The sequence below is a fragment of the Lycorma delicatula genome, chromosome 4 (assembly GCF_047948215.1).
Source record: "Lycorma delicatula isolate Av1 chromosome 4, ASM4794821v1, whole genome shotgun sequence".
Lineage (NCBI taxonomy): Eukaryota > Metazoa > Arthropoda > Insecta > Hemiptera > Fulgoridae > Lycorma > Lycorma delicatula.
Window position 1 is genome coordinate 73,167,706 of NC_134458.1, and position 144,179 is coordinate 73,311,884.

The 144,179-nt window shown below is 27.6% G+C and overlaps 1 protein-coding gene across 1 annotated transcript; it reads left to right on the forward strand.

Moving 5' to 3' along the window:
• The first annotated feature begins 21,909 nt into the window (after nt 1-21,909).
• Nucleotides 21,910-80,280, forward strand: LOC142322874 (uncharacterized). The gene is made up of 2 exons (XM_075361964.1): nt 21,910-22,933; nt 79,856-80,280. Exons 1-2 carry the CDS (start codon nt 21,949-21,951, stop codon nt 80,206-80,208), a joined length of 1,338 nt encoding a protein of 445 aa, XP_075218079.1. The 5' UTR covers nt 21,910-21,948; the 3' UTR covers nt 80,209-80,280.
• Nucleotides 80,281-144,179: the final 63,899 nt, after the last annotated feature.

A 144,179-nucleotide genomic window follows, 5' to 3' on the forward strand; every position in this document is an offset into this window, starting at 1 on the left:
TAGTTTGAGAATAAATGAGCAAACCATAAAACGTATCGTTATCTATTTTAACCAGAATTGTAGTTGTCTAATTAATAACAGTGAAATTATTATTTTTTTTTCAACTCATATATTTAATATTTTAAACGTAAAACCTTAGCGAATAACCTTAAGTATTTCATATGTCAGATGGATATGTATATTGTCTGTTTTTAAAATTTTAATTAAAATTGATGAATTTATAATTACTTTGAAAATTTTTCTTAGTTTATTTACATTTTGAGAAATGAGGTCATTTTGGGAATTAAAAATACCCAATAAGTATTCAATAATTTAATCATTTACCTAAAAATATAATTTTTTTCCTTATTTGTATATCGGTTAGAATTAGTAAACATATAAAATTGTAAATCATTTTTATACTTACTTTTTAATTTGGTGACATTACTTTAGTTACATTATTTTAGTTACTATTGATATTGAATTTACGGTTCAATTTATAATCAGTAAGCAGGTGCACTCTAGAATACAAAATAACCATTATTTTTGTTATTTTACATTTTTAGTTAGAAATCATGAATGCAAAATTAATTATTAAGTATGCTATGTGATTTCTACTTTCTCGACTATGGCTCTGTTGCTGCTGACTCAGCAAAGCTGTAAATGGAAAGTGTAGCGATCGGGAAAAAAATTTTGTATCGGGAATCTTAAAATATCAATTTTTTTTTTTAATTTTGATTCTCAAGATTTTTTGCATGTTTTATTAACATAGACAACATGAGAAATTTTTTAACAAAAGGGGGTCTCGTGGAACCCGACTTAATAATTAAAAGTTTGTTTCTAATTCCCGATACTTTGTTTTTCAAGTCATGTCTGTTATTAAAAATGGTATATGAAGTGTAGTTGTCGAGCATGGGGGTCAAATAGGACCCAAAAGTTTTTATTAAAATTAGTTATTAGAAATTATAGATACATAAAAATTTTGAGGGTAAAAAAATGATACGGTGAAGGAAGTGGGGGTCAACCAGGACTCAAAAACTTTTTAAAAAGTTTTCTTTTTTTTTCTCGATTATACTTTTAATATTGCATAAGTTTTAAGTTAAAAATATAATATTATCAAGTGGGTCAAATCAGACTAAAGTTTCATTAATGAACATTTTAATATTTTTTGTAATTGTACTCTAAATATCTCATAATTAAGTCATTAATATTTAAAAAAAAGTATGGCGTATTAAAAATCTGTCAAGGACAAAGCCAGGAAAATTATGCAACTCTAAAATAATAAATGGTAAATGGTAGGTAATCATAAATGAAACCCAAAAAAGGAAATTCAATTAAAAAATAAAATAATAAACGGCCTTTTTTATCTTCCAGACATGCGAGATTATTTTACGAATTGAATTAACCAATTATATAGATCGATAACGAGATGTAATTTAGGATTTTTCCCAAGTTTGTATCATCCTTTCAAATTCAAATTCTTTATTTCCAATAAAATTCACATGTAGAATTATTATACATTATTCTATAACAACTAGTATTCATAAATAGAAGTATGCTAGAAATTGACAATTTAAATACAAATAAAACAACTTTTAGTCGTGCACATTAGTGAAAAAAAAGTTGCTAGGTACATAATGAATTAATAAAACTGTGTTGAAGCACTTTCAGAATAATTCAAACAGCAGGCAGATGGCAGGTGAAAAAAATACAAAAAGAAATCAATAATAAAGTATTACTTCATTATATATTGCAAAATTCAGTTCCTGACCACCACACAATGTACTTCCTGCAGTCCTAAATTCAACTCAAGCCTGTCACAAGAAATCTTCATTATCAAATAGAAAAACCCAAACTTTAAGCTTCTTCAAGAATTCCTTCAAATTACTTAAACTTGCAATGCACAGTGGCAGTTTATTGAAAACGCTCGATGCGGCATATGTAAAAGTCCTTTATAAGCCTTAAAATTTGCTTGTAACACAATTACCAAATTCCTTGATCGCAATCTTGCCGAATAAACAAGGGAATTTGCAACTTTCTGCCTCCCTTAAAGAAGAAGATATGCATAACGCGGAAGATGAGAAGATGTCTAAACGGAAGTATTCCCAGTCTTTGAACAGGGGAAAAGTATGTTCAGATCTCCTTACTCTACAGATCTGCCTAATTTTTTTTTTGAGCTGTAACAATTGGTTTAATTTTGTTAAACAATAGGTACCACCCCACACTTATATCCCATATTGTAATTTACTATTAATCAAAGCGTATTATACCAATAACAAAAATTGGGCAAATAAACTTTAAAACATATATTTTACGCAAAACCTTGTACACATGCATCCCAACCGAACTGATATGCTCTTTCCAAGTACAGTTCTCATCGACATAATCGCCCAGATATTTAATAATAGAGATCTTTTCTATACTTACACACTGAATACAAATTTCATAAACCCTTCTCTGAAGACAAATTTTAGATTAAATAGTATTTTAATTATTTAATTAGAATTGGTAGATACCTAATAATTTTTATGAAAGTTACTCTTAATTTTATACTTTTGGAGCTATTCGAGATTTTTATCTAGTTTTCCGCTGTTCGAAAAATTTAAGTCGTAGCTTTAAAAATGATTAGTTGACTTCTAGAAAAAGTTCGATCACTCTCTGAACAGTTATAAGGTTTTTATATCGGAAAAACTGAAGTTCACATCGTTTCCAGGAAATTTTCAATTTACAAGCTACATTTTTATCTATTTTCTATTTATTTGTATCTGTAATCTACCTACCTATGACTGGTCGCCGATCAAGATTTGGTATCGGTTTTGCAAATTAAGTTTACGGATTGGGAAAATTTATGCGATGACAATTTCAAAAAAAAATTTTTTTTTACCAAACGGATTTGAATGCCAGATATTTTTAATTTTTCCACTGAAATTTATGAATCTGTAATTAATGATTCAATTTTTATTTTTATTTTCAAGGCAATGAACGATTATTCTATGAACTGTACTTGTGTGTTAGGTCAATCCACAACTAGCGGATCAAAATACATAAATATCTTTTTACTCGAATGAATTTATAGTAAGTAATGTTAATTTTCGATTAGAATTAAGATATTCAATTAATTTTTGGATTATTTTTTGTTTTAAACGAGATTGAATTATAACTGAATGAACGGTACTAAATAATTAAATCTGTTTTAAAAATGTAAATCGCGTAAAAAAAAATCAACTACTATCAAATAAAGATTTAATAATTAAAAATATATACTTTAAAATATTTGTGTGAGATGTAGGGCTTTAGATTAAGGAAACACGGCCAACAGGAAAACCGAAAGGAAAATAATAGAGGCCTTTGAAATGTAATATTACTGAAAGATGTTGAAAATTCGGTGGGTTGTTAAAATACGAAATAAAATATTGTAAGATGAATAAACAGATAAATCTTTTATTTTTATCGGTAGATTATAATACTTAACATAATTCACATTAGAAACGGGCAAGTATACAATTCTACGGATAAAAAAGTAAATACTCCACTATTTGTCAAGATGGATCAAGTAAAACTGTGGTAAAACGTTTATCAGAACGGCCTTACAAATTATAAAATTTAAAAAAAAAAAATAGAAATGATTAAATTCCACATTAATTATTTAAAAAATAAGTACACGAAATAATATTACAGTAAAATACGTCACGAATATTAATTATATAACAATAATTAAAACACATTAACGCAAAAAGCGTTAATGAGAATTACTTAAGAACATATTTACGTACCCGTTGAATAAAGATGCAGAAAATTCATGATCTTTTTTAAACATTGTTTAATTAAAATTTAAAAATTCATCAAAGAGTAATATTGTTTTATACACCACAAAAAAATTATTTTATTTTAAGCACATCGTAGAGAACATCTTTTAATTGGTTCACTAATTTATTAAAAACGACAACGAAAGCTAAAATTTCTTGTAAGTTGAATTACATAAAACCACTTCTGTTTTGATAGAGGTGATATTTTAATTTTTTTATTGTACATTCGTAAATAGAACAGGAGAGAAGTTTGTATCAGAATTTTATAAAGAAAGAAACTACGTTACTCAGGTATATATTAAGACATCCAGATTTAGTTAATTTGGTAATAAAGCGTGTAAAAACTGTAGAAGACAAACCGAAATTTATAAAACAGATAACTGATGACTAAGAAAGTAGGATGCAGTTAGTATTTTGAAGTAAGGAGATAACAGTAAGTAAGAAACCAGGACAGAAAAATAGAGGATAGCATTTAACTGCTAAATGGCTGATTACACCAAAAAAATTTGTATTTCTAAATGAAAAATACTTTCCTTTATGGAAAAAAATCATTTCTGAATAAAATGTGTTAAAACAATAATTACTTCCTTATACGAGTAAAAGAAGTATTGTAATCGCGAAAAATTTCGGTTTTCAGATTTCAACGGAAATAGCCATTTTGACCATCCCTGAATCCATTTTGACTAGTTTCGGCGTGACGTCTGTACGTACGTACATATGTACCTCACATAACTCAAAAACAGTTAGCCGTAGGATGTTAAAATTTTGGATTTAGGACGTTGTAACATCTAGTTGTGCACCTCTTCTTTTGATTGCAATCGACTTGACAAAAAATGTTTCAAAAACCTCAAAATTGGATTTTGGACTTTTTCTTACCTGAAGTAATAAGCCCTCATTGAGAGCTTTTCAACGACATATCTTAAGTGGTAATTATTTTCATTGGTTCCAGAGTTATAGCCAAATAAAATTTTAATTAATGAAATGTTTGAATCTTATAAGGGGAAGGTTTGAATTCGACTTCATTTCCTTCTTTTTTTTTAATTTAAACATATTGATTTATTAATAATTATTAATCTGTGATTGTAAAAAGGTTTTAAAATAATTAATAATTCAATAGCAATAAAAAAAAAATATGAAAAAAATTCATAAGTTATTAGTGAAATAAAGTTTAATGTACTTTTAAATATGTGTATGTACAAGGCGTACAAGGAAGTCATGTGGTGTCCACATCAGATTTTTTAATATTTTATTTTACTTTACACCAATTTATTTTTTTTTTGCGCAATTTTCTACACAAATATTGGCATGCAGATTATTTACCGATATAAAATAACAAACGGAAAGCTCAAGGAATGTTCACAAAACTTAACAAAAGGTTATATTTTGGATACTTAAAAGGTAAAATCATCGATAAATACTTTTATAATTTGAAAACTATTTTACTATTTCAAGTTTGTTTTATTTATCTTAAGTTTATTGCCATCTATATCTTTTTTGGGTGCTAGAATAAGAAATTATCAATAGTAAAACTACAAAACGTTTTTATTACTTTAATTGTAATTTAATCTGTATTTATTTTTCGAAAAGTAAGATCGCATGCGTGTTAACAAACTAAATATTATATCTGAATGTGTTATAATATGATCAAACAAGGTAACAAAACGTAAAAGGAAAAAAAATAAAAAGAAGATTAGAATATTACAATCTAAAAATAATAATTATAAAAGATAATGTAATTAAAGTTCAAGGGAGATGGAATATTAGTTTTGTACTCTTATCTATATCTATTACACACGTCAGACTAATTAGCATTATCCTGCTGCTTCTGTGTACCGATTGGTTACTATTATTATACGTTATTATAAGAAATAAATAAAGCAATCAAGAGATATTAATTAACCAGTTTTTAAATTAATTTTTAATTACATTTTATGACTCCGCCTTTAGCATTATTACGTCAGAGGGTATATTAAATAAGATCGTTCTTATAGAATATTTTAAATAATATTCTCTCATACGTGCAGCATACACTTGTAGCAAGAAGCCTTGTACATATAGTGAAGTCAAAAACTCGCGATCCTTAGTCTAGGTTAAGAGGAAAGTCTTGTATGATCTGATCGTTTATTTTATACGTCATTGCTTTCCGTATCTATAACAGTACTATTCGTACAATAATAAAGCGATTAACAGCGAATGGCGTTAGTGTTATCAGCGCAAGGAATTTTTTTTATGCTGATACTGAGCTGAATGCCGTATTATACAATCCGTTTAATCGTATAGAATTTCTATAATAGTTAATTAAATTGTTAGTTCCGTTATTATTTAAACTGAAATTTCTTTAAATTATTATTATTATTATTATTATGTTTAGCAACTGAAATAATTATTCTCCTATACAGTACAAATTGGTCTATTTTAAGTAAAAAAAAGAAAATCAGACATACTGATGTTTTGGATGTATTTTACAATTTAGGCATACCGTGGAACCATGTGAAGTTCCAGTAAAAAAATTAAAATTTAATTTTTTTAATTTTCAGAAATTGAACATCGCAAAGAAAATAAAATTGATCTACATATTCTGAAATGTTAGAAAGAGTACGCGTGTCAATTGTATTAAATTTAACAACTTCTGAAAATGAACTGAGAACATAGTTAAAATTCCGGTTTTTAACAGACAGAGGGACATCGAAGAAACAGTAAGATTTGACAATTGAAGTTGCCGACAAAAAAAAATGATGAAAAATGCGATGTAGTAGTATGATTACTGTAAAAATTTACCGGTTCCGACCGCCTTCATTATATTTGTGGATTTTTAAATCCTAACTCGGAAAGTAGAGTCTCTGACCACGTCGATAAATTAAATCAATAAGCTGAAAATAGAATATACCAAAATTTCTGAAGAAAATATACGACTTTTTTTTAAAAAAAAACTTCTATTTCCTGTATTATTCCTAATAAGATAAATTTTCGAATTATTTATTCGACGTTAATAACGGAAAATTTCAAAACTCTAATTTTATATTATTAATTTTTTGACTATTTTCCAAGAAACGTTGGGAGAGATGCCGATTTCTTTGGTCTTGTTAATTTAAGATGGACCAAATTTCACTATATTCTGGTTTTAAGTTTACCTTGTGTATTCGGAATCATATAATTATTATTTTTACAAATATACTGATAGTTTTTCTATCATACGAACATTAAGAATTCAAATCGTCTAATTTCTTTTAAGAAGTAAACATAGTCTATTATAATGATATTTTTGGAATTGGTCTTTCTTAGGTTTTATCTTTATTTATTTATAGGTAGCGGAACAGGTCACGGTAGCTCAGGTATTTTAATTTAATTATTATGCACTGAATAATAGCTAAAAGTTTCCTTTCGGTTTGGATTGTTCATAGAATGGTTTCATTACTTTTTGATTTTTATTTTATAATTATTTTTTAATAAATACAAGCAGTTGAAACATTTTATTTGTTTCTAGTTCGTAAGAATTGATCTTTTTTTAATTGAATTTATTTTTATTTATAAATCTTTTTTTTGTATTTTACTCTTGTATTTATATTTATTTTTACGAATTTCATTGTAACTACTCTTGATGATCGTTTAACGACCCGATGTGCGCATCTAATTATGAATTAAATTTTTTTTGTAAACGGTTTTCGATCGTAAAAAATATATTTTCGTCTTTACCATTCTTTTAAAGCTCTATCTTTTATCTTATCTATTATTTATTATCATAAGATTTAATAAATAAATATTATTTAAAACAATATTTTTAAAAAAATATAACTTAGCATTTGAATAATAATTAAATAATTTAGTAAATGATCGGGTTATTAAAGTTTTCTTGTTTTTTACATCATCTTTTTTATAAAAAAAATTATATATTATTTTTACTTAAACTAATGAAAAGATATTAATGAAATAAAAGAAGTCGAAATTTATTAATGTTGAACTTTATAACTTATGTATTTAAAAGAAAAACAAAAAAAAACTAGTTTTAAGTGTTTTAATTTTTAAAAAAAGCGTTAACCTGCATTTAACATGAAGGTTTTTTTTGTTTTCATTATAATGTACGTAACTCATAAAATATTAGTATACTCAGACTACACAAGCGAGTTTTAATTTCTATTAGTTTACTGATGCGTTGAATTCAGTCGTAGTCGTAGATAGGCAAGTATCTAAAGAATTTCAAATAAAATTAAAAAAATAAAATAAAAGTTTAATATCAAACGAAAGATGATATACTTGTACGGAGTGTACATATATATAGAATTTTCAACCGAGTGTACCATGGAAAAACTCTTGATAGATCGAATGAAATGCCATGAAAAATTGTTCAACATCAGTAATCTTACGTTTTCTTATATTATTATCACTTAACCTCTTTACGTAGGGTACAGTTCTGTTCCGTACACTCTAACAAAGGTTCTATTCTAAAAGTTTAGTACCGTACAATTCTTTTAGAAATATTATTATTAAAGCGTAATTTTGTATGTATATTATTATTATTATTATTATTATTACCATTGATATTATTATTATTATTATTATTATTATTATTATTATTATTATTATTATTATTATTATTACTTTGTGTAAAGCAAAGTTTTATTTCATACTAGAAGAAATCATCTAGTTTTACTAAGGTACCAATTCTTAAATATTATTCAAAAAATATGGCAATCTAAAAATTGTTTATTAATTTATTTCATTAACATTTTTAGAACACAATTATCTTTTTAAAACCTTACTTACAAAATAAGAAGTAAAATATATACATAAAAATAATAATAATCCTATAAAACATCACCTACTCCCGTAAGCGTACAGTTAGTTTAATTTTCAAATGAAATTTATTTTCCTTCAGTAAATGAATATTTTATTAATATCAGAAATTAACTAAAAGTTAATTTTTTGTTTGTTTAATAAAAGGATTTGTTGTCAATCTACGTCAATTATTTACCTTATACGTGACAACGATTTTAATAATTAACTACAAAATATTACTTTATATATAAGTAAAATGAATTTAGGAAATTTAAAAAAAGAGTTAATATCTAAACAAGAAAAAAACCAGTTCATCCAATTTTTAATATGTTATTTGTTAGCGAAATTTTGTTACTTTACGAAATATACTGTTTGGTTAAACATTTGTTATAATTATTGTTAAATAACACACTTCTGCACTCACTTTAATAATGTTCAAGTAATTTTAACTTTTATGAAGCTATTAAAACAAAAAAATCAATTTCTTTTTTTGGTTTAAATCGTTTTATATTTTCATTTGTCTTTGTTGAAATATCGTTTGGAGGTTTTTCAAGATTTTACTAAAACAATAAATATTGAAAAAAAAATAGTCTAATTAATAGTCTAAAAAAAAATTTCTGCCTGATAGAGTTTAATATATATATATATATAAAGAGAGAGAGAGAGAGAGAGAGAGAGAGAGAGAGAGAGAAATAAAAGATAGTTTCACACGCGCGCGCGCGCGCACAAATTCACTTGTTAAAATGATTAGGAACAGAACCCAGTTCATTAAAGAAAGTGGTGAGAAAATTGGAGTTTACAACAAATTAGTATATACATTATTAAAAATTATTGAAATACTAATTCATTTTTCAGTATTCCATAATGTATAATTTTAATCTACATGCTATAAGACACCTTGATTAAATTCCGAAAAATGTTAAGATTAGAATTGTTAAACGTTTCTTATTCGCTTTAATTCATATCGTCTAAACGCTTTTACACAGATGCGTCCTGATTTTATATTTATATATAGGTCTACTGGAGTTACCAGTACGTCCTATTTACCCGATAAGAATTTCGTTAGGTTTAATTTAAAACTATCAGACAGGAAATAGAATCTTTGATTGTAACAAAATTATTCTTCCTCCTGAACAAATAAGTCACACCGATAAGACCTATATGCATAAGTCTACGAGATGTGTCTTTACATATCTCAGCGTGCTCGGTAAGGGATTAGTAGGATCTGACTTGTACTCCTAGAACTTTCAAGCTTACACGGTGAATTAATCGTTAAAAATGAAAAAGGAAAAGGATATTAGTCTGAAGGGTGACCTAACAACTTTGAAGCACCGGTCGAGACGAACAACAGAAACTAAAAATTCGAGCTCTGAGCTCTCTTCAACCTTTCGGACGCCCGGCAGTTGGAAGTCGGAAAACGTTTACCCGCACGATCTGGTAGCAGCACATAAATAATTAAAGATTTTACTGTCGAACGGCTTAAATGTACGTCGCTACATAAATAATATGTAAATAATAATAATAAGTAAATAAGTCAAATAATATTTTTTTCCCGAAGAACTGCTATTACAAATTTAATAAAATGTATATTTAAGTAATATTAAATCTTATGGATATTAATTTTTAATGTATTATTGATTTAAAAAAATGATATCCAGAGAAAATAAGTAAAAAAAGACTTGTTTCGTTTTTATTGAAATCCATTCAATATACAGAAAAAAACGATTTTTTCTGTAATTTTTTGAAAAGGGGTAATTTAAATTTCATGATCTCATATTTTAAATAGTTATTTACACATAATTATAAAATTTATTTATTCAACAACTGTTTAATACAGGGTGAGAGTTAATAGCGCAACTCTTCCTTCCAATCTACTTTACATCCAATATTTTATTTAAATTTACTCGTTTGTGTGCTAGGGGAAAAAGAAAGAAGAAGGAAAAAATCTTTGAGTATCTATCTCATATATAATTGTTACAAGATGATCTGTGCGGGTTGGGTAGGAATTAACTTGCAAAATTATTGTCTATATGGAACCGATGAGAAACAATGTGTTATCCACACGTAATATACATTTTGTACCTTATAGGGTACAAAACTATATTGTGAGAACAAATGATATTAATATAGAGTTTTCGCATTAAATGCAATTAATAAAAGCGTAAATGAATAATGACGGTAATTAATTTTAATTTCAACATAAATATATATATGTTTTTCATATTGATTTATCGGCTTCGTTGTTACCGAGTCAACCGTAAAGTCAATCTTTACAATTTTTTAAATTTTTTATAAAGAATAACAAGATTTGCTGATTAAATTTTCCTTTTAATTAAAACTAAAGACAGGTAATAAAACAAATTTATTATTATTAATAAAAAAAAAGTTATAAAATTCTATTAAAAAAAATAACGGTAAACTCGAGTTAAATATTAAAACAGAAGGAAATGACATAAAAATTCATGAAATCTTCTATTTAGGAAATAAAATCATTCAAAAACCAAGTTTCCGCAAGAATAGATAGATTTCATGAAATAAATAAATATACTGATAGCTTACCAAAAAATAGGTTTAGAAATTAGAAAGAAAAAAATTAGAAAATTAAATATTTAGAAAAGAAAAATATATGAAAGAAAAATTCATGGCTTCTTTGATGTTCGGATTTACTTTTCTCAACAAAAAAAAAACGAACTGCTAGTTTTTTCAAGAGGTCTATAAAAGAGATCCCTTTCTCGTGCGTCCATTTCCTTATAAATACACATATTTTATTATTAGTATGAACCTATACTTTCGTTAATTTATTTGATCCCTCTACATTTATGAATTTTTCAAAAGATATAACGTACCATTTATTTTGCATCTGAGGATGGATATAAATCGGTGAATAAAAATAAACTTTTACGGAATATTAAAAAAATTATAAGAAGTTTTATGACGAGAAGCAACCCACAGGAGGTTGATTTGCGCCTACTCATAAGAGTCTTGGATCCATCAGTGTCGTTAAACTTTTGGAAAAATTAAACGTTTGAAAATCTAATTAAAAATTTATTCGGTTCAGTAGACATAACAATATTTTTCTACAAGAAATAAATAATTTATGCCGGCTGTGTTAGGTAGATGATGACTGAAGTACTTAAGTGTAGGTAAATCAAACTTCACTTTAACTAAAATTTCAGAGGATTTAAGAGAGATACAGAACATCTCATAAATTTCCATACCCAGGAAAAATAAACATTTTTTATGAAAGCCATGGTGTATCAGGAAAAAAAACGAAACATAAATCATCTCAAGAAAGGAATTATACATGTAGTGGCGTTGGTGATACGTTCGTTGAGATGATTTATGTTTTGTATCTTTTCCTGATACACCATGGCCTTCGTAAAAAATATTTACTTTTCCTTTGTATGGAAACTTATGTACGTGTTCTTCAGTAGTGGAGGCTTTTTATGTAGATTATATTATATAAAAAAAATTGGTTTTCACAAAAACAAACTTTATTTTTCTAGATATGGAGACTTACGGAGTACTCCGTATAACTGATACTAAATATGTTTTAGTATCTTAGTACTTAAATATTAGTATTTTAATACTTAAATATGTTTCTTGGGCACTTCAACCGAACAGCTATACAGATCCTGACAACAGACACAAGTGGTTCACGAAAATTACATCTAAATTCTTAAGAATAACAAGCATCTCGCATCCGGTTTACTAAGGAAAGGTGAGAAATGAGACGGTTTCTTGTTACTTCTCTGAATCGACTACCCTGTTTACCAGCATGTTATCTGACCGAAATATAGTCGAAATTTACCCTGAAAATAACACCTTTAATCCTTCTTTACGAGTATATACTCGTACCCCCTCCTTTGCAAACAAACAATGCTGTTAGATTTTTATTTAATTTTTTCCCTTAATATAAATTTTTTTATTTGGGAGTCTAATATTTTTCTAACAAGTAGAACATACAAAATGCAATTCTTCATATAAATTAAAATTCACAGAGTCGGTATTAAAAAATGAAAACGATGCCTTTAAAAACACCTCTTTCAAAATGATATACGCGATCATTTACGGTGATGTGAATTAAGCGACAATATCAAAAAATTGCTAGGTCAAAACTAATTGAGCGGTCACAATTATTACGAATTATTCACTTCGATTGTATCCACTGGAACGGGTAATTATAACCACAACAATGATATAACTGCCCATCCGGGTAGTGGTTTTAAACGGCTCGTCAGATGGTACCCAAAATTACACAACGAAGAACTTGTCTCTGTCTTTCTTTACATCTTTTCTCAATCTTTTTTTTAATTTCTGTAGGATAACTTCTATCAAATATTGAAATATAAATTCATCTAAATTTTTCCGAAGTAATTAAAATAATAAAATTTAATTTTTCATAGCAATAAATGATAATATTAACAACGATAAGAATATTTACATATATTTATGTATGTACATGTATACTCGATTATTTAATTTGCTTTCGATTAACTACTTATTTATTTTCGTACAATAACTTAAAAAATATAAGAAAGCTTAAGTTCTGCCGTATATAAGTCGATTCCTGGATTTGTAATTACGATTAGGTTTCAAAATTAGACCTATACCCCAATATAAAATTAACTTACCTTAAAGTATTTTTTATTATCTTTTTAAATTATTTTACAACAAATTACAGTAAAATTTATATTCAATTTATAAAAAAAAAATCATGAAACAACGGTAATAACGTAGATAAACTAAATAAAATACGGTATAGACTGGAAATGTTTTTTAACTGTGTACGCGCGCCCCAACCGGTCGCTGTTTAAAACTTTTTTTAGTTAATACCAATCATTACTTAGAGGTGAAATATAAAAAAATTTCTCTTACATCTTTTTAAAAGTACCAACTTTTTAAAAGCGTTACTTTTATTAAATACTAATTTCTATATCCAACTCGCCTAAACCTATTTTTAGAATTTTTGAAAATAAAATTAATTTTAATTTTTTTAAGCAATGCCGTACAAATTTTACGTCTAACTGTAATTTAATAACCGTTCATTCTTTAGCCTTTTTTAACCAAAATATTTGAAAAAAATGTTTTTTACATTATCGTAAGAAAATTTATGTTTATCACCACGTTATAATAACTGTTGTTATTATTATTTACCTTGGTAAAGAATTTTGAAAGATTAAGTGAAAAGAAAAGATTTTAATAAACCGATTACTAACTGAATATTTGTTGAAGTTTTAGAACAAAACAAAAAATTTATAAATAATTAATTACCAGATTTTGAATAATAAAAAAACAACAATATTAGAACACTTGTTTACAAGAGAAGTCCCAAGGTAAAAAAGTTGTTGTTGCGCGTATGATATAGGATTCCCGGTTACATAATAAACATCTAAAAAAAAAAATAATGATAACAATAAAGAACGAAGCAGTAAGAAGAACCAGTATAAAGCTGCTGAGTAGACCATGACTTTAATGTTATTAGCCGAGTGTTAGGTTATTCGTGCAGATTCACGGCATCCGCTCTATCTTAAAGTATAGTCTTAAATAACTCGTGAAAAATTATGACCCGCACAGCTTAAATGTTGGTTTGTATGAAATTTTGATTCTTTTTTTTATAAAATCCAGTTAAAACTCTACTAATAGCTTCTTGTTTATATTTTTAACCAGTTACAAATAAGTCAAAACTAGGAGAAATACGGAAAATTATCTACGATTAAGTTTTTTTATTATTATTGACAAATAATTTTAAAACTAGTTGAAATAATTAATCTAGTTTAAACTAAAGTAATTTTATTTCAATTTTAGATACGGTATTAGGTGTTTCAATTATAGGCAGTAAGTAATCGGCTTTTGTAAATAGTCAAACTCTGTCCTAAAGGCAAATTTAAGAAAAGTTTTCAAGACGGTCATAAAAAGAAGCTGAATAGTAAATCTAACTAATAACGAACTACAAATAAAATAACTGTTACATTTATAGCCCAAAGTTATATATGATCTTCAAAGGAATAGAAAAGATTCAAGGTTTAAATTTTAACAACTCGCCACTAACTAGCCGTGAATTTCTTAACTACAGGTTTAACATTACTCGATAAAGAGAGAAAAATCATTTTAGCTCGCTTCGCGAATTGTATAAAGCCCCATAATTGAGCGTATAATATTTCCTTTAAGATAATTCTAAGTTTGTTTCAAGTTCGTTCCTAGTAACGTAACAACTTTTTTCTTTCATTATTACTATTTTTTTATTATATAAATACTGCCATAAAACGAATGTAGTCTATAAATATTTTTGTAGGTTAACTAAAAAACAAAAGATGTTATCAGATTATTATAACGTATCTATAATATTTCGGTTCGTTTAATAAAAATAAATGAAATCTAATAATTAGCCGTGCAGTTTCAAATACACAGATATCGTATTAAACCTAAAACAAAATTATAGCACATGGATTTATTATTATTATTATTAATGTTTTTAAAACTAAATAAACAATTTATTTTATAGACTAAATTATTAAGCTTATACAATACTAAACCCGTGACCACTTTCGGATGGTGATCGACTCGAAATTTAAAAAAAAATAATAAAGTTTGAAAATTGCTTATAACTAGCGGGAACTATCTAAATAAATGACTTTTATTTATTCCCGTTTTGATATGCTATAAAGAAAAACTTTTTCACCAGTTATTATACAAATTTAACAAATTATAAGACAATAAGTTTACTTTAAAAATTAAATTAAATTTAAGAATTTTTTAAAAAGTGAATTGTTGAGAAATCAATAATATAAATAACCGATCTTAAATTTAATTATTAGTGGATTTAAATTTTTAAATTTCAGAATTGCAGTCGTAAAAAAATCATTTTAAACAATGGGCTTCTTTTAAAACGAAATTGCTCTAAAAAGTAGGAAATAATTTTTCAGTGATTATAAGAAATCAAAATAATTTTCAACATTTGTAAAAAGAAAACCATTGTGCGCTCATAAAATATTACTTTTCTAATCATTTTAATTTATGTTCACACTTTTACCTTTATGGATTCTCATAGAACACCAATTTGAATTCTTCAGTAATATTTTATGAGTACACAATGGTTTTTCTTTTTACAAATGCTGAAAACTTATTTTGATAATCTTATAATCTCTGAAAAATTATTTTCTACTTTTTAGAGTAATTTAGTTTTAAAAGAAAACCATTGTTTTAACATTTTTTATTCATTTACTTATTTTTTTCTTTTTAGTCTCCCGCTGGCACTGTTCAATCAAATGCCATCGTTTCACTGAAAAATAAAAATTAAACGATCTTCAACAAAATCGTTTTTCTGCCTCAACAAACCCTTAGTTATCGAAATATATGATTTGTTATCCGTATGTAAACAAAGAAATATGTTTTCACAACGTCCGCCAGATTGGATTTAGAACGAAACTAAATATGCTGTATTATATTGTCATCAGAACCAAAGCTGTGTGCAAAATTTCAGCTTGATTGGATATCGGAAAGTGTGTCAAATTTTAATTACTAAATTTGACCGATACAGGATTTCGAAAATTAGAAAACCATTGAAAAGATTTTTTTCTGGGAATCGCTAACAATTAGCGATTAAATAAATAAATTATTAATTAAGAAAAAACTACATTCTTTTGATTTTAAAAGATTCAACCAAAAACCCGCTGTTGGGCGGAACATGGTCAGGGTTATATTTTCGACAGCTGAATAAAGATTCATCTACTTGTAATTGTAAATTGCGTCTGCCTGATTTTGCGTCTAATTACGGGGAATTTCAATCGCGCATATCTCGCGCGTGCAACTTTTCCAATCGACGACTGCCTTTTTATTAATTTCAAGTTCTTTCTCACAAAATGTACCTCTTGTGCAGTTGTGTGCCCGAGCGTAAATAAACAACGCTGCAGTCGAATACGACAATCTGGAGCCAGTTAAATACGTGTTCGTTCGTAATGGTTTTGCCCGACGATACGTACTGCGATTACACCTAAACTTATCTTGCGAGCCAAGTTCTAGTCATTCCGTGACCCAAACGGCATTTATATTTAGATAGAAGGATGTGTTTTTTTTGAAGAAACGCACTGCAATCTTTTTATCCGCAGCAAGCGAGTGTAACTGCAAGAAATTCACATCAAACAACATGCAGTCCTAAAGGATGACTACAACTGATTTGAGTTCTACGCTTCAACGATTACAGTTATTTCATAGTCCAATATGCTGTCATTGACGACAACAAAAGAGAAGTATTAAGATCGGAGAGATGTGTAACAAAGCGAGTGAGCGAGATGACGGTGAATTAACAGGGAAGATCCAAACTTTTAAAATATAGTATTACAGAAAATTTGTTGGGATGATATAGTAAAAAATATGAAGGAGGTTAGGACGATTTGGGAAGAGAGATAAAAGGACGGGACTGGTGGGCTATAAAAATATATCAGGGTTATTAAATTTAGTTGTTGAAGAGAGTTTGGATAAAAGCGGTAAAGAGGAAGAATTAGGATATAAAAGTATAAAAAAATAACTGACGATGAAAATGAAAAGGACAATTACGATATTTATGAAAATTAGAGGGATCGGTATAGTATGAAATGAAAAGTTGTTAAATGAATTAGTTAAGAAAAGACTAGCGGTAATATCTTTGTAAAAGAAAAGAGAATGTCGTTAGCTATATATTAAAATACACAGATTTAGCTAATGCAGTAATAAAGAGATGTGTAGGGGTAAAAACAATAAAGACAGGTCAGAATTTATGTAACGGATAATTGCAGGATATAGTAAATATGTTCACAATAAAATATTAGCGCAAAACAGAATGGAATGTAGAGTAGCAGGAAACCAGTTAAACGATCGATGACTTGATGAAAAACAAATTTAGGACAACGGATGGACGTGGTACGTCAAAGTTAAGAGGGTGGAACAGAATGCAAAGGAATGAGAAGAGCATCGAACCGGTCAAACGACGGAAAATAAAAAAAGAATCTTTAAATCGGTTTTAACACATTTTTCAAGAATATATACTACTATTTTACAGTCGTTTGGACGATTTATTCAGATTGTAAAATTTAATTTCCACTTATAGGTCCGAATCTTATTTACACTGAAGTTCACATATTCCAGAAGCTGACATTTTCATATATATTCAGGAAACAATTATTTCATAGACACTGTAATTTAATCTAATAATTCCTAGAAAATCTTGGAGTTCGATTCAATTTAATACTAGTTAAATTCAATTTAATGAATTTTCAATTTAATGAAAGTATTTTATAAATAAATACTTCGAGCCGGTTTTTGAAGGATTTCATAAATATTAATTAAAGGACTTAATTAACCTGCTCGTGATAGGGTCAGTTATTGTTTCTAGTACAGGCTTAGTAAAATAGAAGTTGAAAGGAGATTGAAAGCAATAAAGGCAGCTTGTGCAAAAGACAAAGATAGTAATTTTGCTCCTTCGCAGGCACAAAAATTTCACAATTTCCTCGTAAATATAAGGTTTTTTAAAAGTAAAAATACCGGTCCTAATTATAAAATTAAATGGCTACCGGTCATAGTCAAATAAATTTTCAATAAAAAAAAATTCACATCGACCTATGTTTACACAATTACATACTAAATCTTAGATAATTATAATCTAATTACCCAATTAATTTCTAACGTAAGGATTTGTTGTGTAACCTATTCACGTAGCCCCTTTAGGTTCGTACAAAAAAAAAGTTTGTTTTTTTTAAACCTAATTAATAAAAATTGACTTCTTTATCAAGAAGTGGTTCACATGACTGTAAATAAAGTTAAGTTACGTAAACAAACAGATTTTTATGTAATTTTACTTTACAGATGATTCTCCAATGATTCAGTTCTTAATTTCTAATATAAAAGACATAAAATTAGGTGCTGTAGCATTTTAGTTTCCAATTATCTACAATTTAATGAAATAAAAAAATAAAAACAACGAACTAGAAAGAAAATAAACGATTTGCACGGTGAATAATTTTTAGATTGGGAAGTATTTTGTATTTTTTTTAAAATTAAAGCTATTTATTATAAAAATGTAAAATGGATGAAATAAAAACTATAACTCGAAGAAAAATGATATTTTTTATCGACTACAATACGATTTTTTTTTATTAATTCGGTTTAAACATATAAATCTATAATATTTTAATTATAATTAAAAAAAAGGAATTAATCTTTTACTAATTTCTTTCAGTAATTCCATTTATTATTCATCATATCTGAAGCGTTAGAAATGGAAAAAAGCTTAAAAGAAATGGATTTAACAAGCTTGGAATCTGAGAATTTCAGTTAATTGTATATACGGACTAATGCGATTAATGTTTAAGTGAAATAAATACGATAAGATAATAATATATTATTTTATCAAACAAAAACAAATAATAAAAAAATATATTTTGACTTATAAATTGGATATTCTTTTTTTTAGGAAAATAAACCGTCCGTCTTTGAACGTTTGGTTATAGATTTACACGGCTTAACGTTGAGGAAACATCTACTGCCCTCATAAGGTCGTCATCAAAACAGTACTACAAATCAATAACGTTCGTTTGGTAGCCTAAAGTTGTTTTGAATATTGAAACGTCATTCATCGAGCGTAAATTAAAATAAAAATTTAAAAGAAAATATACTAAATAATTATTTAATCTATCACTATTTGGCTAAACAGTTTTAATAGCTAAATGAAACACTTTAATTTCAAAAATTACAAAAGTAAATTTTAATAAAAAACAACAATTTTATAAAAAGTAAAATTTAGAGCATTTTGAAAAAAAATAGTGGAAATGGATCATTAGGTCAATCTTATAGGTCTACAGATAAAAAAGGCTTGGTAACAAAAATAAATATATAAAAACAGTAAAAAGTCCTAGATTATTAAATTATAGTCGAAAAAAATTTTAGGTATAACTGTGCGTTAGTTTATACACCAATGTGGGGTTTTAAAAAAATTATTTTACTATAACATGTAGCCATTCAATCTTAGGTTAAAAAAATAAATACATATATGTGTTGTAATAATCTATGAATTTCAACCATCTAGAAATTTTTTTATAATTTTTAAATTTTATTAATATAAAAATAAATAATTAAAAAAAAAAATTAATATTAGTTTAGCATAGATATTAAACATCTTCAGTTATGTTAAAACAAATCAGGCTGTTATCTGGGAACTAGATAAAGAACCTGGTACAAAAGAAAGATTAATTTTTTTATTTTTAATAATTACTACAAAGAATAGTAAAAATAATACGAATTAATAACTGTTAGGATAAGCGTTATCATAATAAAATTATTTTATGGCTGGATAAATTAGATTTTTATTTTTATAAACGTAAATTAGATAATCCTAATATTATATACATCTTCGTAGATTGGCTTATTTTATTATATTATTAGTTTTACGTTGTGCTATTTCAATGTAGGCCTAATAAGCTATTAATATGTAAAATATACTTATATAAGTTTGTTTATTTTTTATCAATCAGTTAACGCCCTATAATATATCAAAGAAAAGCTGTAAGCCTATTAATTTAATAGAACGCCTACTAAAGTATTTCAATTGTGAAAAAAAATAATAAATTATATTACAAGTTTCTTTTTTATAAAATAAATTATAATAGTTAAAATTTTGTTACGCTTTAAAAAATATTATGTAGGCCTAAATTATAAAAAAAAGAAACGGAGTACTAATTAACTAAGAAAATTAAAGCACTGAAATTAATGAAACAAAAAACTAACTTAGGTAATAAAAATGTGACATTAATGTAATGAAACGCAACGAAAAGTATTTAGGAGTAGTAAAAGTATTTAAAAATAATTATTGAAACGCTCATTACTGTATACCTAGTTAGGCCTAAGTAAATTAGTTTATTTCTTAAAAAAACATACTCGAAAAATGTTGGATGTTCTAAACTAAATAACAATAATCGCACATTAACGACAATGTAAATAAATTATGTGTTTGTTTTAGCCGGTTTATTATTGTTTATTAGAGAGTACAATAATAAAAATATAGGCCTACTATCTCTTAAAAAATATATATTGTTCAATATTCATTTATTTGTTGTAGGATGTTTCAAAATTTCTAGAAAATAATATATTTGAATATTTTTGTAAAAAGTTAAGCGGTACATTTCTAAGCCAAATTAGGTCTAAATTTATTTATCCTAATAAACCGTACCTATGTCGCAAACACATTGTTTTACATTAATAAATTCTATAATCATTATCTATTCGTGTTTAATTAAGGCTAATTTTAAAAATAAGTTATAATTACGGCCTATTTTATTGTGAATAATATAATTTTTGTTTAATAAAACCAGATAATTTGTTTAAATGTATGTAAGCTGAGTTTATTAAATAAAGGGGTTTGAACTTGAAAAATATTTCTATATAATTCTATATCAATTACGGAATTATTATCGTTGACAAATAAAAAAAAATAAAATTACAACGGTTAAGATTGTTTTGTTCAATTTAATTAAACGAAACAAAAGCTGAATTTTATTTAGTAAATAAAATTAGAAAAAAAAAAGATAAATAAAGAAAGAGAATTAGTTACGTAACGAGATTATTAGTTATTAAATGTAAGTCGATAAAGGCAAGTTGTTAATAACGGGGACATGTCATGTTCACCTGGACGGTTGTGTAAGTGTGGAATGTGATGAAAACCGGATAGATGTATTATTAAACTTAGTGCCAGCACTGTGGATGACACAGATTGAGATATAACGTATCGGAACGGCGTTCCGCAAACAATATGCTAATGACTATATCGGATGGAAAAAATATTTTACAGAAAAATCACATGACAATAAGTATAGCCTTGCGTTTAAATCCATCGCTATTATTAGACAGACCTTCTTCTTCTAGCACACGTTGTAATAATACTTCCATCTTCATTTAATACCGTCCAACAGCTTAATCTGAAACTCCGCCTCTTAGATTAATAACAATATCAATACGATGGTGGGAGGAAGCCCTGTAAGAGAAGTTTCGATTGGTCGATTCTCCCTCCAGATTACCTGTACGGTGCGCATGCGCTAAGAGGGGTGGAAGCGAAAGGCGGAGCTACGTCGTTCTCCCTTTGACATTAACACACGAGACCCGACATGTCCAGTTAATATAGATAGTAATGTTTTGAACTGGTTGCGGTCAGGTGGGGGGGAGTGGGCGGTCTCGAAAAAGGGGCAGACAGATTTTTGAAGTGAAGTCTTAGTTTTAGCTGTCAGTGGTGAGACCGGGCTTGACGTTTCACCTTTACTAAGTGACAACTTCAACTCGCCGCCTATCCTATGTCTTTATCTGTCCCGGAGGGGTGCAGTCTCGGCAGTGTGTGCTGATGGTGGTGCTCTGACGGTCTTCCATCCTCATGGCTCTGGAGACGGAGCGGTGCAGTCCGAGCAATGCTTCTAGTCCCGGCCCTATGCCCAATCGACGTCCTGGCGCGGAAGCCGGCGGCAACGGCGACAAACCCCGTTCCGCGTTTCATCAGATCGCGTTGCTCACCCGGCAAGACGATGCCGCCGTATCCAGGTTGCAGGACGCCGAATCTCCCGGCCGCGAAAAGTCTTCCAAAACTCCGGAAGACCGTCCGATGTCGACGGAATCTTCTTCTAACCTCCAGAGACCCTTCAGCAGGGAATCTTCCTCTCCGACCAGCTCTTTGGATCAACCTCGACGAAACGGTTTCCTTCCGGAACCGCGACAACAAGCCTACCATCCAGATATCTCACCCTCTTTATCTCTCGTGTACGGAATATTACCGAGACTGCCTATGGGCCTTCCTTTAACGAACGTTTACCATCCGGACGGTTACTCTAGGCTACCGACCGCGTTGCCAAAATTTCCAGAACAGCCGGCGAGCACGTTGTTTCGCAGTCAAAGTCCCGAAAGACTATACAAGCTTCAATCGCAGCAAGTGAGAAACAGTCGTTATCCGGAAAACAATAACGCTTGTAGTTCTGTGTCTTTAAGTCAGAACAGCGGTAGTTGCAACTGCTGTCGTTCTCCTACGCCGCCCAGAACACCTCCTAGTCCCGGCAATCGAGAACAACAACAGCAACCACCAGGACCGTCGAATTCGTTGACCTTTTCTGTTGACAATATACTACGACCTGAATTCGGTAGAAGTGCGCTTATCACTTCGAAATCGAGAACGGTTAAACGTCCTGTGTCAGAAGGAAGTAATCACCAACAGCAACAAAAGAAAATCAGTCCTGCGGTGTCACCGGCGAGAAAATCATCCGATAAAATACAATCTGAAAGTTCCGAGGATTCATCGTCGAAGGACACCAATGAGATTATGTGGCCGGCTTGGGTTTATTGTACTCGATATTCTGACAGACCGTCTTCAGGTTAGTAAATAAAATTATGCTTACAGTATGTTATCGTTAAGATATATAAAATGCAATCGAAATATATTAAAATATTCAAATTATGTTGTTATATGAAAGCGATTTTGTTAAATACAGATAATAATGTTAAGAATAATGCTTTGTTATCTGTATAAATAAAACTGTATATTAGCTTATCTGCAAATACATGTTACAGTAAACGAAAAACATAATCTAAAAAAATTCTACTGTATTTAATCTTTTTTTTACGAAAGGTATTTTTTCATAACCTAAAATACAACAAAATTATTTATTTTAATATTTAACGAATTTAAGTCTACTATTAAACTACATATTAGATTTTAATACACCGTAGTGTCATGTGGTAATAGATATACAGACAACAGTCATTAAAAATGCTGTCATGATATGTCGTTATACAGTTTAAACTACGGGAAACTATTTGTAGATTACTACAAACAATATAGTGTAAATAAAAAATAAAGTATCTAATTGAATGTCAATATTACATAAGAAAACGGGTAAACAAAATAATATATTGTTTGGTTAGGAAAAATTTTAACTTGATAAATGTATCAGGTAAAGCTTCTGGTTCCGTATATTGAATATATTAGCGCGGTCCAGATAGCTTAAAGATATCAATAATTAATAGTTGATAAATTAATACGTTAGCCCTTTTAATTAAAAAATATATATATATACTGTATATGAGGGGCTTTCCGATCGCACATAAATTACAACTACTCCGTTTTATGGTGACACATACAAATTGTTTTACGAAACTGTGAATGTATCGGTGAAATAAATAAGCAAAATTATTTTTATTTTTGTTAATAGTTTTGAATTATTATATATTTAAATAAGACATTTTATTTTATTTGAATCGAAAATAAAGGTTACTTCTCCAAAATTTCTTTAACAAGTAAAAATCTTTAACGATTTATTTTTTTTTTTTATGTAGTGTCCTCAAAATGTTATAAAATGACTAACCCCCTTATTAAATTTTTCTCTGTGGATATAAGTACGGCTAAACAATAATTAATTGTGCGATGTTATATTGACGAAAGGACATTGTATTTTAGGTTATAGTATTAAATATTACTTACACGGATAAATGTAACAGGTTTTTAACCGATTCTAACAAATTAAAAAAAAAACTATTAATACCACAAAAATAATCCCTGCTTGAATTAACACGTCTTTCTATTGTGATCATCTACCCAGATATTTTTAGACTTTATGGTTACTGTAAATCACATGATAAGTAAGGTCTTAAATTAATTATATGGAAATATATAAAATAAACATGAACATAGAGAATTTTATAAAATCTTCTTTTTTTTAATATAAATCCACGGATTAAAAAAGGGATCAATTTATTTACAGTACAGTGTCTATTAACCGATAATCCAAAACAAAACTGAGGAATTTTTAAAAAATATATAAAAATACATTTCTTTGTACTTAATAAAACAAAAATCAACTGTTTTCCGTTATATTAATATAGCTTAATAATTATCTTAATTTAAAACTAATCTTAATTAAAATATACAATCAAAAACATTTTGTATACATTAAGCTTAATTATTAGTATTAAAGTTTTAGAAAATATTTGAATAAAAAAGTGAATCTGATTAGATAAATGATAAAATATATACGATGTTTAAATACACCCGGGAATTAAAACACCCGTAATGAATGATTACAGCGCTAAAATGATTGAAGTAAGTCTTCTTTTAAAATTTACTTTTTCCCGTTGAAAAATATACGAAACAATTATCTTTTTCTTGCTTTTAGGTTGTTTTATTGCGCTGTCTTCACAAAATTCCAACAATTAAATTATGAAGCGGCGTTTACTTAAGCTTTATTTATTATTACTTTTTTAAATAAATTTAAAAACCGATTGATTCTACCTTTGTAAAAAAATATAAAATAATTTTAACCGTTTCATAAAAATTGTGTTCAAATTTATATATTATTTAATTACAATAAAGGTAATTAAAATATTTTTTATTTATTATTTTTTTTACTATGAATACAAGCGGAAAAAATTGCCTTCTACATATCTTAATTTATTTTCTTAATAAATTCTTATTAGAAAATCGGTACTGTCGAGTTCAAAGAAAGATATAAAACATGATACGTACTCTGTTCCGAATTAAAAAATATTACATAACCCTAACCTTAACTTACACGTGTATATTATAATCTTTCGTTTTGAGGTCTATTATAATGAGAGGAGGGGGAACTTTGTCAAGAGAGTTACTCCAAAATAAATCAAACTTGTTTTTATTGTATTAATACTATAATTAATATAAATTTATAAAATATTTAATTATTTTGGACATAGTTAAAATTATGTAAGACAACTTTTTTTTCTACAACGTAAGTTTATGCTTTATTAGTTTTTATTATAATTAAGTAAATAGACAAATTCAACAAAACTCTATTTTTTTTTTGTATTTACGAGATGTAAATACAAAATGTTAATGATTAAAAGAAACTGAAAGTTTTCTACTTTTTAAAAAGAAAACTCAAAATTTATAATTATTTACAAAATTTAAATACTTTGTTGAAAATTTGTGAAACACGTGTAAATGAATTATTTATAAAAGTGCTTATAAAATACGAAATCTAAAACCCTTAAATTTGGATTTAAAATGAAAAAAAAAGCTTTTATTTGTTAAAATAATCTAAAAGTTAATTTATCATTAAAAAATAAAAACAGGTAATTTAACCTGTAATAAAAAATACATTATAAGAAAAATACAAAAATGTAAAACCCGTAGTTACATAACTGTAAATAAATAAGCTAAATCCATTTATTTATATAATTTTTGATATTTATAAAAAAAGTAAATATCGATAAATCAAACCTACAGGCTTTTCTGTTATCAGTTTCAATTTTACCAAAAAAATAAATTTATAAAAATATAGAATTGAACTCGTTTTTATTTTCGTTTTGGATATCTTGAGAAAAAACAAAACTACTGGTCGACTGATAAAGTTATCAAAAATATCGGTCATCATCTTAGTAATCGAGGTATATTTGGGGGTTGAATAACATAAAATTTTTAATTTATTGTAATTTACTGTAGCTGTGAGTTTTATGATAAAAAAATAACGTTTTTGTTTTTCTTCCACATTTTGAAAATATTTTAACTGATAATATTAAAAAAACGAAACGCTTTAGCAGGTCTGCGAGTCGGAGCTTTTAACTTTCATTAGCCTTTAATTTTTTTATCAAATTTATAGATGCGGGAAAAAAAATATTAAAATAATTTAAATATTACAAACTGAAAATTAAAAAAAACTGAATATTTTTTCTGATTTTAATTTACATGTTTCAGGTAAACATCGTATCAAACATTAGGATTATCTTTATAATAGTTATATTTCCCTCCCTTTTATTATAGGGTGTTTCAAAAATCTCCACTTCAAAATCAACACTTTGAAATTTTCAAAAAACTACTTTATACTAAAAATACGAAATAGAAATAAAATTATTCTATACGTTTATTTGATGCTTTTTACCGCGTAAATCGTGTTATAGAAATATCAATAAAATTAAAAATAATTTGAAACCCTTCTTTGAATTCTCTTTATCTAATAAATAACATTATTGATACCGGCTTTTAGTTTAGTAACTATTTTAAATTAATTTTTTTACAGTTCTTTTCAGAAAACCCCACCTTTCAAAAAATGCAAAAGACTTCGTGATGGTTACAAGGATTCCATAACGGTTTAGAAATTAGTTCTGCAAAAGAAAAAAAAAATGTTCACTGGATTTATTTCAAGAATCTCTAAAAATAGTCGAATCTTAACTACAATGACGAAATAAGTGTAGAACTCAGGATGATCAACATAGATTAATTAATTTAAAAAAAAAAAAAATCACAAAATAAGTAAATCAATTCTTTACGAAAAATGATTTTAAACAATCTAAAGAAATATCAGTTTTAAAGAAACTTATAATTTTTTTAAGCTGTCGATTAGAGTCCGTAATGTGAGGTTAGAAATATAACTTCCATATAACTAAAGACTTATAAATTAGAATTTAAAATATAAAGTAAAATTACTGTCAGTAAGAAATGTTTTCGAATATATCTGTAATACCCTCGCGGCTATTTATTGCTTTAAAAAAACTTTTAAAAACGTAAATAATTACCATTTTTAATAGAAATAAAAAAAAACCAGGATATTATTAAAAAATTGAGATTAAATCAGTAAATTGTCACGATTAATAGTCATTACGATCGCGCTACAGTAATTTCTTTTCGTAATAATAAAAGATAAAACAACCCTTTAAAAGCCAAATAACACTGTTTATTTTTAATTCCACGGCTAAAAACGTAACAATTTGTTAAAACCTATAGTCTGAGTACAAAAGAAGAAATTGCTACAAAATTTCATAAAATATTTTACTACAATGTATCTGTGTTTTTAATTAAATCTTCTAGTCTCCGATACACGAATTATGAATCATTTCATACGTGTAAAAAAAAAAGATTTCAAGTGCGTAGTGAAAGTTTTGAATAACATGTTACTTATATTCCATCTGTTAAAAAAAAATTAACTCATTCTTTTCTTGTAAAATAAACAAACATTATTTTTTGTTTTTAAAAACTAAAAATATTTTGGCCTTAACCTGACATAAACTTCTTTAGTTCTTTGTATCGTTAACGTTACAGTGGTTTTCCAAGCTTATGAAAGGTGATTCAAGGAAAAATAAATAATTATGGGAAAATATGTTACGTGTATTTCACCGTTAAGTTCATGAAAATGAACAAGTTACCTTTTTTTAAAAAAAAAACATAAGTGTTTTTATTTGATTTCGTTAATGATTTCCTTCCAGCATTATAATAATAAGTTACTGAAATATTTAATTCTATATATATATATGACGCATTAACCGTTAAAATAATAATAAAAGAAATTATTTATCCTATAATTAAAAAACAAAGCAAAACATGTGCTTATTAGAAGTTAAAATATCTTTATCATTTATTAAAAGTAAATTTTTATTACTCGGATAATAAAGAAGAAAAACAAGCAGTTACAGGTTCAACGAATTTTAAAATGTTTCATTGCGTGAATAACAGTTGATAATTCAATTCAAAGACCTTGATAATATTTTCATTTTATTCTAAGTTTTCTTTTTCTTTAACAAAAATTCACAAAGAAATAGAAGTAATACCTTATTGTACTAATTGTATTAAAAATTAATTTAATTACAGTTGAGCCGACTTAATATTATAAAATTTTTCCTAAAAAAGAAAATAAACAAAAAAAAAATTAGCGTAGGTCTTCATAAAACACAACCGAAGTACATTACAGGAAACTATATTTACGCTTCGTTGATATTCATGTTTTCAATATTTTTACTTTATATACTATACAGGCTACAGGCTAATTAATCTTGCAGATTTATTTTGTACATTACTAAAAAAATAAAAATAAATAAAATTACAAAAATAATATTCTAATATTAATTCTTGGTAGCTTTTAAAAAAAAAATTAATTTTATAAATAATTTTTTTTTTCATTTTAGTTGATTAAATGTAAAAAAGAATTTACTTACTTAAATCAAAAGTCCATAAAATGCATTTCTTACACAAAATAGAAATTTAAAAACGAATTATTAAAAAAAAAAAAAACAACAATCGGGGTATATGAATACGATAAATATATTTCAACAATTACGTAAGTCGAATAATAGTTACAGATCTGTATGTTTATGCATGAGGAACGTACACATATATTATTTTATTAATAAATAATGATTCATCAACAAAAATACTATTAAAAAGTTAAAAACTAAAAAAATCTTCTTAATTGTTCAGAAACGTAAATGAAATAAATTATTTACTACGCTGACTGCTATAACAACAATAATAATAATAGTAATGACAATAATAATATCCTGTATTTTTTATTGCATATTCATGATTTTAAAAATTAATAATATCTTATGATTTATAACTTAATAATCTGGTTCAATGAAACAAAATATATATATATATAGTACCTTTCTGTTCATTTACTTGACATTTAAACGTATGTGCACGCGCTCATTTAATACGTTTTGCCTAAACAATTAAATATCTGACAACAGTATAATAAATGTGCTGTCAAAATATTATGAAGAAAAAACATTTGCATAATCTATACTATACTTATTACTGGTTTTTTTATAATTTTTATTTTTTTTAACTTAAGTTAAAATGGAGATTCTCAATTCGACAACTACGTTTTTATTATTTTTTTTGTGTTCAAAATTACAATATCTACATAAATGTTATGAAGATTAAAATAAAAGTTGTCGATATTATTGCTCGGTATTAGATAGAATAATGACATATAACTTAATGATTTTCGAAGTGTTTTCACGTTAAAGATCAGGAAAATTTGTTGGAAAACTTAAAATAAAAAAATAATATTATTCCTGAATTCTAGAAAGGCTTAATTACACTCGACAGCACTCTCGTTATTTAATTTCTGGATTTTTCTTTTTTTTTAATTTTGTCAAAATGCAAGTTTCTTGTTTTAACGTTTGAGAAATGGGCGTTTTTCCATAAAAATTTGCAGTTTTGTGTAGGTCTATTAACATTTAAAAAAATAATAACAAAATTAAATAATTTTCGATACTTCTTTAAATTTATTTTTGGAAGTCGGGATAGAAATTAAGGGTGAATTAGTTGTTTTTAATTAGGTGCTGAATTCTAAAACGTAAAGATTTAAAAAACAGTATTATTTTTCATTTTCTAGGGTGGTTTATTTGTAAATCAGTTTGATTATTTTATTTCAATTTTATCTTCATTGGAAAAAAACATGAACTTACAAATTTTGTCAAGCTAACATTAGAATTTACTAACCATGATAATTCACAATATATTTTTAGTTTGTTTGCTTATAATTTCTTTGATTAAAATATATTTATACAGGTGAAACTAAAGAGGAAATTAGCTTTCTTTACTTATTAATTTTCTTACCTACTTTCAAGTAAAATTACTTTTCTATAAATAAAAAATTTTTAAAAAATTAACCGGTTTTATTTTTTATTTTGATTTTAATAAAAATTTAATCTAAATACAAATACAACCTTCCACCAAAGGGTGGTAAACAACAATAAAAACAAAAAAAAACCAAACCAGATTTTAAATCCGTATTTTTTATAGATTTTATCGCATAAATTATAGCAATAAAACAATAAATGAAACGAAGTTTTGCATCGGAAGATGGATTGAAGTAAAGTATGAGAAAAAACTTGAGCATAATCTATTTTTCCAGATTTATACCTAATGCAGTGTTTTGTGAGTTAATAATACTTATTTAAATTAAATTAGTAAGAACGTTTAATAAAAACGATTTTTTTTGGTGTTGCACAAACGAATTTAATCGGACGCTTTGTAGGAGCTTTGAGCAGAACATTCGCTATTATAATTAATTATATAAATAAATTCGATTAATTATAAACAATCTTTTTGTTTTCTTAATTCTCTTTTCCGATTTAAAATTTTCTCTTTTTCCGACTTCAAATTTAGAAGTCGGCTACAAATGAAAAGCAACTACCAGTAACTTACCAGAAATTTGGTGACCGATTTCAAAAGATGGAAATTTAAAGGAGTATTGAAAAAGTAGAATTTTTTGGTGCGTTTTGTGAAGTCGTTTTTTTAAAGTTAATTTTACATTTTAGGTTGATTTCAGAAGAAAGCTACCTATATTAATGGGCACCATGATTCGACTTCCGGAAAATTTCGACATATCTTCGCGTTTCACATCTCCCAGACCCCAAAACTACAGTCAGTTAAAAAGTTGATATCTACATTTATACATATATATTTCACTTTTTGTGGACACGATAACTGCCGTAATTTTGCGCCAATCACTTACAAATTATTCCAAAATAACCCGTCCCAAAATCTCAGTCGAGTTCGTTAACGGTCAAAATCGGACCATGGGGGTGGAAATGGGGAGGCTTTTTAAAAAAACAAAATATTGTAGCGATGTTTTGTTTTTAACTTTCTTATTAAGCCAAATATCGAATTTCTTTAAAGTTCCTACTACTCTTTGAATAAGGGCCTAAAACTTATATAAGTAAAGGTTTTGATATCACTTACCAGTGGCTCAGGGGGTGGAAAAAATGGGATTTCGAAGACAAAAAAAAAATCAAACCTCCCTTAATAAACAGAGTATCGAATCGGTTTAACGTGGTCGTTAGTCCTCTAAACATTACCTAAAACGTTTGTCTGAAACAAGTTTTGATATGACCAACCCTTACGACTAGGGATGACCAAAATGTTTCTGCAATTGTAAGAAAATGCGGCTTGTCGTATGCTAAATATGTGAAACATTTTTTCATATGCAACCATTGTCGTATTGAGTAAATTAGACGTTTTTTTAACTGTAAGGTGGAAATCCCTTACTTAGCACCGGTGAAATCTACCTTCGCCTTCCGGCGTGCCGAAAGGGAATTTCTTTTATTTTATTAAAATAATGATAGATCTTCAAAAAACCTTAATCTGTATGAAAATTCTGTTTGTAAGAAAAGAAAACTTGTAACACTGCTTGTTGATAAAAGTAGATAATAAAGTCGATAGAGAGACTGCTACCGGAGTGAATTAACTAAAATGCTAGAATATTTGTTTTTAATTTTGTATTACTATGGTGTATGTGTAATCAGATGGATTACGTCAAACTAATGTTTTTTATCCAACGTTTTTCAACAAATTTTTACTAGTATTTTCTTAAAAATACATTTAATATCAGAATATTATCGTTATTTCTATATTATATTATTATATATAATAATCCAGTACTGAGCAATAATGACGAAAAAAGAAAAAACTTTAAATCGTTTACATAAATCGTAAGTTTTCGTTTTAAAATCTTCCACGGATTTTTTCATTATTGTTATTTATTTTATTAAAAACTTACAACTGCATCAACAGTGGTATTTTTTGTATTAATTTCATAAAAGAACTACTGAAATTTGTCCATTTGGTGCAGAGTAAAGATTAAACATACATATAAAAAAAATACAGGTCAAATTGAAAATTTCTTTTAACATGTTTTCAGATATGCGCCAAAAATTGTTATATATTTTGTATATTATATGATACAAGAATTCGAAGAAAAATTTAAATATTCGTACATAGTCAAAAAAAACAAAAAAAAAAAAAACAGAAAAACAATTGTTAAATCTCAATTATCCTGATTTGCGTAACATTGCTCCCAAATCATCACTAGTTTGTCGATCTCCATGGCGGAGTGGTAGCATCTCAGTTTTTCATTCGGAGGTCCCGGGTTTGAGTCAGAGTCAGGTATGGCGTTTTTCATACGTTACGTAATTCAATTTCCATATCCGATGCCACATAAGCTTTAAGGTTATGTGGCATAACAATGTTAAGATCTAAATTAAAAATATTATTATCTAAAATTAAAATAAAATTTACTTTTTAATTAATTATTAATAAGAATTCCTTTCATCAAATTTAGAAAATTAAGATATAAAAAAAACAATTAACTCTATCGTACGGTTGCGGGGATTTCATAATATAAAATTAACCGTTTTGTCGTGAAAATTATCTATTTTATCTACTTAATTGTTTTAATTGGCTTTAATTATATTAATTAACGTTTTGTGAACTTCTTCCGGAGTACTACATTCAATTCATACGCTTCGATGGTGTTTGTATATTGCGGGTCTATTATAGCCTATCATTGACCATCTTAATACTTTTTACAGAAAATTACAATAAAGTGTCTAGATTCAATTTTTTATAAGGTCTATAGAAGTCTACCGATAGATCGTACGACTTCTTTGAGAATTCTTCTTAAAACGTCAGGGAATACATAAAAGTATAACGAATATACATAAAAAATTATCTGATGATACAGCTATTCATTCTACATTTATAAAATTATCATCTTCTCGGTTTTTATCTTTAAGAGAAAAATATAAAAAAACTCTTGAAAGAATTGAATTGTGTTTAGAAAAACTTAAATTACACTGATAAACATAATTTTTGTTTCCTAACATGCGATACATGATTTTAATCTGTTTTTTGATACTGAAAACGAATATGAATTCAAAATCTTTCTATCACCCACCATTTTTGAAAAAGTTTTAAATTTTAATTAAAGGATTTTTTCATTTTTCAACGTACAGTTAGCATTTTAAGATCGATATTGTATTTTGTTGGCTCACTTTTTAATGTTTAAATTTGTTAACATAATTTGTAAGCTATAAATAAGCAATAGACAAAGAATTAAACCATATCATAGTCACATATTATGACATCGTATCTAATACTGAAGAATGAGCATTCATGGACAAGATTAATCATGTCTGTGCAGGTCAAAACATGTAGCTGAAACCACAGCTGTGTTGTTTGTATTAAGACTGGATTTAGGAATGAATTAATTTTGTTTAGTCTTATTGCTGTCTTAAGTTTGTTAACAGTGCAGTGTCATAATGCCTTGAAATTGTGTGAATGATATGGATGCCTTTTGTTATGTGTGTGGTAATTTTACCGTAAAATAAAATAGAAAAAACATTACATCTTTAAAAAAAAAAACATATAATTTGTACTTTTAGTGTAAAATTGGTGATTAGGATAAGACGTATGCTCATATTGTATGCACTAATTGTTCTGTATATTTAAGAGGATGGTTGAGAGGTAGACGGAAGGCTTTGCCATTTGGTGTACCTATGGTTTGGCGTGAACCAAAGGATCATGTAATCGACTGTTACTTTGTTTAGAATTTGTAAAAAATCTAAACATACTGTAAAATATTCTTCATTGCAATCTGCAATCAGGACTGTATCTAACCGTGAAATTATTCCAGTTCCTGAGCCACCTGTAAATTTATGTTTTGAAAGCAGCAATAAAGAATCAGGCAGTACTCAAGAAGACAACAATGATTTTGATTTTGAATTATCTTCCAATAAGCCACATCTTATGTCACGAGGTGAATTAAATGACTTGGTTAGGTTAGGAATTAAAATTTATCAAAAAATCAAGCGAAACTGTTAAGATCGAGACTGCAAGGTTGAAATTTACTTTAAAAAAATAAGAAACTTTAGGGCTTTCGAAGCCGAAAAAAAGATCATTTTCAGTACTTTATTTATGGAAATAATTTGGTTTATTACATAAATAGTGATGAGTTTATGTCGCACTTAGGACAAGCTCACAAACCTGAGGCTGGAGTCTTTTCATAGATTCGTCCAAGTTTAAAAGTTTGTTTAAAAGTGGTTCTACTACACAACGGTAACATATTTAGTATCATATTTTTTGATACTAATCGTTTATGGTATTAATTTGAAAGAAACATTCGATATGATGAAAGACGTTTTTGAAAAAATAAATATAAAAAACATAGCTGGAACAACATATGAGGCGATTTGAAAGTTACAGCTATTTTGTTAGGCATGCAGTTAGGCTATAGTAAGTACATGTGTTTTCTTTGCGAATGGAACAGCCAAGCTAGGGATAAACATTATGTCACAAAGAGTGGAAGAAATGAGACAACTTAACTCCAAATGGGAAAAATATTATTCATGAGCCCTTAGTTGAACCCAAAAAAATATTTTGACACCCTCTCCATATCACGCCAGGACTAATGAAAAATTTTGTAAAAACGATGAAGGATAGTCCTAGATTTTTGTATATCAGGCCGAAATTTCCGAACGTAAGTGAAGGAAAAATTAAAGAAGGAATACTTGTTGATCCTCAAATAAGAGGGTTGGTCAAAGATGATGTATTTAACTCAAATAATGTAGAAAGTGCAGCTTGGGCTTCATTTAAAGACGTTTGCAAAAGTTTTCTCAGCAAACAAAAATCCGACAATTACCACGATATTGTTAATCAACTTTTTACTTCATACAGAGCTATGGGATGTAATATGTCTTTAAAAATACATTTCCTCCACTCACATCTGGATTTTTTGCCGGACAACCTCGGAGACGTTAGTGACAAATACGGTGAACGTTTCCACCGAGACATTTCGGTGACGGAAAGCCGCTATAAAGCGAAATGGAATACTAACATGCTAGCCGATTACTGCTGGACATAAATTTGGGATGTGCCTGAGGCTATTTATAAAAGAAAAGCATCAGTAAAATCATTCTAACACTTATTCTAACAATTATGGCCTTGCAAAATTATAAATTTTACAGATTATAACTATATTTTCCCTAAATTCTTTTTGAAGCGTAATTTATTTAAAACTAAGGGAGATAATCGTAAATATGCATAATCGCACATCATAATAATGTTATCTACATATTTTCTTCGATTTGAAGTAAACATAAGTTACAGCTACTGTGTCTATGGTAACGGCAAAACTACTTAATATAAAAAATTCAAACTATAAAAAAATCGTTACTGTAAATTTAGGTTTTGTAATATATATATAAACAATATCAACCGTTTTAATTTTAATGAAACGGATGAAAAGATGAAAGACGTGAAAATATAGTCCAATATTTTTCCAATGGGGAACCAAACTACCGAGACACCTTATTATATCGATCAATTTTCTTTTCTGAAAAATCTATTTCTTTAATGGATTCATGGAACAGTCGTGCATTTTTTCGGTAAAATTAATTGAGTTATTTAAAATAATCCATCGATCAAACACGTTGATCACAGTAAAAAAAAAACAACACGCAAGTACAAACAAAAGGCATGACAAGTTGACATAAAGCATATTTTATTTCATTTAGTCGACAAATAAATCTTATATAGAATTACTACTTGAACTTGGGTTTTAAAATTTTAAGCGAAGATCTAAATTAAAAAATTAGTAAAAACCTCTTCTGTTATTTTTATAATGAGCACGCATGAATAAAGTATCTGGAGATAAAAATAAATTATTAATTACACCTAAAGTAACAATAAAAATATCTTCAAACGAAACACGTGGTTTCAAAAGATATCTTTATAATACAGTATATCAAGTTGCAATCTTAAGCAGTTCGTTAAAGGGCGGTTTACAGTGATGATATGTTTGCGCGCGCACGTGCGCGGATGGTATAGCGTCTAAGTTTCAATTACTTACCCTTAAACCTACGTTATTTAGCAAGTAATTTGCTAATAATAAACTGTTTACCGCAAGCGACTTAAGTTGAACGTATTTTATATACACCATAATAAATGGAATGGGGAATCGGTTGACGCTATAAAATTAACCGCGCTGTGGTAGGTTGGAATTGGAGGGTGTATTATATTTAACTAGACCTATATTTATAAACGGCAATTCATATAAACAGTTAACTAGTTTAACTATAAATTTTATACAAATATATTAATAAAAAATTAAATTTTAAATATCTCAGGCCAGATTAATGTATAGTCTATTTGAAATCCAGTTACATATCCGTTTTTTGTAAAATATCCTAACTTACGAGAACTTTGAAAACAAATTATTCTTCGAAAATATTTTACGTAGGTTTTTAAGATCCGAAAATTTTCTACCTTCATTTTTCCGCATAAAAATTCTTACCGATCACTTTAACTGAACGTATCAGATGGGGTAAAAAGGTTCCATCTTTATCCGATAAGCACCTCAGCCCCCCAAGTTGGGCTTTTTGTACAGTCACTGCATAGAATAAAAAGGTTTCTGGTCATGTCTACAGACCCGTAAAAACCTACAGAACACTAAGGATGTAGTAACCGATAAAGATTCATATATCCTTAACACGTATTCAGCGGGCGTATAGCGAAATCCTACTGAAAATCAGCAAAGAGTAAAAGATCAAGGATAAGGAAAAGCAGTTAATATGAAGATAAAGGAGCTTCTGCTCGCATAGGTATCATGAAACTGTACGCATGGATGAGGGTTTTCTTTAAAAATAATTGAGCTTTGTTTCATGTGGCTACTTGCAACCCCATAATCCTTCTGGAGATCAAAGTATATTTATTCGGGATGGTTAGTGATAAAATCTAGAACAGCTTTAATGCGTTAAAACAAATTGTTTTTTTCTCCGCATAGTAAGTAGCCACCTGAAACGAAACTCGTTTGTTTAAGGAAAACCCTCATCCATCCTCAGAATTTTGTGGGGTGTAGAAGTATTAACATACATAGATTAACTATAGTGTAATTATATAACGTTTTTTCAGCTTTGAGCCTCCAAAGCTTCCAGCATTGGAGGGTTTTTCTACTATTGCTGAATTGCTATTACATGTTGTTTGGTTTATTTTACTACTTTCAACGAACATAAATTACAAAAAGTAATAAAGAGGTGCAAATTACGGATTTAAACTTTTTTTTTTTTTTGAGTGATTACTGTGAATTTCATTCAATTTAATGAGCTAGCATAAACCAAATGACAACATGAACGTACGGAAAGATTTACTTGAATATTATTAAATTAATTTTAAGTACCTTCCTCGCTTTCATTTTTGTTATAATACAAAAAATTAAAAAAAAATTAACAAATATATATTGGTGTGTGTAGTCTGTATGTTAAATTCATATGATTATTATAAAAACATTTTTGATTGTGATATTTTTTCTTTCTTTGACGGCATTGTCGCGTGCCTTACAATATAAACTGATTATGTGAGTGACATATTAAGGGGATACAAAAACAAATTCTCCCCTCTACTTACACTCTTTCCATCCTTCTCTATCTGTTTCTATCTCTATCAGTGACTCCTTTTCTTTTCAATAGTCGGCATGATGTATATATGTAGAATAGATGACATGTAGTTTGCTGACATGATATCATGTCATCAAAATGATAATATCGGTATAAAATTATTGAACAAATGATATAACGTATCGGTATAATCAATCGTAGATCTGCGCTACTCTTTTAAATTGTTATCTAATTTTATTATTATCTTTTAATTTAAATTTTTTTTTACGACATAATTTAACATTATTAATGTTAATTATTTCCGTACGGTATTACTAATAAAAACAAAATGAAACATATTATTTGTTTAAAATTGCAGAAAGAATACTGAAGAGCTGTTAAAAAATTTAAAAATCTAGAACAGGGTTCGCATTTCAATTTATTAAACTATTATCGTTAAGTTATTAAGTAATAAATATAAATAAATACAAATACAACAAAAAAACAATTTTTGAAACATTAAAAAAAAAATGAAATAAAATAATAAACAAACAACATTGTGAGCAGTACAATCAGAAAACAAAAAGTTAACTAGCATAACTATTTATAATGTATTACCTATACCAGTTGCCTTAGCACTATGATCTGTTATTCTTAATTAAGAGCGATTTATCTTAATTACTAGCAAACTTTAGGAAAAGTTGTTGAAAAAAGTTTAAACCCATTATTAAATAGAAAATCTTAATTAAGATTTAGGAGAAAATAACATTAAATGTAATTAATCCAGTTTCATTACTCGATTATTAATGTATATAATTATATTATTTTCCTTGCAGTCAGAGATCCTTGATTCACAGATCTTCTATGACCTCTAAAACTGAATTGATCGGCTAGGCCTATATATTACATTGCAGTAATTAACAGTGGCATAAAGGTTATAGTAAGTGAATAAACTGCTTATAAATAGAAAAATAATTTAAAAAAAGTGAATTATGTTACTACTACTCTGAATATTTCATTTAGTATCTACCATGCATATAATATAGACAAAGGTATCGAAACGTACAAGTAAACCTTATAAATTATAAAATAGATTAAAAAGAACGTTGAATGAATAAAGAATTTGAGAAAAACAAAACAAAACTTATAAAAATTCTTGAACATTTTTAAAATAAATAAAATTCACAAATTTTAACGTGTAAATTTGTTAATTCAACGTAAAAAGATTTTCTTGTCCATAATTATTTTATCTTTTAGAGATTACAAAATGTTTTATTTTACAAAGAGAAAAAAATGTAATATATGCTACCGCTTTTAGGTTCTTCTACGTTTACATCTCTCTAGGATACCCTTTTTAATAATAAAATTTAAGAGTAATTGTTATTCTTCTATTCCCCATACGTTTCCCATTACTGCGAAAAATAGAACTTAAATCTAGATGTTTTTATTCTATATCACTCTAACAAGCTAACTTACTAAATTTTAAAATTAAAAAGAAAATAAATAAAATATAAACTGGATTTGGATTTAGTGATTATAAAAAAGATATTTTTAAAAATAATAAAAAATAAAAATTATAAATATCCAATTTACTGTATGGTATTTATTTGTATGGTTCTCAAATAGAAAATAGTTTTTTTCAAACTGATCGATCGAATGAAAAAGGATTTTCTCATAAAAAACTTTAATATCATGAAATTGTAATTTCTCCTTTGCCAATATTATACGTCTATTCATATATCTTAAAATATTATATTTATCTCTGTTATCATTGGTTATGTCTATCGATAAATTGTTTACGAATAATCCATTTTTTAATGAAGTTAATTTCGAGGTATGTAATTATCTAATCAACTGGGAAATAGTTACGCTAAATAATGACGATAAATATATCAACTTCTTATCTACTGTTTATTTTAACATTAAGTCTGTTAACAACATCGGGGTGAGTTAGAATTATAATTAAAGCTGACCTTGATGTAATAAATTTAGTTGGAAGTATCTAAGGATGTAAGTATGATAGTTTTATTTTATATTTCAAATTGCAACAAATATTTCAAAATAAGGGAAAATAGATCGGATGGGGTCTACTTATGTTTTATAAAAACAAACTTAATTAATTTAAAAAAATATAAATCCTTGCGTATATTTTGAATTTTATTTGAAACCCTTATTGACGGTGGTAATACTCTTTCAACATTTTTTCAATATATAAACCGCGTTATGTTAATCTAACATTTCTCTAAATGAATTGGAATGTGTTTTGAGTAGTTTTTCTGATAATGAGTACGTCATTTTCTTGGGTAATGTTAAAGTCGAGATTGATTTTGAAGATTTGCTTACTCTAAATTCATTACGGTTATTTTTGTAGTACACGAGAGAAAATTAGCGGTGGCATTTTGGTTCAGTCCATTATTGATTATATTATTATTAAAAATTGAAACATTCATTTCGAGTTAAGTACTGCTGTAATTAATTATAAAATATATCTAATCGCTGTGTGGTAGATACTAAGAAATCTTTTCAATGACGTTCGTGATAAGATGATAAGATTTATAATAATAGAAAAAAAATTGGAGGTGAATTACATAATTACGATTGGACTGATCTCATACAAAGGGGATATTAACGATTTTTATCGACAGTTGGTTTCTGCATTTCACAATTTTTATGACAATAACTCACAAATTAAATTGTGTGACAATCACATTTATTATCCCAAAAATAAGCCCTAGATGACTAAATAGATCGCTATAAAAATATCCAACAAGGATTCTTCCTTTAAGAAATGGAGAAGTTTCCTTTTAAATAACAATTATAGAACTGACTATAACAAAATCAGGAACAGGACTATTAAAATTATAAGAGATCGTAAAAATTACTATTTTAAAAATGAGATTATAAAATCGAATAATGATTCCAAGAAACTTTGGCAGATCATTAAGCTTTTAAGAGGAAAGTCTAATAATAATAATATAGATGACAACAGTTAAAACACACGAATAATCTCGGAGAAAGATATTGCTAGTAAATTTGCTAAATCCTTCGGCTCAGAGGTCAAAAATATAATTCCAAATTGCTGTGTTAAAGTTGTGCAGAATCACTAATACTTGTGCTAATACTGAAATTAATAATTTCAGTAGTACTAATTAATAATTAGTCATTTTCATGTTTCTCTAACAAACCCTCATTCTACGATAGTAGAATGAGGGTACAATTAATGAACGAATTAATTCGTATACAATTAATGTATGATACTGGTGAAAACGTTATGAAAATATTAAAAAAATTTCTACATATATATCTCCTGTACAATGCCATACACAACAGTCAGACATAAATGATGTTTATATATATATAATCTAAACCCATAATTACGTCATCATGAAACATAATTTTTTAACGGTTCAATATGTTAATTACTATACTCATTAAATGATATACTTTTATATTAAATAATTATTCATTAAATAACTAAATAATAATCAATTAAGTCCCTCACTGTCTTCCGACCTTCGATTATACGGAATTCCTTTTATTACTATTATGTTGTCGCTATTGAGGTCTAAGCAATTATATGAATTGTTCATTTTATTTTTGTTATTATATTTAACTGAAACAAAACTAATATTATAGGCCAATAAACAAGTAGCGTAAAATATTTTTTATTGATTAAATTGAAAATTACTTTAGAACACCTAACTAGGAAGTAATTATATGATTAGTTATGAATTGTGTTACTAATTTAGCAACATAGAACGAAGTATGAGGCGAGTGGCGAGTTTGTCCGTTCTTATTTTGTATCTATATTAATATATATATATATATATAGGCCTTATATAAGGCTACGTACAGCCTATAACAACTCTATGGAGTTATGACATTTACACAAAATTTGACCTTGTATTACTTAATAAGCCTAGCTGTTAACAATAAGTTTAGTACGTAATATATTTATTATTTTAAAAATATAACCTCAGCTGATAAATCGTAATTTATAAAATAATAACTTTTTCAGTTACAATTAAACGTTTATCTTCATGTAAAAAATTAAAATTTATTAACCATATTAATATTGTTTTTATTTAACAATTATTTTTTTTATAAATAAAAGCTAAAGAAAATGGCTTAATCAAGACGGAAGGAAATGTTACTAACAAACACGAGTGGTTTATATCAATTCGTGGGTTTAAAGATACATCCATGGACCGCCCATGGTTTAAATATAAACTTAATCTGGGTGGTTGTTAAATGCTACAGGATGCTATATTTCTTTTAAATGGCACTTATTTATTTTAACTTATTACAAAATACATACGTCAAATTATATAGAAATTATTTACTTTTAATTTATAATAGGATTTAATAATGAAAAGTACCGAAAACTTACCGTAATTAAATCAGATATTAATTGGTTGAGACGTCAGCATGCTGATCAGTTCAGCTACTACTTAAACAGCTGGATTTATACGAGCGTACAATTAAGTAAATATTTATTTCAATATGTTATCTGAAACTCTTAAATAATAATCTTCCCATAAAATTCATTTATTTTTTGCCTAGTAAAAGTGCTGCAGAATTTAACGGATATGGATTCATTCATTTAAATTTACGGTTGAAAAACAAACCAAAAAAAAAAAGAAATGTACAAACCCATTACGTACGGATTAGAAAATGACACAAATGTAAGGAGACTAATTATTTTTCTTCATACATCTATCACATAGTGAGCTAATTGAAAACACTGGTGTTTAAGTATCTCTAATACTTATTGATTATCAATATCCTCAGCAGATTCGGTACCGTTCAAAATATGCGTTTGATAAATTATATGACGTGCAGTGTAAGAAGGCTAGTTTATGCAACGTAACTCATCAGCGCGAATACAACAAAATTTGGACGAATTAAACGATTAAAAATTAAAATTTTTATAAATCAACAACATATTAAGAACTACAGACAATAATTAGAACTAAATAGCTTTTAATGAAGATAAATCGCGATGATTATTATTATTATTATTTTATTTTCTACGGAGAATCTCTTTAACACCATATCGCTTCTACGATTTATTATGTAAAGAAAAACTTTCGAAGGATAATATCTAGCAAATTTCTCTATTATAAAATTTTTGTCGTTGTACAAGTGATTCAAGAGCTTCAAAAATTTAGAATTCCTTCTTTTATAATCCTAAAACACGAATCAAATTATTCAAACCGTCATTTTTATATTAATAAAGTGTAAAAAAATCAGAAAATATATTACTGAAACTGAAACAATATGAAAAGGTATGTTATCTGAATTCGATATATTTTGTGCTGTAAATGAACTCTTACACGACTAATCTGAATAATAATTAACAAAAAACTGAAAATTATTTGCTTTAATAATAGGTGTTAAATTGCAAAATAATTTTTCAAATTGTATTGTCCACGATTAAATTGGAGATAAATATAAAAACAAGCTATTTTAGAACCAGACTTCATTTTTCGTTATTTACAGTATAATGATTTGTTTCGGTAAAACTTAAAATTTATTTCTGAAATAGTATCTTACGATCAGAATTAAAATTTTTTTAAATCTTTAACAAAATATATTATTTTATAATTTACTAGCATTCCTGTCGCGGGTTCGTTCACGATATATAAACTTGCGTTTCCAGTCTAGCCAGGTGATCCCCGTACTTCCTGGACCCCTCATGTGTTCATTAAACTCATGCTTGTGAGACTAACAATGATAAATAAAAATTAAAGCCTATTCAATTTATAAAAACTATCGATGTATTGTAATACGGAGCAACAATTTGGTCAGCACAGAACCCACTAACAGTTTTTTTATATTCCTCGTTGCGGTTTCGTTTGCAAAATACATAATCACAATTACAGACGTAAATTACCATAAAAATATTACCAAATTCATAAAGGCTGATTAAATAGCGGCAGCATAAAACGGCAAAAATATAAAAAAAAATTTATGTTTTTTTACCTCTTAAAATAGTACAATTAAAAAACCAGAAAAATGGTTTTTAGATATTTATCTGACGAGTATTTTCAAGCTCAGATCGAGTGAATGTCTCGTTTAGTATAGTTGGAAATTGGTTTTTAGATATTCACATGAAAATTACACACACCAAAAATGAAGTTTATAAATCAATTTTTTTCGAGAAATTAAAGAGATAGTAAAATCTAGTTACTTCATTTTAACCCTTTACACGCGGAATTTCAAAAAAATCATTTTTTAATATGCATAAATCGCAAGAAGAACGTTTATGCAAATCTTCATCCATTTATCTTGAGTAGTTTTTTGCTGGCCGATGATTAAGAATCACTCATAACATGTTTTATCTATATATGTATATATAGATAAATTAAAATTATTTATTCAACATCTCACAAAAGGTTGTAAACCCAATAAAATAGTTCCGGTTATTTCTTAATCTGGCCTCAAATCAAAGAGTAGAAAGATAGTGCCGTTTATTAAATCCCATAAATTAAAAATATACCGCTAACAGAGGCAATTATATCCAGTTACATTTGAATTAACTGTAAATTTAACTGAATTTTAATTCTGATCTTCCAGCATTTTAGAACACTTCTAACAACTGATATGCGATGATATTGATTTCACTACCATATTTGAATATCCTTTTCTTAATAATAAAAAACAACAGTAGAAAAAAATAATAAAGATTTTATAATTCACTAATAGTAATTCAAAATTACAATATTATTTATTATTCACAATAGCTGATATAAAAAATATTTTTTTTTTTTTTAAACGATACGGTGATGATAGTCTCCAAAATATTATACCTAAAAAAAATATTAGTAACGTGAGAGTATTATAAAAATAACTATTTACATAAATTTACAGTTTTGCGAAAACAAAAAAATTGATTTTTGAAAATATAAAATTTAAAAGTAGGCTACACGTGAAAACACGCACACTTATAGATACACAAACTAGAAATAAATTTAAAAATAATAAAAGAAAGAAAAATACTTAACTGAAAAAAAGAAGTAATTTGCATCTTATTTCGATAATGTAGTAATGTATTCACGACTGGTATAATATCCTACTATCTATTAACACACGAGTATTTTTTTATGTCCGACACACGTATATCAGATAAAATTTAGTAGTAGACTATTAAAAATATCAACAAATTTATCTAGGAATGTTAGAAACAAAAAAACATTTTAGAATATACAATAAAAATAAAAAAATAAAACAAAAACACATATACAGTGTAAACTAATTTTATGTAAAAGCATAATTCACAAGATCTGTTATTAGAAATGTGATACGAAAATTATTATTAAAATTAGAGAAATTTAAAAGAAACTTTAGGACATGCAACGCGTAATTTTTTATAATAATAATAATAAAAATTAATTTTTGAACCACTATTTTCACGAAAAACAATTTAGCATGAGTATGATTTTATCTAAATGATGATATTAACTTTAGTAAAAATCATACACGAAAAAAACGGATTATTTGAAAGTAAAATATGAATATAAGTTGCACCCAAGTAATGTTTAAAAAATAACCACTAGAAAACTAATTTCAAACCATTTGATCAATTTAAATGTTTAATTTAATAGTACATTAGTTTTATATTTTACATTAGTTTATCTCAGATCCGATTACGCTTAACGTAATAAATATGTACCGATCGATTTAAAGGAAAGGTTCAGTTTGAAACTCGTATGGAATTGTAGATTTAGTGAATGCCTTCGGTGTAAATAACTGTAGGAAATAATGAATAAAATATGAATATCGATGATGAGGAGCTCGTACAGAGGAACACGGATGTAAATGCTTGGTTATACGAGGGTTATTTCTTGTTCAAGGTCCGATCGGTCGCGAAATAAAAACCCGCGCAAAAATAGGATGAACCTTTGCGCATATGTGTTGCGCAGCGTCTCTAGTATGGCCTTCAATCACGCCACGTCACTTCGTTTAGTTTTGAACACGCAGCTAGCACCTAAACATGTATACAATAGCATCTTCCGCCAAGTGTGAATTGCGTGCGGTAATTTGATTTCTTCAGGCTGAGGGATGTAATGCAGCTGAAATTCATCAACGGATAAGTAATGTGTACGGTGAAACTTCAATGAGTGACAGCAAAGTGCGACAATGGTGCAGGAGCTTTAAAGCAGGACGTGAAGATATTTATGATGCAGGCGATCAGGGAAGGAAGCGAGTGTCAACCGATGATCTCGTTGAGCGAGCGGATGAAACGATTCGAGAAAATCGTCGGTTCACAATTTCTGTATTGAGTGATTCGTTTCCTGAAATTTCAAGGCCAGCTTTCTACACCATTGCGAGTGACAGACTTCAGCACCGCAAACTGTGTGCGAGATGGATTCCCAAGATGCTGTCATCACAAAACAATGAGAATGGACGCCTCCCTAACGATGGAGGAGAAGATTTTTTGAATAAAACTGTCACAGGGAAATGGACATGGGTCCATTTCGAAACTGAAGAAACAAAAAAACAATCCAAACAGCGGGTGCATTCTCATTCTCCCAGTAAACCAAAGAAGTTCAAGCGAACCTTCTTCAACAGAAAGTTTACGGCTACTGTGTTCTGGGACCGGAATGGAGTTCTCTTGGTGGAATTCATGGAACGTGGGACGGCCATCACTGCAGCCTCATACTGCGTGACTCTTCAACGTCTACGAAGGGCAATTCAGAATAAGCGGAGAGGAATGTTGTCATCAGGTATTGCCTTTCTCCATGACAATGCTCGGCCGCACACTGCAGCTGTAACAAAGAAGCTCCTGCAGCGTTTTCGTCGGGAAGTGTTTGATCACCACCATACAGCCCTGACTTTGCTCCATCCGATTTTCACCTCTTTGCTCACATGAAACGCCGGCTAGGAGGACAACATTTTGGCACAGACATCGAGCTACAGACCAGCGTAGAAACATGGCTGAAAACACAGGCGGCTCCGTTCTATGACGAGGGTATTGGAAAGTTGGTACCACGCTACGACAAATGTCTAAATCGGAGTGGCGACTATGTAGAGAAATAGAGTAACTATGTAAGTACTTGTTACAAATAAAATTTTTTTTATTTTCACTGTGGTTTTAATTTCGTGACCGATCGGACCTTGAAAAAAAATAACCCTCGTATTACATGAAAATAAACGGAGGAGTAACACAACGTTAAAATTTTAGACCGGTACTTTCATATATATATTATATGATTGTTTAAATTGAAATGAGCAGGTATTTCTGCAAGGGTAAGTCAGTAATAATTGTTATGTGACAATATAACATCTTCTGTTCGCTTGTTATCTAATCGGGTTGATGATCAGACGATTTCTAACCGAAAGTATACATATTTTCTGAAAATTCTAAGGAATTTGATTAAAAGAGTTGTTTTAGAAAAACGTAAAGGTTGTCTTCCTACTACCTATAGCAGAATATTCCTGAAAAATAATTAACCAAGTAATAAACTCTAATTTATTACGTTTATTAATTTAGTCAGAAGTTTTCAAGTAATTAGTAAAATAATGATTATCAACGGTTTTAATAATTCTTAACGCTCGATCACGAGGAGACTTGAAACTAACAAAAGTGTAGTTAACAGCTTTGAGTGATCCGAAACCTCTTTTAGAGTCCATATTTATAAGCCATTCGTGTAGACCAATATTTACCTTATTTATCTTTGATTAGGCTACTATAGTAAGAACTTTTTTTTTTTTGAGTACATTATACGATATTATACTGTATTACGAAATTCCACTGACAAAGTATTTTTAAATTTAAAAAAAATAATGCTTTATCAGGGAGAAAAAGCTGGTAAACGTTTTCGTTTTTACGCCAGTTTTTTCAATTATTTATCGGTTTAGGCGGTAGTAAAGTTCGAATATCCTGCTCTATGCCTACTTATTAAAGGATACCGTCAAAATAAAATGTAAATAAATACCCATATCAGTTTATTATAGCCGATAGGCTAAATAATTTCTAGTTATAATATTCTTAATTTCGTTTAAAAAGTATAAATCCAAATCAGAATTTATAAGAAGTCTATTACGTACAGCAAATAAACCAAGTAGTGTGTGATACGCTGTACAACGCTGAGCCACATAAACTAATTACTCCGAACCCTACTTACAGATAATCATATATAATGGTTTTAATTTGTTTCATTTTAAAAGAGAGTTATTTAAAAATTATGTAAGAATTTAATAGCCTTTATTTACCGAAGGAAAAGAAATAAATAAAATAAAATTTATGAAGTAGTATTTATAAAATTAAACATGGATATTTATAAACAGAGAAATACATATAATGACAGATGTTAAATGAGTATACCGCACCGAATTAAAAATGAAACAAACAAAAAAAATATTTTAACATCCCCCTTTGGTGACCGATAGATTTAACCCTGACACCATGTAATTACGGCCGCGGGGTGAGTCGTTTTAATAAAACACTCAACTACAGGGGTTATCGAGGGTGGTACTTGACACTTGATAAGGGTATATCTCTTCTATGTTCTACTACTAACATTGTTGTAGCAGTAATAATTAAATTAAATTCAGGATAAAATGGTTCCTCGATCTACTTAGAAATTCCTACAACAATCGTTATTAAACTACAGATGTTAATGGCCCTCATACCGATTCGTGCCGCTTCAATCTTACAAAGGGATGTATAAAACTATATTAAAAATTTAAATGAAACATTTTACGACAAAAAAGCGAGTTCTTTGAATTTATGGGGACTTCTTAAATTTTACGCTTGTATGAGCATGTAGGGGTATATAGCTTACGCGGATATGTACAGAGATCAATGTTTAAACGCTGTAAGAAATTAATGAAAGTTTATCGGGCTTTTCGTCAAACCTAAGAAAAGATTTGCTAAAAAAGAAATAAATTGTCCAAACGATTTAACTTTTATATTAAAAAAATTCTGGATTCTTAGTTCAAGGAAAATAAATGAAAATTTAATTAGATATAATTTTAAAGGAGATATTCTATTACAGCATACATTAAAGGTTACGCCACAAGAAGTCATATTTATTTGAAATTTAAAAAAAACTTTTTTAACTTTCTGCAGTATTTGAAATAATTAAAAACTTCTTCTGGGAAGCATAATTTGTAATATATTTTGAAAGAAAAATCAAAATTTATTAAAGTAATATTCTATTAGGAAAACAGGATAAAAATAACATTTCGAATTTTTTCATATATGAGGATCTTACGTTTTCGTAATCATTATTTTACACCGATAAAAATATACAAAAATAAAATTTAAAGTCTAATATGAACAAAGCCAATTATCAACCTTAATACAAGGTTAAATTTTACTATTGATTAAACATTATGTAAACATCAGTCCCTAATTTTTCTCAATATTATACTTTACTGGGCAATGTTTAACCGATTAATTATTAATTTCCACTCGCTTTATTCATTTGGTTACATCTTGTTGGTTAACACTTTATACCGACTGCATTTTAAAGTTATTACGTAGCTATAGTTAGCAAAAATCATTATTAATATTCAAAAGACGTAGGCTAATGTAGTTGATGAACTGAAAAATATTGACAGAAAACTGGTGTTCCTCAGCAGCATGAAGAAAAATCAATGTTTTTTAGCCCGTTCAATCTTACAGTAGATGCATTCAGAAAGTTAATAGTCAACTTTTCACCGCTTTTCCAAAATTCTCTTTCGATAAGTGTAGAATATATGTACATAGTAGGACTAATCCTTCGTGATTTCAGCTAAAATCATTATTTCAAGGTAATATATTTTGACAAATTTTAAAAAGGTGCGTGATATTTTTGAAATGATGTACATTAAAGCCATTTGCTATACAAAGAAAATCAGAGCAATTAGGGGTGTCTGTAATTTCTCATCTGAGAGTTTATTTGGTTACATGGACTGTGACGACTCTAATAAAGTAACGGGTAAGAGAGAACGAGTCAAAAAGAAAAATATGAGTCAAATTTTATCGATATTCTTTTTAATTGATATGAGTTTTGTAACTCTCTGAAAAGATCAAAAGGGATACTAAAACACTGCAATTTAATACATTTTTAAGTATAGAGTTTATTCGTTATTTATTTTATAACGGCAAGAATTCTATCTTATTGTTTTTTTTTTTAAATGACTTATTTTTTAAAAGTAAATATAATTCTAATTTTCACTAAAATTACTGTTTATTTATTTTGTAAGATTATTTATAATATTTCATATGTTCAATGAGTTTGCTCAAACTCATTTCATTGCTCAAACGAGTTTCCTTGTCTGGGGTCTCGTACTTCAACATTGAAACCCATCAATGTTAATTTGACAAACCTATTTAAAATTATATAAATGCAATTGTTTTCAATTATAATCGCAAATATAATATTTAAAAATACTGTAGATATTGATATAAAAAAGTACCTTTAAATTTTAAAACGGTTTAATGTTTATGAAATGCATATCATTACAGCAGTAATTTATTAAATTATTTTTTTTTTTATGTATCCTCATGCATACATATTTACACAGAAAAAAAAATGTACATGTCAAAATGTTAAAAAGACTATCATAAAATAATTTACACGTAATTAACAAACGTTATAATAATTTCTCATATTAGTGACTAATTACGACATTTAATTATCAACAAACCAATCAAATTCATGCCCAAAAATTACTTAATAACTTAAAATATATATGCTAAATACTATCTAAATTACAAGCAAATCGCTGTAATTATCAAAACTTACCTACTTTTACAAAAATAATATTCCGTTGACTTAATTTTTGTTTTATATTTTAATAACTTTTGTTATAATTACAAACTTGTCAAAAAAACTATTTATTTTTGAGAGCGGTGGGAATTTTATCTTTTTAAATAGAATATGTGTAATATTATATTATACAGAACTCCTCATTTTAACATTTAAATAACAGTTTTTTCACAGATCAAAAGTACAACCCTGACATTTTTTTCTGTTTACAAATGTTTTAATTTTTTTTAAGCGACGTATATTAAAAAATATTTTCATTAATAAAGAGATGGAACCTCCCGCTCAAGATTAAAAAAAAATGTTTTGGCAGATAGTTTTACACGCAGGGCATAAGTAAAAGCATTTTTTTAGGGAAAAATACTTTCAGATCTTTGGTCCTTTTATTCCTGGAAAGTAATAACATTGGCATTATGTGCTATCCCATTCTTTTAATTCCAAACTATTTTATTGTATGGAAGGAAGTGGATTAGAGCAAGATATCCTGTAAGCGTTTGTCGTGTAAAAGGTTTAACAAAATCTCTGCGGTCGGCTTCGTCTGGTATCATAATCCTTCTGTAGAATGCTGAATTAACTTCTATTATTATCGGCATCGCTAAGCTTTTCCTTACCCTTTTTCTCTGTTATATATCAGAAGTTGAAATTAAACCAGACGCCGAATAACAGAGCTCATTTCTTTTTTTAAGTGTAACCGATTTTTTATTTTCTTAAACCGGCTAAGACATTCATAAAAAAATATATAAATGCGGTTAAAAGTTTAAAATTACCTAAGCTACAAGATTGATCCTTAAATAATCGTTTTAAGGAACTTTAAATTCAGAAACAACTGTCAAAGTAAAACTTCCCGCTATAAAACTAACCAAAAATATAATAGGACCAGGGTGGCTGGAATTTAAAATAAAACTGAAGAATATTTTAAAAAGTGTCTTTAGAAATACACAATTTTTAATTAGAAATTTAAACCTAAAAAGAGTAAAAAATAACTGACCTATGAAACTAACAAATAATCAACGCGACTTGTGGTTTTCAAAAGGTTGAGAATTTATGCTCATTTCGTTTAAAAGCTGAGATAATTAAATTGAAATAATTTCTGACATCTTACAGATGTCATAAAATTATAATATAAAACAGCGAAATTTTTCATGTAATTTCTTTTTATTTTTTAAAACTGATAACCTATATTTTATATTGTAACAACTAGAATTAATAAATAAAGCTTCATCTTGCAAAATGTCAAGAAAATTTATGGTGTAAAATAAAGTTTAACGTAGTGTATTAAGTGCGCCATTTTCTTCCTTTTAAATATATATTTTTTTAAAGAAAAATATATCCATATATGTATAATGAAAACAATTCTAGTTGTGGTGTGTGTGTGTGTAGTGTATATATATATATATAATACTCACGTAACTGAAGAAAATATTCTTAGCTTTTATTCTAACAAACACAGGAAGACCAGTAGAGATTTTTTTTATCTTTTAACTTTAAGTGACAGGTTATGCTATCCATATAATGTGGCCATTTCTCAAGATTGTTGTATACAGATATCTTGACAAGTCCTCTGTTTTCTAAATTGTTTTAAATTTTTCTATTCTAATAAGTAACTTTATATGTGTATATACTAACATACATATTTAACAAACAAAATAACATTGAGATTAGAATATTAATAACGATAATAAAAAAAAAAATAAAAATTGTCTACTTTACTTTCTTTCTTTTCTTAAAAAAAAAGAAGTTATGATAAAATGAAATATATAGCTCAACTGAATCAATGTCAATGAAAGAATAAAATTATTATTTAACCTGAAAAAATCTTTGTCAAAAAAAATCTTGTCAAGAATGTTTATTATTATATGAATAACGTAGATTAAAATAGAGATATTTTTCATATTATTATTACTTTAATATTTATAATTTATACAAGAAAATAAGCGTTAAACAGTAAAAATATGTTTTTCCTCATTTGCATAATATTTATCTGTGTAAATGTTTGTACAATGTGTGCATTTGTGTGTAGATAATATGTGTATATAAATTTATCACGTTTTTTTTAAATTTGGAATATATTTTAATAAAATCGATCAAATTTTTTCTTTTTAAGATTTAATCTTGGGTCCATATGTAGCCTGTACGTTAGTAAATCAGGTATATAATTATTTAAAATTTATATTATAGGTTAAGATTATTAAAAAGATAGCAATAATTTCCCTTAACCAGACTAATCAACAAAATAATATACATTATTACATATTAATAAACTTTTTATGTATAGGTTTACAAGTATAAATTTATTTTTTACACCGTAAAATAGATGTGAACGCTTATTTAGTTGTAATATAAAGAATGTAGCCGGAGCTTGTATGCGCTCAAACACTTACGCATGCACACACACAAACATAATTATATATACATATAAATACACCTACGTAATATTATGACACTAACTGAAAGCTTATATTAATTTAACACTGAATTTAACGTGGAAATTAAATACATTACACACTCATATATTTAATTCAGTTATAATGGCTGATGACAGAATCTTTACATAATTTATTTATTTATATAATTTTTTCTATGAATCTTATTTAAAAAAAAAAAGTTAAAGAAAACTAACTTTTGTTTTATTGTCATTATTAATTTTAATTGGTTTCATGAAATTCCCTGTTTATTCAGAAATAATTGATTTTTAATATATTTAAAAATGTTCTTTTATAGCAAATCTATCTTTCGACAGTTTTCAGCCTGACGCCCTCCATTTTACTAAGTCCTGAGTATCTTTCTTTATTTCCTTATAAATCCTTTCCTTCATAACGTCTATAAGTAACTTCTCTTCCTCTCCTTTTTTCCATTTTACCCTTTATAATCCTTCGCTCAAGACGAGTGTTACGCAGCGTATAACTCGAACGATATGATTTTCTCTTCGTTATTAATTTACAACAAATCAAATCCCTTTTTTATTTTCTTCAATACTTTATAGTATTTTGTTTTATTTATCCATTTTAGTTCCTCCGTTCTTCTCCACACTTCCGTTTCAAAACTATTCGATTATTTTTTCCGTTCTTTTTAACCGTTTACGATTCAGATTAATTGAATACTAGCATAATGAAGGAGAATTTTAAAGCAAAATAGAAATCAGTCGATATGAAATGTAAATTTATAAATTACAAAGAACAGTTAAAAACATTTTTGTGGATTGAAGCGTTTTTCCACAACGAAGTACGGGCGATAAGAAAAATAATAAAGGCGTTTGGAAAGCGGTGTAACAAGTGAGCGTTAAAAATTAGATGTATTAATAGAAAAAAAACGAAGAGTTTTTAAAAGAAATTGGAGAGGAGACAGGATATGCGGTAAAATCTTTAAAAAAACGGAAGTTGATGACCTATACTAAGAAATCCACGACTAGTAAATTTCGTTTAAAAAAAAAATTATTCAAACAAAGCGGGTAAAGTAATACGTAAAAAAACATTTTGTAACATTTCTGAAAATGCAGGATGTAGAAGGTATGTTAAAGCTAAAATATCCGCATATAATAGAAATGAATGGATTACGAATCGATTCGGTAGTAAAACTGATGAAACAAAAAAGCGGTCTGACATAAAATTTTTATCTTTTACTCGTACAATGAGAAACTGGTTTCTCTTGCCGGAGAATCTGGAAGTAATGGCAGGACCTATTTACGTTGATCGTACGTTATTCTTAAAATTATGGTCCACGTATCATTGAAATAATTTTAAAACTTAAGAGGTTAATATTTCAAGGAAAAAATTAATAAACTGAAATAATAATAAAGAAAATTTCTGTTTCTATAATGCGATTTATAATCATAAGTAAAATTACACTTCTGATAACAAGCAGTATTTTTATATACTAAAATAACCTGTTAATTTAAAAAGGATGACATCCGTAAAACCACCTGTTAATGAGAGTTAAAATTATAACCTATTTGAACGTATATTTTTTATACAAAGTAAATTTATCAAGCTTGTGTGCGAAGGCACAGCCGGTTTGCTCTGGCTGTACAGCGTGCAGCACTCCGGTGAAGCCAAATACAAAAGCTAGTTTAATACCTAAATATATATATTCAAACGATACACAATAACCTGAGTGTAACGCTTGTAATTATATTTTTAACATGCACGTTATAATTGTAATTATTATTTTGAATTGAGGGGTTAATTATTACGCCTTATAACAAGCACGCAACAAAACACTACTAGCCAAGTAATAAGTGTGATAAGCCCGAAGTCACGCCAACCCCTGGTTAAGACAATACATTGTTTATCGGGCTTTAGTCCTTTTTATAATGAACTCTACTTTTGTCTATTTATTAACTATGATATATGTTATAATCACCGTTATTAATGAAAGATACGAAACAAAATTGCAGGCCTTCGAAATAATAATTTATCGTTGTTATTGTTATTATTACAATATAAGATGGCATAGATAAAATATTTAAAATAGATATTTACGTACTATTTTTATTTAATATTTTAAGTAATAAATATACACGGTTTAGCTATTTTTAAACTAAAAAAAAATTTATTATTCTGCGTTTTGTAATATTATACCATAAATATAACTTCAGCACTTAAATAATTTTTTCTACCAGAATTTTTGTTTTTTTATTCAAAGGTGATCCTAAACAAGATAAATCGATTCAACAAAAAATTTCTGGATTCTTTTTATTTTGACACGAGATTACTATAATTTTTGAGGTTTTTGTAATGATTTTGTTTCTCTCGTAGGAAATTTTTTTTTAAAGGTTCTATGTTAAGGATGTATTTTTACTTTCTTGTCTAGATCGCACTATAGAAGAGCTATAGCTCTAGAAGGGGAAGTACTATAATCGGTGCAATTTGGGCATATGCGGTTTTCACCGATCTTGACGTTTGGACACCTAAGGAACCCAAAAAACCTGACGGAATTTTTTCTGATATTAATGTTCGTATGGACGTGTGTGTTCGAGTTTGGCCTCTAAATCACCTTATATCAGAACTACTGGACCGATTTTGAGCAAAATTGGTCAAATTACTTCTATATACGGGGCATTGATAGCATTAAGTTTTCAACATAAAACGTCAAGGGGGTGAGACTGTGGAGCAAGGCTACCCTCAGTATCTAGAGATTTCGCCTAATTAAGGTTATATTTTTCTTAATTAAAAAAAGAAAATAATATATATATATATAGCTTTTAATTTTATAAAAATAATAATAATAAATATATTATTAAATAATATTTTGTATTTATTTTTTATAAAAATATAAAAAAATAACGATATTTGAAAAAAAAAGGTTTTTGCAAAATCGCACCCCCACTCCAAAAAATGCTGTTGTAGTCTGCTATGTTGTGACGTCACAGGTGAGCGGTAGAAACCCACCGGATTGGTCTACTGGTGAACGCGTCTTCCCAAATCAGCTGATTTGGAAGTCGAGAGTTCCAGCGTTCAAGTCCTAGTAAAGTCAGTTATTTTTACACGGATTTGAATACTAAATCGTGGATACCGGTGTTCTTTGGCGGTTGGGTTTCAATTAACCACACATCTCAGGAACGGTCAAACTGAGACTGTACAAGGCTACACTTCATTTACACTCATACATATCATCCTCATTCATCCTCTGAAGTATTATTTGAAGGTTTTTACCGGAGGCTAAATAGGAAAGAAAGAAAGGGAGCGGTAGAATTAAATAAATTAATAACATTTAAAGTGTAAAAATATAACTAGATATGGTCTCAACTCGATCGCCCGGTTTACTCGTTACCTGGTGCGTTAAGGCTTAACTAATTACATTAGTTTAGTTAGTGTCGACCGTCGCCGCTAGTACCGCCACATCCTCGCAAATTAAATACGGTATGCGCGCGCGCCCTTTACTTAGAATCATTGAATGAAATAAACGAAACATTATTATATCTAAATAAAATGATAAATATTCTAAATTGTGTGTGTAAGTCGTGCATTAGAAACGATCCACAGTTGTAGAACTTTTTTTAATTTATAGATTTAAATGATTATATATTTAACAATCTTTATTAAAATATTATACAAGGAATTTTGGTCCGAGAGTCATAATTATGGCAATTTTAAACAATTTAAAATGGATTTAAAAAAAATAAAATCGTAGGAATAAAAGTAGCCTTCAAAACTTTCAATGGTTTTCTCTGGATCGATTTTAAAATCTAAATAAGTAGCAATGTCATTTTCTCTGGGTAAATTTCAACAAAAATTGTTTAATAACAACAAAAAAAATGAGAAGTAATTTCCAACAGGTTTAGTTATTTATGCTATAAATATATTATATAAGTAGAAAACTAATGTATGCATTGTAAGCGATATCTTTCATTTCAATTGTGAAAGAAAATCGTTTGATTAATTTTCATATCCGGACAAAATAAGGAAATTTTTCTCATATAAGAAAAAGAGAAATGATTAAAAACTCATATTCAGAGAAGTCTCATCAGCATGTTGAAAGGATGAATAGCGGATATTAAATAAAAATCAAATGAAGCATCCAAATTTATGAGAGCGCTGTGTTGTCTTATTAAAAAGATGGATCGATTTTTAAAGTTTTGTTAACAGATATTATTATCGAGCAAATATAAGAACTATCTATCACCGTAACGGAATCGTAGCCATCTCCACGTTTTAGTCAAAAAGTTTCAGTTTGAATCTTCAATAGCCTAGCCTTAAATTAGTAAATATACAGATTTCATTTTTTAAACATTTGTATATAAAACACGAACTTCAGCTTGTATGGAGAAATAAATCATATCAATAAATAAATAATTGTGAACGGCTGACTGTAAATGGTGTTAACTCTTGCATCAACTGATTAAGATAGTTTACGTGAAATTAAATATTTTTGAATGTGACTTTGGGTGTTTATATGATGGTCTAGTTAAAGTTACAACGAAACAGCTTCTTATTTAAATTTATACATGTACATACGATTTTCTGTTCTTAGAACCACTAATTTTTACAAGTATGTGAATTAAAAATAAAGAAACATATCTTTAATTAAAATCAGTTGTCTTTAGTCGCTAATATAACAAAAACTTAACTTTTAACTGAAATAAAAAAGAAATTAAAACGATATAAAATTAATTCAGAGATGTATTAAAGTGTTTAACGTAGGCCAACAATACTGGCCGGGATAAATAAATAAATAAACACAAGTCGTTTAATGAGGGTGTAGCAATTAGGGAAAATACAGTAAGTTTTAATTAGACTTAAACTACATGTCTTTCTCTTTCTCTTGATCAATTCTCAGCAGAAGTAAAGAAAAAGGATAGAACGACCGTCGTGAAGAAGGGAGAATTGCATTCCTGTTCTTACCGTACCTTTAACAAATATAAACAGTATTTCTTATATTAGCCTGCAGCTTTTAATCAGTGCTATATATTATCTTCATTTAAACGTAATAAATTGCAAAAGAAAATTGCTATATAAATTATTTATTGTCTTGTAAAACTAATATTTAATATATAGTTGTAATATATACTTTTATTTATTAACTCCTTTATTGTTTGTTTATTTTATTCATTAATATTAATTTTTTTACTAGTAAAATAAGCCAGCCTTCGCAGGTAAATACTAGTATACAATACAAGAATAATAATGACTATAATAATATACATTCCGATTGTACTAGAAAGAACTTTAGTATGCTTGTTTAAACACAAGCAGAGTTACTCATTCGATGTCCCTTCAGAGACCATAGTTTATCTATTACATAGAATTGAACCTCAATCAAAATCCTAGAGGGCGCGATATTAAAGAATAAATGGCAATTCCGACTGTTTCGTCAACGTCATAACGTAGCCCCACCCATCCACTCATTCTCACTCTAAAAATACTAACAGTTTTCCCGTATAAATAAGCGTTTGATTAATTAGCTGAAAAATAAATGAATGACGATATTTGAGAGCGAAGATCGGCTGAGAAGGCGTCATCAAACAGAAGGCAGGAGAAAAATTCAACGAGAAATACGAGCGACTCCACTTCACCGTTTAACAAAATGTTTTAGTTATTTAATCTCTTTTTTTAATCGTTCTATTCCTACGAAAATAGTAAAAGATTTTATTGTATTTAATCACTAAAAATTTGTAAATTCTTGTACAACAAAATATATTCAGTCGTAAAACACAAAAATAATTTTTGTAAAATGGAAGAAAGAACCCAAGTTAAATATTTTAATAAAGTTAATTGCATGACGAACGTATAAATAAAAACAGGAGAGTAATTTATTACTTGTTTTTGTTTTAAGTACAATCTGAGTGAATATATGCGGAACTAATTTCTTGATAAGCTGTGGGAGGGGTCCACTAGTAAAAATATTTCAAGTAATTACTTGTAAGATTTTAATGATGAAAACTATTACACTTGATTAAAATAAATTCGTTTGGAAAGTTTATTTAAGCCAAATTTTTGGCGTTCTTGTGGCATATTTATTGAGATAATGTGACAATGAGCAAAAACAGAGATTTTGCTTTTGATTTTTTGTTTCAATTTGGTATAAAACAAAAAGATAATATATATATCAGTACAAGATATATATTTACATGGATAGTGATAATATTTGAAGCAATAATTTGCTTCAAACTAAAAGAGTAGTAAAGTAAAAAAATTTTCTATTAAACTACCTATATTCCTACGGTAGGTTACCTGATTTTAATAAGTGAAATATTATTGATATTAAAAAAAAAAATTGTAAAAATTCAGTATATTTTTTAAAGGTTATCTTCGAAAACTATGGGAAATTTTTAGAAAATTATTGTAAAATTGAGATACTGGCTTGGATGCAGAAATTTACAAATATTTTTGGAGTTATTAAGGTTTAAAGACGCAATTATCTATAATTAGAGTTCATGCTAAAAAAATACATTTTGAAGAAAGCTTTTTAAAGAGGGTTGTCGATGGTTTTATGGAAACTTCTCATACTGAAATAATAAACTATTTATTAAAAAATGGGATTTATGGAAAAATGGAATAAATTAAAAAAATTGAAAGTCAAAAAACAAATTATATTTTTTTATTTTTTAATGGATTTTTTTTACTAAATAATAATAAGTATCGTCTATTTACCTGTTAATTCATGTAGAAGAATTGCAGTATACATTGTAGGATAATTATACGTATAAACATGGATGTTTGTCAAGCGAGGGAAAATAGGGGCGTACGACTGCATTCAGCTGTAATTAATTTTAACAATAATTTAAGTTACAAACAACCGCGGTTTTTCTCACCGATATCCCCTTAAAAGTGTAAAAAGTTATTTTTATAATATTGATTTAACAAAAAAAAATTATACAAAAATTGTTTTTATTCCAGTGAAATTTATTTAACCTAACCTTAAAGGCTAAATAAAATTATAAAATAATTTTCAATTCGGTTGCTTTGATGGGACAAAAATTTTTAAACACCTTATCTTAAAATTATGATTTTTTATGTTTTTATTTTTTACAATTTAAATTGTTACAAGAATTAATTTCAGCTAGCACTATAGTAAAACGACTTTATGCTTACAATGTTTACTTTTGTAATTTGTAATTTAACAGCATTAGATAAGTCTAATATAACTCATTTATCTAGTTCATTAAAAATTATATATACATATTAGCATTCCCGTCGCGGCTTCGCCCGTGCTATCTGGTTACTTGCGTTTCCCGTCGCAGTCAAGGGATGTTTAGCCGGCCAGGACTCTGACCCTGGACCTTCTGTGTTCACTAAACTCATGCTTGAAAGAATAATAAAGATAAATAAAAATAAAATTCTGGTCAGTACAGAACCCACTAATCGGTTTAGATTTCCCGTCGCGGTTTCGCTAGCGAAATACGTAAGTAGAATTACAAACATAAATTACCATATTATCAAATCTCATAAAGATTGATAAAATAGCGGTAGCATAAAACAGAAAAAATGTAAAAAAAAAAAATAAAATTGTTTTTTACCCCTTAAAATATTAAAATTCAAAAAACCCGAAAGTGGTTTTCAGATATTTCTCTGAGAGTATTTGCAAGCCCAAATTCAGTGAATGTTTTGTTTAGTGTAATGGGAAATGGGAAAAATTTGTATTCATTGTTCGAAATGTTTTTATCTTTCTTCACACTTTTCATAGTCGAATATCAAAAAAATTTAGTGATTGGTTTTTATATAATCACATAAAAATTAGACATACCAAAAATCAATGGATATTTTCATTTTTTACAGAGAAATTTAAAAAAATAATAAATTTCATTGTTACTCTATTTTAACCGTTTAAACTGAATTTAAAAAATTCCTTTTTTAGTTTGAACTTACACCACTAGATGAACGTGTATACAGATTTTCATCAATTTATCTTCAGTCGTTTTTGCTGGGCGTTGATTATGAATCACTCTCGACATGTTTTTACACACACACACACACACACACACACACACACATATATATATATATGAATAAAGTTAAATAAAATTAGGACTGTTATAAAAAACATTTTGACTCTAGACTAGTAACTATACGAATTTATCATTATAATTTGGTGGTTGCATAAAAACTGTGATCCATTCCCAGAGTGGCTTCAACTCAAAACAGTTTTCTATCTGATAAAAAACTGCATATTGTAATAATTTTAAAGTTGATATAAGAATAAATCAGGTCTTTTATGAATATCCAAATTATTCAATTTGAACGTAAATTAAAAATCTCGAAATAAGGATTTACCTTCAAGATTAAGCTTGCAACCGAAATAATTTTTTTTGGTGGATTTAAATAAACTACTTTTATAAAAAAAATTTTCACAGATGTTTTGTTAACGTTAAAAAACACATAAAATTTCTGATATAATTTTTTATAATATTTGGCTTATTGATATTATTCTATTGGGAATATATTCTCTAAGGATTTTTCGTAGGTGTAAAAAATAAATACATTTGGCAGTTGAATTTTATTTACAGTTCTATAAAAATTTTGTTTGTCTTTATTGTACATTTTAAATTTGAGATGATGTATATATATATATATATATATGCAGATTTTAACATATCCCTTCATTATTATGGATAAATTATCCGTGACGTAGGTTAATTCATACAATTATAACTAATTTATACAAGGAATTTTATAAAATCAATTTTTTTAGTCGTAGGATTTTGTTTCTTGTTTTTTATAAGTTTTGAATTCTGTTTTTTTAATTTTCCCTAAAAACATTTTTTTTCCACAAAAATTTGGAAAAATTTGCTAAAATTTTCGAATATTAGTAGTCGAGCGGACCAGGTAAACCAGATGGATTGAAACAAAGATAATTTTTCTTAGCTTGACTGCTTATCTGTCAATAACGCTTAATATTATTTTCTTAAATTTCCTGGATAATAATAATTAATAAAATAATAAACTAAGTTAAACGAAAAATTTTTTAAATGCACAATTAATTTTAATTCGGACTCTTCAATTAAGTGCGGTAAGAGCACATTTTGGAAACGATAAAACCGACTAAGAATTTCTTAAAATTGCTAAAAAAAAAATCCGAATAAATTAACAATTAATGGTGTTCGGTTAGCTAAACTATTTATGTTAATTTTGATTAAAATATTTTTCCAGTTTAAGTTTAAAATAAATGTAGTGGAATGACAAGCCAGTAATATTAGCAATCTTGTTTTTTGTTACTACATTCGGATTGCGTCGAATCGTTACCGCAGTCGATTACAAAACAAATTGTTAGTTAGATTGTATGTGATTAGAACATTAAGCAGTAGAGTAATTTTAACAATTTTCCGTAAGGGCAAAAATTCGAAGTCTGAAAAAAGCTAAAAAAAGAATTTTATTTTATATACAAGAATCATTGTAAAACATTCAGTCACGATTTAAAATGTCCAATTAGTTTTAAAAACTTTATAATCGTACATTAAACATAAATTAATTAAATATTTCCTACGGTAGGTTGAAGAAACACAGAAGACCTGGCTCACAATAATAAATGAACAGAAATCTCTTTTAAGCAAAGTCAGGATGTAAAAAAAAAAAATGGTAGAATTTCCAAAGTTATCAACGGTTGTTCACAACGCTTTTACCTGCTGTCAACTACATTTGAATAATTTATTATGCCTCCCGTTAGCATAATTTTATTCTTAAAGTAATATATTTCCAGTCATTTTTCCGATTCCTCTTAAAATTCCAATATTTCAAACTTTTTCAACTCATCTACATTTATACCTGTATTTGAATATATGTATATTCATTCTTTCTCACAGAATTTCCTACTTATGAATTGTAATCTATCATTTTCTTTATAGATATTAAAATATGGAGTCCCATTCAAAAATTAACAAATCTGATTTCCTTATTAACAAAAAATAATACAATGTATATAAACGTATAATAGATATGTACGCGTATACAGATATATTTTCCAATTCCGGAATAGAAAGAAAAATAGAAAAGAAATAAATATTGAAAGGTCTTTTCAAAATGTAATTCAGTACACCACTATAATAGGGAATGACCTAAGGGTACTCCCCTCCCTAAATATCAGAATGTCACCTATTATAACATCATAAATTATTTATTATGGGCTAAACATTCTTGCTTTGCCGTGTAATATAATCAAAATTCAAACGAATCACGGGATTAATATGAATAAATCTGCGATTTTATAGGCTTATTAACATTATTATTATTTTTAAAAATGTTAACGCATTAGTCTATTTAATCATAATTGATTCGTTTGATGTTTTTACTGGCAGTTATTTAAAAAAAAATTTATTTTTTTAAGTTTTAAGTAAATTATTATGCACATGGTGACTGAAGGAAAAATATAGTTCATAAAAGATTTAATTATTATTACTTTCACAAAAACAGAGTAAATTTATTTATTTTTTCATGCGTGTAATTTCACCCATCAATTTACGAATTTTTTTAAAAACAATTTTGCAAAACTACCCTTTGGGTAAAAAATATGAGCAGAGCATGTATTCTATTAAGAATAAATATGTTAAAATCTCATGAAAATCGTATGAGATTTTTTGAATTCAGTTTTCAAATTAAATATTTTGAGAAATATAATAAATATTTTGAAAAAATAATAAGTTCTAAAAAAAAAAAAACAAAACACCTCTTAGTATAAAAATGTAATATAAAAAAAAGTTACCAAAGTTAAACATTTATGATAATTAAGCGTTGAAAAAGTTAAGTTTTCAATGAAAGTGGTGGTACCTACCCATATTTTCCAGTAATAGATATTACATTCGATTTAGGTCTGGATTTTTATATTTTTTTTAATAGTTAAAAAAAAAAAAAGATTCTGTGTTGATATGGCATGTATTATACTTTCCCGTCTAGATAACGCTACATCAGAGCTATAGCTTTAGAAGGGAAATTATTATAATCGGTCCAATTTGAGCATATGTGGTTTTCACCGGATCTTGACGTTTTGACATCTAACAAACCCAAAAAAAACCGGATGGAAATCTTCCGGATATTAATGTTCGTATGTAGGTGTGTTCGGTGTTGGCCTCTAAATCACTTTATATTACCAGAACTACTGGACCGATTTTGACCAAATCTACTCAGATTACTTCTATACACAGGGCATTGATGCCATTAAATTTTCAACTTAAACAGGTCAAGATGGTGAGGCTGTAGCGCAAGGTCACCCTCAGTATCTCGAGATTTCGTCTAATTACGGTTATATTTGTCTTAAGCACATTTGTTAACGATTAAAAAAAACAATATTTGAAAATAATCTTTTTGCAAAATCGCACTCTCACCACAAAAAATGCTGTAGTAGTCGTCTGCTATGTTGTCACGTCACAGATGAGCGGTAGAATTAAATAAAGTAATAATATTTAGTGTAAGAAATAACTCGGTCTGTCTCAACTCGATAGCCCGGTTGACTCGGTATCTGGTGCGTTAAGACTCGCGGCTACACCAGTCTGCCGACCTATTTGTTTTATGTAAGTTGTGAAATTACCTTTGTGTAGTTAGTGCCAGCCGTCGTCGATAGTACCGCCACACCTACGCGAGTTAAATACGGTATGCGCGCGCGCTTTAGTTAGAATGATTTAATTAAATAAACGAAAAAATATTAAATTAATATGTATGATAAATATTTTAAATTAAGTTGTGTGTGTTAGCCGTGCTTCAGAAACAACCCACATAGTTTTTTTTATGTACGTTGAAACCACATTTTAATACTTTTTATTTAATTTATTTTTTTTTAATTATAGAGAAAATTTGTTGATTGGTCCCGTTAAAAATGTTTCCCTGACAACTTAAACGGAAAATGAATTTGACGAAAAATAAGCTATTCTGATAAACGATCTTTCATTTTTCTATCATAATTAGATAGAGCGTAACTACATCTATCAAGATTTATTCTGAATTTCAAAGTCTTTTTCTGCCTGCACTTGAGGTAAAAAGAAAAAACTGCATTCCATATTGCCTTACCTTACACAGGCTCACAGACTACATCGGCTTATGTGCAATCCATTTTCTTGTTTTTATGAAGACTAAGATTTCTTCTTTTTTCCTGCAAATTCATGCAAAAAAGCGGGTTTAGTATAGCTATTTTAAATTAAATAAATAAAACCGATTTGAAATAACTGCAACAAAGGCGTAAAAACATAAAATTATTTTTCATTTTTTAACTTAAAATCTGTATTCTTGCGTGGTGATGGGTGGGATTTTATACTACTGTAGAATCTCTTGTTGCATCGTATTTTGTTGAAAATCTTTCCTATTTGTCCAGTGTAGAATTTTATGCAGTTAAAGTAAGTTAGTTTGTATCCTCCTAAAACTATAATTTTTGTACGTTCGTTAAACGTGTTTTGCTTATGAATTTTTTTTTGTATTTCGGTTTTTGAAAGTTCCATCGGTATGCAGGTCAATTCATTTTCAAACGGTTTTGTTTAAATGTGTATTTTACATATTTTAATACGATATAATCTTTTTATTTTGATTTTTATTAGTTTTACTTTATATAAGAGCGATTCGACGAATACCCATGATGATTCGTAAATCTGTAATTCGTATTAAGTTTTTCTATCAAACCTTTAAAAAATATGAGTTCGTAAGTTTCAGTGCTACTGTTTTTCACCATACACGAAGCTCAGATACACTAAAATCTTTTTTTAAAAACTGAGCGTTTTTTTCTAAATCAGTAAGTTATGTTGAACAATATTGAATCGGTAAGTTATGTTTATAATTGTATTAAAGTATTAACTGTAATACAAAATTTATGGTAAGATTGCATTTGATACAAATAACTTAAGGAAAATTGCCAAACCGGTCAACTTAAAAATTATATAAGCGCATAAAGCATGTAATGAGATCGCGTAAAATATAAAAAATGAAAATATTTTGTAGAATTCTTTTACCGTAATAAATTAAAAATAACTTTGTTTTTAAAGCTGTCATTAGTTTTATAATATAGAGAGATATAAAAAAAAGTGGAATTCTTTGCCAAAAATAATTTTTTCATAAAAATAATAATTTAAAAAGAATTTTAGTAAGCAGAAGTAAGGTACATTTTAAGTTCTATAAATATATAAACGTAATTTTAGTTCGAGAGTTGAAATAGTTGATTTGTATTTGCAAGAAAAACTTATTTTAAATCGCTTTGTCATATTAGGCCAAACATTATTTTACAATTATAAGAAACACTTTTATATATATATATATTATATCATTATATTTATTTAATATAATGTGTAATAATGAATTATTTATTATATAATGTCATTAAATGTATCTAGAAGCAAGTATCTTTGTTACGTTTTGTTTTTTTAAATTTAACTATAACTTAAGAGGAACGAAATCAGTGGTAGTAGGAATCACTTTAGTGCGTTTAGTGTGATCAAAGAGACTGATTTTACTCCGTACCTTGTATCAGATGTAGATAAATAGGCTTTTATGGAAATATCTGAAGTCGTTAAACAATTATTAACTGAAATATTTGCGAAATGTTTATAACATATAAGAATTTATGTCGACATTATATTCTTTGCCTTCGATTATTCTAAGCTTAATTACGAGACGAAATACTGAGACAGGACTTATTTATATAAGGCCTTTGTTAACTATCCAAAAAGATTTTATTCGTTGATAGGCCGTAAGGATAACTTCGCAAAATCTTATCTTCATGAAATATATAATTATGCCAAAGGTGTTTTTTTTATATTAAAAAATATTTTTCAATTCAGTACAAATAGGGGAAGGGTTAATCAATTTTAATAAAATAATTAAAATAAGGAATATTTCTTTGGTTTAACCTCCCACTACCCCCCAAAAAAGTCTTACTGTATAAGAAAACATGTTTATTCTTGAGGCTTCAATTTTTTAAAGGTATTTTTTTTATTTGGCTAGGAATCAACCGATTTCATTAAAAATAGAAATAGGTGTACTGAATTTATTAGGTATTCTGAATTTATTTATTACTGAAAAATAGATTATTTTTCCAAAATTTTGCTTAATTATTTTTTTAATTTTATTTAACATTTTATTAATTTTCTCTCTTTCCATTATTTATTTGTTTAGTATTCGATGCAAAAAAGATGTTACTTGCCGGTCATAATGGCATCGTAGTAGATTTATACATCTGACTTTAACAATTCTTGTACAGAAACGTTGTCGTAATATAATCTATACATAATTACGTTCTTCACAAAAGATACTAAATTCTGATTTTTCCTTCATCTAAATGTTTTAAAACAGATTGGCTTCCGATCACTAAAATGTCGTTCGATTCTAGGTGCTTGTAACGAAACGACTGTAAGTTCTATCATATCAAATATATTTCGTTACGGATCGGATTATAGAATTATTCTGTTAACAGTTAAATTTTTAAATTTGATTTATTTTTGTATTTCTACAAAAGGGGAAACGTACGCAAAATTTATAGGAATTAAAATATAAAAATCTTATGACTTCTTCCAGATTTCGTGGATTAAAAAATATATGTAAAAATTTCATTAGTTTATCTATAGGAAAAACTGATTTGAAAATAGTTTAATTAAACGATATACATAATAAAATATAAAACCTTATTATTGTCATTATTTATATATATATATATATATATATATATATATATATATATATATATATATATATTATAATATAAAAATGTGGAGTATGAAAAATATTCATATAAAATTTTGTTTAAATATTTAATATTGAAAATAATCTACTATAAACATGTCTCCAAAGAGTCGACTTCAAAGCACTGTAATCACTTAAAGTAAAAATCTAAAACTAAATACGTATGTTGATGGTTAAACAGAAGTGATCTGTAATTTTAAATCAATTAGTAAAAATGAGTATATTAAAATTAAAATAAACATTAACTAAACAGTGCAAAATATTCCTACTTGTATTTGTTGTTTAAATCAAATGTTGAAAAATAAAACCAGGAATATACAATTTCGTTGTGAAACTCCAATCGGAAATCGAAGAAGTTTTTTTTTGGGTTTTATCAATATTTATATTCATTGTGTTATTAAACACACACACGCGCGCGCGCGTGTGTATGTAACTAATTTAAAAATATAATGATAAAAAGTAGTACTAAATATTTATTCCAATAACCATAGCACATTCTTTGTATAAAAGAAATAAGTTTTATTTGTTATATTATTTTTTAAAACTGCCTTAACATTTTTTCGTAATTATATTTTGTATCTTTATTCAAAATTTTACAGGAATTTGGGGAAGTTTTTTTTTACATTTTTTCTACCACTTTAAAGTTATGTAACAAGTTACACATCTGAAAAAATATATTATAAAAATATTTAAATGCATTACACAGAGGGTATAATTATTTGAACAATGTAATAGAGTAACATGTATCACCTCCGTATACGCAATACTTATATATAGGTAACATATGAACGGGTAATTTACAATTCAAATAGAATTATAAGAAAAATTAAGAGTTTATATACACAATAATGGCGTATATTCTAATATCATTTGATAATGTTTTGATATAGAGGTAATGTATTTGATTTTTTCAATGGAATTGCCAGATTAATGTTGTTAAATTACTGGCTTAATTTTTTCTTTTTTCTTTTTTTCTTTCTTTTTAATAACTTAACTTTTTTAAAGAACTTTTTTTATTCCTTTTTTTCTAAAATCATTTTTAATTTAATAATATTGTATTTACTACATACTAAGGTTTTCGTTCTGTTTTATTTTTAAACAATATTAATTACTGTCGTTAATAACCTTACTTTTTAGAAAACCACCTGACATAAAATGGACTAAATTTATTAACTTATTTAATTCTTCTTAAAACATTTTACTGTAAATTTCTTTATTTCTATTTCTACATAATTATGTTTTTTTCTTTTGAACTATTTATGAAATTAAAAAAAAAACAACCTCACTTGGTATTTTTTTCTTTTCTGCCAGTACTCTTTCATTCTCTGGCTAACTTCAATTCTCTATTCTTGGGAAGATTTCATTTCCTCTTTTCCTGTTGGTTTTTCTTAAAAACTCTTGAAAATTTTTATTTTATTTCTGAAAGTATTTCGATCCAAGATTTCTTCAATTTTAATATTTATTTCCTTTAGATATTTTTACCTTTCTTGAAACCAGATATTTCTAGTTTTTAATTTAGTTTAAAATAAAATATTCTTTTTGTTAATCCGATTGTTCGCTGTTTTTAGATATCCATAAAATCCTAATACATTTTTCTTATAGTGTGTTATTTCTTCAAATTTCTTCATTTGATTTTTAACTATTTTTTTTTTTTTTTTTTTACATTTAGGTCCAAAATCTTTCTTCAAATTTTCCTTTCTTTTTATAAATTAATTTTTCTGTTCTTGATTCTTTGATTGATATCATTTTTTTTTGCAGAGTTTAATAATTCTGTTTTAACGGTTTATCGGACTGGTTTAACTTTATAGTGTCTAAAGTTTGGTTAAAGGGAAAGGATATTTTGTTACATATTTTTTTTTTTTATTAGCCGATACGATAATTCCATTTTATTTTATTTCATTTCTGAGTTGGATCTTTTCAGGTCGTTATATTATATTATCTTTCCGAGATATTTACATTTTTCATCTACTTTAATGGTACCGTAATTAGTTTTAAAAAAATTCGGTTTGTTTTTAATATTCTTCACAGGAAATCTATAATCCCTTTTTTCTGTAATTTCTTCCAACATTTCTATTTGAATTTCTGCTACTTCAAAACTATTTACGTTTGCCAGATTATTCAAAAAAGAAAAAACAATCTATCTCTAAATTTTCCTTTTTTAACCTAATTTATTTTGTTCCCACCTCATTTAGTCTCGGTGAATTATGTTTTATTTATTTAATTTTAACGATAAATTTAATTTCAACATATTAAAAAATAAAAAAAAAGTAATACAATTCTTATAGGATTTTAATTTTGTTCATTATTAACTTTTCTAAAATACAACATTTTTTCCAACTGATGCTACTCCCAATCAATATTCCCGTTACATAAAATCCCGTTAAGTAAAATGGAATAACTTAAATATTTATTATTAATTCTTTTAATATCAAGGCTCTTATCTATCTGTACATCCACTGTAATACTAAAACTGCCTGTGTATCGATCTATTAGTAATGCATTTATCAACAAATTAGTTTCCTATACTTTTAACATACAGTGTAGAAATATAATTTAGTAATATTTTACAGTATATTTTTATATCGACTTCATTCAATATTGATTTTTTTTAACAAAAAAAAGGGCCATGAATCCTATATTACAAGTTTATATTTCATTCTTTAAAATATTTTTTATTATTTCTACAAACATGTTATTAATGGAAAATTAATTTTACGGCCCACTTATTTAAAGATCTACTGTAATTTATTTTTGATTTAATTCTGATTTATTTACATTAAAAAAAATTAAATTAAAATTACTAATATATTTAAGTTTAAAATACGTTTACTTTTGTTCAATCCAACATCCGTTTATTGTCTAGTGGCCCACTTGGGTCAATTATCAAACTGAAAGTGTTTAACTCAGCCTATTTTCTTCGTAACTAAGAGTATAATCTACAACTACACAGATATCAAAAAAAATTCCTTTCTAATTCTTAGATCTTTCTTTCTTTCTTTCTTTTTCCTGTTTAGCCTCCGGTAACTACCGTTTAGATAATTCTTCAGAGGATGATATGTATGAGTGTAAATGAAATGTAGTCTTGTACAGTCTCAGTTCGACCATTCCTGAGATGTGTAGTTAATTGAAACCCAACCACCAAAGAACACCGGTATCCACGATCTAGTATTCAAATCCATGTAAAAATATCTGGCTTTACTAGGACTTGAACGCTGTAACTCTCGACTTCCAAATCAGCTGATTTGGGAAGACGCGTTAACCACTAGACCAACCCGGTGGGTTCTAATTCTTATATCTACAGCCATTTTGTTTTACTGCATAAAAGCCTTCTCCCTTCTTATATTACTCTAGTTTTCATATCTTCTTAACATAACCCATTTTTAATGATTTTATTCTGTAAATAAAAAAATTATTCAATTTAAAAAAAAATCTAGTTCATAATAATTTTAAGCCGACGTTTATTCCGAAATATAATCCCGTATCGTTTAGTATTCTTCAAAAAATATTTTAGTCCCAGTTAAAAGAAAAAAAATATATAATTATAAAATTTTTATTTTCTTCACTTCAACTTTTAGAACGCTATCAAATATTTCCTTTGATTTCTAAATTTGAGAGATTACGATTAAAAAATAGAAAACAATAAAGAAAATATTTAAATTTAGATTAAATAACTGCGAATCTATAATTAAAAAAGTAATTTACAACTAGTAATATAAAAATAAAAACATTGTAAAGATATTAATTTTAGTACCAGTCAATAAATTACAGTAATATTTCTTCTTTTTGCTTTTAAATATCGACACTTACTAGTGGCCTACATTCAAACCATTCTTAAAACTCTCTAACGCACCCAATCTTTTGGATGATAGTTAATAAAGAAATCATGAAACGTATTATTATTTTTGTCTATGTCCTAACACACATACACATACACACACACACACACACACACACACACACACACACACACAGAGAGAGAGAGAGAGAGAGAGAGAGAGAGCGAGAGAGTGTTATTTATCTAAAAGGATTTATTGTTTCTTATATAATAACAGTGAATTGGTATAAGCTGCAGGGGACCAAATATTTGAACGGTAGGTTCGAACCACTACATACATACATATATATATATATATATATATATATATATATATATATATGACAATGACAAAGGAGTCGAGTCACAACAGAAGTGGCAGAGGGTAGCATTGTTGTGGTAAATCCATTGTTACGAGATGAATGAGTACCAAACCGATACAGCAGATTTCATCATCTTCTTTTTCTTTCAACTGTTGGGTATCATTCGTCAACCGGATAAAAGCAAAGGCAGCCGGAGAGAACAGGGGAAGATAGGAGAAAGAGAAAGTGAGAGCGAAAGAGAAAGAAAATGTGTGCCGGGGGTATATATACACACACACAACACACTATACAATCATCATCCCACCCTACATAACAAAAGCTCTAATGGATTAGCGGAGAATCCCGGAACCCATCTTTTCACACCTAACCTATCTGCTTAAGAGGCTTTCAGCGTTTCCATACATCTCATTTCAGATTAGACGAAGAGTATTTTTTCTATTTATTTTTTTTTTACAAGTAACAATCTCTTTTTTAATAATTGTCTCACATACAACCCTTCTTGTAGTTTAATATAATCATGAAATACAATTTATATACGATTTTATTTAGTTATTATTTTAATTTTTGTTTTAAAATAAATTATATTTGATAATGATTCGCTTAATTCTCATTTAAAAGAAAAACAAAAAAAATTAGGGCTAATTATTTATTTAAAAAAATATATTCTTGTTCAGTAAAATTCTTAATTTTTTATCGTAAATGAATAGATAATTATGAAGAGAGTTACTGAGCTTCAAACTCATCGGAAAAGATATAATATTATTAGATTAATTTTAAATCCAAAAGTTACACTATTATAACGTTGTTTAAATTTAAAATAGTAAACGGAAAAACAGCTATTTGTGTTACTCAAAACAAGAATTTTATTAACGTATAATTTTATAAATTATTTACCAGGTATACAGAGGTTGTATTAAATAGTGCTTGTGCTTTTAATATAAACAATTTTAATGTATATCTGTTATTTTATTACGAATTAATTTTTAAACAAAGTAGTATAACTTCAGCGTTTTTCTTTTAATCTTTCTTATTGCCCATTTTACTCTGTTTGTAGTTAATTAAAGTATATTTTTGTCTTAGATTTTCTTTTATTACATATTGCTTTAATACATCTCTCTTGATTTATAAAGTACTTATATTAAATTACAATTATATCCCGTAGGCTTAAATAAACTACTGCGTATCATGTGAAATAGTGCGTGATTAACATTTAGAATGTAGTTGTTAATGTTTCATGTTATAGTGAAATAAAATCGCCCCCTCACTTACCATGAATTATTTATATTTACTCAGAGAAAAAAGGATTTATTTAAATTAAAAAAAAAAAAACAAAGAAATACAAAAATTTATTCCAGTGTAATGCAACAGAAGTATAGAGATTGAAGAATAATATCTCTTTGCTCTGACCAGTAGATTTAACCTAACTTGTTCACACTTGACATAAAAATCACTCAACAGAAACACTAAGTGGTCGAAAACATCTGCTGCTGACGTTTAAGTTCTTTCTTTTCAACTTCTATGTGTGTGGCTTTTTAAACATACATACATACATATATATATATACACACACACACACACACACACACACACACACACACACACACACACACACACACACACACACACACACACACACACACACACACATGAATGCATAAGTAATTTAAAAACTCGGAGTTTTCTCACATTATCATCACACCATCCAGTTTACTAACAATTTATTTATTTAACAAAAAATTATATAAACCAAAAAAAAAACTTCATAACGTTATGTAAATTAAACACTTCATACTTTCAGTTATAAATCATCGTAATATATCTTTTCACTTATATCTTTTCTAATCCGAAGGTTTTTTTATTACTTTCTTTTTTGACAGAAATAATAATTTTAAAAACTTGTTAATAATTTATTAGTTAAAATATATTTTTTTTATTTTATATTTTATTTTAATATAAAATAAAACCAACTTCTGCGGATCGCAAAACCGACTGCTTTTAAAATAATTTTATGTTAAAATTATTTCGAAGTATTTCTTATTTTTATGATTAATTTTCCTCATAAGCTCGAAGGTTGTGCGTGGGAATATGGAGTGTAAATTCTATAGCGTACGACTATTGACATGCCTGAACCAGAAAAGATGAGACTCTAACCACTTCTCTACAGAGGTCCGATGATGGAGTATTACAAATTATTTTGCTTTTTTGATAAAATTAAGCGCTTGAGTGACTATTTGAAACAACATATTTTAATAAAAATTGACCCGATTAATTTTCAGTAACGTTGAGAAAACTGTATGTAGTTCATTGATCAGTATGAGGAAATGTATTTGAATTCATGTAAAAAAAGATTCTTTTCTAAATAAACTCTATTTTAGCTTGAAAAGATTTCCTGAAAGTACAATTCCTTGTAATTTAAAGAGGGAGTAATTTTTTCATTAAATATAATATATACAGACTTCTTTTTGAAAATTTAATTAAGCGTAAAGAAACGGTTCTCAAAATTAATCACCTACTAAAAGAAAAACAAACTAGAATTAAGAAGCACTAGATAAATAATTTTATATTAAATAACGATAAAAAACCTTAAGCTGTTTTAAAATTTTAGATCTAAGTAAAGTCTTCTTTGTGTAAATTTTCTACAACCCTACAGCAATATGAGAATCAGAACATGCTGCTAAGTCTAAGTGGGAAATTTAAGTCGTTTAAATTTTTTAAAGTTAATTTTTCGCTTTCGTCTTGGACTATTTTAAATGATAGTCTGCTCTAATAAATAATTTTTTAGTCAATAAATGTTCTTATTTTATAGACAAGAGTAGGAATATATATATATTATTATTATATCTATTTTATATTTTTTTACCTGTTAATTTTTACTATATTTAATGATAGTGATTGTTTAACAATCAAAATTTATATGTATTTGTTTTTTTAAACGGTTATAGCGTCTCTATTAATAAAGAATTTTGAATAAAAAGATTTTTTAATAATGTATCTAATAGTTTGTTTTTTTTTTGGGGTTTTTTAGCAAAATTTTATTAAGTTTGATAATTTTTATACAAAAACAAATAAAAGAATAAATGCAATCGAATTAAACAAAAAAAAAAAAACAAAAAAAAATCTTAATAAAATTTGTTATGGCATTTGAGAAAAAAACTGTATTTCAACTTGGTATATGAAAATTTGGTACGTAAAATTTTTGACATTATAAATAATTAACCTATTAGCTTGCATATATTATTGTGTTAGTTCTTTGTATAAATTATTTTGATTAATTGTACTCTGACTTGATTTGAATTTAATTCGAAAAGGCAATCACGCCATATTGCATTTTACAATAAGCTAAGTGTCGGTTATGATAGATTAATTTATTCTTTACAGGCAAATAAAAAACTATTTTTGTTTTATAATTGAACTTAATAAATTTAAAAAATATATTTATGATAAGTAAATAAGTACTGTGCGTTAACATAGTAAAATTTTACAAATTGACAAGTTTGGTGAAATAAAACTAATTATTCCTTCTAACAGATTTAAAAAATGAATTTCAAAATTGTAATTTTATTGACTGTTTTGAAGCCGAATATTTCTCTACAGATTAGAACTTAAAAAAAAACATTTTAGGATTTTTTAAAGGTTTCCTAATATTACTGTTATAACTACTCGCCTGTACTATCTTACTATGCCTAGATGAAAAAAATATCTTTAAACAAAATACAAGAGAGATTAATAAATGTTTTTATAAAATTCAGATTAAGTTGTGATATTTAATAATCAGGAACTGATTTTACTTTTTAACAAACGTTGATCAGATTTATAATCTGAATAAGAAAACCTAACTGTATAAAAAAGATAAAACTAATTAATAACAATTTCTTCAGAATTTACTTGATTATACTTTTAAAGTTAAAACAAAAAAAAATGGAACTCTTCAGAGAATACATAGGAAATACAAGAATAGCAAACAATTTTATTTATTTATTAAATAGGGTTATTAGTTTGTGATTATTCCAAATACATCATTCACAAAAAAAAAAACAAAAACAAATCAATTCAACCTGTGATGTCCTTCGAATAAATGACTGTAACAGGATTTTGATAGATGAAGTTTTGTAAAAGATTATAACTACGCATTTTGCGTTTTTCCTCATAGATTATTATTTAAAAAGATAAATATTTAAGTTCAATTAAAGTAAAAAAAAATTTCTTAATAGTTTTATTAAAATAAAGTATACAACTTTATTAAATTGATAAATTAAAAAAAAAAATTGATAAATACAGGAGTATGGTTAAAACGAATTCGATAATGTTTTATAATAAAAGAAAAAATTAAACAAAATGTTAACAGGATCCTGTCACATATAAAGAATAATTTGAAAGTATCATGACTCTTCTACGCAACAATTTTAAAATACATCAGACATGAATTTTTTATAGTTTAACATCGTTATTAATGAGTGAATCTACCAATTTGAACATAATAATTATACGCATATTAATTTACGTATTAATATTTTTATTTAAATTTATATTACAATTTCAGCTCTGATATGGGATGAAGATCCATGAAAATATTTATTTTTACCTAAAAAAACATACACCAATCACTTCTTAGTCGATTTTAATTTTTATTATAATATTTAAAAAGATAAAATTTTAAAATACCAAAAAAAGGTTATCCTGATTGCATTTTCTTTGTGCGAGATCATCTTTATTAATATTAATGTTATCGGTAAATATTTTAGTATTACGTAATCAGTAACGTAACTGGACTATATGAATCGTACTTTGAAAAAAAAAATCAAATTTTTCTAAATAAAATGACGTACACGTCACGTACTGAAATACTCAAATTAATTAACGTTGCGGATTTGAAAATACGATGTTATATGGAGTCTGTTAACTGTATTTCTAATCTGTTTTGATGACTGAAGTACATAGAGCTTTAATCCTTATCGTAGACTATTTTTAGCAGGAATTTTCCGGTTTCAGATCGATAAACCCATGATAATACCTCTAATTTTATCCCAAAGACTAAAATTACACCTTTATTTAGCTACATAGAGACAAATTTATCACACGAAAGTCATACTGAATAAAATAAATATTTTAAACTTAAAAATATTACCTCGTATGTAATTTAAAACGCATTCTTTACTTAGATTACACTAAATTTAAAGAAAAATACATAAATAAATAAGCGTAGGAAAAAATATATATATTTAAAAACAACGTATCATATTTTGCAGAAAGCAACAAGTGTGTTAAGATCATGTCTAACAAATGTTACAAAGGAACCACCCTCGCTTTTCTGTATGTTGTTGGCTAAACATAGTGATATATCTACTAACACAAACGCACACACTTACTTCTGTTATAAACTGTTCCCTATTAGGCGACAATACTTAGGGGGAAAATGTATATTATACTCCTTACCCCTAACTAACCTATTCAGAATTACGGTAAACCCTTTACTAAACCCTTTATGAGGTAAAGGGTTAAATGTACTCCATTTTATATAACAAGATACACGCACGGGTGAAGAGAAAGAAAAAGAGATAAAAGGACTATTATAAATAAGTAATGGTTAAAAAATAATTATTTCAATTTTTTTGGTTGTAATTAGTAATAATTTTAAATCCGTAATTATTTTTTCTTATTATTGAACTTTATTAAATAAATTATGAAATAATAAAATGCACAACCTAATGCTAAAATATTTCACACCGTTGTATGAGATTCAATTCAACTAAAGGATATTTAAATTTTAAAAAATGAATTCGATTTTCTATAGGTTGTATAGAAATTATGTCAGATTTAAATGAATAAAAAATTTAATTCAACGAAATTTTTCTTGAACATCCTCGATAAAATGTCTTTGAGTTCGTCTTCTTTTTGAAACGGATATGGTAGAAAACTTTTTGCACTGTGGTAATGAAATTAAAAAATAAATAAATATTGTAAAACAATTAAGAAAATTCAAGTTTACAGCAAAAATGAAACATTTGTGATCCTTATATGGCAATGTATAAAATTTATTTTTAAGGTTTACAAATTATGTGTTTATAAACAATAGTTTTGTTTTAAGATTCGTGAAGATTTTATTCTTTAAGTTTTTAATAGTGTCCATTACATTTACATAATGTTTACAGAATTTTATGTCAAACTTCCAGAAAATAATTACATAATTCAAACTGAAGAAAAAATGTCCGTTGAACTAGTTCAAAGAATTTTTTCGTTTTACGTCGGTCTGTTTGCTTGTGCATATACATTTTTTTTTTAAAAATGAATAACTTCTCATCAAGATTGGATATTAAATAAAAATTTGGTATTCAGATTTTGTACGTGACCTTTAACAGCGTACCAAATATAAAAAATACATATTCATATTTTCAAAATGAAAATTGAATATTTAAATCGTATTTATTTTTTAAAAAACAAGTTTTTGAAAAATAATTTTAAAAGAAATTGGATTTTTAATGTTTAAGAAAGTTTTATCTTAAAATTATGACAGGTCGAATTACTACTGTGTTATGTTAATCTCTTATCGAATAAATAGCTGTTATCAATTTGTTGAAAATGAAAAGCAGTAATACAACAGAAGTCATGCGCGCGCGCACACATACACACAAAAAAAAATATATATATAATTGGAACAATAACTTAGTATCTTCAAAAAAAAAATTACATACAAATTAAATTACTTAAAAATAATTATGTTTAGTAAAGACTAGGTACTATTTAGTATTCAACCTGAAATTATAACTAAAATTTAACATTATAAGAGTATTTGGTTTCTGAATTTTTATGGAAAAAGAAACAGTTTGATCTGATTCTCAAGTGTGTTTATATATATAAACCTTCTTCTATTCAAATTTATTTAAAAAAAAAAAAAATCCTATAATTAACTTTTTGCTCCTTCGTATTTATTGTAGTCTGTATGCAAAGCATACCCTAATGAAGTAAGGGTAGAAGTACACAATACTTCATTATCTTATGTATTATTTGTTTATATAATTACCTATAATGACTGAACGATTAACAGTTTTTATTAGTGGAGCGTAGTTAAGATCATCAGATCCTCTCTTCTATTTACCATTACAAACAAAAATTCATGATATATCTACATATAACATATACAAAAAGAAAAATATAAAAATGTTAAGTGAAACAATGTTTTCCAAGAATTAGTAATTTCAGATGATATTTTACATTTTGTTAAATTTTATAACTAATTTTTTTACTTTCGAGACTAAAAATCATCTGAATCATTTAATGAAGAAGTAGGAAGTATAGTTTTAATTCATAGATTAATCGTTAGCTACCGTTTATCTTAAACATTCTCTCTAGATGATCCACCTCTAATTTAATAATTTTTTTATAATTTTTTCATTTAAGTTGGATTTCAAAAAATAGAATAATAATAAAATTATAATCTGTACCTTTCTGAAAACATCAGAAAAATATGTTAGAAGCGTTTAACGTGTTTTCCGTTCCTCTCATAGATCTAATGGTTTTTGGTAGTCGTACCCCAAAAAAAAAAAGAATAAAAGCTAAAATAATTTGCACCATTTACTTCTAAGTGGGGAAACGCCGTATTTTTACGATGAAAAATTATGTTTAATTATATAATTTATATTTAAATTTGTCATAAATTTTACACTAATATAATTAATTTTAATGATTAAAATTAGATTAATTTATTATAATTTTATGTAAGACCACAAATTCATAAAAAACTTCGTTTCTGAAACAATTTTTGAAGGTACAGAATTTTTAAAGATAAATTAAATAGTTTACGGATATTAGAAGCGAAAAAAATCATCACAATTGAAATGTATTTTTTTTTTTATTTACAAACGCCGTCCATGGTGGTTTAATAAGTGGTTACATTAATTTGGTAATTTGGATAATTATAAAGAAGAATTGAATAAAGGAGTATGTAAATATTTTTTCTATGTCAATTTGTAGTTTTTAATTCGGGTTTTTAAAAATTGCTTTATTTTCTCCATGTCGTTAAAAAAAATAATGAAGAAAAATGAATAATGTAAAACAAAGAATGATTTACTAGGTCGGATTGTAATACCTTTTACGCAGAACAGTATAACGTATAATTATTTTTTTGTACGATTTTTTTTTATTGTTGTTGTACAGTAACATACAAAACCAGCCGTTAAGTTGTATTTGAATACTTAATGTAGGATGATATATAAGATTTGTGGGTGTTGGTAGTATGTGACTCGAACATTTTTGGGGAATACTTTACATTTATAAAATAGGAAACAGATATTTCTTTTAGTTAATTTTTATTTTATTATTATTTTAAGAGTACTAATTTTTAAATTTTTGTTTATTTCAGGTCCAAGATCACGTAGAATTAAAAAGAAAGATAAAAGAGGGGAAGAAAAAAGACCGAGAACAGCGTTTAGCGGTGACCAATTATCGCGTCTTAAAAGCGAATTCACTGAAAATAAATATTTAACTGAAAGAAGACGTCAAGAATTAGCGAAAGAATTGGGCTTAAATGAAGCGCAAATAAAAATATGGTTTCAAAATAAAAGAGCGAAAATAAAAAAAGCAGCCGGTACAAAAAATCCTTTAGCGTTACAACTGATGGCGCAAGGCCTTTATAATCACAGCACCGTTCCTATGAGTGACGAGGAGATGGAAGAAATGAACAATCCGTCCACTACTCCTGTTAAACAGTGTTAAAGTGTTAAAAATATATCATCATAACTTAAATAAATTTATGAAAAAAGTGAAATTGAATAAAAAAAAAGAATATATCGGCTTGTTGTTTTTTATAAACGAAACAAAATTAGAAAAAAACTTCATTTAACGTCTTTAATGAATAATGTGCATTACTTTTAATTATTACGATAATTAAAATTAAGTTTAGTAGTTCTGCCAAAAGCTTTAAGCTAGTTACATACTAGCTGAACATTGAAAAAAAATTATATACATAGGGAAATTTTTATTACAACATAATAATAATTAGTATTTTGTAAAAATTTTAGCATTATAAATATAATTATAATTATAAGCTGATTAATTAATTATATTAATTTATTTATAATAATTATGAAATTAATATGTATCTTACATTTTTTTATGCAACCGTGTTAATTTTATAATTACGAATGAAAAATATTTTGAAAAGAAGTAAATATGATATATTTAATTATAAATAAAATTAAAGAAAAACAAATAATGTTTGTTTGAATATTTAAATCTTCAAAAAATGTACTTTTTTCATATTTGGTTTGTAGATGTGTGATAGATCTGGACTGTTTATTTCACTCAGAAATATTCAGGAGTGCTAAAATCTGAATTTACGGTTGAAAAATTGAGTTTTTTTCTTATAAAAGTATATATTAATTAATAAGATTAAATTCAAATTTAACAAAAAAGAAAATCATAAAGAGCAATTTTTATATTTCTCATATTAAAAATTAACAGTAAAAAAGATTAAATACGTAGTATGGGCATACATACGTACGGGTTCCACAAACATATTTACCATTTTATCTATTATAATATGCGATCTATTTTTAAAAGCGTTATATTGTTTCTAATATATATAAATGAGATTAAAAATTTGATTATGTACTTATTTTAAAGAATTATAAGTATTATCTAATAACTATTTATTTATTTGTATTATTTTGTAACCGGTTACAAAATTTAATTTTTTTATTTCGACGAAATAGAACGATTTAAAATTTTTTTCATAATATTGAGATCCGTTTTGAAACTTCGTTCTAACGACATGTTTCGGGAATAAGTCTTCATCATCAGGTGTAAATATGTTAATCCATTACATTACGAGTATATTTATAAAGACAAGCACTAATAAATCCTAATTATTATACATAACATACATATATCATAATATCTAATATATAAATTATTCTATTTTATTAATATTTACCTTCATAATATAATGGATTAGAATATTTACATCTGATGATGATAACTTCTTCCCGAAAATTATGTTAAAACAAATATCGAAGTTAAAAAACGGGTGTAAAGTAAGGTACACGTTAAAAATGTTTTTTTTTAATTTATTTTAATAAATTGGAGTCCGTTAAAAATGAAAGTAGAATAGTATTATTAATATAATTAATGATATATCATTATTAATTTAAATTTATGTGAATGATAAGTCTGATTATTTTTTTATAATACGTAATGGTACAAAGAAACAAACGAAATAAATCTGATTTCGAATGAATGATATTTATAATTTAAAAAATAGAATAATAATAATTATAATAATAAATATGTTATTACCTTAATGTTTGTTATGTTTTTGGTATAGTTTACTGAAAAAAAAGTAAGTAAATGAAAAAAATATAAAATACTCGCATAAATTTAAATACACCGGCAATATAGATAGCGGCTGAGAAGTGTAAGTCAGTACAAGGTAGTATAAAGGGAAATTTTACACGCTCGCAATTTTATAGTACCATTTCATATCATTGTTACCATAGAAACGTTGTCGGTATTTATTTACTCTATTATTAAAATCAGCGGTAAAAACAGTAACAGGGTGCACGTAAACGATGAATTAATAAGTAGAACGGCAAATAATAGTTCGATGATTTAATGGTAAGAGGTTACCATTCGTGTAAACTCTTTATTTTAAGCTAATTTCCAGCTGCTACCTATGCTATTTTGTAAATTTTCGGTAAACTTTTCAATTTTATGTGAAAATTAATCGAGATAATTTAATATCAGTCTATAAAACAAAACTGTACAACTATTTTGTGGTAATTAATTATTTTTATTCTAAAAAAGAAAATGTAATGCACTAATTCATTCAATTAAAAAATACAAAAGATGTATTTTTAAACCAAGTTTATAGGTTCTATACATAGATCAAAATAAGATTATTCTCCCTCCAACTAGCAGATGCACAAAAGATAGTCAGGGTTACCACACTGATAATTCCAATTATCCTACCCGAATATAAATTGTAATTGTAAAACTTTACTACCGTTGTGTGCTGTGCATAATATAAAGTCGTGAAATTACCGCTGTTTAAGTAAAAAAATGTTCACTACTTTCCTTTAATAATGCTTAATTATTTAAATTTATTCTAGTTCGGGTATTGTATTAAATTAAAAAAAATTAATAATCTTTAAAAAAATCGTTTTATAAGATGAAAATACAATCTTCTAATCCATAATTAAAAAAAAAAAAAAAAAAAAAAAAAAAAAACAAACAATGTATAGTTAAAGGAAGATAAGATTTTTGAGAAAAATAATTCCTCATTATTTCAGGGGTTAATTTTGCCTAGTTTCTCCCTAATTTCTAACAGCACATTATATGAATAGAATCCGTTACAAAAATTGTAAGATTTGTAACCAATCTAAAAAATGAAATTGAGGTAGCATTAAATTTTGTAAAATCACTTTATTTTACCGATTTTTATGTTAGAAATATTGATCGAAGGAAATTACCTCATACTAATTAATTATAGACATATTTAGGAAAGCATTTAAAAAAATCGATAAAAATTATTATGAAACAATTTTAAAACAAACTGATACATTTACTTGTAATGTGGATTCAGTCCATAATATATTTATTCGTTTACGAACCCAATAACGAAGGGAAGTTTCGGATTGAATAATGCTAATTTTATTCTAACTTAACCGTTAAAAACACCGTTTATTTTTTTTAATTTCAAGGTTATAAGGCACAATTAACCCTGATAAAAATTATCCCTACGAAACAACATAATTTAGTAATTTGATTTACAGATATTCTTTGAATAAAAATTGAGGTAACTGTTTTTTTACAATCTTTAATTTCTATTTTTACAAATATTCTTATGAATATTTTTCGGTACAATATTTCAAAAAGTAAAAATCCTCTCTAAAGTAGAACAGGGACCTCTCATTTTCCAAAAGCATACAACCCAAAAGCGAATGTGATATTTTTTTAAGAAAACTCAATAATATTTTTGAGTAAAGTATTTGGAGAAGGTTTTTCATTTTAAAACCGGTTTGGTATAAGTCTTTTAAGGCCTTTTTGAGAAAAGTAATGGAAAAATTCTTTCTTGGACGGGAAAAAATTCTTGGTTATGGATTATAAAGCTCATCGGTTACGAACGAAGAATCGTTTGATTGTAAATACCTATAAAACAATTTTAATTAGATCAGTCACGCGATTTAAAAGCGAAACGAACAAATTTTCCTAAAAAAATGTCACTTAAAAATTAAAAAATCTTATTATTTTCATATTTATTTAATAAATTTTTTTAACGTTATTTAGTTAAAAGTAATCGGACATTTTATTTAATGTTCTAAAAATTAGATGAATTTTTTCACGATGAAACGTAATTAAAAACCATGTACTCAGTTTTGTATCCACTTATAAAAAATTCGTAGTCTTTTTTAAATGTTTTTCAAATTAAAAAAATAGATTCATTAAAATTTATTGATTTATGTACTAATTGAATTATTCGGTATTCCTTCAGATATAATTTCTAACGAGTATGTTTTCCAGAAGAGAATCTTAATCAAATATCTGATAAATATTTCATACCAAAATATGTTTCTAATTTTACTTTTTCTTTGAAATGTTAACCGTAATGTATAATTATACAGTAATACAAAAAAGAAACGGTTTTCAAAAAGACGAGAGGGATGTTGTTTCTTTTGTAATTTCAAAAAACCTATTATTTTATGAAAATTCTATTTGTTTTCATTTAGAACCACTTCAAACGTGTAAGAAAATTCATATATAGATGCGTTTATAAACTTTTGGTATTTAGGAAACGCATTCTAAAATAAATAATTAAAAGTAAGAAAACGGGTATTTTATAATTCCTAACATATAATGGGATATAAACAAAAGGTTTATAAATATTAGAGTTTTTTAAATTTAAATAAAATCACATGATTATCAGTTCAAATTGTATTTTTTTTTTTCAACAAATATGCTCGTTTACTTTTGTTTCCTGGTACGTTTGAATCTACTTAAATTGTATACGCAGGATCTTTTATAGAAGATTCCATTACAAATTTTAATTCAACTTTTTTTAAATAGGGTTGATTTGATCTCATTATTAATTTAATTTCACTAATTTATATTCGGGTAATTTTTCATTACGAGATAAATAAACAAAATCTGTTAAAAGTTGTATTAAAGTCTATATCTGTTTTACTAAAAAATACCTCACAGTACGAAAATTAATATTAAATTTAGCCATTTTAAAATGAATTTCATAGCGTATTATTACAATTATAATTATTAAAAAATTTCAGTGAAATAGAAATTTTAGAGGTAATAGTCTATGAATTAAGATATTCAAAGGAAATCCTTTTTCTTAATGTTGTTTAGTTTCTTTAAAAAACGACTTTTCCATTATGTATTTTTCCGTAAAACTCAACCGTAAAAAAGGAGGGAAGAAAAAATAAATGACGTATTAACAAAAAAAAAATTTAATAAGCTAATTTTTGCGACAAAAAAAATTATAATTTAAAAAAAAAAAATATTATTGGAATAACAAATTATTATTATTTTTACCTTATACTTTTAATTACGACAGTAATAAATTATAAGAATAGTATGAAATATCCACATTTATTTATTGTTTGAGTGTCTTAAATATCTTTAATTGTTGTCCGTTATAATTATTATAATATTGTATATAATTTATTTGTAATTGTATAATATCTTTGCATATAATATTAAAATGTACTATAGTACAAAACGTACTATTTATATATATATATATATTTTATATAGGTTACATATAAGTATAAAAATAAAATTTATTATCTTTATTTTATGACAATTAATTGTCACTATTTATTATTTATATACTTGTTTATGAATTTTAATTAAATATATTCTATTATTGAAACATTGCTGTAGAAAAAATATAATATAGAATTTCCCCACCGAGAAGAAAATTGAATTAATTATTAATCATAAAAAATAATAAATTACATGACCAGTGGTAAAACTATACCTACGTAGATAATTTGTAAATTATTTCAGGAGGTAATTATGTTGGTCAGTGAAAGAAAATTATTTATCATGATCGTGTGTATAATTTTTAAAGGTTGGTGAAAAACAGAAATTTGAATTTCAGATGATATTGATCGGTTTTTTAAGGATTTAGAAATAAAATTAATATATTTAATGTTACGTAACAAATGCGTGAGGACTTGAAAAGTATAAACTACCGAAGTGCCAAAAAATTACTTTTTGAAAAACCGAGTATAAATTTTTAAACCTGTAAAAGTACACGATTAACGATGTTTTTTAGTAATTGTAGAAACTCTTTAAACTAAAATACAGCTATCTGTTCATTTTATGTAAAATATTTTACCTTTTTTAAAAATTTACACTTAAAAAGAGTAGGAAATAAGATGTAATAAAATGTAACATAGAACAATGTATACAGTAGTGTAATTGCCTACATGAATATTTGGATATATTAACTATAATTTAATCTCATTAGTTTTATAATGAAAATCTAATTAAAATCTATTCAGTTACAAAACTTACCTCATATTACTGGAAGTTAAATAATAATACTTTTTCTTCTCAGCAATAGTATGTATTTTTATTTACCACTCAGCAAGAAATTAAAAATACACTTTCTTTTCTTACAGAAATAAAAAAATTCTCACCCCCCCCCCCCAACACACATACACATTTATATATAGTGTACTTTTAACAGTATGTTTCTTTTAAGCAGTCTTGACTTTCGTATTTTAAATCAGAAAAAAATTTTAAAGGATAAGATAACAAAACTGAAATATTTTTAAAATATACGAGATGTGCTGTAAATATAGACCCCTACTTTCGTAAATCATCATGGTAGTTTATAGCAAGTACTGTTAATCACCAGTCACATTAACTATAAAAGATTTTGACATACATCCATATTTATATTAAAGAGATTTGCGAATTGATTGTTTTTTCATTCAAATTCTCGATCTTAATACTTTGGCAGTTAGATTAATTTTTACTTCGTCTTTAATTTTTTAAATAATAATAATAATCGATTTGTCTTTTAAAATCAGGTAAAACTTGAGTTGTAAAGTTCGTGAGCCAAGCAGAAATTTAAGGTAAAAATGAGAATTTGAATTTAGTATATTTACCGTCTATTTTTGGTATCCTATCTATGTAACTTGTTAAATCTGTTCTACCAAAATTATATTAATGTTAGAGTAATAAAATCTAAAGGATGATCACAAAGTATTACAAAAATAATTAATAAATCAATTACCTGATATCGTATAGGCATTCTATTAACAGAAGTACGGAAAAGTAAGTGTGGGACGTGTCATGTGGAGACAGGTCCAGACTAATTTTTCGTAATAGCATATTCATGTTGGCAACAGAGTGGATACTACTTATGAATTTAAAGCTCGTTATTGGTCTTCAACAAGGCTCAGTAACTAAACAATCGATCACATTTAAACTGTCAATAGGATTCTTATTTTAATACAACTATAGATTAATCATTAAATAATAATATTTGTGACATTGTTGCTAACTATTAAAAGAAAAAAGTTACGAAAACTAGAAAAAAAAGAAAAACCCTTTAAGTAGTAAAATTATTCTACAAAATCATAGATTAATTTTCATATTTTACAATAGTGTTTATTTTAAATAGATATTCTTACGCAAAAAGAATTATAAAACATTAATCTTATTTACGAGTATAATTGACTACATTCAGCGTTCGATGAGAGTTAAACATAGGTTTATTGTAATCATTTTCTAACACTGACCGGTAGTTTTATCTCTTAGAATATTAACTATATTCCCAGAATTACTCTGTATAAAAATTAACACTATTATACGTCTGTAAAAATGTAGATTTTAGACCATTAGAATTGAAGTTATAGCTCATTATTGTAAATTATTTATTTTTTAATTAAATTATTTATTTCCTATACTTAAATAGATTTATTAATAGTGTTTAAATTTAAAAAAAATAAAATAAAAAAATTATTTGTGTAAAAAAAATCGTATTAATTAAAAAAACAAATGCTTGTATTCCCTAGACGATTTGACTACATTATTAAAGATTATACATAATGTACAAATAAAAGTTAAATTATATTATAAGAGCTGTATAACATAAAAAGATTTACTTTTTTTTTTGACAAAGTTCAACGATTTCTACAGCGACGTGCAAATAAGCTCAGCTCTAGTTAAATTTCGTACTTCTGTACAATTTTCGGTTTTTTTTATTAATTCAGGTAATTTGTTATTTAGAAATGTTTCTGCATTAACTTCCGCTATAGGGTTAACTACTGTTTGTCAACTTGAATTAGATAAATCACAAACTATAAATAAATTGCATAAAAATTTTGTACGAAAAAATGTACAGTATGTTTTTTTTTGGTCAAAAATTATTTTTAAAATTTGAAAATCTTACAGATAAAAGTTGAAATAATTTATATATTAGTGCTTGTAAACAGACCGAATTGTTCATAGCATTTGGATATAACTTTGTTTTCAACGTTTAACTTAAAATAGCTTCGAAATTATAGTGTAATACAATAAATAATAATAATGTAAGGTACGCATTATGATATTTGAAGGATTGGTAAAGTATTTTTGGAAAGGAAACGCACACCAACAAATTTTATGCTAGTGTCATATTTTCCTAGAATACTGATTTACAACTGGATTCATTTTCCTAGAAAGCACAGTAAGATGGTGAAGAATGGCATTTCCAAAGCTTAAAGTTACACCTACTACTAATTTATACATTAAAAGGTTTTGTAACAGATGTATTGTTTTGTTTTAGTAAAAAGAACGAATCCGGTAAAAGAATAATAAATTAGCCGTGATATAAAAATCAGGTGTATAACAGTTAGATTAGACATCTTCGTTATTACAGGAAGAATAGACAACGGCAGGAATATTATAACGCGTTCTTTAGCTATCCCTAAAGTAGATATAAAGTTTTTAAACGGTCATAACGAGAATATTTTCAGGCTTTGCCGATATCACAACCGTTCACGTATGCAATTAAACATACCGTGGGTAATAAAGACACAGCTGAGCTTAAAATTTCTTCATACTTTTATCATAGAATAAACTCTTTTAATAAAATTTATAAAGTTACTATATATCTTATTTTTATTAAATGATTTTAGATGAGTGATGAAGTCTTTTATATATTTGTGTAGCGAGTACAAGCAAACAAACCAGTGCCAGATAACTGAAATTATGTAATTATTAATTTTTATTATATATAAAACAATATACTATCAACGTTATTAGATATGTTATAATTCTTTTAAGTTGTAGTTATAAAAAGAATTGTAAATATATTTTAGAAATTTAAGAAAAAATACCTAGTCAAATTCAAGGAAAAGTATGGTACGCATAAAAAATTAAATACATGTTTAAAATATTTTTAATAATTATATATTTTTTGTTAGGATTAACTATAATAATATATTATAACTACATTTATAAAAGTATTTATTAAAAAAAAAAAATCTTATCTAAGTCTTCCATAAAATAAATATTTATATAATGTATATTATAGTTATATACCATATTACGTAAGAGTTATACATAAAACAAAAGAATATTAAAATAATAGTGTAGAAATAAAATTTTTTGTTTGTAATATATTTTAATATAATCACACATTAATATCATTAATAATTTAAAAAAATTAAGTAATAGGTTTTAACATAATTTTAATCTTCAATAAAAAATTTAATTTAATTAAAACTATTAAATCCACCAAAAGTTAGTTTTGGTTAAAAAACAGACAAAAAAATTATTTTTATTATGTTAAAATTGCAATATTATTATGTAAGTTATCTCACAAAATCCATTTTATTCTTCATGTTGGAGCCTCGGAATATAACCCACAGCTAATACGGAAATCACCTTAGAGTTATTAACTATAAACAGACGTTGAATTGGTTTGATTTTTGTTCATTTTTTCTAACGATATCGAAAGCGATAATACGTGGGAGCATCAATACTCATATAATAATTTGTCTTTTGTATTTGATTTGTTTTTCATAATCAGATGTCTTACCGATTTCAAAAACTTTTAAAATCTATCGTCACCCATATCGAATCGAATAGATTTTGAGAGAGAAATTTCAGTTAATTTAAGAAAGATTTTGTCTACTCGTGTGTTCTTGACTTAAAAAAATTGTATAATTGCAGCCGTTGTAATAAAAACCAGCAAATAAGTCTATCGCGTAATTCATAAAAATCATATCAAATATGATTTTTTAAAATTGAAACCTATTACTTCCTTGTTCTTCTCATCTTTTTTTATCGAGTCGCTCTCAGTACCGTAAACCTTGATTAAAAAAATTACATATTTACTCTATTTTCAAAGGAGGATTATTTTACCTTATGAATTCACAATAAGTTTAAAAATCTGGATTTTCTTATGTTAGCTTCTTAAATATAATATATTCGTACGCAATAATAATTTCTCTCACTGTTCGGTTCACCAGATAGTTCATTCTCCAGTCCAACAGTCCATTTGATAATCTTCTTTTACGTATTCCATTTTCTTTCCAAAATACTTCACTTTTATACATTGTGAATATGATCTAAAAAAGACAAACTTTTTTTTTTTAATTATTCGTGATATAGCAGAAAAATCGGTTGTAATCAATCTAGTTAGTCTTTGATAACTGTAACTACAGACAATTTAATATATATAACCGATCCGTTTTAAATTTAGTTTCGGAGAACTTTGTCTGCAAACATCGTATATTTTACCGCAGTATGAATATAACTGATATAAGCTACGTATATATAAAGACACAGTTCTTTTACAAATTTAAGGTCGACCGACTTCTACGCCAGTTCATTGAATTAAATACTATACTCTAAAGTAAAGCGGATAATTAAAATTTAATTATAAATAATCGGCTTTTTTATTATATCTGGATCATATGGTACAAAAAAATGTATCGCTGTTAATAATAACCATACATACAGTATATCGGATGGACTGGAATAGCAGACGTCTCAGATCCTCATAGTCTTAAAACTATCTTAGATTTTATATTTTTCTGAGACGCTGACCGCTGAATAAAAAAATGGATAGTGTTTACCTACGATTAATATAAACTAAATATTTTTCAAATAACTTAATTATATAACGATTTAAAGAAAAGTTTTTTAATAATATTACTAGAAATCTTTAAAAATTGTAACCGTCCAATTTTATGCAATAACGCTAATGATAATTGTTTATATATTATTTCATATTTGAAAATGAAATTAAACGAATAACTGAAATGAATGTGAGGAAACTAATTAAACGATAAAAATATATAATTATGTAAATACATTACAACATAGAATAAAAAATAAATAAATAAAAACTGTTGAAGCGGTACCAAGTTTTCCTTGAATAACATTAATTATGTTCATGATAATAATTATTATTAATTATAATTATAATATTATTATCGATAATGATGTTAATAATTATACATAAATATATATAATGAATAAAAAAAAAGAAAAATTATTTGATCTATTGTACATATCGAAAAAAGATGTCTAGAGAAAGACTGAGATGTTGTAGCCATATTAGTTATAGAGAAAGCTTAAAAGTTGTAACCCGCATGTTTGTGTCAGACTTAATGAGAAATAAAATGTCAATAAATCATTCTACTAAGAAGGTAAATGAAATGTTTGTAACTTTATTTAAACCTTAGTTTATATTTCTTTAAACACACACACCCCACAGAAATTTATCTTCGTATGTTTACGATTTCCTTTAACGTTTTTTAACTTTTATATATATATATATAACTACTTTTTCGCTATATTTAGCAAATAATTTCACACATGCACACACACACACACACACACAAACGTGTATTTTATATATATAACTTATTTTCTATAGCGAAAAAATAGTTGCACGAACAGTAAATTATGATTTAGCAGAAGCTATGCTTATATATGGCTAAATCTTTACAACAGAAGTAATAAAGTGAAATATGTAATGGTTGTATTCTATAATTTCTTGGTCTACAGCAGCGGTCAAATAGTAGACTAATTCTTATTCATTACATATTGGAGAAATTATATATACTATATATATTTTTTTTTTACTTACAATCTCATTCCATTATTTTATCAGTATGTGTAACTTAAAGAGACCCTCCCATGGAGAAAATTTTATAAATTAAATATTATATTTTTCCGTAATACTTTTTATTTTAATATCTGAAATGTAACAATGCGATGGTAATTATTTTCTAATTTTTAAGACTAAATTTTTTTAACTTTTTAAAATGTTCATAATTATTTAATTATTACGAATTATTATTATTTAATTATTAAAAAAAATCATGGACTGAAAGTAAATTTGTTAGAAAAACCTTTCTCCTATGAATCACAAATATATCACGAATCTAAATATACGAGAAGTAATTAGCAAAAGAAAGTAACGAATTCTATTATTCACTAAAAAGTTATTTGTTTACGACTGCAACAGGAAGGTCAGATTTTCAGTGCTGATTGTACTATTCTTTAGTATGTATTTAATTAATTAAAAATTTTAATATCATTTTTTTTAGTATGTAATGTTAGTATATACAATTTTATTGAAATATTTTACTAAAAAAATAAAGATATTAATTTACATAAGAAAAATGAATGATCAAACATTTTTATTTGGTCTTGATAATTATAGTAATTTTTATGAATTATTCAAATTGTACAAAATTTAAAAATCAGCTGGTCCAAAAAAAAAGTATTCCCTAAACCCTGATTTTGACAGGATGTAAAAAAGAAAATGAATAAAATCAGAAATGACGAGCAATAAAATATATTAAAACCCCGACAAATTTATACATATATATTTATTTTTTTTAAATTTAGCAAGTGTATTTTTTTTTTACCCGTACGTTATATTAAGCTGAATCAGAAAGGAAAAGTATTGTTTATAGTAAAAAATAATCCTCCTAGACATTTTAGGTCGTTTTATTAAAAAAAATCCATATTTAAAATTTATCTGCCTGCATTCATAAACATATTGCACGCTATATGCAGCCTATTCTACATCTAGATTTCTATCTTAAGAACGATTTAACGTATGATTAAATAAATTTGTATGGTAACCTGTGTATAGGTAAGGCAATATTATTATGGATTCTGTATGAGTAGCAAAATATTTAGAGGTGTTATTTCAAAGGCTGTTAAGAGCTCATGAAAATTTTATATCTTAACGTTTTTCTAGTTTAACAAAATATATCTCGTAAAAAAACAACATTAGAAATTATAATATCAAATGGTTTATGGAAAAAATTAATAAAAATTACCTAATTCTAGGTATCTGATTTTTATAATATTTTATAACTTTTCACTGTTACATTTCAACCTGTAATTTTTTCTAAATTAGGTGTAATAAAAGTAGAATTAATTCCCAACTTTATCCCATTACACTATTCCTGACATCCTTTCTATGTAAAAAATTATTTTCATAACTTTTCTTTATATATGAGAAATGAGTAAATCAGTAAAGAAGAAATAAATAAAGTAATTAAAGAAAAAGTAATTTTCATTTTTATCCCTTGAGGAGGGATTACATTTTAATCTCGATGTAAATGGTGGAAAATTTCAACAACAAAAAGGCAAATTTTTTAAATAACTGCGTTAGAAAGATACGTTACATCATGTTTTGATTATTAGGGTAAAATCTATAGATGTAGAGAAATATACTACAATTTTTTTTTAGATCGTAGTCTACAAACATAAAAATTTAATAAAAAAAGCCTACTCTTACGAGAAATTTAATAAAAAATAGAAGCAAAATTAAACAGTTATATAGAAATAAATTACGAAATTATTTCACGGATTTCGTTATGAAAAGAAAAAAATCACGAACTAAACTGATAGGTTCAATATAAGGTATAGAAACACGCTAAAACCAACAAAAAGGATATACTGAACTAGTATAAATCAATCCATAATACCTCAGCCTCCGGGTAGATCTCTCATGATATTCCTCCGAACTTCTCGATTCTGGGTCACTTTGTGTTACCGCCAACCTTAATTGAATCTAACATCTGGTACCTCCTTCCCGTTCCTCTCTTCCAAAACCGTTTCCTTACTTTTCTTTCTTTGCAGCTTTCTTTTACATCCAAAGTCCAAGCCGATTCATTTTTTTAAAAATATTTCTCACATCTGTTATCCGTTAACAATCCTTTCCAACGTGAAATCGTACCTGATCATCCTTGCTCGTTCAACAAATTTTTTGCCCGATTTTAATGCTTCTACTCTTATTTTGTTTTATTCCGTTTATTGATTCATTATTTTTTTGCTTTGAACGAATACGAATGACAAAAATTGCACCTGATTTTTCAATTTCCTTAATTTCTAAAACCGTTTTGCTAACGATAGTACAATAACGCTTACTACAATTAAAAAAAAAAAAACTATTAATTCCACCAACATAGCTCAAAAAGGAATAATCATTTTAACAGTACAAAAAATTCTGCCACTAATTTTGAAAACACGAAAACAGATTTTATCTTACAAAAAATATGATAGAAACTGAGCAGAAAAACTTTATAAAAAATTGGTATCTAAAATTTGTTGCGTAAATATTATTTTTTTAATATATAGACAAAACACACATAATTTTAATGGGTAGAAAGCACAAAATCTTATGTCGTTTATTACAGTTCATACAAACATGTCTGAAAACGTTTTCTTATCGAGTTAAGGCTAGCAAAATATTTCGCTCGGATTTCAGTTCCCCCGATAAAATGAGGCCACACTGAAATTTTTAAGGGGCTATATAAGGAGTAAAATTGATGGTCTCTTATGTTTTTTGACCTGAAAGATTGAATAAAACAGAAAAATTCGGCGATGAAAAACACTTTTGTTAGGTTTGAAGAACAACTTTGTTAAATAGATAGATTTCATTATAAAAATGTGTAATGTGTAGAGAATTTAATTATGAGAGAAGTGATGAAATAAAAGTTTATGACAAACAGAAAAGATCAACTTTTATTAACAAAAAAACAGAAAAACTTAACAGTAAAATATGATGGATTTGTAAAAATTAAAACATCTGCTTTTAATACAATAAATTTAAAGTTTAAAAAAATTAGATTTGTAATACTAACAGCATGCTTCAAAATTAATTTGAATACTACTCATTGTTGTCATAAAATTGCAGTTACGCGTTAGTAATAAACGTTAGGCGGTTTAGTAGTTTTTAGCGTAATTTTGATTGCGTTTGATTATTTTTGAGAAAAAAGCTATGTAGTATTTTTGTGTTTGTTCTCTGAACTTTACTTACTTTTTCCAATTGAATCTGAATATTTAAAAGTGGAATTCCGTTTTGAATTTTTTGTTTTGAAAAGTTCCGTGTCTCTTCACTCATGCAGAATACGCTGATATAATTTTTATGTACGGCTTCTGCGATGGAAGTGCTCCAGCTGCGGTGGAAAAATACCTAAGTATCTTGGGCGAGTAGTTACCGTAAACTACTTTGTAGAATTTTTAAATAATCTTCGTGAGAATGGTACACTTACCAGCGCTCAAGTTTCATCTGAAAGTCAACTGGTACATGTTGATGAGAGGGAAAACATTCTTCAGGTGGTACGGTTTAGTCCAACAACGAGCAGGCAAAGAATTCCTACACAAATCAACATTCCCAAAGTACAGTACGGAGGGCATTACATTCTCACGGACTGCGTCCCGATCATGTGTAGAAAGTTCATCACCTCCAGCTTAGTGAACATGCCAGAAGATTGTAGTTTAATCAATAGGTTAACAATAATTACTTCTTAATTCCGTTCATAATATCTTCGGACGAAGCTACTTTTACCCATAAACAACACACGTGGCATGAATACACGAAATTCACATCGGTGGGTTGACGAAAACCCAAGTGCTGTAGTGGAATTAAATTTCCAGCAACGACTTTCGGTGAACGTTTAGAGTGGTATGATTGATAGCCAATTAATAAACAGCCCCTTTCGTAGTAGAACAACGTGTCACGAGAAGAAATTTTCTGTATTTTTTAAATAATGAATTTCTTTCTTACAGTGCTTGAAAATTTCTCATCGGCGTAACGAATTGAAATGTACTATCAACTTGATGCAGCACTAACAAATTTTACGAGTAAGGTAAGACAAATCTTAGATAGAATATTTATTGGTAAGAATTGGACGTAGAGGGCCGGTGAATTGGCCACCTTGATCACTGGACCTTCTCCCTTAGATTATTGGTTATGAGGATGAATCAAATGAGAGGTATACAAGCAAAAAATTAGACACACGTAATTAACTAATGATACTGATTTAACTAATCGATCATATTCTCAATGCTGCTGCCCACATCAAGGAACGTGAAGATATCATAAGATTGGCGACAGAAAATGTAGGGAAACAAGTTGAAAAATGCATCGATGTTAGAGGTGGAATTTTCGAATATTTATAAATAATATTTAATAAAACATTCTGACCCCTTGGGGCAGCCACCCTCCATGTGACAGTTTCGGTCGCCACTTCCCCCCTCTGTACATAGCCTTTATGGCTTTACCGGAGGTCATCTTCAGAATCTCGGCAAAAGGCATCTCCCAGCCTTGTTCTTGTCTCAGCCAGGATGCCACCGATGCGAATACCCCATGTGATATTCCCATCGGTGTACTACCTAGGAAATGAACTCTTGAAAACAAAACACATCTATGTCGGGTTTTCAACAAGACTGAATGACATGAAGGAACTGAAATTAAAAGCACAACTACCTACCCGATAGGTTAGAAGTTTAGTTCATCACGCAACCATAACATAACAAAACAAGAAATAAAAATAAAATTAAACAAACAAAAATACAACAAAACCAAGACCAGGCGGAACCCTAAATTTCCTCTGCAATCCGTTCTCTTGCCAGGTGAATTTTCAACAATAGTTATCCAAAATCTGGATACACACCTGAATCCACCAGGCCAAATCGCTGGAGTCTCTCTTGGAAGGCGCCAGCATAGATATATTAAATTAATACAGTATAAACCACAGTGAGGTTTTTTTAAACTAAATTCTGTGGTTTTTCGGAATCCGACAGCCACTTTTTATCAATTGTTTTAGAATACGTTTACGTAATTTTCATTTTTTTACGATTTTTAAAAATTTTCCAATTTTAGCTAACACTTATTCAAATTAAATAAACCATTTTTTTTGTTGTTCGTTGTTTTAGAACTACACTTCACGATTTAATTTTTGATGTTATGTGTATGCTGGATGTGTTTCACTTACCCCGGCAATGGAAATAAAAGATATAAATTTGGACCTTTTTCGGTAAGCGGGTACCATTTTTTTTCGTTTTTTCTTCCAAATAAGTGGATATTTGGAGGTGTTTACAGAGAAATTATAAATATAATCTAACCAAACTTAACCTACGCTCGCTTTGCTCGCTAGTCAAGGTTAGTTAGATAGTTAAAGTTTGGTTGGTTTACATCTATAATTTAACCAAACAATGAAAAAAAATTGGCTATCGGATTTCGGAAAAGTACCAATTGTATTTTAAAAATGTATTTCAATTTTTCAAAGGTCTAAATTTATTGGACTAAAGACAGCTATTTTTAATTTTTAAAAATTCTTTTAACTTTTTTCTGTTAATTTTGTTTTTAAAAATAAAATTTGTTTTTTTTTCTTTTCCGTAGACTTTACTACACCAATTTTCACAGAATTAGATTGTTTACAGGTTTTCATGATAAATATTATGCATTTATTAGTCATTTAAAAATGTTATTGTACTTCAAACCTAAACACACTTGCTTTTCATCATCGAATTTTTCTACGGGATATACAGTTCTGGAACGTTTTATTCGATTTTTCAGGTCGATAACAAAAAATTTTCGAACATATGTTTGTATGAAACTTTTTTCCTTATTTCAAGCTCTAGAATCAGTTCCTAAATTATTTCCTTTTCCTCCTGAATCACTCTATATATGTATGTACTTAATATTAGAATTAATCTGATATACAATAAAACTACTAATTAAGCTTATTGTGTAATTTTTGAATAAATTATTAATTGCCAAGCCTAAAAGGCATTTATCTACAAGTTTAGTTATTAGAAATAACTAAAGTTTGGTGATCTGTACAAGAATCACGGTATAAGACGAATCCTATCGGTCATAGTCATATTTTTAATTCTACCCCCTGGTATAAAGGCATTCATCAGCTCAAATTCATTCGGATAACGAGATCAGAATATTTAGAGCCCAAACAATGTAATTTATTACTCATTACTTAATGAGTATCTTATAAGTGAAAAACAATTACCGTGTTAACCATTTAATAAATACGATGCCAGACCATCCAAAAACACGAGAACATAGAACAGTTAAAATCATAAAAAAGTGATTAAATTTCTTGTAGATTACAAATATTATCCCTCATCTCTGTATAACGGAGTAAGGAAATATCTGATTTAATAGACTACTACGAGGCTTTTCTTTTGATCTGGATCTGGATATATAACTGACAAATTCTTTGAATTGGTCTTCCTATCGACTAAACACAGAAAAAAAACTGCTTGGAAAAAACTTAATTTCGATAACAGAAAGGTATTTTTCACCCAGAAGGCCTATTATTATCGAGAATGTAGGTTACTAGAGCCAATATTATATGCGTAGAAGAATGTTAAAAATGTTCGTGTGTTTGCATTAATGTTAGAAAAAACAAATAAACCGCTTGGACAGTATAAATGATCCTTTTACCATTGTATTTCTTAAATTTTAGCAAGATTTTAGAAGTAACTTTATCCGGAAAAATTAACTACAACGGGAGCGGTATGGTTTTGATCAAGTACTTTTCGTATTTATTGCACAGTTTTTCAGTAATTATGAATTTTTTGATGCTGATTAAATAAATTTCTTTAAGATATATCTACACAGTTATCATAGATGACACAAGTTAAAAACACTGAATTTAATTTTGGTTTTTTATTAATAAGAATTATTTAAATTAGATAAATATATTAAAATTAAAATTTTATATTTTCACAATGTTTATAAGAAGACGAGTAAGGTAACTTTTGGTGTTACTAAGCTATATCTATATAATAAAGAATCTTTCATTTTCAGCGAAAAAAGTAAAATTGAAAAAAAAAAATACGTGTCAACCAATCTTTTTTATTTGTATATTGACGTTTACAGCATTACATCATGTTTGAAAAATAATATCATTCATATGTTCTCCACGGCTTTGCTCGACATAGCCAAGTCTATCACCAAAATTTTGCGCGACTCTTTCGCACAAATCGACTCGTATTTCACTAATAACGCGTAGAATATTTGCCTACAAGTCATCAATCGTTCGTGGTTTGTTGCTACAAACCACTTATGACTTAAGATAATCCCAGAGAAAAAAGTCTAAAAGAGTCAAATCACACGATCTGGGTGGCAAATTGACATTACCATTTGGTGAAATTTTTTATCGAATCACCAAACTTTTGACGAAATAACTGAATTTTTCATCAGCTCTGTGGCTTGTCACTTCTCATTCAAACCAAAATTTTACAAATTTTTAAACAAAACTGACAAACTATAGCTCAATAGCGTTCTCCATTTGCTATAATAACATTTCTTAGATTATTTAGAGAATAAAAATGGCCGAATGATGCCACCAGCCCATAAATCCACAGAAAACAGTGATTGTCATTTTGTAATGAACGCTGTTGAATCATTTGTGGATTGGAATCATCTAAAATACGGCAATTTTTGTTGTTTTAATAGGCATCGAACCAAAAGTCAGCCTAATCTGAAAAAATGATTTTTTTTTAATGACAATTTTAATCCACTTCGAGCTGCTTTACAGTCCAATCAGTAAACCGTCTAAGGAAAGAATAATCCCGTAGCTTTAATTTTTGAGTTAGTTGAATTTTATATGGTGTATACGAAGATCTTGATGCAAAATTTGCCATGTTGTTGTTGAAGGAAGGCTCAATTGTTGTGAAGATGTGCGCCCGATAAATCTCGATTTTCACGAATACTTGCACTTGCCGCAGCAACATTCTCTTGACTTCTTGCATCTCTTTTGTGAATTGGTGTTTCAACATCAGATAGAGAAAATTCTCTTCAATTTTTTAACCGAATGATGAATTGTGCTTTTGTTTGGCCGATTATGTACGCCATAATTATCTATATCAATATTTCGGTAATCAGTTTTCATGATTTGTAAATGTTGTTGAGGCGTGTAGCGTTCCAAGATGATTTGCCATAAACGGCTGAAAACAAATGACGCTTGAAAAATTTAAACAAAGATTCAACTTCGCCACCACAATCTGTCGACTTTTTACTCAATTTGAAAAACCCCTTGTATAAATATATAACTCATATTTTTTTTTTATGTAAATTGCTACGGAATCGAAGAAAAGTCCATTATTTCAATGTTTGCTCAATTATTTTGTTAGTTTAATGTCTAGATTCATATATTTTTTTTCTGATAGTACAGGATTTCGCATAAAATGGCACACCAGTTTTAACGAAACTTAAAGAAAGAACCTATTTTAACCGGATATTAAGTACATATATAAATCTATATTCATTTTCAAAAAATGAAATAGAATTACGAACGGCTTTCATGGAAACGTTTTTTCATTTTAACGCGGGGGGTTAGGGGGGCCATACTTCCCTTCCCCTCCATACAACTTGTGTGAAAATCTAATGCTTACGAAACTCAATAAAAATTTTAGCAGATAAGAATTAGATCAATTAAAATTTTAAATAATCTTCTTATAAAATATTTTTTTTGTATAATTAGACGAGGATTCCTTTCTATGTAATAGATAAGAATAGTATCCGAAAAAACACCCGGTACCTCAAGTTTGTTTTTACATAATTACACACATAATTAAAAAAAAAAGAAAAAAAAAGAAAAAACTAGTATACTTTAATAACGGTTGATCTACTATAGAAGCCTTTTAAATATTTAATCGATGTTTATCTAATGAGGTATTAAAAAAAAAATTTTATGCAATTTTTGGACGGTAAAACTAAATTATTTAGAGTAGTCAAAAATAGACTGAAAAATAAAAATTCCAGTAAAGCTTGACGGAATGTTATATAAAAAAAAAAAATGTTTCCGTTAAGTTTACTGAATATAATATTTAGCTTAAGTTATTCAAGATTAGATGTTTATAACTTGCTAAAGTTCTTATTGTGGGAATATTACTCATCGTTATATTTAATCAACGTTTAGCAATATTATCGGCGTTATATTTAATTCAGTAATTGTAACAATTCAGTAATCTTCAAGTACGTTTTTTATTTTACAATGAAAACATACCGTTATTACTTTAGATGATGAAACCCGTTTACGGTTTTAGTGTAAGGAAAATAAATTTACGGCAAATTATTTTCTAATTAAACTGGCTTAATTAGGCTACAGAAAATCAATACATTTTTATTTTCCACTCCTAGCTTTTTCACTGTTTATTTTATTTACCCAAACTCTATAAAATATATTATCTGAATACGAAAAAGCAAATTTTGTTCTTTTAAAAAATGAAGTACTCTCATAATTTTGTCCAATTATTTCTACTTTGAAAAACGGTTCTGATTTTAATTATTAACTCTTCTTGGATGAATTTTAGGGAACCTATTTGACGAATAAACGTTAAAGTAATAAACATTTTAATAAGATTCACAGGAAAATGTTTTTTAGATTTTCTTGCCTTTGTCTCTCCCAGATAATGATAAAAATTAGCATTGGGAGTTTGTTACTGTAGTTAAACTACAGTAATTGGAATTTATTATTTCGAAATAATAAGTAAATAATTTATTAATTTACTTTATTTCTGATATTATCGTACTTTAAGTAGAAATTTTAAAGTAAATTCAACCTTCGGTTAATGAATGATTATAATAACAATAATAGTAATAATAAGAGTCAATATTTATAGCAAGCGGTCATTACTCATTTATAGAAGCAAATATTTAGTCAAACAGGTTTTTTATACTAGTTAAGTCATATCTGATGAATTCATTGGGGTAAGATTCTAAGCAGATCGTTAATTTCGGTGAACATAATTTTTCCATTTTTGATAGCCAGCAACCTCAAAATCTTTTGTTTGTACTCAACTGTTTCAGGACCGATAAAATTGTACTTGTGATTAACTTTAAAGTGATGGAATCCTTCTCGTTCTAATTCCATTCTGATGTACATTCACCATTAATCGAAAAATATTGTAATTTGTATTTTATTAAACATTTTATGGGGCATATTAAACTACGAAACTATCTAGCAGGGCATTCAACAGGGAAATTAATTGTTTGTATCAATCACAAGTTTAAAAAATGGATAATTTTGGAGTTTAACGAAAATAAATTTATGTTACTTCATTTTTAAATTTTTAACAGAAAAAATACGGTATTTCAAAACAATGATAAATCTGGTTTTAAAAACTCTAGTTCTGGTGTACTCCAAAGTTCCATTTTAGGTCCCTTTCTTTTTATTATAGCAGATGTTGCATTACGGAATTGAACTGTTTATCTGCCTTGTTCAATGATTACGCTACCTTAATAAGTAAAGGTAATAATGAGGAAGAGCTATTTAAGTATGGAAAATAGGAAGGCTTTGGAAAAGTCCAAGCGAATTATTTGATAATTAATGAGAATAAACCTAACAAAAAATTTTTCTTTACAAATAATAAAATTAAGTAATTGCTTGGATTGAGTTACATAGCAAGATGATTTATAGAAATTTCTTCTTTATAAAATTAGTTAGTTTCTCACATGATAGGAAAATTAAAAAATATATTTCAGTAGTAAACTTATTGTAGGTTGCTATGCTTTATTTCCCATCTTACTTGTACAGTATAAGGAAAAATTATGGCGAAACGGTTGTACATCTCAAAAGTTTTTTGACAAAGACGTAATAAGACTAATTCAGAATGCATCAGATAGAGAATCTTGTCTTATGAGTTTTAAAGATTACAATTATAACTTTGCCATACATTTATATCTGTAGCTGCCTTATAGACATGAGGAAAATCTAAAACAGTACTAAAGTTGCTGAAACTGTATTTAAAATATAATACTAAAAACATACAAAAATTAGGTATAACGATTTTTAAGCTTGCTAAATCATCTAATAATTTTATAGGTATTAAACACACATCTCAGAAATGGTCCATCTGAGACTGTACGAGATTACACTTCACTTAGACTCATACATATCATCCTCATTCATCCTCTGAAGTAATATCCGACGGTGATTCCCGGAGACTAAACAGGAAAAAAAAGGTTAGGTTAGATTGGGAGTCGAGTTGGGAGTAAATAGTACGGGGGACATATGCTTTTGGTGCTCCGAGTTTATCGCAAAATTAAGTGGTAAAAAGTTAGTTTTGTTCAGTTTTTTCTTGAAGGACTATTAGTGCTAAGTTCGGGAAACGATTTGATGTATAAACGACAAACGATGAATGACCTTAGTCATTCATTGATAAAGTTTACGCATCGTCGCGCGTCGTAACTGGTCAACCTTAATAATGATAACGATTCAGTCTTAAGCATGTTACTCAGTTCTGTCTTAGCGCTTGTTGCGTTAACCATGGATTTGCCTACCAAACGGTTAACGTTAGTCAAAATTTTATTGATCCAGTAACAGGCGTACAGACCAATACAGTGGCGAGGATGTGAGGTGTGGCTAAATCAAGTTTTAGGCGCCGTTTTGATAATCATTCACAGATGCTGAATAGCTATCTGTGTGAATTTATGTGGCGTAAACGACTTCCAGCAGGAGTAAAGCCACTTGAGATAATCCTTCAGAATATTGCTGATTATTGGCCACCTGAGTAGTCTAATATTGTATAAATGTTTTTTGGTACAATTTTTATAATGTAAAAATACAAAAACTAACCAAAACTGTACGTTTTAGTCATTTAAGACCTTTTTCAATTGTCCCTTAACAGTAAAAGTGTATAGAAAAATGTTTAAACGTTGTGGGCATATAACGGACATTGACCTTAATTTGTTTATAGTTTTATTATTTTTTGAATTCTCTGCTAGTATTTTCTGATTAAACCTGCTAGTATCAAATATAGATGTAAGGATAAGACAAACATTTTGTGGAATTTTAATGGATTAAGGGTAGCGCAACATAGATAATAGGAATACAGAAAGGAAAACGACGGAAGCCTTTGGGGACGGTCAGAATTATTATTATATAACGAAATGTTCTTAAGATGAATAGTAGAGGAGAAAGATTTGTGACAGAATCTTGTAAAGAAATGCATCAGATCGGTAGATCATTTAAAAGGATATTCAGTTGCATCGATTAAAAATTGTTGGGGATAAAGATTGGAATTTATAAAACAAATAATTACGAGTGTAGCAAATATATTCAAGTTGAAAGATGGAACAGAAATGAGTGGAGAACATCATCAAACCAGTCAACAAAAAAAATTATTTTGTCTCAGATGTTAGCGATTCTGTTTTTTAACATTAATCAGCTTTTCTGAACCGACCAAACAATAAATTTGATTGAAAGACTAATAAATTTCATTATTTTACATTTTACAAACAAGTAAATAACTTTGATATTAAATGTAAGTAAATTATCATTTGATAAAATTGATAAGTAAATTTTAGCAAATGGAAATGTAAACCGGTACCTTTTTTTGTATTTTTATTCTTGATCGTGAATTTCTTATTTACATATATATTAGACTATATATAGTCATAAACAAAAATACTTAACGAAAAGTTGTCCCCTCTTGTACTTTCTTTTAAATCTGCAGTCGTAGAAATCTTTAAAAAAAAACATTCTGTTAGGTCCCATTACTTGTGCAACAGGAATATTTATTTCTTTAAAAATCAAGGAAACAGTTAAAATGTTTGACATTGCTAAATTTTATAAATATTTCTTTTAACTTATCACGGAAAGCTTTACTTCGGCGTTTTTTTTCTTTTACACTTTACGATTTTTAGATGCACGATGTTAAAAAAACAATCTAATAAATAGAACTGATCGTGGAATTAAATTCTAAATTAACGTTAAATTAGGTAGAGAATTAATAGCTTATTATTTTTAACGCTGAAGTAAACAAAATAATAATAACAATAGAATTAAAAGTTAAATATTAGTAAAAATATAATATATTTATAAGTACTATTAATAATATTATTTTATTATTTATTGATAAAGCGATACCTGTTCCGTAAAAAAATAATATTAATAATAATACAAATGATATATTTTGTAGCTAATTTCGGTCTCTATGAAAGGTTAGATCGCTATTGCTTGTATCTATGTTTATATGTACATATACACATACAAACATACACACACGTATAAATAAATAAATATATATATAAACGTACAAAGCGAATTTTAATTTTTTATAATGGTCACGAATTCAGCAATTACTTTATAAGCACTTTCAACGCTCAAGGCGACATAAAATATGGTTGTAATGTTGAATTACATAATATAGTTGTAACTGATAACACGCCTTAAGCGTTGAAAGCGCTTGGAAAGCAGCTAGCAATCGAATTAGTTATAACATTATTATAATAATTTTAAACGTATAAATAAATTAAAATTATAATTTTTATTATAATTGTTAAATTTCTTTTTGTAATCATTTAACGCTATAAAATCTTCGTTAAGTTTTATTTCTTTAGTAATAGAATAATTTATTCATATAATTTATTCTTAAGTGTCAAAATCACCTTGGAATTAAAAACAACTTTAAATTTAATTATTATGTTAATATTAATTAAAATACTAGATTACCTTACTTTTATCTATCTCCACTTTTTATATAATTTTATAAAATTACAGCATTAAAATTCGCTTACAACATCTCAAGAAACAGTATGTTGAAAAAAAAGATAAAGATGATTGTAAGTTTGAAATGATATTTAAAAAAAAATCGTAGATCACTGAAAATGAATAAATAACCACAGGTAATGTCATTTGATTGGGTAACTTCACAAGTTTACTTTGATATTTTTTAACAGATATTCTTAGCAAATAAAAAAAAAATATCCAAATGACTACCGAAACACGCAACCGTATAATGTAATTTGGCGGGGGGCAATAGATTATTACTGAAAGCAGTAATATTACCGAAAGCACGCATTTCATATCAGAATGTCCAAGCTGCTATAAATGTTCAAACTTTAATTACTGTAATTCATAAACAATACTTGCTTAAAGATTTACGTAATTAGTTTTTGTTTGAAATATATGTATATATTTGTTACTGTTATATGATATATGAATATATTTATGTAATTTATTCTGTACATTAATATCTCACTATTCTAAAAAAAATGACTCGGCGAGATTAACAAATTCAGTAAATGCAATTTATTCAAACTAAATGCAATATTTACAATTTGTGTCCATTTAATAAAATTACGAAAAAAGTAAAGAATTTATTTATTCTTTAACCTGTTCATATATTTTATTAATTATGTCGTTAATAAAACTTATTTTATGTAAAATATAAATTATATTACGCTGAAACGTGTCTACAACTAACTTTTATTTAAAATTTAAACTAGGTGGTCGTTTCGATTGTTAAATAATCATCATCAGCAGAAATATTAAAGACAGAAAAAATATATAAAAAAAGTGAAAATAAAAAAACAGTAAACGATGTTAACTGAAAAATAAATACTTACGGAATTTTGTAAACAAGAATTTTTAGTCGGGGATTTTAGATTAAAAATAAAATTATAAAAATATGGACAATAATAGTTTTCATTTTAGGCGATTCCAGTAGAACCGTAAATTTAGTTTAAAAATATCTAAACCGTTTAAATATCCAATTCAAACTCCCCATCATTTCTTAATGCATTTCTCTTTTATAAATTTAGTAGGTAAAACTTATCTCGAGGCAGATTAAGACAGCATTACTCACCGGGTTGGTCTAGTGGTGAACGCGTCTTCTTAAATCAGCTGATTTGGAAGTCGAGAGTTCCAGCGTTCAAGTCCTCGTAAAGTCAGTTATTTTTACACGGATTTGAATACTAGATCGTGGATACCGGTGTTCTTTGGCGGTTGGGTTTTAATTAACCACACATCTCAGGAATTATGGAACTGAGACTGTACAAGGCTACACTTCATTTACACTCGTACACATCATCCTCTGAAGTATTATCTGAAAGGTAATTACCGGAGGCTAAACAGGAAAAAGAAAAGATTAAGACAGCACGAAACTTAAACTGTTCAAAGAAATATCCCAGCCCATGAATAAAATTTGAAGAATATAATTTAATATTCTTATGACTTCGCAAAAGGAATTTTTGATAAATTTAAACTTCAAAAATTCTAAAAGAAGTTTCTGATTCACAATTGGTAAATTAAGTTGATTAACTATCCATAACCAAAATTCTTCTTTAATATTTTTTCGTAAATACTATTTATTGTCAATAGTTGTCAATTGTTTATTGTTTTTTTTTTCGTATTTTATTTATTCATTTTCTTAATTATGTTTTATTGAGTATCTGCCTAAGAATTTTTTTAACAATGGAAGTGTCCATTTAGGTTTAGATTTTAAGAAAGTTTTTTTTGTAAGATTATTTAGCGTAATTTTGTCTTCCAATTTATTTCAATAACTGTTTAGAATAGCTTTCTATTCGTATAATTTCATATATTTATTAAAATTTAAAATTTGTAATTGGGGATAAATATTATATTGTGTTACCCGTTGAAATGTACAACTTTTAACCTAATTTGTTTGTTCATCGTAATCAAGGAATCGCTTAAAAAAAGTGTTATTATAGCTGCAAAACGGAAGTAGTTTTAATTTATTTGAATATATTAACCAGTTTCAATCGTGGAAAAATGAAATACAGAGGTAAATGTAGACTATATTACGAGAATGGTACCGATTTATATGTCTGCAATTTAAAAAAAAATCAAAAACAAAACTAAAAAAAAAGTTGTTCTGATTGTCGATTACACAAGCATAATGACAGTTCATGAGAGGAAATTTCTATTGAAAAAACCTTCCAGTCAAATTTTGAAAAGCGAATTAAAATTACGATTTAGCATAAACATGTTAGGTAGTTTTTCGGAATTGTGCGTAGGCTAAGTTTGGTTAGATTAAATTTATAATTAAAAGTATAATTCATTCATTGGACCTCTCTCAGGTACATTTGGAAAATCCATGTATGAATAAGACCGACAAATAGGAATAAAAAAAAATAGTTTAGCAAGCGTAGGTTAAGTTTGGATAGATTATAATTTCTTTGCAAATACCTCAGATTGTAGGATATAAATGAATCACTCTTGTAGATACGTGCAGTCTAGTGCACTTACCTTTATGTTGTATGTGTTATATGTATTGTAAGTGTTCCCTACAGGGTATAGATATATGTATACTCGTAGTATATTTTGGATATACATACGTAAATATATTAATTCTCTGTCACTCTGTCTCTCTCTCTCTCTCTCTCTCTCTCTCTCTCTCTCTCTCTCTCTGTATGTGTGTGTGTGAGCACGTTATTAATAGATGATCCAATAAAGAAATATTTTAAAAATCTAATCTTTTTGTTTATATATCAAAAAAAAATATAACTTTTACTACAAAATTGACAGGTTATTTAACATCATTTAAATATAATTCAAAATTCTAAATTATGATCATTACACTGTAAGTTATGATAGCAACTTACTCTGTAAATGGCGACCATTCCTATTCACACATTCTTAAAGTTGAGTTTGTATGTTTTATATCACGCATCCACAAGAGTAGCAGTAACTTTTTCCTTCGAGTTTTTCGCTGAATCTTTTCTTTGAATTCTTCAAAGTTTCGTGGGAGGGAATAACTGAATACTTTAAACTTAAAATGGTTCCGTAAGGAAAAACAGCATCCTATAAAAAAATTCGGCGATATCGATGGGTAAAGGAATACCGCTGTATCTGTAAATACGTAGTCTAAAAAAAATGATTTACTGTCTTCATTGACTGCCTAACTGCGTAGATATTTGACCATTTTCGTTTATGTATAATTTTAATTGCAATAATTTGTGTAACATTTTTCTTATTTAAACTTGTTTTTTATAAATTAAAAAAAAAGTTTTTTAGTAATAAATTATTTTACTTTTACTTGTAATAAAAGTGACCGTAACAGACGTAATACTGTTGTGTTATATACTTGAGAGGGTTTCAATAATTTACATAGCGGTAAGTGTTCATTAGTTAAAAATAATTATTTATTTTAATTAATTAATATTAAAAATAATACTTAGTTTATAAAAATAATATAACTTTTTTTATCCGTAGAATGTAATATTAGAATGTAAATAGATTTATGGAATAAAAATATTTCTTCTATTCTAAGTTTTAATTTGACATTTAAATTCTTGTCCCAGAAACGTTTTTACTAAAATTTATCCACAGTCTGTAAATAAACAAAAATATTCCCACCATGTTAGGATACATCCGAATCTCGTTTAAAACTTTCTACAAATTTCTTGTGAGAGTTTTTTAAATTCTATTTGCATTATTTTTCACCGCTCAAAACTTTAGCTAAAGAACGTCCTAAGCGAGTAAATTAAAAATTTAGCCAAAAGTTTATCTTTTTTTATTTTCTAAAGCGCACCCTGAGTTTAAAAAAATCTGTTTTTCGTCAACGGAGGATAAATATAAGTTAAGAAATCGCAAAAATTGATGAGCATTCAGTCTCGTGTATATCGCTATATGTCTACTTAAAATATAGATAAAATAACTATTAAATTCATAAGAAAACGGCCTCATGCTGTATTAAACGAACCACCGTGAAGAGGCGGTACGAGAGTCAAAAAATGACAAACCAGGCTTAGGAGCCTCTATATCGCGTAACCTATAGATGGAAACTGCACAAAAATTCCGGCCGCGAAAGTGACCGTTTTCGCAATTAAACTTTGTTAAAACTATAAAAACCTAGACATCACTCCATACCCTCCCAGGAAGAGACCACAATTTCATTTAGTCAGCATATGCGACTCCCACCGGAGAACGGGGCGCATTTCTCCCTCCAAATAACTAGAGCTCCGGTAGGCGCACTCCTGCTAGCCCATAGGTGCTGGTAAGAAAGTACTTCAGCGAATGGACTGAAGGGGAATCACGCTGGGATTACTAGGCTCAAAAGCTTAGTCTATCACGGTCAGAACCAGTAAATAAATTACACCATGGTCCATACGGACAGGAACGCATATTACCAAATCCGTCCATAAATAAAATTTAAAATTTATAACCGCCACTAAATAACCGATGAAATCCGCCCGATAATAGAAAGATACAGCAGCAAGGGACATTATCCAGGCTCTGCGATCTGTAGGGAGAAATATTGAAACTCCCGCCATTCTTGCGTTCCGTTCCGTTCCGATAAAAAACTTTAACAAGTATAATTTGCCTACCTATCAATATTTTTGTAATATATATTAAAGAGATTTGGTAAACTATAAAAAAAATATTTTTTCTGCAATTAGTCAGCAACTAATTTAGTTACAGACTTCGTTAGGGTCTTAAAACACTCATTATATCAGGCCACAGATAACCAGCATTCACCGACTAAAGTCACTCAATTACGAGAGAAGTTTTTAGTGAACACATCTTTTCTCATATTCAACGCCTTACCTCAAATCGAGATGTCTCAGCAACTAATTAAAATACAGAATTCGTTCTGGTCTTAATACATTCACCACGTCAAGCCCCATCAAAATGAGCCCACACCGACTTCGATCATTCTATTTCTAAAAAGCTTTTGAGGGAAGTTAATAAAGTTAAATTAACCAATAATAAAGCACGTGTATATGTTCACCGATTAGTTTAACGGACTGAGAAATAACATAGCAGCAACTGTATCAGTTTAAATGTGTATGCACATATGGTATGAAATTTGAATGATAATCTATATATGTATATATATCGAAAACGGGAAAGAAGAAATGCGGACAGTATTGTTGTTAGTTACCGTTTAGGCATTTACCGTTAATTCCACGTTTTCTAGACAAGCTCTGGACCGAGTAGGAATCTAGCTACCTGAACCAGGTTTTAGTCATAGACAATTGTACGTTGCCCTATCACGCGCAAAATCTTTTAAAAATGTGAAACTGGAAATGAAATCTAAGGGTCGACCGCAGCTAAGGTTGTCTGGAAGGAAGTCTTATGAACCACACAGTAAATTATCTACTATAACTTAATCTATTTACTGATGCTGCGGAGCAGCACGGGTACCCTTGTAATTGTATTATAGTACCTTATATTATATCAGTTATACACCGGTAACTCTTCCGATTTCAATAACTGAAATACTGAAAAGAAATTCGGTCTGTTTTTTTTAATTTCTCTTGTGGAAATCGTATTCTATCTATTGTTAGAACGTGATATAATAGGGGACTGAAAATATCTCTGAACGAAAAATGAATGTGTAAAATAATAAACGCTCGACGTTAAACGAACGTAATTTACGGTGTAAATCATTCTCAAATTTCAATAAAAATATTAATAAAACAATGGTTCAGATAGACTCAGCGGTTCTTGATTTTAAAGCCAACATCAGTAAAAAACATACATTCATACGTACAAACATAATTCACGGAAATTTTAACTTATTTATAAAAACATTCTCCTTCTTTATACTATCTGCTTGAGTTCTTTTACGGCTTTGGTGCTTGTAAAGAAACCGAACTGAAAGTGGTGTCAGAGTTAGTTTCTTTGAAAGAAATAATAATTACTATATAGTCGGTCTACATTGTGAACAGATGAAGCTGTAACTTGGAGGGCTGAGTGTTACCTTCATCTCGCTTATCTTGGCAACAAGCGATATGCAAACATCTTGGCTCAGGTGAAAGAGGAATAGGAACCCTCTTTACTCTTCAATTTTCCTGGTAAGCACAGGATGGTAAGTTTGTTATTCTTAGAAATGTCTAATTATTTTCGGAAATGACTTATGACTCTTTCAGATCGCCTACAATTATTAAAGTTATGGTTGTTAACAGAACAACTTAATAACAGAACATAAAAATAAATTACTATATAATATGTAAGCGGATCATTTTTGCATTAAGTACTATTTCTGAATCTTCATAAACTGAAATTTGTGATTTCAAATTAAACAAATTCTTTCTAAAATGAGCAGATATCTTTTTCACAACCGATCAGTACTTTTGTTCTGATGATAAAATAAAAATACGTATTTCCTCAGGGATATGTAAAAGTTTTATTTTTACGCCAACCAGCCACAATTTATTCAATAAAATCGCAAATTTTAAGTTGGCTTTTCATTCAATACTTTCAATAAATTTCGCTTTAGAAATAACTTAATGAAGAAATGTTTTACGGTCAAAGAATGCCTACAAATACAACAAAATATTTTTAAAATAAAAAAACAGTCATAAAAAAATAATTTTTATTTTTATTTATCCGTTAAAAAAAAATAATTTTTTAATGATTTTAAAACAGTGGATTTCTAGAATAAAAAATGTTTGAAAAGACTCAAAATTTTACTCACGGGAAAATTCCCTTCTCTTCTCATAATAAATTTCGGTCAGTTCGGTTTTCCATTCTGGATTTTTCTGATAAAGCTTATATTTTCCTTCACTATCTAACTAGCTTATATTTCCTTCACTGAAGGAAAACATAATAGTACTTAATTTTTCATTCTCTTCCATTAGATCTTTTCCGATTACCTCCATGTCAGCATTTCAAAAATCTGCAGTTTCACGTTTTCCCTTTTTTTAGTGTATATATTTCCACATCCGTACAGAAGAACACGCAAAATGTAATACTTCACAAGATCGTCTTCAAATCTAGTTTTCCAAGTTCAATTCTATTTTCTTCTATACAAACAATTACTGTCTGTTTTTATTTTCATAACTTTTACTGTCTTAACATTCAGTTTCATCAGAACCATATAACCAGAGTGTTTCTAAGTCGTTTACAGTAAGAAATGAAGTACCAAAATTCTCCGATGACAAATTACCTTACGCAAAATCGGTGATATGCGTGCATTCACGTAAAATTAAATTAGCGATCACTAACACCGGGAACAGTGATGTTAAACTGTATTGAAATTTGATATATTTACGGATATTTACGGATATATTTACGGATTTTTTATATTTATATTTATGAATTTACATAAATGATCTATATTTATTCTTAAAAATTTATTTGATTATTTAACAACTTAAATGACATAAAAAACGCTAATTACCATTATAAATAAAACACTTCGTAGCCTACTTCTTGTGATCTAACAATAAACGGGCTAACATTCTAAGCATGTTGTATCTTTACATCGACCGGGTAAATATTTCGCTTTGTCACGTTATAAAATAAGATAATAAATAGTAACTGGCGATATAATTTTAGTAATAACTGTTACATGAATAATAACAGTTGACCTAATAATAATAGGAGTAATAAATTAATAATAATAATATTATTATTATTATTATCTATTGTTTAAATATATCTTTTTAAGATTAGTTAAATAACGCAAGGTACCGTTAAAATTACTAGTAATATAATTTTGTTATAACCTTTTCAAAAACCTATCGTTTCTATTTTAAAATCAAAACAATTATTTTTCCTTCTGCTGGTGTAGAATTTTTTATAAATGTAATGTAACATTTTGTATTAATGATTTTGTATTTAACAACTTCTGGAACGATTTATATTCCAACGGGACCCATTAAACAAAGTATTATTAAATACTATGTGGAGTTAATTGTCATATGCGATGAAAACAAAATAAAATCTTATTGTATATATCTTAAAAAAAACTGTTCAATGATAGGGTTAAAATTAAAGTTGTAAAAATAAATATTGATTACCTATATTACTGAATATTCAGAACAGATATATTTAAATATTTGGGTTACCTTAAATATATTAGGTGTTTACCTTATGAAATACACAAATGATCATAAAATTTGAATAAAAGGTTTATAAAAATTAAATGTTAGCGAACAGTATTTTTGAAATACGAACATTTTTCTGGATTCAGGAATAATTTTTTACGAACAGGATACCTCTTGAATAGAGAAAAATATGATGGTCTGTATAAATTTGAGTCTGAAATTAAAAAAAAAAAATCGTGCAAAAATTATAACATTTTATAAAATATTAAAAAACGTAGAGAAAAATTCGGAAAATATAAAAAAGATATTTTTATTAAAGCTAGAAAATAAATCATTGTTTTTGTTAATGCGGTTTTACAATAGAATTCTAAAACTTAGGCTGGTTAGTATAATAAAGTGTAAGATGAGAATATTTAATTTAAAATTATAAATAAAAGTAGGTTTGCAATAAAATTTTAAAAGAACAACTATTATACTGGCAAATCGATTGGCAGATGATAGTTTCTTATGAGAAATTAATAATGTAAAAAAATATCACTATAAAATCATGTATAAAATCGGGAAATTATGCGGTAATAAAAATACGGTGTTATGAATATCACTGCTAAATTAATTTAAATATACAAAAATAATCAAATACGTATGATATCATAAGTGAAAAGGAATTTAAACATTAGCGGAGACGGAAAGGTATGGAAAAGTGCATCAAACCAGTAGAAAGATTAAGGATGGAAAAGTCTGATTTTAATTAAATTTTATGAACATTTTTAACTTTTTATAATATTAAAATAATCATATTGCATAATTTCATAATTAAATTTTCTAGGCCTGGAATCGAAGAAAGTAATTTTATTATTTTTTTACAATTTAAAATTTCGCTGTTCGTTTTTCGTAACACCTACCGTAAGTAAAACAGCAATTCCTAGTACAAAAACTCATTAATCTAAAATTAAACATTTATTTATCACTGATCGAAAACTTTTTTCTGTTATGATATCTGTTTGAAATTATATATAACTTTAATATTGCTTAAATTTTAATATTCAGCCGACCGAAATCCGTGGCAAAGTAGTGATATTTTCCTCTTTCATCCGGAAATTCAGGTTGGAATCTCAAAAAAATGCTTAGAATTTTTCATTCTCTACAAATACTATAATCATTGTGAAAAAATAATTTATAAAAACAACTCAATTTACAATTGATATTTTTTAATTCCGTTTGTGGTAAGATTAAAAAAAAATTTACATTAGTAAGTAATAAAGTTACAAAACAACAGAAATCTATACTATTAAAAAAAAATTGTGAGTGTGTGTGTGCGCGTGCGCTCACGTAACGCTAATATGAAATCGTGCAAAACAAATATTATATTCTAATAGATAACCAAAATCGATCTGTAACACCAAATGGCACTTTGCACCAAGTTTGATAGTTTTCGAAATACCGAAGGGAGTATAAGAACATCACCCGAGAACTAACCGACCGATTGCTTTCATATTTTCAGGATATATTGTTATCCTAGGAAAGTTTTTAAGCCGTTGGTTGAGGCTCCAGCTTCCCTAGAGCTGCACAACGGGGGTATCAGATCTTCCATGTCAAGAACGAAGAAAACGTTGGAGGAAAGAGAGATTTTCAGGCTTTAGTTGTTATTTATCAATATTATTCTTACAACCATGAGGATAACGAACACAGTGGGGGTCCAAGGGGCTCCGCCCCCTGACCGGCTAGTAGTTTATAAAACAAGTAACACGATTACAGTTGTAAATTTTCTCCAACATAACGTTCTATTGGAAAAAAGGATATGAAAATTTTATGTGATTGTCGATATTCAATTTTGAGTTTTTATTTTAACTTAACTCTTTACACCCCATTCAGTAGGTATAATTTATTATTGTTATTTTTTTAATGTGCTGCATACCCTCTCTATATTATGCATCTGTGTTGTAAATGAAACGATGCAGATAACGATATGCAGCTAATTTTCTTTTATACCGTATGTAAATTTTTTATCTTAATTACTTGCTTTCTGTGCTGTACAGATTAAAACCCTTTTACAAATTAATCAGCTATTATGTTCTAATTCTAGCGAAGTGTTGATGAGGAAACCGAGTTATAAACATCTGTATGTGTATGTTTGTTTAGATATATATATGATTCGTAGGCCTAATCAAATAATTTAAACAGAACCCGAAAAACCAGAGCGAGAGTGTGAAAATATATATTATTGGAGTTTCTTTTCTTAAACTTCTCTCTATAAATACAGTCAAAAGGGCAGTAATTATATTTTTAATTTTTGCATCGATAAACTGAACAACTGAACATTAATAAAAAGTAATACGGCAAAATCGGTCCGTTTCAGCTTGGTCTGTTTCGTCTCTCTATTAAGGTATTAGAGCACATTAAGTCAGGGTCATGGTTAACCAGTCTGTATTGAAAGCAAACCTAAGATAAGATTTGCTCTCCTAACAGTTTAGAGAAATAGCGGACTATATATTTAAACGCGTTAGTTCACACAAAGCTAAACTAAGTTACGCCTGCTAAACCGTGTTCTGTTTTTCACCCGAGCTATTTCTCCATTTTCTATTTTCAGGAATCTTAGGTAACCCATGAGATGAGCCGTTGTATTGAACAGTGCTTGATTATTGATTATAATTAAATAAATATTGAGGACTGCTTTTATTTTGTTTCACGTTTAAGTAATAATCCACATCGGTTTTATAAATTGAATACGTGTTTTACATTATTATAATGGTTAATTAAATAAGTGAAAACTGCATCCAAATGTATAAAACTTAAAATCAGGTGAATAAAAGAAGCAAATCGGAAATACAACGCTTCCTTTAAAAAAAAAAAAATCATTTTGAAGAACTGTAATAAAACTGAAATCAGAAAGGAAAAGAAGAATCATTGCTTAGCTTGTAATCAGTATAAAATAAAATCACTGTGTGTTATATATCTTTATGAAATTTTTATTCTCTCCATTAAATATTATTAGTCTACGATTAACGACACACAGTATCCATTACGGAATTTTATTTTGCCGAAGAATCTCCTAGTGTAACAGTTCTATTCAATATTGAAAATAGTAGATTATGGAATTCGGTCTAGAAAATATTTAAAGCGTGAAGTGAAAGTAATTCTAAACAAAATATAAATAAATACAATTAAATAAAATTCTGAACATAAAATAATAAAAATATACTTAAAAATAATAACATTTTTTAAAATTAGTCATGTCATAAAACAAGTGTACAAGAACACCGTGCAAAAAGTAAAAAATTGAATCAATTTTGCTGGCTTCTAAATACAAAAATTCTAAGAGGGAATTAGATCAAAATGGCATTTCATGAATGATGAAGCGTAATTGTTATTTTTCAAAGTTTATACTGCTTTAATTCTTAACATAGAATGAGAATGTTCATGTTAGATAATTTATGAATTACTTGTTTTTATTTTATTATTCAGTTCTATCGTATGACAGGTGTGTAAATTTTCTTAGTTATTTTGCGTAATATAGTGAATTATTGTTGATTATTTATAAGGAATCGGTTTGGATACTATTAATTTTTATTGAGTATTACTTATTAAAGAGGAAGTAAAATTAAAAAAAATCTAATCTCTAGTGATGTTTATTATACAAAAAAAACTAGGTACATCTAAGGTTGCAGATGAAAAGATCGGCTCATGTATGGTTTGTTGTGTTTTTTGTCTTCTACTAAACCTTTAAAGGGTAAATTATCTCAAAAAATCCATATTCATCAAACTTTTATTGTTCTTTAAATACATCAAAAGAGACTACTAGTTATTAAAATATATGCATATGTTTCGTCCTACAAAGAAGGAAAATTAACTGAACGAAATAAAATTTTGCATTATATATTTTTCTACCGATATATTCTAAAATTAAAGGCGATAAAATGGTGTATTTCTTAAATGATTGTTAAATTAAAAAAGGAAGAAGTTTATAGTACCATATAAGACTATCGTACTGGTTTATTTATTTGTGATTTAATTACAGCAAATATTACAATAGAAACATTAATATAATTATCACGTAACAACAATAATGAAATAATATTTTATAAATTGATAACAACGAGAGAACACGATAGTTAAAATTAAAAAAAGGAACGAAAACCGAACGCTGTAGAGCATAATATATTCACAATATGTAATTGAGGGGGTGGAATGTGTAGTTTAGTTGTGATTTCTGACACGGAGCGCGCTGTTTAAGCGTTCGATAGTGGGCGGGTAAACACGTAGGCGGAGCAGTGTTGATGAAGGTTCCCCTCTACCCGCTACATCTATCGTACGTACTCATTATCACTCTGTTGTTCTTGTCTGTTGCTTATTTGACAATATTTATAATCATAACAACAACAGCAAACAAACATCCAACAAAAGAGTTCCCCTCTTTAATGTTCTTTAATACATATGCAAAACAGAACATCACTTTTCGACTCGTTCCGAGACAGTAGGCCGATATTATACCGCATTTCAAAACACGCTGTTAAAAATGTATCTAACATATAAAAACTACACACACACACAACCAATTAACATATAATAGAACCTAACCTACATTATATAAAAACCGATACCGTGTGAGTTCACTAAAGTTGTGAACAAGAAATCATAGATGTAATGTTTTTCTCCATATCTAAATCGAAAGACCTCTTGTTCATTTGGAGAGAATATAATCGAAATCTAGATCAATCGGAAACCCACTTTATTTTATTTATGCGTTGTGATAACGTAACGATAATTTTATCATAGGCCACGAAATAATAATTTAACACTGCAAGGTGATGACGATCACGATGACGAAGCGTGTTTTTTGTTTTTAATTATTTAAAGATTTAATGGCCCGCTTTTAAATTACAAGAAGATTAATCCATCAGTAGATTAACTGGTGGTTTAATTAATTATTAGAGTTATTGGTACTAACGGTAATACCATTGTTGAAGATGCTATAAAATCCTCGTTCAGATATGACATCGTAAATAAATTGATGAAAATTATCCAGTTAAACTGCCATAATTTGGTTAGTAGTTAGTCAATGCCTATATGAGCTCTGTGAAAATTATGTTCGTAGCGTGAATAAGAGGATACGGATTTGCAAATAGGAGGAATGAGAGGACACGGCTTTGTAGCAGAATTCGTTGATTCTTTTGAAGATCTCGACAAAGTAATAACTTTATAAATAAGGAATTCATAAATAACGATTTACAGCAGCTGACCGAAAGTTCTGAGGAGCAATGAAACAGAACACCTGACTTAAAGAAATAAAACAGACAGGTTTTACAGCTTTAATTTTGTTATCTTTTTCTGTTATTATTTTGCAACTGATAGATGTAGTTTTGTAAAGACGAAAATCTTAAAAAGACAGCAATTAAGTTAAATAGGGTAGTAGTCTATACAGATTACAAAATAAATTAGCTATCAGAATTACATGTTTTCTAACAAGGAAACCAATACAATTAAAGCGGTTTTGATTTAATATTATTTTAACATTTTCCGGACGTTAAAACAACTTTTTCCAGAACATATGTACCAGGTTAAACGAAGACCTATTGTAATTTGTTCCGTAAAGCTTTACTGGAAGCAATATTTTTACGTAATTTGAAGATGAATTTTTTACTGGAAGCAATATTTTTACGTAATTTGAAGATGAATTTTTTAAAAATAATTAAGTAATTTTAAAATATTAGACCTAATATAGAATTTAAATTAAAATAATGAAAGAAATTCGGCTAAAAATACGCGATGAACAATCGATTTTTTGGTAACGAATAGGGTTTTTATGACTGTCCAAAACCAAACATGAAAAAAAGTAATACGGAAAAATTTTAATCTTACAGGACCCAGGACCGTCGGGGAAAGTGTGAATAATCCTTATATTTTCGTACAGGATAAAACCTTTTTGGTCCTGGCGTACTGGCCAATACGGTAAACTGCGTTTCTTACAATCTGCCGGATAAACACTTGTATTACTCATGTAATAGTATTTGTAAATTTAAAAGAATAAAACAAAATACCAACTGTCATAGATATGTTGTAACGCCTTGTATGCTGTTGACGTTTAGGCCTTACCTTACCAGTTGATGACACATAAAACAATAAAAATAAAAATAAATGGTGATATTTAACAGAATAAACACGTGATGATTGTTTACATAGCAGAGCATAATAGGGCAATACCCAAGGATGAAAACATTTGCTGTTATATAATAACATACAATGAAGACTTGGAGAACTCTTTGGGACAAACTTCTGGGAAAAAATGAAATAGTTTATAATTTATGAATTAGAAAAATATTTTTTTCTATGATTTAAGTTCTTAGAATACTAGGTTTTATAACTGCCAAAAGTGATGATTAAAGGTGTTAAAGAAGTAGAGAAATTGTATAAGATCCGCAACTGAATGATATATCCAGAAGATGCTTTTTTTAAAACAGTATCTCTCACCCCCCAGAAAGCCGATACATTAAAATATCAAAAAAATGGAAGCTCAACTTATTTAATTTACATTTTCAAATTTTTTTGTGATTTCTGAAAAGAGGACAGGTAAAAAAAAAGAGTGAAAATTGTTAAGAAAGATGATATTCAGAAAGAGAAGACGTTTTTAAAATATATTTGAATGCGATTCAGGTAATACGAACCATCAGTGAAAAGTATATAGAAAGTCTAAGGATTATTTTTTATTAACATGGAAGAAGCATTTTCTTATATCGATAAAAAATATGATTATTTCTACCATAGCAATTGGGATAAGTTAATGAAAATAATAAAAGAACCCATTTCTAACAGGAAAAAAAGAAGAAAATAAAAAATGGACAAACCGAGTAGTTTGAACTAGAAAGATGTCAGTTGCACTACCTAACCCCTATCTTATCATATTTGTTGAAGTGTAATAAAAAATATTCTAAAAGAGAATAAAGAATTAGAGAATTGGAAGTAAGTTGTATCAGAATCAAAGATGAAACGGTGTTTTAAGAAGAAAAATATATTCAGCAGGTATCAAAATTAGAAGACATGAGAGAATGTAGAAAATAAAACTATTGAGAATCGGGTACAAGAAATCGGTAAATGTCTATACAAAATAATGAACAATTAACTGATCGAGTAAAATAAATCAGTTACTCAAGAAAAACCATGTTTACAGAAGATTAAAAAATCTGATAAAAAATGTCTAAGAAAGCATTCAATAGAATAGAATTGTAGGATGGAAGAAGACAAAGATACGTCTTCTAAAGGATTATGTTTTGAGCGTACTCCTGTATAGAGTTGACAGAAGGATATTAAAGGAAGGGACAAATAAAGGTTGTAGGCGTTTAAAGTATTGTCATATAGGAGAAAATTAAGAAGACAAATGAAAGATAAAGAAATAATACGAAGAGGAAACGAGCTTAATCAGAACAATTCAGAATAGGAAAACTAACTGGCTCAGATTTAGGTGATGGAAAAAAATTGATTAAAAACTGTAATAGATGGATTAGCAGAAAATATAAAAAAAAGAGAAAAAAAGGATTTTTTTTTTTTGAGAACATATTTAGAAATGCTTCACGGTGTTGTAAATTATCTAAGTTGGCAACCAGTTTTTGATTTTAAAATGTACTTTTATTTGGTAACAAGAAGACTGATCATAATATTTCGATTTAAATACAAAATTTTTACTTAATATTAATTTTCAAGTAAGGATTGGTGTATTACGAAGAATAGAATCGCAGCCTAGGCCACAGGCATTAAAATAATCCGATGTGTTTGTTTTGCGGGGAGAAATAAAATAAAGATAAAATGTATGAACATACATAAAAAGCCAAACGTTTATTAGAAAATAATTAAAGACTGACTACGAACTTTTAATAGAAAATTCATCTTGCAATTAGTTCAGATAATAAATTGCGTTCGTCGATTTTCAGTTTCGTTTAAGATCGTTGTATAATGATCATGGGATCAAGGAAGTTTAAATTTTGAGTGTTTAAAATAGAATATTAAGAATCATAAATAAATTTTATAATTAGAATATAATAAAAGTTTCCTCTTTTTTATAAATTTATCCTTTAATCTATCGACCGCTGCCGACCTGATATATCAGCGTGTTTTAAAAAAAATTATTTCTTTGTTAATTTTCAATGTACGTTGAGTGCGAATGTAAGCGCCTATCTTTAGTCACAAATTTGTCGAATACAGCGCAACTGTACCTTAGTAAGCCCCATGCGATCCTTTAGCTACCGATGAAAGTAGATTTTATGTTATTCAGCTAACAGTAAAAGGCGATTGCGCACTCGGAACGCATAATTTAAAATCTTCCCGCTATCGGCGGGACCGATAATCAGAGAAAACAATTTTTGTAAGAGAAGGACCTAGTGCGAAACCCTTCGCAAGGTTGAACGAGGAAAACCCTATGTCCCCGGCGTCCAGAATATAACCGTAGGGGTCTTACCTAACACGTGTTCATCCCATACGGGCTAACATAGCTCTAGTCCCGCCTTAGAAGTTAAAGCTTGACATCCATAACGTCGCAATTCAAAATAAAAGGTGATCCTAGCGTAGGAGATCAAGTCCCGTGTTCGGTAATGTAACCTTATGCGGTAAGGGATACCGCTAACCCCTCGAATGTAAATCTCAGCCGCCTTTTATAGTGGATGTTTTGACGTTATTTCCTCTTTGTTGGAAGCTGACAACCGCCTTTGGTAAAAAACACTCCGCTCACATTTCGCTTACCGATTTACAGCCGAACCGCATGCTCCCTGATATAAGTCTCTTACGCGGGACTGGGCGTCTGGTTGGGCATAAAATTGCATCTTATGACTCGAAAATAGATCTTATTCGTGGAGAAATACAAAACCTTGTACAACATTAAATTAACTAGCGACATAATGATACGCATAAGAAAAAAACATTACTCAACGTAATAATTTTTGAATATCCTGCTTGTTTTTCCTTTCTGATTCTTTCTGTTTTAAAAAATATGATAAAATATACTTAGATGTAAACATAAATTTTTAAGCGGCTCTATGACCGTTTCTAGTTGAAGATAAAACAATAAAAGTTTTTTTTTCTAAATTATAAACTTTACCGAAAATAAAAATTTTACGATTAAAAATATATAAAGCTATTTATACAGTCGTATACTATGACATACCTTTTAATAAATTTATCGTTTTGAATTAATATCTTAGTCGTATTTATTTTAATAAAACTCGTTTTGATCAATTACGTTAATATTTTAATAAAATTGTGTTTTTTACTTTTATTCTACTATAATTATTGTTATTTTATTCCTTAATATATTATAACCGTATATTAATTGAAATCGGAAGCAGTGACACTAAAAATCTTCCATTACCATTCTTCTAAAAAAAAACCGATTTTAAACAGGATACATTTGTAGCACAATCTCGATATTAGTTTTGTAGGTAATAAAAAATGAAATAAAATTACACAGGTTATATAATCAACATTTTTGAATTATATCTGACGTTTAATGATCTAGTATAACTTGAATTAGCAAACAAATAAATAAATATTAAGACAATTTTTAAATTATTTTTAATAAGTTTTAATCTATTTTATGCTTGGCAATTTATTTTAAATTATTATTATTATTTAAACGACGAGTGCTACAAATGAGTGTCATTTATTTATTTGTTAAGTGCTCTAATAAATAAATTAAAAAAATAAAACACAAAACTTACAGAGGACGTAAAAATACTAATCATATCTCAATTATACAATAATAATATTAAATTAATTACCCAACAATACCAACTCGAATTTTAAAAAAAATTACATAAACAAATAAATATTAAAATTCAAAAAGTACTCGTATATGTACAAATAATTATTTTGGTGTTTTTTTTAAAAATCAAAATCACGTTTTAGGAATAAAAAATATTACATCGAACTATAAAATTATTGTTTAAAAAATCTTCAATTAAAATTATCTGGAACAAACTACGAGACTACCGCAGTTATTCCCTTTACAAAATCAAAATTGGTCCGTTTGTAAGGATTTAAATACAGAAGAATACATACAGATCGAATCGAGCATTTTTCTTTCTTAAGAGGATAAAAACAAAATCAAATAACCTTTTTTATGTAAAAACTGTTGGACGTAGTGAAAGAGTATTAATTTCCGAAAAAGATTTCTACGACGTAAACTTAAATTATCGAGTTTTATTAAAATAAATAAGACTAAGGCATTAATTCAAAACGCGAAAATTTATTAAAAGGAATGTCATTTACTTTACATCTATTATTTTAAAATTGGTTATATATATTTTTTATCGTAAAATATTTATTTTTTGGTAACGTTTATAATTTATAAAAAATTGTTTTATAAATTTTTCTTCACCAGATATGATCACGGAGCTACTTAATAACTTGATATATACATCTAAGGATATTTTATCATATTTTTTAAAACAGAAAGAGTAGGATAGGAAAAACATACAGCATATTCAAAAACGATTACGTTGTGTAATGTAATTAACATGTTGTAATCGATGTGTTGATCGATGCCTAACCGTTAAAATTCAATAAGAACGCTGGGAAAATAAACTGGGATTGAAAAAACGTCAGTTAATAAGGTTATAAAGTATATAATAATTGCATCGAACGTTTTGTAATGGAATGAGATAACAGATTCCAGCCAATAAGCGATCGAGATGAGATAAACCATGTCTCCGGTTTTGTTTTCTCTTCACTTACTTCTTAAGTAACGTATTATCATCTTTTTTATCTCAACCGACTTAATTAGAAATTAATGTCTTTATAATTCTTACATCAGGATATTTTTAAATTTACGAAGAATTTTTTGTTTTATTTATTTTACGACAACGTGAAAAAAGAAATCTTTCTTTTACATCATATCTTACGAAAGAAAATTATCGTAACAATATTTACTTTAAATTTGTAATAAAACTTTTGGTTTTATTTAAGGATTTTTTTTTTGTAATTTGCTATACTCTTACATCAAACAACGGAGTGAAAAATTTGATCCAAGTTTTTATCATCTGCTTTTATTATAACGCATACTTTTTGAAAGCGATTGCAGATAAAAAAAAAATATATATATATATATATATACGCTGGTTTATATTATTATATTTTAAAGTTTTTTTTATGTCAAGATTACGTTTCTAGATTTTTTAACTGCGTCAACAAACATTCTACATATATATGTCATTGATATCGTCCTGCGTATTAGTTCAGCAAATAATATACTAGATACCAGTGAATCAAAAATATTATCTTTACCTTAATAATGCACCTATAAAGATTCATTTGCTCATCCTTTTAGACAAAACAGTAGGAAAAACAAAACTATTTAAAAAAAAAAAGAAAGGTAAAGCTTTAGTTAATGCTTGATTATAGCTTATTTAAGTAATATAACTTACAGTAAATAATAATGCTAAATATACGCTGATCTAAATAAGCAAAAATTAATCGGTATTTTTACAGGCCTAATTTATTTCTAAGATGAAATAAATTATATATAAAATATAATTAAAATCCGCGAATTTTACAGCTTGGAACATAAAATCCTACGATTAAGAAAGGAATTGCTCGGCTAGATTTTATGTCTCATTTTTTGAATAAACGGATAAAGAATTATCAGCTAGTTATGTATTATATCGGAGTTAAATACTAACTTCAATGGATTTTTAATATAAAATAACCAAGGTTATTCAATGTTGATAACGATTTCAATTAACTTGAAGGACGCAAAACTATTGTTATTAATTCTGCTCGTAAAATTAAGAGCAAAGTAGGCGATGAGATAACAGAGAAATTGTTTGGAAAAAAGGAGAGCAGCAGAGGTTGCATGACCCTCATTGCATTTAATATCTACTTAGACAATAATAGGAGAATTTTTCGGAAAATAAAAAGGAATGAATTAAGGGGAAAAAGAGTGATGTATATTTACAAGTGATGTTTGCTGAATAATAGTAAAGAAAAAGTTAATAAAAACGTTAAGAGTTCTTAGCATCAAATGTCAGGAATACGGAATAAGATTAAATACGACCAAGAAAGATAACGATACTGAAAGGAATTGATTATGTAAAAATATTTAGGAAAGTTAGCGTACGGATGAAGTTCGATCATTACAGATATGCATTGTTCAACGGAGACGAGAACACGGATTAAAACGATCAAAGATGATTTACAAAAAATGAAGTCTTCTAGCTATTCAAGAGAGAATTAAAGAAGAGATATTATGAAGGAGAGACATAGACGCATAGAAAAAGGATGACAAAGGAATAGGATCGCTCAGAATAAAGAAGAAATAAAGGATAAAATTTTTAAATTATTACAGAAAAAATACGAATAATGTCGGGAAAGATAAGAGGAAGAAAAATTAAATAACTTGGATCCTGGATGACTGAGAAAAAAAATGGGCACAATCAAGTGTAAACGGGGTAAGATAAAAAGGAAAAGACGAGATACCAGATACTGGATTTAGTTAGGTTAGCGGGAGCTAGTGAACGACCAATGTACTGACAAAGAATGGAACGCTTGGAGGTCATACAAAATAATCTGTCTACAAGCAGAACTTCATTTGTTCTTTAGGCCGACTAATCGTGAGAAAGATGGGTAAAATCTATGATCCAGAATGCAAATTCTGAGGGATAAATTGATGAGAGATCATAAAGATTGGTTTCTATGATTTTTCAAATTTGTCTGAATATTTTTGAAATTTTCCCTGTAAATAATGTGGAGCATTCTCAGTTTAGTTTTATGTAAAAATTAATTATTTACATTTCACATATTTTCGACTGTGTATTTAAGAATTGTCTTTTCTATGTTTTACACACGATCGATAAATTTACAACCACTGAACGGATATTATCTCAGACTTCTATTAGAACAATTCTATAGTCGGTCTTCGGTACTACAAGTAAAAGAAGTAGTGACTTGTCAAGGTATTTGAAAACTAATATGTGTTAATTAAAAGTAGATGTTGAAATATACATCGCTTAGAAAACATATTAATCTCAACAGCGACAAAGTTGATTTCATGTAATGGAAGAAGAAACATTTACCGCCGAGAAAAAATAATAATTCCGAGAGATTTGCTGGAAGAATTTAGCCAAGTTTAGAAAGAGATATACAAGAATGGAAAATATTGAAAAAAGCGTTTGTCCAACAATGGAATAGAATTTGATTCCACTTGACGGTATAGCTTTATTATCATAAAGTTCTTAACTTCATTATAATCGAATACTTAAAGTATGTTCAATGTAAGGAATACTTAAGTATTCATTACATTGAATACTTAAATGTTTTTACGTCCAATACCGGTTATTCAAATCAAACAAAGAATTTTTAAAATCTAACAATATATTTTTTTTTTTACCATAACATTATACTAATTTAAAAAAGGTGTATATCAAAAAGTATTATTTACTCTGGTTAATTTTTCAAAATTGTAAGAGAAAGAAAATTACTTTTATGAAAGTATATTTAAAATAATACAAACTTAAGTATTAACAAAATTACAGGGAATTAATATATAGAGTGGTTCAGAAGGATAGTATAATAAAATTATACGGAATTTATATATAGAGAGTGATTCAGAAGGACAGGGAAATCATATGACAACTGATTCTAGAACTTGGAATAAGGAAAAAAGTTCATACAAACATATGTCCGAAAACGCTTTGTTATCGATACGGCTAGCGAAAACTTTCACCCAGATTTCAGTTCCCACCGGTGAAATGAGATCATACTGAAACTTTTAAGGCGTTATATAAGGAGTAAACTTCATGGTTTCTTGTGTTTGTTGTCGTGAAAAATCAAATAAAACAGATCCCGGAACTGTATCTCCCGTAGTTTTCATGATATCAAACGTAAAACAGAAAACTTCGGTGACGAAAAACATGCTTTATTAGGTTTGAAATACAATAACTTTGTTAAATGACTAATAAATACGTAAATTTCATTATCAAAACTTTTAGCGGATTTAATCCTGAGAAAATACATGTAATAAAGTTAAAAAAAAAATCAGTAGCTGTAATTAATTTCATGCTAGAACAACATGTCACGGGAAGAAATTATCTGGAATTTTTAAACAATGAATTTATTACAGTACTTGAACATTTTTCATTGGCTAAACGAATTGTAATGTACTATTAGCCTGTACCAGCACTTATCACGAATGAAAAAAATTTACCATCAGAGATGTAAAGTGGTAAATGTAAAATCCATTTACCATAAATGGATTAGAAGTAGAGGGCCAGTAAATTGGCCATCTAGATCTCCTTACTTTACTCCCTTTGATTACTGTTTGTTGTAAAATATTGAACATTTATTGTAAATTAGTTTGTTATTTATAGCTGTTTTTAATACAATAAATCTAGACTTTTGAAAAATTAAAACACTTTTAATTTATAAAAAAAAAAAAATTCTCACTGTGGTTTATATTGTACTAATTTTCAATAGATGTTCGAAAATTCTACCACTGACGTCGATGCACTTTTCAACTGGTTCCCTTACATTTTCTGACGCCAACCTAATGATATCTTCCCGTTCCTTAATAGTTCAGCGCATTGAGAATGCGATCGATCAGTTCATCACGTATGTCTATTTTTTTGCTTGTATACCTCTCTTTTGATCCATCCTCATAAACAGTAATCTAAGGGAGTAAAGTCCAGCGATCAAGGTGGCCAATTCACCGGCCCTTTATGTCCAATTTTTACCAATAAATGTTTTATCTAAGATTTGTCTTACTTTATTCGTGAAATGCGTTAGTGCTGCATCAAGTTGATAGTATATTTCAGTTCGTTTCGCCGATGAGAAGTTTTCAAGCGCTGTAAGAAATTCAATGTTTAAAAATTTCAGATAATTTCACCCCGCGACACGTTTTTCTGGTAAGAAAGTGCTTATTTATTACAGCTGTTTTTAATTTTTACAAATTCATAAAATTTTTCTGTTAAGTTTTGTTCTATTTGGTTGTTAATAATAAAAAGTTTTGTTTTTTATAGATTTTATTATATCAGTTTTCTCAGAAAACCAGAGGAAGATATTTTCTAAATGATTTTTTTAAGTCCATAGTTTCAAGAAACTAAAAAAAAGTCATAATTTTTTAGTTTAACATCTATTTTATGTTCTTGCCTATATCTCTAAAATTATATTACGGCTGTGTTTATACCGTTACTAAAAAGTGTACGATCTTTTTTCACAAAGTAAAAAGCAAAAAACCAAAACTTTTATCAGAAAAAAATTCTGAATATTTAATTCAGAATATATTTTTACATTTGTGTGTGTGTGAATATATATAAAGATATTACGGATATGCACAGGTGTGATTAGTTGAATGTTGAATTGTTAGAGGTTAGTTGAGTTGGATAGATAATTGATACAAATCCACTATGTATGATTGGTAAGTAGGAGGAGTTAATCGTGTGACATCACTGCATATGAAGTTTACAAAAATGTCTGCTTACCAGAATCCAAAATGTATGGTTTTATTAACTAGTAAATAAGTTGTAAAAATTTGTAAAGTTCATAAACTAAAGTGCCGGTTGAAGCAACTTTGAATATAATCTAAACGTAGATTAGGGAGGATGTAATACATCATTTTGGTAAAATACGAGGATATATATGTTTGTACCTATATGGAAAGACAATACCAAGGGTAGGATGTTTCCCATAGGCTAACGGATTTAGTAAGGGGTGATTTACGTGAAAGATGAGGGTGAACTGAGATTGCACTTAACGCTCATTGTTATTCACACCTCGGTGATGTTACATTTGCGGTTGTCATGTTATACATTTACTCTAGAGTATTATTAGACCTTGCTCCTACTGACTTTTACATTAATTTTACAATACTCATGACAAATTTATATAGCTATTTTACAGTAGACACATGCATACACGTTCACATTTTATGAAATCGTTCGAAATTAGTTTAAAATAAAAAAAAAAACATGGTTACTTTTGTTTACCGTAAGTCTGCGATGTGCGACAATGTACTCGTAGTGTAATTTGTATAATTATTAATCTCTTAATGTAATTTGAAGTTACATAAATACGAGTATAACTAAGTACAAAGCGTATACATTTTGTTATGTTTTTTAACAGTATTTTTATCAAGGATTAATGAAAATTGATTTAGGTCAAGGTACAAATGCACAGATACAGATATGATAACTTCAAAGATTTTTCATTGTTTGAGGATGAAGTTCCTCTTTTAAAACTGGTCGGAATACGTCCTATTTTAAAACTGGTCGGAATACGTCCTATTTTTCACTAAGCTTCCTTAGTGGCACCAATTGTCCTAGTTTAGGATATCTTGGTTCATCTATAAGAACATCCTTTCTTCTTTCGTTCTAAGTCCTTACACATACAATGTCGTCCAGAGATCCCAGATTAGGGAGAAACCTGCAGGTTGGTACGTTCATTTCACTATATTACTGTAACTTATATTTGTTTTCCACTGCTAATTATTCAATCACATGATCAGTTCCGTAGCAGATAAATTGTTCATCAGCTCACCACGTCTCTAAATACCTTTAGAAACTCAGTTTTGCTGGCTTCTGGTTTTGAATATATCCATAGATATAAAGTTAGGTTGGATTTAACCGTCTTCCACTATTTTATGATCGAAATTTTGGTTTAGTTATCTACCAGTTAAATATAGCAAGGGATTTGGTGTCCATTTAAATAAACGTGGGTTGAACAGTTCCGCTAATAATTCTTATTGCTCGGTTTATTTGTTAGTCGATTAGGAAAATATGGGTGCTGTACGGCAAGACAGGAGCATATTATACTTGTCAGAACACCATGACCAAAGCTGAAAGACGGGAGCATTTTTGTCCTAGTTGAACCGGCATGTTTATTGAGAATTTTGACTCTAGTTTTGATATTGGTAGCTTTATTCTGTTAGACGTAACTATTAGATTGTATTCTAAAAAAAAACTATTTTATACCCATCCCGGGCAATGTTTCTTCGATATTTTGATTTATTAAAAAATATTTCGTAAAATAAGTCTTCTACCGTATTAAACAAATACATGCAAGAAATTTTTAAAACGATGAGAGTTAGAATCGATTTAAGTCTAAAGTTGAACGGGAAAAGGATGAATACATTGAGTTTTTCAGGTGATTACTACCTTAATGAAGATTAAATAATTTATAGACGATACTGAAAGAAACACTAAGGGAAAATTCGTCATGCTGTGCAGTATTAGGAGTTACGTAACAAAGACAAACGTACGTAGGAAGAGGAAACTATGACTTTGACAGAAAAACTAGGAAATAAAAATAGCTTTCAAAAGAAAAATCTAATTTTACTAATCTAATCTGAAAAGTAAAAAATATGAACGATAGAAAATTATGAGATGACTGAATCAATCAAACCAAACCTACTTTCAACTCTAACAAAAGTCCTTGTAATAGCGTCATCTTGAAGATTAAAGATAATGAAGAAAGTTTACGTTTAGTGAATCGATTATACAAGTACGAGACGATATCGCTTCGAAACCACGAAAACTTGCGACCAGAGGATGCTAAAGATAGGTTGGAAAGGCATAGTGAAAAACAAAGAAATGTTTTGTAGATCAGGGAGAATTACGAGTTCTATCGCACTGGATTCATCTGAGATGAAATCAGATAATTAGTTTGGTACTTCGTAAAAATAAACTACTACCTATGCTAGTTGATTGTGCAATTAAGAGAGAAACCTGAAAGAAGACCAATACGTATGACTTGAATTAAGATGAAGAAGAAAAAATTAAGTACTACAGTAAATCAAACTTTGGACTGAAAACCAGAAGATATTTTCTAAATGATTTTTTTAAGTACTTAGTTTCAGAAAACTAAAAAATATCTTCATAAGCGTCTATAATATATTCTTGCTTATATTTTTTAAATTATATAACAGTTGCGTTATACTGTTACTAAAAAGTGTAGGATCTTTTTTCACAACGTAAAGAGCAAAAAACCGTAACTTGTATCGGAAAAGATTATTTAATTCGGAATATATTTGTTAAGATATTAAGGATATGCACAGGCGTGGCCAGTTGAATAAACATATAAGCGATACAAATCCACTATTGATGATTGGTAAGTAGGAGGAGCTAATCATGTGACACCTCGTTACGTATTTGCTTCTTTTGAAATTAATAACAATCAGCGTAGTTACCGAAAAAAGTATTTAGCCTAGTTTCAGTCGTAATTATTTAATATTTTTTAAATAAATACGAGCTGTGTGTAAAAAGTACAATTTTGGATAGAGGTCACTAAAAACATATATATCTATCACAAAATTAATATATAATCTTTTGCACAATCATTATGATCGTGTAGCATATATATTTATATTAGCCAGACCAACGATTTGTTCGTGAGAAAATGAAAATATAAAAACAATCTTCAAAATATCCACAATACAGTATATTTAGATTTATTATATAACTTTGTATTATTTACATAACAATAAAAAGTTTCGTTTAGAAATAATTGTAATAATAAGAATACACACTGAAAAAAAAAATGACAGGAAATAGATTATTACCGGTAGCTAATAGACACTTAAAACAAATACGATAAATAATAGAAGAAATACATAAGAGAATTATTATGAATACTGAATTTCTAAAAAGGTATAATTATCTAGACTTTATTTAAATACTTTTAAAATTAACATTATAAGAGATGTGGGATATGAAGTAACTTCAATAATTGACTTGAAGGAACAATTAACGATGAATATACTTAGTTAGCTTATATCATATTGGTTGAATACGTAAGTTGTTAGTATTTGCATACCTACGTCGTTTAAAATGTAGTAAAATACCTTGGTGACAGTAAAGACATAGAATTATACTCGCATAATTTATTAAGTATATCAACGAATTTGCTTCGTTTTAATATTATTAATATAAAACATACCGGAACGCACGCACACTGTCGTAAATTCTAATTCAATTTTTTTTTTAAATATTCTTTTATTAGATTTTATAATTAAAATTTAATTAATTACAAACAAATAATTTTTATAGAAATTACTTAATAGATAAACAGAAGTAATTAGGAAGAGGTTACTCTTTTTATAGATTTAAAAATATTAATATATTTTTTACTTATTTATCACAAGCGGATATCTCGACATTATAAACAATATAGTTGTCAGCGATCTTGACACCGTAAGCTATTACGGCAGAGCAACTTTTATCAATACTACGAAAACAAATTTGTAAATAATTTTAAAAAATCAAAAAAATCAGTGGAAAATACCTGATGAATCTTATAAGATCAATTTGAATTTTTATGAAAACTCTTATTAACCGACACGCCTACCCTCCCCTTCCCACTAAAACATACACGTATTTATTGATATGTGTGTGTATATATATATATATATATATATATATATATATATTATTTTTCCGTCTAGACAGCGCTATAGCAGATATATAGCTCTAGATGGGAAAGTATTATAATCGGTCCAATTTGGGCATATGCGGTTTTCACCGGATTTTGACGTTTTGTCACTTAAGGAACCCAAAAAGAACAAAAAACCGAATAGAAATTTTCTGGATGTTAATGTCCGTATGTACGAATGTTCGGTGTTGGCCACTAAATCACCTTATATCTTCAGAACTACTGGACCGATTTTGACCAAATTTGATCAGATTGCTTCTATACATGAGATATTGATGCCGTTAAATTTTCAACTTAAAAAGATCAAGAAGGTGAGGCTGTAGAGCAAGGTAACCCTCAGTATCTCAAGATTTCACCTAATTAAGGTCATATTTTTCTTAGCCACGTTTATTAACAATTACAAAATAACAATATTTGCAAAATTTCACCCCTAACCCCAAAAGTGCTCTAAACTACTGACATGTTTTGACGTCACAGGTGAGCGTTAGAATTAAATAAATAAATAATATTTAATATTATAATATATAATAACATTTAGTGAATGTGTTAAAAAAAAATAACTTGGTCTGATCGGGTCTCGAACTCGATTGCCACGGTACCTAAGGCATTAAACCTCTTGACTACATCAGTCTGACAACCGTGTAAGCGAAATTTGCTCTATGTAAGTTGTGAAATTACATTAGTTTAGTTAGTGCCGCTACACCCGTGCGAATTAAATAAAGTATGTGCGCGCGCTTTAGTTAGATTCATTCAATTAAATAAACTAAAAAAAATTATTTTTAAATAAAATGATAAATATTTTAAATTAAGTTGTGTGTGTAAACTGTGCCATCAGAAACAACTGTGTTGTCGGCTTTTATATATATATATATATATATATATACATACTGTTCTGAGAGGTGTGTTGACCCAACTTAAAGAATTGCTTCAGGACATCAAAATAAAATAAAAATCCTTGTAGACAAATATTCCTTCCTACTGTCCACATTTTGTGTTATTTCAATAAAAATTTATATCTTAGGAACGAACCGAGATATTTTAATGATATTTGGTATACATATACTCAACAAATCATCTAAAATATTTAATAAGTTTGAAAACTTTGACTTTAAAAATTGCTAAAATGGTGGCAATTATAACCTTTAATTATTAATAACTTCATAAATATTATTTTTATCCGATTGTTTATTCGATAAAATATTAAAATTTTTACTGTAAATATAATTATTTTTGGCTTGTTCAAATTTTTCAAAAAATAACCGATATATAGCTGAAATTGTTGAAGTGGATCGCAAAAATTATGCTATCTGTTAATTTTTGCCTGTTTTTACTTTCTTTACTAGCTGAATTGAGAATATTAATGATCGCTATTATTAGTAAAAATAGAAAAGGAAAATAAATAAATAACTTAATGAAGTATATAACAAAAGTAATACAAGAACAAGTGACACGGGTTTTCTCAATCATTATTTAGGTAAATGTTTCAGCCACCCCGTGACAGGTTTTGTCTCACTGTCACTCCCGAAATGATTGCCATTTAAATATTTTTTAACGTAAAAAACAAATTGAAAATCACCGGAGGTAATATCATGACACGGAACGATGAACGCTTGAATTCTTCTCGGTCAAAATTTTAAATAGCAGATGAAGTAGCCGTTATTTGAACAGGCAAATATCTCTCAGGGATGTCTTTCCCTTTCCGACACGAGATTATACGTTACGTTTGAATTCAATTACTATAAGATTTATATGGTCAAATGAAATTGAAATTTGATCTGTGAAGTTTTTTCTTAAGTTAAAGTTTTGTCCTTCACAATGCTTTTGTTATATATTTATAGCGCTATTTAAAATATAAACTAGAAATATGAAACCCGTTTATCCAGTTTCACTCTATTAAAGCTGATTTAAAGGGAAATCTCGAAATATTTTCTTTCTTCCATAGAAAATTAAAGCTTTTAACAGTCCCCGTAAATTTATAATTTTTATTCAAGTTATAAAAATATATACGGAAATTAAGGAACTCATGTTAATTCCTTCTTTAGATTTATAGAGAAAATTAAAAAGGAGAACTGAATTTCTGGATTCTTTCGAATATTGCTAAAGTAATTTCAGAGAAAAATTCCAGCAAATCGGATCATACTAAAAAATCTACTATTAATCGTACTTCATTATTTTTAGGGATGATTTAAATAAATAAAAAAAAAACCTGGTAATATATTTTGTAGAATATGATCATTTGTACTAGATTTTAAGCTTTTATTAGAGATTTTAAAAAAGTAAGCTATACAGATTAGACAATTCTGTCAAACCGTATTTGGGGAGTATAATTTGGAGTAAAAAATTGGCTTGGGCTGTGTCGGGGCGCACGGCCGTTGGCTTAACGTGAAACATCACATTTGGATGAAGTTCCTCCGAGCTACAGATCGACGAACTTATCTGTAGAGTTAAATGGGAGAGCCACCGTCGTATTTTTTTAACAAATCTGAAATTCTCCAATGGAAAATTTTGGTTCCTTCATTTGACCAACTCTACAGATAAATTGGTCGGTCTGTATGTCAGCGACTCACTTTTACTGTATTGAATTGAAATAAAAACGAGACATTCACTGCGTACTAAATTTAATCTTAACGTAAAACAGGCACTAAATCGTACATGATATTTATTTCGACTAATATTCGACCACAATTTTGTTCAACATTGGTGTGTGATATGAGAAGTAAGAGACATAAGACATAGTATCAACATCAATGTGTCTGGTGAACGTACAATCGATCAATCGATAGTGGTGTTGCCCGTTATTGTTGATTCTGTGAGCAAGTAGTAGAAGCCGAATTCATTCTTCATGAAGTCAACGAGGGAGGAACTTTTGTGCAGTGGATCGATATTGAAATCGTCATAGAGTTGATTACAAACGCTGCAAGTTAGACCAAACGGATTGTTTTCAAATACCGTTTTGAAGCGTTTGTCCGCTGCACGCTGATGGTCCTGCATCGCATCAATTCGACTGATGTTGTTATCCATCAGCCTGGTAACGTGTTCGAAAGTTGTATGGGTGTTATCTTCACTCGTTACGTCCATTAGTTCGGGTGCAGCAGCGGTAGAGGTGCTCGCGCCGTCGCCGTCGTTCATTGAGCGCGCCGTGCCTGCTTTGCGGCGCTCCCGAAACAGTCCCGCTCGCTCAAAATCGAATACTGGGGTACCTGTTCGTGGCCCATAACCTCCCCTTTCAAACGATATGCGTAATTTATATTTCCGGCAGGGTTTTGTGCGGGCTTGGGCTGACATATTGAATTTTTATATTTTTTTACATGTTTACTTTAATTTTTTACACATAAATATTGCCCAGAATACATTTATTATTACTTAAATCGATCTATCTCGAAAAACTCTAAAGAAAAACACACGAATCATCGGGCTATTACGTCTAAATCGTGGTCTACACTGAATGGAAATGAGCGAGAGCGCCAGTTTTGGCCGATCTGCGCTGTGCCCCTTCCCCGACAACCCGCTCGTCAGTGACGCAAACTCAAAGTGTTATCGACGAGCTGATCATGTAATTTATAAAATGACACCGCATTTACGTCTCTGAGACTAATAGTTAGGGAGTTATTAAGGCGAGACGATATAAACCTTTTCGTTACGCTACAAATTTCTGTTCTGGTATCTGTATGTTTCGGTGTGATTTTAAAGACGTTTCACGTCAATATTACCATAAGTATTGTTGGAACGGATGTTGCTGTCGTAATGCTTTACCTCAACTGGAATGGGATATACTGATTCTGATAAATAATTTTGGTACATTTTCGTCCCTCAACTAACAAAGGGAGGAAAAGTTCCTTTATTAGTGGTAGCTTAAGATCTAAATGGAATATAAATGCTATATTTCAAGTTTCTAGTTCTTCTGATCTTATTAACCCTTTACAACTCCATTTTAGATTAACGTTTTCGTGATCATTGATCGAAATAAGTTTTGCTTATTTAAAGACTCTATTAAGAATAAATATAAGTTCCCAGGCCATTTGGAAAATCGTAGAATTAATTGTGATCATAATATATTCTTATAAAATCCTGGAAAGTAAAAATTCCATATCGCCCGAATAATCCTGAATATTTATCCGGGTTTTACCTTTACTCGTAACACACACCACCCGTAAGTTAATTGTATAAAATATTTGCTACTGAGGTCTTATTTTATTAAATAATACGTCGGATAAAAAAGATTTAACTTAATTTTTTGTGTAGAAGGATGTTTTTTAATGAATCTTAAAACAAAAATTCTTACAGTAAAAATGGGTTTTTCTTAAGTTTCATCGTTACTATAATTAGACTACCGTTTAATAATTGATCGTTGTAATTTAAGTAAATTCCTAAAAGGAACGGGCCACTTGTAATTATGAGTTGACATAATTAGACACATTTCTGTAGAAAACGGTGGTATGCCGGTTAGGCTAGGTTAGCTAACTAATGTCAAGCCGTTCGGTGGAAGAGAAGGGGTGAATGCGGTGGTCGGAAGAGGGACTAGCCCCCCACTTTGCCTACCGTATAGGAGGCTAATGTGTCGCTGGTGACTCGATCTTATCGCTGCAACAGCCTGCTTTATAATCGTCGCCGTACCTTGTTTTATGAGACTCATTATCTAGTCGGCACTTTTGAGGAAACTGACTATCTTGATACAAGAGACTGTTTTCAACTTATAGGAACCGCGTTCCGTACGTTCCTTACTTCAGGTTTATACAAACGAGAATTTTACCTGCATTTTAATGCTTTTATTTCTTCTTAGCCACCAATAAGTGTTGATTCCTTTTTTGGCAACACTTTAGATTATAAACATACTTAGAGTATCACGGTTGCATAGCATAATAAAAAACCTCCATCGCTACATAATACTCGTGGCTGGCAAAATGTAATTAAATTAATTTAATTACAAACCGATTCATAAATTCGTTATAAAGTATATACTCTGTTGAAAACCATTAAAGAAAAACGAGATTTCGATTCGTCTTCATTAAACATAACTTCTATTACTACATATCACTGTCTCCCTTTACATTCGACGTTGAAAATAGACATATATTTCACTAGATAAATTATTATAAATACCTACCGCACTTATTAGCCGTCTATTTATTTACTTATTTAAATTTTATATTTACATTAGCATGAATTAAAACCTAATTAAACAATTCAAGTATATTTAAATTTAATTTATAACTAATTCCACTTAAATAGATTTCCTAACTTATTGTAACGATCGTATATTATAATGTAAATTATGAATATTAACATATTAATTAACCGTTTAGAGATTCTATAGTTACTGCAAATTTATTATCGATATTATTATAATCTATACACGAACCGATTAACATAAAGGATATGGTACTTCATTAAATGAAAATTTTTTAACGCTGCTTATGTGCTATTATACTCGAAAGATGTTTATCTTCCAAACAAAAAAATAACCGCAGAAGTGTTATTAAAAAAGAAAAAAATAATAGTAAATAACTAAAAATAAATATTATTATGCTATAAAATTTCTTCCATAAAACAGAAAACCTATTTATTCTTTAAATTATCTTTAAACAAGAATGAAACAGGTACATTTTTAAAAATAATATCAAATTGAAAAAAACGTTCTGTAATCGTTTATAAAAAAATTAAACTACAAAGGTAAATTTTATAGTAAAAGGAAAACTTTATGCAAAATAATAATTAAAATAAACTTCTGAAGAATAGAAAACGCTTAAAAAAAATTAAAGATTCAGATTTCTTATCAGTCATCATCACTAGACATAAAACAATTTATAAAAGAAAAATTTAGTAATAATAAAAAAAAAAATAAGATATTACAAAAAGCCGCAAAAAGCATAAAGTAAAAATAATTAAACTAACAGCCATCGACTAAAAAATTCCCAGTTTCATTATACGCAATTCAAATAGAAAGTAGAAATTTGGCTCAAAAATAATCTGAACAAATTAAACTTCCTGCTTGGACTAGTCAACACTGGTGATTCACATGATTCTTTTAAAGGGTTGGATGAGATAAAAATAAATTTTATCGTAAAACAATAATCAGAATATAAATATTTAAAAAATTAGATGTTTTATTATTATTTTCAAAATATTTACATTCCGTTACGGAATATAATCAAATATAATTTATATAATATTTAAGGTAATTTTATCTTATCCGACCATATATGTGGAATTATATTAGGATGAGGTGGTCAGTCCAGCCACCGGGTTGGTCTAGTGGTTAACGCGTCTTCCTAAATCAGCTGATTTGGAAGTCGAGAGTTCCAGCGTTCAAGTCCTCGTAAAGTCAGTTATTTTTACACGGATTTGAATACTAGATCGTGGATACAGGTGTTCTTTGGTGGTTGGGTTTCAATTAACTACACATCTCAAGAACGGTCGAACTGAGAATGTACAAGACTACACTTCATTTACACTCATACATATCATCCTCATTCATCCTCTGAAGAATTATCTAAACGGTAGTTACCGGAGGCTAAACAGGAAAAAGGAAGAGGTGGTCAGTCCGAGTGGGAGTTTATCAGGTTGAATTGTTTTTAATCTATCTGCTTTATACTTGGATTACTTAAAAAGATGATGCATAGGTTTTAGTCAGCCGTTGCATTTGTTTTTATTCTTATAAGCACAGGTACTCTTTTTTGTAGTATTTCGTATAATTTATTTATTAATCAGTATTATTAATTTTATTGACGACCTACTTTTTTTAAGCTTTCCCTGTATTTAATGGGATAATTTTTAAGAAGTAGAAATAAGCACGTAGTTTTAAAATTTTACGAGTGGTTTTGGCAATTTTACATTCACGATTTTTCGTAAAGATAAATATTAAAACTTAATTTTGTATAAAAGTGCATCATTTATTTATAAAAAATGAGTAGTGTATCTTTTTTGCAACTTAAAAACCAATCTTGCTAATAAACTTTTATTTATTTTTGTATCTTATGCGAGTAAATAATACATGCTAGAATAAAAAGTTACGATGTAATGTAATAAAAAAAAATAAACAGTTTCTGTACACATTATTAAAATATATACTTGAGATAGTCATCGGTATTGCGTATGTATAATCTGTGTTAATAATATTATTTAGTATTTAACACTGTAAATAAGTTTTGTTTACAATTCTAAACAAACTGTATTGATGTTTTTTTGAGTGGGGTTATAATGGCGAACGTGTATTTTGCTATTCCGCTTTCTAAACCATTTCATCCCAGAGTCTATTAAAATTATTGCTACAACTAATTTTTATTATAATTGACATCAGTGCTTTTTTCAGTTTATAATTAAAATCATTCTTTTTAGAAATAAAATAAAAAAGTATATAAATTATTGCAACTAATACATTACATAATAAGACTAGCCAACAAAAAACCTTTTTCATGTATCTGGAGTCACATGGTGATTTTTAATAATTTTGGAGTGCTGAATTCAAAACTGTTACCTGGATTTAAATAAGAAAATAATGTAATACATCACGTTTTTTAGATACATACGATTTATTTACCAATAAATGCATTATCATTATATAATCAATTTTTTTTTTAAATTGTCATTTATGTGTATTCATTTAAAATTTGGTTAAATCAACTAAATTTTTATTTATTTAAACACAAATAAAAAATAAATTAATACAATTTTAAAATAACAGTCTCTAAAAGTCTAAATCATTGGAATTTTTTTTAAAATGTTGATAAACTTTTTCGCTTGTTACGATGTTCGATCGGTTTCTCTAAACAAAAACAAACAATAGTCACCCATCAATCCAGGATCCCATCTTCCTTGGTACCGATGCTCCGTAGTCCGAATATTCTGATGGAAACGCTCTCCTTGGTCATCTCAGACTGCCTAAATTTTTGGGAAAAAAATTTAGGTGGGACTGTAGAAAATTAATTTTTAATGACATCCTACACCCTAAACGTTTGAAGTTTTCTTACCGCTTATTAACAAAAAAGAAAAAAAATAGTTTTCATCTTTCCTACTGCCTAAAAAACCACCAACAACGTCTTTGAAGGACTTCCACGCAGCTAGTTCATATTCGCTAAGTTTATCGTCAAAAGTTGAATCCTTAAGCGGTTTCTTAATTTGCGGACCGATAAATATACCCCTCCTTAAGCTTACCTTCACTAAATTTAGGAAAAATTATTTTTAAATGATTAATTCTTGGTCCATCTTTGTCAAGTACCTTTACAAAATCTTTCATGAAACCGAGTTTTATGTGAAGTGTCGGTAGTATGATTTTACAACTCTCAATTAATGATAAATGCTTTCCGTTTTTTTCATCGGCCACACAGTTCTGCGGCAGTAGCCAGTTCTTTATTTGGTAATGATTTTTTGTATCACAACTATCCTAAAGACAAAGAAAACAACAATATTTCGTAAATACTTGTATATTTAATTGTTGTTAATATTTCTTATTAAAAATTAAAGAGGATAGACTACCAGCTCTGTCTTCTTTTTGCAGTGCAGCCTGCTTTTTTATCCTTTTCTATGCTTTTTATAAGTACCTAATTTTTTATCGTTCTGCTTTTCTTAAAATTTTACAAATTGTAGTTTATTTTAAATTACAAAATTCTTTTTTAATATCTATAAATTTAATGACCACAGTTTTATTTCTCTTCAATTTGCTATCTTAAACTAACCTGAGAACTAAACCCGCTTATTCTGTTCTCGTTGCGTTTTCTATTATATTTTGTCTTCATTTTGAGTTCTCATTCAATTCTTCTATAAACTGTTATATAATTATTAAAAAAAAATTTCAAGAAAAATTCAAGTGTAGATAAATACATATTAGATAACTTTATTTTATAAAGTTAAATTACCTAGTTAAACGCAAAGATTTCTAGTTAATAAGTACACAAAAATGCGATAAGATCGGAGGAATATTTTTCCTAAATAAATGTTTTAATAATAATCAATTAACATGATCAGAAAGTCGCAATAAACGTAATGGTTAGAAAACGAAGGAAGATTTTTAATTAGTTTAAAAAAAAACATTTTTTGTACCGTTCCAGATATGGGAAGGAGAGGAGGAGGTCAGTAACATTGTTGAAATATTTAAACCGTTTTGTCACCCTCTGTTACAAACCCTGTCCTTCTCGCTCTAGAATTGAAGGGCGACGCGAAAGCTACCCTCCTAGTTTAAGGTTCTCTATTAAAACTCAACAGTCGTATAGGGTGCAACTGAGCATCTTGCTCTCTTACATTTACTAGTTGAAAAATGTTTACGGAAATTAACTCAGGAATTGCAACGCTTATTCCTTGTTCTTGCTTCATTTTCACTTAATGTTCTTTTCACCCTCTACATCCTCTACTCTCTTTCGTTTTTCGGTGTGTATCCTTTTTATCCCTCTCGATTGACGATTACATTTTTTCATTACATTCCGTAAAGTTTATTTTACTTATTAAAGTCATTTGATATTTTACCGATTGATAAAACGAAAAGATTAAATTTCAAGCGATTTTACGCAATGTTATCTTCATTTATTTTTATATTATGAACGATTTCATCTATTTGAAAATAAAAAGATAAACTACTGTAGCAGAGAAACACTTCTGCTTCTACATAAAAGGTATTACCACAATATTAAAAAATTTTAAAGCTTAATTTAAAAAAAAAAAAACAGTTCGTTTAATTTCGTTGGAATTTGATTAACGTTCATTATTACATAAAATTAGGACCAAGTTGGGTTTTTCGTATATTTTTTTAGCAGCTGTAAGCAAATTATTGAGAAAAATATTTCCCTTTTAAAACGCTTCTATTATACAAAATGTTTTTGGAAATATTGATAGATGGGATTCAACAATCCAGAAAATAATAAATCTATTAAAATATTTCTATACGACTGGTTATAAATATTTTTATTCAATTTTGTTATTAATGTTAAATAAATAGTATGAAATAAAATTGTATTGAAAACATGGCCTAAAAGACAGAAAAAAAATCATTTGTTATAACAATATTCTTCACTAATTAAATAAGGTAGATAATGCAAACATAGTTACTTCTTAATAAAAATATCAAACCAAAATTAACAATTTAAAGATAGATGAAAAGAGATACAACTTAAATTTCCACGTAGAGATTTTGCGAGAATTTAATTAAGTAAATTTTTAGAAACGATTTCTTGCTTAGGAATATTTTTTTACGTAATTTTATCTAGTGGTGAAAGATTTTAAGAAAAAACAATTCAATGTATGTGGCTGTATGGTGAAGAAGTACCATCGATTCCTAGTTTCGTAATCAATTAAATTGAAATTTTTAATTTTAATTGCCATAGGATCTAATATTGTAGATAATGATAATTTTACAAAATTATAGCGTATATATAATTATACAAAGCAAATCAAGAGTAATAATTATTATTAAAATTTGTAAGAAAATCAATGAAATTTTTTCAACTTTAGTCTTTACGTTTAGGGAAACGCAAGTAAAATAAAGATAATGAGGACTTGCGGAAAACTGTATAAATAAAAGATGATGAAGAGTACTTTACACTATTTTACCGCTATTTTAACTTACAATTACATTCAGGCAGAAAAACTCAATATAAGTTAATTGTATAAAAATCCAGTAACACATTTTTTTTTTTCAAACTTGATTATTTTATGTCGGTTTACAACAATTAAAGAATTTTTTGTCATCATAATAATAAAGTTGTTCATTGACAAAGATTAGGCTATTTAAATCGATCAGTTTTTATTTTTAATCTGCAGTGTCCGATTAGTTTCCACGGGTAGAAAAATAAGCATTTTTTTATGAAAACCATTTTTATTTATATAATATGCTCTACATATCTACCATTGTTTTGAAAACACATTTCGATGCGTGTTATCCACTCCTGAAGAACACGAAACTCCATAAATTTTCATACATAGGAAAAATAAACATTTTTTTATAGGGGCAATGATATAACAGGTAAAGATACAAAACTAAAATATGCTTGTAATTATGTGATGCTTGTATGGTATTGGTGATACTTTCCTTGAGATGATTGATATTTTATATCTTTTCCTGATACACCACGACCTTCATAAAAAATGTTTATTTTTCCAATATGTGGAAACTGTATATTTCTTTCTAAGTATTTACAAAATTCATCCCCAGTTAAAACGTTTATTTATATTTTTTTATACACATCTTACATCATGCAGGAAAGAATATGAACAGGTGGAAACATTAAAATCTACTTTAATTTTGAATAAAATTATATACGCTTTAAAAACTTTGAAATATATTTAATAATGTAGATAATTAAGTTCTACATATTATTTACACCTCGGCAGTTGACTTGAATGAAGAAATATAACTGTTTATAATAAATCTGTCAGGATGGTTACAGAGTAAAAAGGGTCCTTGAACAAGATATGGTCTAACTCCTTTATATCAACAGGAATTGTCTAACCCCTCAGCTGTTATTTTTACCAAATACTTTGA

Excerpts from the sequence above, each read along its gene's own strand:
- LOC142322874 (XM_075361964.1), top strand. The coding sequence starts at position 21,949 with ATGGCTCTGGAGACGGAGCGGTGCAGTCCGAGCAATGCTTCTAGTCCC. Across the intron at positions 22,934-79,855 it reads TTCTGACAGACCGTCTTCAG|GTCCAAGATCACGTAGAATT; the intron begins GTTAGTAAATAA and ends TGTTTATTTCAG.